This window comes from Dermacentor variabilis, chromosome 3 (genome assembly GCF_050947875.1).
Source record: "Dermacentor variabilis isolate Ectoservices chromosome 3, ASM5094787v1, whole genome shotgun sequence".
Taxonomy (NCBI): domain Eukaryota; kingdom Metazoa; phylum Arthropoda; class Arachnida; order Ixodida; family Ixodidae; genus Dermacentor; species Dermacentor variabilis.
Genome location: NC_134570.1, coordinates 214380153 through 214513626, shown reverse-complemented (window position 1 = coordinate 214513626; position 133474 = coordinate 214380153). Strand labels below are relative to the sequence as shown.

At 44.8% G+C, this 133474-nt stretch overlaps 1 protein-coding gene across 2 annotated transcripts; it reads left to right on the top strand.

The window, feature by feature from the left end:
* Positions 1-12136: 12136 nt before the first annotated feature.
* Positions 12137-118769, top strand: D2hgdh (D-2-hydroxyglutaric acid dehydrogenase). Of its 2 annotated transcripts, none has more exons than XM_075686838.1 (8): positions 12137-12340; positions 18225-18422; positions 42844-43041; positions 69569-69765; positions 76632-76800; positions 100276-100455; positions 105154-105263; positions 116746-118769. In XM_075686838.1, the coding sequence occupies exons 2-8, from the start codon at positions 18230-18232 to the stop codon at positions 117169-117171; spliced, it is 1473 nt and encodes a 490-aa protein (XP_075542953.1). In that variant the 5' UTR covers positions 12137-12340; positions 18225-18229; the 3' UTR covers positions 117172-118769. The 2 variants fall into 2 exon arrangements, with proteins under 2 accessions (XP_075542953.1, XP_075542952.1); XM_075686837.1 differs by having other exon boundaries at positions 12139-12345.
* Positions 118770-133474: the final 14705 nt, after the last annotated feature.

The following is a 133474-nucleotide window of genomic DNA, read 5'->3' as shown; positions in this document are numbered from 1 at the left end:
ACGCTTTTCCCGGCAGGTCGGCTAACAGCGAGGACGTCCCGCGCGCCGACCCATGCTTCTGCGAGACCGCCTCGCGTGGCCGCCTTCGAATGCGCCACGATTCACGTGACCATACACGCGAAGGACCAGGCGTTGGGATCCAGCATGGGGCGAACATATTCGCCCGCTTCCGGTCGCGGTGAGTCGGACTTCTAGATTTGTCGCGCGCCCATCGGCATGTTTTGTGGATAGCAACTCGGCTAGCAGGCACTGATCTATGAAAGGTGCAATAAATGCCCTTGTGATTGTTTGCACTACTGTGTTGTCGTTCCTTTGTCCCAAGAGCACGGGTGAGAGACCCCACATCTGGCGCCCAACGTGGGGCTCTTGGGGCATCGGACGATAGTTTGAACAGTTTGCTTCGTTCGAGACCTTTGTTTGAACCAAAGCGTAGGCCTAGCGTGAATTTTGATCGCTAGCGTCGGCGGCGTGCTTTCTTGAGCGAGGTGATGGTGGCTGTAGTGTGTTTGAACATGTCAACATGCTAAGCCTTTCCGCAAGTGTTTTTTTAATGAAATTAGTCAGTACGAGAGCCACGTGGTCTGCATCCTGGGAGAGCGAGGCTGAGCGCCCGCAGAGCAGTGGCAAGCCTGAAGCGAGTGAGTACGGAAGCCTCGTGGGTGGTCCGAATTTCTTATGTAAATAGCTTCTTCTATCTCTTTGACTCGGATGAAGTCGCGGCTCTGGGAGCCGGGTGGCCGCGGGCCACGGGTGCCACTACGGGCTGACTGGTATTGCGGCCTGGCACCGGGCGCTCCGACACCGTCTGGGACGGTGGGCGCCGTCAACTCGGATGCTTTGTGCACCGAGCGGAGTAGGACCACCTCACAGAGCTAACGTCTCCTCGCGGCTGCCTGTTTTGCGCCCATTTTGGGTGTTGTTTGTTGGATGCCGGTTGTTGTCAGAGTAGCGACGCTTTAGGCCTAAGGCTTTGCGAAGCTGCCTGTCGCACGTGGAGGGACACAACCTGGTGGACCGTGGCGTTGAGGTGTTGCAATTTGCTTCCCTCATTCTATTTCGCCTCGCACGAATTGAAACTACTCGTTCGACTCAAGGAAGCGGGCTTCGTTCACGTGAACTTAGCATCTGAGTAGCTGCCCGATCTTTGCTAGCCGAGTTGAACATCGTACCACGTGGGCGATGCGCATGCATAATTCCTCTCCCTTGCACTACGTTATAGTGTGTGCCGAGTGTGTTGAGTGTACGCAGCGTGATTGTAGTCACCCCTGGCTTGCTGTCACCTGCACATCGTCTGCGCTGCTGCCCCGGACTACGATCGAGTCACCCCGGGCGATGGTGATGCTGTGGCCAGTTCGGCGCAGCGACTTCGGCGGCCTCCTGCATCCAGCTCACAACCCTCGGCGGCGGACAAAAGAGCCGGCGGTCACCGACAGCTACGGCGGCTCTTCCCAGCAGGGCGCGTCGGCGCGAGCGACGCTTGTTCGTACCGACTACTGCGTCGTCGTCTCCGGAGTCCTGGCCTGGCATCGTGCCGTCGAGTCTGCAAAGCTGCCGCTGTGACCGGCGGACGCCAGCGGTGCACCCAAGGACAATGTCGGCTCGCATGCTATGGACAACGTGGACATTTCCTCGGCGCGGCCACTGTTTCATGTTCTACCTTGTTCGCGAAGCACCGTTTGATGTTAGACCGTGTCACATTTCTTGCCGGATTATGTAGTGATTTAAGGTTGGGGGGATGTGGGGATGCGTGACTCTCACGCCTCCCCTGAGATCTAGTTTTCCCGCATGGCTCGTCTCCTGCAGGGCGGCTTCGCCCGCCGCGTGGCCTGGCGCCCGCGGCGGTTGGAGTGGTACAAGCGCGGTGCGAGAGATGGCGCGAGCGTCGCGCCGCTGCGGGGTTACTCGGGCGTCGGGAGACAAGGCGCTCGGGCTGTTGGGTTCGAGACAGCAAGCGGGACGGCCGTGCCGCACGTGCAGCGACGCTTTTCCCGGCAGGTCGGCTAACAGCGAGGACGTCCCGCGCGCCGACCCATGCTTCTGCGAGACCGCCTCGCGTGGCCGCCTTCGAATGCGCCACGATTCGCGTGACCATACACGCGAAGGACCAGGCGTTGGGATCCAGCATGGGGCGAACATATTCGCCCGCTTCCGGTCGCGGTGAGTCGGACTTCTAGATTTGTCGCGCGCCCATCGGCATGTTTTGTGGATAGCAACTCGGCTAGCAGGTACTGATCTATGAAAGGTGCAATAAATGCCCTTGTGATTGTTTGCACTACTGTGTTGTCGTTCCTTTGTCCCAAGAGCACGGGTGAGAGACCCCACAGGTTCAAAGAAAGCTCTGCGTTAATCATCGCTTTAAACGCGACCACTGAGACAATCCTCCTACCTCAAGGCTCCGCAGTGACCTGTTATGTGGATACCCAACCAGTCTCCCTGCTTCCTCTTGCCGCCTCGCAAGCTCTTCCTCAACAGGACAAATCTGCTTCATCTGACCTTGCTTCCGTGATAAGTCCTGACCTTACTGCAGTGGCGTAGCTAGGTCGTCTGGCACCCGGGGCCCATAGGTCTTCTGTCAACCCCCCACCCCCCCCCCCCGGGTGTAGCCGGCGGAAAGGGTGTCTTCAGGCGTATATGTCACCCCCCCCACCCCCACCCCCCACTGGCCCCTTGCACCCGGGGCCCACGGCCCCCCGGCCGCCCTGTTGCTACGCCACTGCCTTACTGCTGCTCAACATGAAGCGTTGCTAAAATTGCTTACGAAGCACCAGGCCTCCTTTGATATGGATACTTCGTCACTCGGACAGACTTCCGTTGCCTTCCATCGTATCAACACCGATGGCCAGACTATTGTACGCCGTCGTCCCTACCGAGTCTCTTTGGCCGAACGCAAAATCATCGAGGAGAACGTCGCCGATATGCTGAAAAGAAACGTCATACGTCCCTCCGCCAGTGCTTGGTCATCACCCGTCGTTTTAGTGCAGAAGAAGGATGGATCGGTACGATTTTGTGTTGACTACCGTGCGCTAAACAAGATCACCCGTAAGGATGTATATCCGATGCCCCGTATCGATGACGCCCTTGATTCGTTGCAAGGCGCCCAATATTTTTCCAGCTTTGATCTTCGCTCCGGATATTGGCAAATTCCAATGCACGAAGCGGACAAAGAAAAGACCGCCTTTTCTACTCCAGATGGTCTTTATGAGTTTAATGTAATGCCTTTCGGTCTATGCAATGCTCCCGCCACATTTGAAAGAATGATCGACACGGTTCTTCGCGGCCTCAAGTGGAAAACTTGTCTATGTTACCTCGACGACATCGTCGTGTTTTCCTCGACTTTTACTGACCATCTGCAACGCTTAGATGAAGTGCTCACATGCCTTTCTAATGCCGGACTTCAACTAAACACGAGGAAGTGCCGTTTCGCTAGCACAACGATTAAAGTCCTGGGTCATCTCGTTAGCAAAGACGGCATCCAGCCCGATCCGGATAAAATTTCCGCGGTGCTCAACTTTCCACGCCCACTTCGTGCAAAAGAACTGGGCAGCTTCATTGGACTTGCCTCATACTTTCGACGTTTTATCCGGAACTTTGCCAGCATTGCCTCGCCCCTCCACAAGCTCCTTGCTAGTTCCAGTTCCTTCGATTGGAACGATCAGTGTGAAGCCGCGTTCCAAGAACTCAAGCGCGCACTAACATCCCTACCTGTTCTTTGTCATTTTGATGACAAGGCGCCCACATTAGTGCATACTGACGCCAGCGGTCACGGAATTGGTGCCGTACTGCTGCAGCGCGACCACGAATTTTGCGAAAAGGTTGTTACATATGCAAGCCGCACTCTCACTTCCGCGGAAAAGAAGTACTCGATAACCGAACAAGAGTGTTTGGCTGTTGTCTGGTCCATTCAGAAATTTCGTCCATATCTCCACGGTCGACATTTCACGGTTGTGACCGACCACCATGCCTTATGCTGGTTGTCGACGATCAAAAACTTGTCCGGGCGCCTTGGCCGCTGGATACTCCGATTACAAGCATATGATTTCCATGTCATATATAAGTCCGGACGGAAGCACCAAGATGCCGACGCTCTTTCACGATGTCCATTACCACCATCATCGGAGCACATCACATCACCTTGTCAAATTGGCCGCACGGAGGACGCTTCGTCTATTACACCGATTTCTTCCTTGACTTCATCAAACCGCCTTTCAGTGCTTTCCACTCACCAGCGCGCCGATTCCTATTGCCATGGTATCATCAATCGCCTTAGCGGTGTTTCATCTCCACCCAATGCCAGGCTACGGAAACAGCTTAGACTGTTCAAGTTTGAAGACGACGTGCTCTACCGGTACATTTTTTACCCGGAAGGCCATCGATGGGTTCCCGTTCTACCGCGCTCTCTTTGCGCTGCAGTTCTGCAGGCCTCACACGATGACCCTACCTCAGGCCACTCGGGTTACTACAAAACACACGAGCGCATACGCAGCCGATACTATTGGCCAGGCCTTTCCACGAGCATAGCTAGATATGTTGCCTCGTGCACGCTTTGCCAACACCGTAAGCGACCTACTACCAGGGGCGTAGCCAGGGGGGGGGGGCTTATGGGGCTTCAGCCCCCCCCCGAAATTTTTTCGTGCTGTCCATGCACAGCCCATCCAAGCAATCCCCGGTGCCGGGTATTATTCTAAATTTTCTCTAGAATGTCTTTTTCACGCTCGAAAAGACATTTCAGCGCGCACCTTGAGAACTCGGGCTGGATTTCGCGGCAGTGCAGATGCACCGGGAGTCACATAACGCAAGCAGCCCCATCCGAGCTAGAATGGGCAATTCTAGCCCATTCTAGAGGGTGGCTAGAATGGGCAATTCTAGCCACCCTAACGAAGGTTCAAGGGCGTTTTGATGGCGAACGGGCTCGCCACGGCATCTTGCGGAGGCCGCGGAGTCTACGCAATTCTAGCCACCCTAACGAAGGTTCAAGGGCGTTTTGATGGCGAACGGGCTCGCCACGGCATCTTGCGGAGGCCGCGGAGTCTACGCAGCGCATGGATGCCAATTCCGAAATTTATGGGTTTAAAGTTCTCAAACTTTTGATGTGAAAGTTGCGTTGACATTTCCAAAGTTGTGCTTTAGATTTTCAATTGCGGAACTTTGTGGGTTTATGTCACTATAAATATTGGACGCCAAAGGTGCATTCACTTTTCTGAAGTCTTACATCAGACCATACAACGAGACAAGCCAAGCAACACACCATCAGACAAGTTGATAAAGCCAGCAGCGAGGTCGGATGAGATGAAGCGTTGTGGTGGTTCATTTGTGCCGTCATGACATAAAGAATATCAACGTTTTTTTTTTTTTTTTTGCCTACGCCAAAGCATTCGTGTCAAGGCACTAAAGTCAGCCAAGATAACTACGTTCTTATTTATTTTTTGTACTTCAACTTTTGTTCGCGAGGAAATATTGAGCCGCTTCAATTTTTTTGTCCTCGCTACCCTACCCGCGGGCTGCCAGAGGCAACCAGAGCGAATGCGTTTTTCTCGTGTCAGTGCGACCACCGCGCGGCGCACTTCGGTGCGCGTTCGCTTTTCTGTGGCCGAGTGGATTTTCGCCTGGCAGAGTTTTGGGCACTTTCTGGCTAGCAGACGAGAAAAAGAAACTATCGTCGCTCGCCGCCATCACTGTGGGGACACGACGAATTGCACCGCGTTCGCTTGAGCGCAACCTCTCCGGAAAGTCTTGTCTCGCCAGTGTAGGATACCGAGCAGTATGCGTACGGTTCTCGGTGGACCAAGTGTCTCACGTTTTCTTCGATATTCTTTCGGGAGCTGTATTAGGTGCCCAAAGTAGGCATTCGATTGTGGCCAACCTATTTTGCGCTTTTTCATTCCGGTGCCCCGGCCCCAAAAAAAGAAAAAAGAAAGACATTGTTGTGGCGCAGCGAATTGTCGCATGGTGAAAGTACGATTTTGTTACTTCTTTCGCGGACAGTAATGGGCCACGGGACGCTTCAGTTGCCGGATAGTCTTATTATATAGTATTGCGATAGCAATTATATGGACCCTCAAGGCGCATTCCTGCCGTCGCCCTCATGTTTCGTATAAAGTCCAAGGGCGATAACATCGTGACCGCGCGCCGCATGCTGTATGTGCGAGTGAAAGCATAGAGAGTGGGATGGGGGGCTGGAATGGGTGAGACGACGATGGTGGCTCAGTCTTGTGCGCGCAAAAGAGAAAAGCGGGGGCAAGCGCGCCGCCTTCCGTCGCGCGCGATACATCAGAGGGAGTCGATGGAATTGGGGTGCGATCTAAAATTCCGGGAATCTCTGATTGCGCAACATGTTTATTTGCCTTGTTTGAAGTATTGTATACAGTGACATTCTTTAGATACGTAGATTTATTGGAGACTTATACGTATATTTAAATATATTGTTGCGGGGTTTTGAGTATACGTGCAGTGAACTTTGTTTCCAGTGACACTTTTTGCCTTTTATCAAGCTGTATCTTCGCATTTGTATATTACATTGTATGTTGGCCTTTCTAATGTACGAAGGCGAGTAAAATCAAAGTGAGCCAACCCATCCCGAGAAATAATTGTTCGGTCCATTATCTGCGAGGCATGCACGTGACACAGGGGCATCTCTTTATTACAGAAGTGACACGCAGGTGTGAGTATCAAGATTGTTTAATGCTCTGATACACTGGGTTGAACATGGTTGCGCGGCATAATGGATGCTCTAGAAGTTGAGCAGCGTGGTGCCCTGAGGTTTCTGACAGCTGTAGGTACTTCCCAAAAAGAAATTAGTCGCCGTATGGCTGCCACGTACGTTGAACATTGCATTTCATTGGCCACTGTGAAGCGTTCGAGCAAACGGTTCAAAGAAGGACGTGAAAGTTGCAAAGACGATCCAAGGCCGGGCCAAAGCCATCGTGCAATCATCCCTAACAAAATTGCAAAGGTTGATGAGCTGATGAGACAAGAACGCAGGATAAGCATCGATGAACTGGCAGAGCGTGTGAACATCAGTCATTGTTCGGTACACGCCATAATTCATGAACATCTCGGTTATCCGCTCTTGTGTGCGCAATGGTTGCCCAAGATTTTGGAGTACCGTCAGAAGACGAAGAAGTTCAGCGCTGCCTTGACTCATCTGATCCGCTATCACAATAAAGGTGACGACTTCTTGTCTCTATAATTGTGATCGGGGACGAACCATGGTGCCACTTCTACGAGCCTGAAACACGACAGCAAAACTTACAGTGGAAACATTCGAATTCACCAACCTAAAGAAAGGAAAGGCCGTCATTTCCGCCAGAAAGGTGTTGTTGACTTTCTTTAGATCGTCAGGGGTCATTAATGATAGAATTTGCTAAATCTTGAGAGACTATCAATTTGTTTCGTTATTGTAAAACGCCAGATCGGCTGGGTGTCACAATCAAGAACAAACTACGTGGAAAATTGACGAATGGGGTCATCTTGTTCCACGACAATGCCGTCCCCACGTCGCTGATGTGGTTAATACAAAACTGGCAATGTTCAAGTGGAAAACGCTGCAACATCCGCCATACAGCCCAGACCTGTCGCTTTGCGACTTCCACTTTTTTGGAGCATCTGAAAAAACAGCTCAAGCGAGCCAGATTCGTGTCGGACGATGACGTGAAAGAGTCAGTTGCAGACTTTTGAAGCAGCAACCCAAGGAATTTAATTTGACGGGATTCACGCGACTCGTTAGACAACGGGACAAATGTCTAAATGATCATGGAGACTACTTATAAATAAGGTACCCCGTTTGTCATATATTCACATTGCCTGACTTTCATTTGACTCACCCTCGTTTATTTTTCAGAACTCCTGCTTTTTATACGTGCTCTCTGTTGCGGCTATAATTTCGGTGCAATTACTCACCATACACGACCGGTGAAAGCTGCTCCTGCGTAATACATTGGAATAAATGACAGTGTCATCGAGATTTTTCACTGGCCATTGCATATGTACAAGAATCAAAACAAGGTTCTTGAATGACAAAGTTTCATTACCATGTTTGTCCTCAACTTGTTCATTTCATAGCCTTTACATTTTTCATATCAACGCCATGCACTGCCTTGCTGGTTTCGAGCTGATATAGTTCTAAAGTTCATGTGATATTTTCTTTACTTATTACATAGACAAAAACATGGAAGCTTTGATATCAGTTATCTTGGGCGCATCTTTTGGCACATACGAGTATATTCTTTTATTAAGAAGTAGATAATTGACTTGTTTTGACAGTGCGTAGCGTTCAAGAATTCGTTTGCAGCATCTTTGGCAATGGCAACGTAGTTATTATTCATGTATTTGATCCCCAGACAAATTCTTTAAGAGGAAGCTTTAGCTCTCGCCCAACTCCGATGCGGCCTACTCAAATGCATGTAAAACGCAGAGACGCTTTTCTGTGATAACCCCCGGATCGCTTTTAAATAAATTTGTTGCATTTGAGAGAGAAAGTTAAATTCTAGTGTCTGTTGGAAGCGGAATTTCCATTTAGCGCCTGAACATAAATTGTTTAAATATTTTGAAAAACTCGTAAGTTAAAAAAACATAGAAGCACGATGTTTACAAACTAATAGCTCTGCGTGAAGCACACATGTGGCTGTTCAGTAAACGGCATCTATTATAACAGTCAAAGTGGACAAATTTGGTGTGTCAATTCGTATCTCACTTGAATTGGTTACGTTGTGTACAAGGATTCTGCGAAAGCCGTTTTTTCATAATGCTAAATTTCTTGAGATTCACGTGTAGCATAGAAATTTTTCCGCTGTAGACGTACTATTAGGTGCGATTCACAGAATTGTTATATTATTTTTCATTACTGAGTTACATAGTTTTAAACTTGATAGTTCAGATTTCGGAAAATTTGCGATTTTGGTGAATTTTTAACAAAGAATTGACAACCTAAATGAAAAAGTCGAAACCAAAAGTCACTAGAATTTAAGTTTTTCTTTTAAATGCAACAAACCTCGTCAAATTTGGTGCATTGGTTGCCGAGAAAAATGAATTCTCCTTCTTCATGTATTTAGATACGAGCACCCGAGCTAAAGCGTCCTCTGAAGGAGGAGACCGAGCTGCAATGTGAGCCCCCCACAAACGAAATTTCTGGCTACGCCACTGCCTACTACTGCTCCGGTCGGGACCCTACAACCACTTCCTCGTCCAGCACAACCCTTCTCTGTCGTCGGCATTGACCTTTTCGGGCCACTCCCACCTACTCCAGACGGCAACCGATGGATCGTCACTGCTGTTGACCATTTGACCCGGTACGCTGAAACAGCCTCAATACGCTCAGGAGCTGCCTCAGAAGTAGCGGCCTTCTTCTTGCAGGCTGTCTACTTACGTCACGGGGCGCCTCACGTTCTTTTGAGCGACCGCGGGGCAAGGCATTTCTTTCAAGCACTGTTACGACTTTGAGGTGGTCCCGTAGCGCTCGTCACCCGTTTCGTGACAGAGCGTTGGTAGCGAAGACTCCGAGTCAGGCGTCGGTGAGAATAACAAAAGGGACTTTATACACTATATACAGGTCATTATACAGGACATGAAGGGATCGGCACTGGGGCCGAGAGCTCACAGCAAACGCGACTGTTCTCGCACGGCGACGTCCGGCGAAAACGCGTGACACATCTCACTCCAGTCGAGAGCGGCACTCTGCTCCCGGTGGGTCGGCGGATCCGGTTTTCCAGGCGGCGCGCCGCGGCTTATAAGCCCCCAGAAACCATTGTCACTCAAACGGCCCAATACAAAGTGAGCACTCGACGGTCGTCGGAGGGGGTCCAACCAGCGACCACGCTGGCCACCCCGTTCAAAGTTGGCGGGCGCGGTGACCTCCAGGGAAGGGGAGGTACGGCGCCGGGCTGTCTGGCACTTGGCGACACGTTTGAACATGTTGCCCGCCGATGCTTCTCCGGAGGACACCCCTGCCTGACGGCTCAGCATCTTGACTTGTCAAGGGAGAATTAGGGCGCTGTGCCTTTCGGCGCAGCCCCGGGTTTGTCCAAAGGGCGCTCGCAGGAAAATTCTCCATCTTGCAGATTCGGAATCCGGGCTTGTGGTAATGGCACAACAGCACTCTTAATCAAGTTCTGCAAGCATCCAACACCGTGCACAAGACAACGTCTAGCTACCACCCTCAAACCAACGGCCTAACAGAGCGATTTCATCGCACGCTGTGTGACATGCTATCCATGTATATTCAACCTGATCATCGTAACTGGGATGCGATTCTCCCATTTGTAACATTTGCGTACAACATGTCTGTTCAACGGACCACCGGATACTCTCCGTTTTTCTTAGTATACGGCCGCCACCCAACCTCATCACTCGACGTTTCTTTCTTCTCTGGCCCCGTCAACGCTTCACCATTCATTTGCGACCAGTTTGTGTCTCGTCTTGCCCAATGTCGTCGTCGCGCCCGTATGAACACTGCAGCCAGCCAAGACGATCGCAAACATCGGTACGATGCCTCTCATCGCGTCGTTTCCTACCGCCGTGGTGACGATGTGCTTCTATGGACCCCTGCACGAACACCCGGTTTATGTACGTGAGAAGCTTGAGTCTCGATACCTTGGCCCCTACAAAGTCATAGAGCAGACCTCGCGGGTGAACTATCGCGTTACACCTGTTGAGGCCCCAACCGACCGACGCTGCCGCGGAACAGAGATCGTGCACGTTTCTCGCCTGACGCCCTTTATCTCCTTTCCACTGTCTAATGTGCGGCCTGGCTGGCCGCTTCCGTCCACGGGGGCAATTAGTGTAAGCATTTATGCGGACTTCATCTTCATCTGTACAAAGTCATCATCAATCATCGGCTCGTGTTTTTGCATCTTCTTGGAATAAAGCGTCGTCTCGACCGTGGTATTTCAAGATATATATATATATATATATATATATATATATATATATATATATATATATATATATATATTGAAATATGTCTGTGGTTGATTTCATTACGGATATATTAGATTATGTTCTTTTAGTACCGTTTTTCAAGCTAAATTGTTATACTCGTCTTCAGGTGGCTTGTAATTCCTGCAAACTCCTTTTTCAAGCAGCGAGGCCAGCTGAAGCAATTTATAGATTGACCCGCAACGTTGATGATGGATGGCCAAGGTACCCAACAATAGAAGCAGTTGGCCTGTGTAAGCTTGTATGCACCTTCGTCACCAAGGTCATGAAGTGCTCAGACGTGAGACGAACCAGCAGGCTATGCAACACCTATTTGATGTCAGCACTACTATCCTCATTTCACACAATGTGCGGCGCTGACTTGTGAAAAAGAGGATCGCAACAACGCTGAGGACCTCTGCAGAGCATTTTTGAGCAAGCTCATAAGACCATTGTTGACGAACTGGGCTAGCAGCCTGAATTCGACAGTGGAAAAACATTTGCTTACACATAAACTTCTCTCGAGGAAAGTTCTGCGCTTGTAACGCTTTCAGATTCTGTGTACATGAACTTTGAAATGAAAAGAAAAACTGGACTCAACCTACTGACTTCTGGCTTTATTGTTTTCTTTCCGACCATTGATGTAGGCTAGTAGTGCCCATTTGCAAAATATTTCCCGCATGTACCCGTGAACCGGCTGAACTATAATGCAGTATATTTCTGCATGTCCAGAAAGGTAAAACAGCGTTAACCATCGGCTCTAATTGTGGACCAGACTGATCAGAATTCGGACTTCTTAAAACGAGCATTCTTATGCTAACCAACTAATTATATGCAACAAGTTAATATAGCGGATAACCGGCTTCGTGTGTGTCGAACGCTCGAAGAAGCGCACCCAACATAGGTGACTTCCGACACAAACTGTCGCTGACAACTGCAGCGATGCTGACGTACTGCTATCAGTAGCAAATCGCCAGTTGACACTACCATTCATATTTTGTGAAACACCGCTACACAGCTCTTTATCGGAACAAATCAAGCGCTGACCGCGCGGCCGCGGCGGGCGAAGCACAGCTCTCCCCCTCGCAGCTGTCCCGGAGCAGTGGCGCTGCGGCGGTGGCGATGGGAACTAGGCGCGTCACGCCTCTCTCGGCCGACGCGACGGGTCACACCAAGTGCGTTACATTGAGCGGCCGTACCAGTTTGCTCGCAGCGCCCTCGAAAAATATTTCCACACGCGACGCCTGAACGGGAGAGCGCCGTTCGTGCCACTATGGTCCTACTCAACCATAGTCTAACGCACTGTATTTTCCATATGTTCTTCATATGATACGGTATTCAACTACAGAACGATCTATCTGAACAGTGTCGGCGTGTTTTGGCGTGCGTGTGTCACTGTTGCAAGGTCCAGGGCAGAGGAGGCGTAGCCTGTGTACGGTTAGTACCTCGCTTACCGCTGCTCGCACGAGTGCATTTATGTGCGCATGTTATATGAATAAACATGCTGAAGTGCTGGTTCGGAACCGTGTGGTACTTAGAGAGTATTGAAGCGATTAGCATTCTTATGGCACTTCAGGCACTTTCACGATACTACCTACCGATCTGTCTACCTTGCTTACCGCTGCTCGCACGAGTGCAGTTATGTGGGCATGTGAAGAAACATGCTGACGTGCTGGTTTGGAACCGTGTGGTACTTATGGAGAGTATTAAAGCGATTAGCATTCTTAGGGCACTTCAAGCACTTTCACGATACTACCTACCGATCTTACCGTTTTTCTTTCAACGAACCTCTTTGATGCAAACTTGGGTTACTGGCTATCAGCCATTGGGTATGTGCCGCTCTTCAATTAACCTCTTTGATGTCACTTCGAGCTGGTATGTGCAACTGGGTATGTGCCACCCTTCAATGAAAGTCTTATACCCTGACTTGAATCACTAGCTAAGGGTAACTGGATATGTGCAGCTCCAATGAACCTCTTTGACGCAAACTTAGGTCATAGGCTATAAACCATTGGTTATGTGCCGCTCTTCAATGACAAAAAAAAAATACATTCAAATTTCTCCAGTGCTGGCAGAGTTGACAAACCCATGTCATATATGTTCAAACAACCTCGTTTGAATATATATTCACAAACGCTTTACGTGGGGACTTCACTGCAGTCGTGCTAGTTGACGCAGTGTGTCCAGTGGGTAGCGCGAGAGAGCAGCCCAGCTGCAAACATGGCTCATACATCGCATGTTTGGGCAGTGAAATGTGGTGTGTCGATGCATTGCCTTAATGTTTATTGTGAGATGGGTTTTGCTGATTTTTTTTTTTTTGTCAACTAGGTCACCTTTTTCAAATCTTGTCTAGTCGGGAAGCTTTGTATTTTCCTATGTATGTGTGCTAGTGACGGGAACAATGGTGCTGAGTTCGCTAATATTATTCCTGTCATCTTATAGACCCTACCTTTCTTTTCACGGGAATTTCTTTCGGGAGTGCAGCTAGCTGCTGCATCCTGAAAATGTTAAGTTACTACTTGTCCCTGCTCCGTCTACGCCCTGTCCCTGAGGACTGAGCTGTATTCAGGAGAGTCCACCTAGAGCTTAGTGTCACACATACCATCACACTAACGCAAACTTGTTTTAATGCCTAAAGTTTAATGTTGAATTGGCTCAACACCGCATATCATTTGCAACCATTTGCCACAACTCATCAGCTCGCTGAATGCATACTTTCTTTGGCATACTCTTGTACCCAACACTTATACTAACCAGCATATTATTTATGTGTAACTAAGCTATGAAGTTATAAAGTTATGGTTTGCATAATAACCCTTTCTTATGTACACAGAAATTGCTTTAGCTATGCTCTAATTCTCTAAATGTCATTCTTTTCAGGGGTGGTACATGTTAACACTTAATGTCATTGATTCCTTTGATTATCTTTGTCCTCTTCATATATGTCATTTCAATCATACCATGTGAAGTTCCAGGCCTTGCTGACATCTTCATCTCTCACTAACTCTCTCTCACTTAATTATAAATGTTTTTTGATACCTAGAAAATGTAATTTTTGTCACCCTTAAAGTTTTATACCTCTTTGAGAAACATATTACATAAAGGGGAAGTATATGTATAAAAATCACTGCCCAAGCGCTCTGCACAGATCGTTAACCAGCAAAGCTGAAATGTGCAGCCCCGGTGTTTATCACTGGGTTTATCCCGACGGTTCGTTAAACGATGGCTTGGTAGGCTGCCAGATCCTCAGTACGCAGTTGCTCTTTACACTCAGCTACACGAGCCTGTTCTCGTGCTCGAGCTGCAGCATTGGCACAACGTAGACGAGCTCGTTTCCGGTTCTGCTCGTGGCATTGCTGATCAAAAGCTTCCTGCTCTTAAGGAGTACGTATGACGTACTCCTTAAGACGCATGACCTACCCATTTCGGAGCTGCAGAGAAACTGCTGCATGCGTACTCGGCTGCAGCGGAGAGCAACGACGTCACTACTGGCGCAGCTAATCCAACGCCACCTAGATAGCACAAGGCCTTTTCACTCTGATCCATGGCATCATGTTACTTGACCCAACTGCCATAGAATCAAATGGGGATGCTCCTGAGTAGGCAACAGTAAATTTGACGTCACCGCTTTCATCATGCCAGCCTTGTCAATGGAAATTTTGGGCAAGGTATCATGACGTCATGGATCGGAATAAACAGGCCTTGTGCTGTCTAGGTGCTGTTGGCTATTCGCGTGCCTCTCTTTCTCCATTCTTTTTTCACGCATGCACATGGGGTTGCGCCGGAGGAGTTTTCTATCTATCTATACAGATCTATCTATCTATCTATCTATCTATCTATCTATCTATCTATCTATCTATCTATCTATCTATATCTAATACAGATGAGGAAAATAAAACGCGGCCATACAATAACCATCATTATACTTGAATATATATTAATAAAGGAAAAATGAGACATCCATCCAATCATAGCAATTGCTACAAAGGAAACGCCATATGGGTTTCTCAAAAGAAAAGCCTCGCGGTTGAAGAAAAACTCGTTCTGGACCAGGACTCAAACTCGGGACCACCGCCTTTTCGGGGCAGCCGCTCTACGATCTGAGCTAACCTGGCGGCTAGCAGATGTCAGGGCAAAGTCGAACTTATCAATAACTCGAAGCAGAGGCAAGAGTTTTGACATAATAGTTCTGCAAAAACCCGCAAGGTGATTGACCGCAGCAACACAGATCGAAAATCAAGAACGTCTTTGGTCACATAGTTGGCACACATTGCAAAATATGTGCATGTTATCCAAACTTCAATCAAGACAAATTTATTGGCATACGTAAAGATAAGACTGAGCAGAAGATAAATAAATCAAGCAAAGGAGTGATGCGTGTGGCATCACGCCATCTGTGTTCCTTCTTCATAAGAAGCAACTATTTTCTAGATTTGTTTTCCTTCAGACACACCGTTCATAGCAAATTTTGCATCCATGCTTTATTGTTATTAGAGTATGTTTCATTTTATTTAATAATTTACAGAATGCCGCAGGCCTTCATAGGCCCAAGAAGGAGGGGCAGCAATAAGCAAGGTGTGGGACTGGTTTAGTCGGTAATCCATTATTATGTGTACAGCGCAGTAGATGACAGAGGGCAGGAAGGAACAACGAAGACAAGTGCTGGCTTCCAACTGAACTTTATCATCATAAACACACATATATCGTTGAACGCCGATTTTAAGGAACTTCAACATAACAAAATTCTCAATATAATGAAGTATTTAGCTAACTTCTTATCCATAGAACACCGTGTATTTTGAACTTGAAGAAACAAAGTGTACTTATAGAAGATGTCAATATAACAAAATTTTTCTGAACAGTCGAATAAGGCTCCTGTGCGGAAGCCGGACTTTGTAGTACTACTATCTTTTGTAACAGGTATTAAGCCTTTAATTATTGTGTGTTGTCTTGACCTGTCAGGATTCCGTGATAAAATGAACCAGCGGCATACTCATAAGGGTGTGGAGGGCAAGGTGGTGCTGATTCATGCTTGAGGGCTGCATAGAACGAAAGAAAGACGCATAACGACGGGACAAATCGCTGTACTTTCAGTCAATTAAAATTTTTTGAAGCAACCTGGCTTTATATACTGTGCTAACAAGTGCTACTCACACAGCAAAATAAAATAAATAAGAAAGAAAGCATTCTGATGAGACTATAAAAGGTCCAAAAAGGTGACTTCACTGTCTTCACAATTTCTTCTTCTGTCTGGTCACAATGGTAATACAAGACTTGTACTTAGTTAAATTGTGGCAACAGCACATACAGTTCTTACAGTGTGCTGCTAAACACAAGCGAAAGTGCTTTGTCCAATAATTCAGTGTCACACTGCCCTTCAAGCATAAATGGTATGGAGATTTGTTCTGTGCATGACTAGAACAAATCATTGTGCGGCCAAATTTTTTATGTAGTCCATGCTGTTACTTCACTCAAAGATGAGAACACAGTGCATGTTTGGCCCTCGGTATTGCTGTTTGCATATACACCACATTTTTTCAGTTTTGCAATACAAGTAAACATACTCATTAATGTAACACTCATGCTCGTAGCACTAAAAATAGTTTTAAACATGTTTCACACTTGTTTTGATAAAGGTTGGGAGGGGCGTCAAGTTCTTCAAATGTCTTCTTTACACAAAATTGCCTTTTAGCTCTACTGACTTCCTGAACTAAGTGTTCAGTGGAAGAACTGCGATACATTACTATTACATTTCCCTGATCTTTCTGTTAGCATAGCCACTCAAGCTTGTAAAAGTTTCAATGTTGCCATAGAATTGCTTTTTTTTAGCTGATATAATGCAGGTATTTTGCTATTATATTTCTGTTTTTGTTAGACTTGCGCTTTTGTTCACCACTTATGTAAACCATTTACATTCTCTTGTTTTAATGCATTAGCATTCTTTGGGTACTTCATGCACTTTGTAGGGGCTATGTATCTTTGCAGCTAAACGTTTTCCCTCCATCCTTGGTCAGTGGGTAGTCTGGGGTCAAATGAATAGCGCATCTGGCTGCTGTGATGAAGGAACAGTGTTCAAAACCAACCATCGGACCAACTTGGGTCACTGAGTGTATGCCAATGTGTACATACGTGCCACTTTTTAACGAACCTCTTTCACACTGACATAGGTCAGTGTAGATGTGGGACTGGGTAGGCACTGCTGTTCGAAGAAGCTCTTTGACGCAGAACGCTGGGTGCGTGGCACTCGGCCTGTGCTGTCCTTCAGTGAACCTCTTTGATGCCAACCTGGGGCACGGGGTATGTGCCGGTAGGTGGGTAGCACTCTTCAACGAACATTTTGCCAACTTGTGTCACCGAGTATGACAAGCAAGGCAACAATGCTCAAAATTCACAGGTACCAGCGCACCACTTCTTGTCTCCGAGGCCATGCACGGACTTCTCGGCAGCACCATTAGATGGCGCAGCATGTCCAGAAAGAAGCTAGAGATAGAAGCTTGGTTGCCACATGCATTTCTTAGCATTCACACACACCCGTACGTCAAGCATTTTGAAGGCCACGCACAGCCTTCACGGCGGCGGCACTAGATGGCGCCGATTATTCTTAGAGGAGTGCGAAAGAGGAGTCCCGCTGCAGTGCATGCCTCATACTTGTTTCGATGGTGACAATAAGATGTGTCGTCGTTATATTGATTCAGTGCTAATGCATAACCGTCAGCAGTCTATCGTGAGATGGCTTCTGCCACAATTTTTCTGTTTCCAATACTGTAAACATTTCACTCATGGGATAACACTTGAGAAAAATCCAAGTTCCATCATTCCAAATAGGGCCCCTCATTCAGAGCAATAGAACAGAAAATTATAGGTGGTAGAGGCCAATGCAGATATTGTATGCAATTTGATGCTCCTGTGTCACTATGAGAATTACTATTCAGGTTCACCAAATGCTTGTTTCTGTTCTTGCAAAATGTTTTGTTTCATAAATTGTGAATTTCCAAGAATGTGTGATTGTACCCCTTTGTCATGTGCAGCTACTGTTCTATGCCTTATGCTTGCACTTCTTCAAGCGAAGTGTTCACTTTTTACGTGGGCCTGCCTACATATTGAATATATAATTTATTTTTCATTTAATATGTATGTTGCACATGCATTATGCACTTTTTTGTTTATCCTGACCGTCACTCGTGCAAAATCCCAAAAGTACACTTGAGATATTTTATAAATAAAAGTGGGCCCTCGGTTTGGCTTGAGAGATGAATGGCCACAGCCTCGTCTGGGTGTGGTGAAACACTTGTGAAGGCTTGCTTGTTTTCTTGCAGTGACGATGCTGCGGCGATGCTGGCAGCTGGGCCGGCGCCATGCATCCAGTAGCCGTGTGCGTGAACACCGGGGTCCGTATGCCGTGCTGAATGATGCAGACGTGGCCACTTTTGAGCGTCTGCTAGGACCATCGGCTGTGCTCACCGACCCTGCAGACACTGAGGCCTTTAATGTGGACTGGCTGCGCACCTGCCATGGCAAGTGTCTCTCTGCAATTGGTGCACAGGAGTGGTGGCGCACTTTTCACTCATGGGATAACACTTGAGAAAAGGCCGAGTTCCATCATGCCTAATCGGGCCCCTCATTCAGAGCAATAGAACAGAAAATTATGGGTGGTAGAGGCCAATGCAGATTTTATAGTAAACAAGGGTAGCTGAAATTCCAAAAGGGAAGCAGCAGAAGTGGATCAGTGTGGACTAATGGATGGGACCCATACGAGGGCTGATGGGGGGGGCCTTTGTACTGCAGTGGACATGAGATAGGCCAGTGTTAATAAAGGCCACACACATAGACATGGGCTGCATTATGGCATGTTCAACAAAGCGACATCCAGGATAGGCAGCAGGTCATGTATTTGGGCCTCCAGAGCAACATCAGCAGCAATGGTTGTCATGGAGATTTGTGGCTGTTAGTGGAGTGTACCATTTTGCATGTCAGCTTACGCATGCCAAACTTGCCCTGCTATGTGCTCACCAGAAAGAAAAGAAAGTAGACATGGAAAAGTACAAACAGCGTTACTGCATCACCATGCATAACTGCATTTCAAAATGTTAAAACAAATGACAGTGCATGCCAAAAGTGAACACATACAGCACATAGCCATAAGGAACATTTTAGAGAGAGGTTAGTTTAGAGAGAGATTTGATACATTAATATTTGCTGCTCATAGCATCACTTTGACAGGTGGCCCTAGTGAAATGAAAGTTCTTGTAGGTTCGTATGCACAAAACTATGGAATATACTAGACAAGCATGGTACAGCTGGGGATGCACGACTCTTACGCATCCCCTGATATGTTGTTTTTCTGCGTAGCTCCCGTCTCCTGTAATCCGGCTCTTTGCCTCGTGGCTTTACAGCGACGGTCGGTATGCTTGCAGGGTAATACGAGAAATGGCGCGAGTGTGGCTCTGCTAACGCCACCTAACGGCGGGGTTACTTGGGCACAAGAAGGAGAAGGCGCTTCCTCTTTTTGGCTCGGAGTCGGCAAGCAATGTGGACGTTCTGTGCGTGCGCCGATCCATGCTTCTGTGAGACCGTCTCGCGAGGCCTACCCTGGAATGGGTGAACACAACCATTGGAACACGCCACCATTCGCTTGACCGTATGCACGAAAGACCAGGCGTTGGTGTCCAGCATGGGGCAAACATATCCGCTCACTATGCGGTCATGGTGAGTTGGACTTCCGCGATTTGTCGCGCATCCATCGGCATGTTTTGTGGATAGCAACTCGGCTAGCAGGCATTAGTCTATGAAAGGTGCAATAAATACCCTTGTGATTGTTGGCACTACTGTATTGTCATTCCTTTGTCCCAAGAACACGGGTGAGAACCTCAGGAGTTTTACCCACAAGAATTTCACACCAACATGAAAGTTCTTGTTCGTTGCTGCTTGGAACTTTGAACAGTTTTCTTTTTTAACCTTCCCCAAAATTTGCCTCTCTTTTGAAAGTGGCACATTTTGCTGGCCAAATGGTCGTAACACTGGCAGGCACCAGAATTTCTGCATAATCTCCAGCAAGATCATTGTCATCAGCATGATCAGCATCGTGATCAGCCTGTTTTATGTCCACTGCTGGACGAAGGCCTCTCCCTGCGATCTCCAATTACTCCTGTCCTGCGCCAACTGATTCCCACTAGCACCCGCGAATTTCCTAATTTCATCGCTCCACCTAGTCTTCTGCTGTCCTAAACTGCGTTTCCCTTCTCTTGGAACCCATTCTGTAACCCCACTGGTCCAACGATTATCTAACCGGCGCGTTACATAAGCTGCCCAGCTCCGTTTTTTTTTCTCTTGATGTCAATCAAAATATCGTCTATACCCATTTGCTCTCTGATCCAAACCGCTCTCTTTCTGTCTCTTAACGTTATGCCTAGCATTCTTCATTCCATCACTCTTTGCGTGGTCCTTAACTTGTTCTCAAGCTTCTTTGTTAGTCTACAAGTCTCTGCCCCATATGTCAGCACTGATAAAATGTACTGATTTTACACCTTCCTTTTTAGTGATAATGGTAAGCTTCCAGTGAGGTGCTGACAATGTCTGCCATATGCGATCCAACCCATTTTTATTCTTCTATAAATTTCCTTCTCATGATCAGGGATCCCTGTGATTAGTTGACCTAGGTAAACATACTCCTTCACAGACTCTAGAGGCTGACTGGCGATCCTGAACTCTTATTTCCTTGCCCGTCTATTCATCATTCTTTGTCTTCTGCATATCAACATGTGTACTTATCTTTATCGGGCAACCACGTTTCACTGCCTAACAAATGTAATCGCACAGCGTGGGACGCGCCTGCATGTGTCTGAAGTTTCTGGAAAGTTATCAATGCTTCTATCCGCTGTCTGTTGTCGCCGAACCTTATGTTATCCGATTTCGTCACCTGACGCGAATGGTGTAGAACTTTGTAGAAGGCACGCGGGTCCGAACGATTAGTCTGGAACATTCGACGACAGCTCTATAAAAGCCGATGCGCTTGACCCGCTGATCAGATTTTCGACGATCGCTGACCGCGTTCGCCGCTATCGTTGTGCTATAAGTATAGCCTGTTTTTGTGGGCACAGGTTCACCCAATAGTTTTGTCCTTCACAGTATTGCTACTATGTTCTTCAACGTCACCACCACGTGACATCTGGTGGAGGTGCTCTTCCTTCATGAACCGGACGCCCCCGACAAGCCGTGATCCAAGCCCAGACCGCAAAGAGAACACCAACATAGTCCCGGACCATCGAGCACGCCGCCGTCTTCAACAGCTGCCTCCGGAGCACGGACTTCTACCTGAGAAGACCAAGAAGATTGTGGCCAAGGCAACCCCAATGGCAGCCCCAGTGTCCCCCATTGTGCTGCAGCAGCCCAGGGAGCCTCCGACGTACCGCAAGTCAACATTCGAGGACCCGGAAACCTGGCTTGAGACGTATGAGAGGGACGCTGCATTTAACAGCTGGAACAGCGACGACAAACTCCGACATGTCTTCTTCGCATTGGAAGACGCTGCCAGGACGTGGTTCGAGAACCGAGAAGCCACTTTAACGACCTGGGACCTTTTCTGAAGCGGCTTTCTGCAGACGTTCACAAGCGTCGTACGCTGAGAACGAGCCCAAGCACTACTGGAAACCCGAGTGCAGCTGCCCGATGAGACCACCGCGATTTTTACAGAAGAAATGAGCCGCCTATTCCGCCACGCCGACCCGGAAATGTCCGAGGAAAAGAAAGTCCGCCTACTGATGCGTGGTGTAAAGGAGGAAATTTTCGCTGGAATGGTACGGAGCCCGCCTGCAAATCAAGAACCAGCAGAGGACCGACACTACAACCTCCGACGACACTTCGTCGAGTACCAGCCCGGTGACCGTGTTTGGGTTTGGTCCTCTATACGCCGACGAGGACTGAGCGAGAAGCTTTTGCATCGCTATTTCGGACCGTACAAGATCATCCGACGTATTGGCGCACTGGACTATGAGGTCGTGCCAGACGGCATTTCGCTATCACAGCGGCGCCGCTCACGACCTGAAATAGTCCACGTTGTGCGACTCGAGCCGTACTACCAGCGTTAATGAACTTTGGGGCTTCGCGTAACTGACCTTTGGACTTTGTTTCTTTCTGTTGTTTTGTTACTTATGTTTAATAAGTGTCCTTTTGTGTTTCGCTCTCTTATATTTGTAGCATCGGGACGATGCTTTTTAAGAGGGGGGTATTGACACGTGTACTTATCTTTATCGGGCAACCACGTTTCGCCGCCTAACAAATGTAATCGCACAGCGTGGGACGCGCCTGCATGTATCTGAAGTTTCTGGAAAGTTATCTATGCTTCTATCCGCTGTCTGTTGTCGCCAAACCTTATGTTATCTGATTTCATCACCTGACGCAAATGGTGTAGAACTTTGTTGAAGGCACGCGGGTCCGAACGATTAGTCTGGAACATTCGACGACTGCTCTATAAAAGCCGACGCGCTTCACCCGCTGATCAGATTTTCGACGATCACCGACCGCATTCGCCGCTATCGTTGTGCTATAAATGTAGCCTGTTTTTGTGGGCACAGGTTCACCCAATAGTTTTGTCCTTCACAGTATTGCTACTATGTTCTTCAACGTCACCACCATGTGACAATATTGATCTTAAACTCCACTCTTACACTCTGTTAAGGTCCTCAATCATTTGTTGTAACTCGTCTGCATTGTTGCTGAATAGAACAATGTCATCAGCAAACTGAAGGTTGCTGAGATATTCACCATCGATCTTTACTCCTTAGCCTTCCCAGTTTAATAGCTTGAATACTTCTTCCAAGCACGCAGTGAATAGCATTGGAGAGATTGTGCCTACCTATCTGACCCCTTTCTTCATAGGTATCTTCCTGCTTGTGTAGAATTAAGGTAGCTGTGGAATCTCTGTAGATATTTTCCAAGGTATTTACGTAAGCATTCTGTACTCCTTGATTACATAATGCCTCCATGACTGCTGGTATCTCTACTGAATCAAATGCCTTTTCGTAATCTATGAAACCCATATAGAGAGGCTTACACCCCTGTCGCACTGGGCGTTTTAATGTCACTTGAATCGAATGGCATTAGTATCGAATGACATTATTCGGCTGCTACACAGTGATATTTAATGCCATTAGCACCAAATTACTTCCACAATCGAATGAGTTCGAGAAACTCATTCAGCTTCACACTCGGAGCGAATGTGTACTCTCAACCTCAGAAACAAAGCAAAACAGGACAGAGTGTTTGCAAATTGAAAGCCATACTCGTAATGAAATAATAACTTTTGCATGTTTTAATGGTCTTGTTACTTTAAAGAGACAAAATCTGTACGGCAGGCTGTCGCAAAATGTTGTTACTCTCCAGCTCAGCAGCTTTCGCCGCCGCCCATGCTGCCGCGCCGCCCCCACTCTGCTCGTCGGATTTATTGTAAACACTCGGGCGCCTGGTTGCATGTTTTGGTTAATCAGGCATCGGCAAGCACTTTATATGCACTTATGCAAGCACTTTATGCCTACCTTGTTCTACATTAGTCGCCACGTTTTTTCGGAATGATCGCTATCGATATTGCCACCGAATGACAATAATTTTTCGAGTGTAGCACCTCCGCGGGCGAATGACATTCAGTGCTCTGAATGCCATTTGATTCGAATGACATTAAAACACCCAGTGTGACAGGGGTATTATTGTACTCTCTGGATTTCTCGATAATCTGATTAATGACATGGATGTGATCCATTGTAGATCCTTTCCTGAAGCATCCTGAAGCGCAACACCACCAAAACTACGAATGGCTTCTTCGATAACAACCAAGAGCGCATGAAGAAGGGCAGATTGGACGAGTTGGTAGTTTTCTGTAATGTTTAAAAAACAGCGCTAAAAACTTACATCAGACAATATAATAAGGGATGGGATACTCACGGCACTGACTTGCAACTGTGTTTATTGGAAAAAACATGATGGCTTTTTAAAGCCTTGCATCAAGCGTGCACACATGCTCGACGTGAATAAAAGCACTTGTCATTCCCAGCACATTGCCTCGTGGTCGCATGTGAGATTAACACCGTTGTTCACCCGGTTCAGCTAGCCCATTTCTTTCAAAGATAAGGTTATGGAAGGCTGACTAACACACCAACTACTTTTTTTCATGGGAAATGCTTCGGCCACTTCCCTTGTAATGTTATGATTGTGCACAAACAGGATTTTTATGTCGTCAAAGAACGGTTTACACTCGCATTCGAAGTAGCGCTTTGCCAGATTTATAGATTTTTTGTCTAAAGAATTCTGGTGCTCCGACATCCTTACATTAATGCATGGGTCTGTCTGGCATGTGTACGAAAGACCGCATGACAAAGGGATTTTGGTAAACAGCAATCTTACAGGGCACGGGCTTTCTCCCATGGTTTATTTTACAGCCTGTGTTTCTTCCTACTCGTTCTCTCTTTCTTTGGACAGCTTCTCCCACCTTACCAACTCTATAAGGAGCTGAAAACAAAACTTTGACACCATATCTGGCACCTACATTTTTAAATATGTGTGAGAGAGAATTAACGTATGGCATTAGCGCTACTTTTTTACTCCTTTCAACCAGGCTACTACGCTCCTCCAAGTTGTGTTTGGTAGGCTTTAACTTGCTGAGGATTTTGCTTGCACGTGAGACGAGGACCGAGTCCTTGAAACCGGCGGCCTCCCTGCATCAATGTACTTGTGCCTCGAGACTGCTGCTGATCTTACGATGACAAGACTTCTTGACTGCCATACCCATGCAACTGGCTACTATCCCATTTTTGACAAGCTTTGAGTGGCATGACCTGTAGTTCAACAGAGGCTTCTCGCTCCGGGGGAGTACAGTCAACACAAGTGGTCTTGTTCAAAGGTTAGCTCCAAATCTAAGTATTGCAGTATGCTATGTTTTGGGACTTCATGCGTGAATATTTAGCGCTGTTTTTTAAACATTCAAGAGTGCATGATGCGGATCTTAAGGTGACTCTGGAGCCAGCAGGAAAGGGAGTATTGCCACATGCCTTTTTCCGAATTATTTTCGGAAAAAGGCATGTGGCAATCAGATCTGGATTGGTTGTGTCAGATCTGGATTGGTTGTGTCACAAACCGGTGACACGAAAAGGTGTCTCCGGTTTGTGAGGGTGACGGTTGCATGCCTGAGACCGTAGATGTGCTCTGGTTGTACTTCCTCATCAAAATGCTGTTCCTGTTGAAAGGGTGTTTTCCTACCTCACTGACAAAGGGCGTTGTCTTTCAGCAGCTGACAAAGAAGGTGGGTTTTTCGTCACACCTAGAAGTAACTTCTTGAAAAATGCGCAAGCTTCCATTGATTCTGTGTTTATTAGGCTAACTGGTGCTGATCTAAGGAGGATAAAATCGCAGGCAAAACGTGTATTATTGGAATTGAATCTTAGCACTCTTGCACAATCTGTAGATAGTAGCAAGGAAAGGTTGGCCCTTTGGTTGTTTTTGCCAAACCCACAAACCGGAGATGCTATTTCAGGTAATTATTTCGAAAATAGGCACGTGGCAATACTCCCTTTGCTTCTGGCTCCAGCACCACCTTAACAAGCTACATGTTAATGATCTGTTTCTGGTTAAAAGATCTTCCCACATTAGACACTACCTTTCTCAACATTCTGATATTCCATTTAAGGCTATGTCCATAGATATTAAAGATTGTTTTATTCTATTCTGCATGAGGCATTCTTGTTTGTTATCAAAGAAGCCATTTGTAGTTTTGGTGATGTTCCATTCCAAAATGAATGGGGTGTGTCTCGGATTTTATAAAATTTCTTCAACTTTACTTTTCCTCAACCTTCGCCGAATGGAATGGGAATTTTTTCCTTCAATAAAGCGGGATATGTATATGGTTTCGTATCATGCCCTTGTTGAGTGATTTAGTTTGGCTTACCTAACAAGAACATCATGTCAAGGTTGGGCTATACAAAAATTGAGAAAGCCTTTCGTTTTGTGGCTGACTTTTTATTCTGTTAACTGTGAGGACAGCTGTGTTGCAGGCTCCGTTCGTCAGACGTTGGTTCTGTTTGAAGAAGGCCTAGCTCCACTCTCACTCGCACATGAACTTCTGGAGAATGGATCTCTTACGTTTTTAGATCTGAAACTATCCTTTGCCCGGCAACATGTATGCTGCATGTACGAGCCACATGCCAATAAGCCTCTATTATCCTATTCATCCGCCCATTCAAAACTAATTAAGAGAGGTATCGTTCATGCTTGCTTGCATAATGCACTAACAAAATCCTGCTATCATTTTATAGAACGTAGTTTCAGTTCACTAGTTTCTAGGTATCCATTGCACACAATGCGGCTGTATTCTGCTCCTTGAAAAGACCAGTATCTTAGCTAGGCATTCTAATGAAAACACTAGACTTATCATTGAAGCAGCAGCGATCGCTCAAGGTTACTCAATTTGTAAGCCGTCAATTGCATTAACAGCTAAAGAACATGCTTTTCTGAAGTTGAACATGCACGCTCGTTCATGTTAAGCAGGCGGTCATGGTTCCTTTGAATTTTGAATGCATATTCATGCTGGCTGCTTGCTTTGGAGGGAGCACTTTTGTCTTGGTGTCTTGATATATATGCTTGCTACTCAAAATAAAGATCACTTGAAAGTCAGCACTTGTCTTCATCGTTCTTTCGGTCACTCTGTCTATGTACGCGCTGTAAGTGGTTTTACAATGGAATACCAACTAGCCCATACCTAAACCCTGCTGCAGCAGTAACCATCTTCCAAAATGTACTGCCAAATATTGTGTCTCCTGGAGTACAAGCGCATGAGTTGCTGGTGCTCAGCAGGTGTGTAGCCAGCTATGCAGAAAGCAATGACCACGAATGGTGCCTTTTGGATGGTGTGGACTGCCTTTTGAAAACCATTCAACGTACACATCTACACTCCAGTGACTCAACCTGTGACTTTGTCACTTCAAATGGAACAACATTCGCCTCGTACAAGCAGACAAGGAGGGTGGCTTTGTTGTGTTACCTTACCAGATATTTTGTGAAAAAGCTGCACAAGCAATCGCCAGGAATTTCATCCCAGCAAAGGGGTACGTAAACAAGGTAAAGGCGAAGGCCATAACGCTGTGTAAAGAGCTTCAGTAATAGTAATAAAGGGAGAAGGAGACATCCACCCAAACATAGCAAATTGATATAAAGGAAACCCATACGGATTCCTCGAAAGAAAAAGCCTCACAGTAGAATAAAAATTCATCTTGGTCCGGGACTCGAACTCGAGACCACTGCCTTTGCGGGGCAGCCGCTCTACCATATAAGCTAACCAGGTGGCTAGCAGATGGCAGGGCGAAGTTGAATTCATCAACCACTCGAAGCAAAGGCAGAAGGTTGACGTAATAGTTCTGCAGAAACCCGCAAGATGGAGAGGAGTAATTTCCTTTATTAATTACTCCTCTCCACCTTGCGTGTTTCCATAGTACTATTACATTAAAGAGCTTCATCTCTAGAAATTGTCTAAAGCTGTTAATGTCTCTAAGCATGCTTCCTTGTCAGTGTTCTTTAGTGTAAAAGCCCACAAGCCAGACATATCATGAAAAGCCAACAAACAGACACCAAGGACAACAGAGGGGAAATTACTTGTATTTACTAATTGAATTTGAAGAAATGATAAATTAATGGCGATGAAAGTGGATGAAAAAACAACTTGCTGCAGGTGGGGAACAATCCCACAACCTTCGCATTACGTGTGTGATGCTCTAACCAATTGAGCTACCGCGGCGCCACTTCCCCATCCACTTTCTTGGCTATTTATGTTTTACTACTATAGCTAACCTTGGGAGTGTTAGCCAGCACCGCCCCTCGCAAACCTCCACCGCAGTGTCCAGGCAGCCTTCAATGGACGCACCAGTGTTTGCACTCCAAGTTTTGCCCATGTGCTGCCTGGAGCAAGTAAACAGTGTGACACTGGAGCTCAACTTTGAATGTGTTCCAGTTTGTTCCACCAAGCAAAGCAGGTTAACTTGACATGCAAAATTGTTTCTTTTATGCATGAGTATGTATGGGAACATGAACACATCTGGACATTGATCACCATCTGGCATTCAATTTTTTATGCAGACGCAATCTGTAAAGTTAACTTGAGTAATTTTATTCGAAAAACCCATAGAAACCAAAAAGCAAAAGGAGCTATTGCATTAATGTTTTATTTCAGGGTATGGTACTGCTTAATCAGCATTGTCCCATGCAGAACTCTTTGCCTAGGTGCTTTTCCTCCCTAGCCCATTCATGCTTAAGTTGTCACACACAGGCCTTCAACACAATTGCAAGCTGCACTCACTTAATACGCCTCCAATCCTCCCCAAAGCAGCACCTGCTAGACATCAAGGTAGCTTACTTCGATCGTTGAAGCTGTCTTCTCTGCCATCTGCTTCAGCATTGGAACAGAGCTTAGACGGTGCCTGCCTATCCTGCACCTGATGATTGTCTTGAAATTGCAGCTACCTCTTCTGTGTATCACACACCTTGCCCATCTCCAGTTGCTGTATTTAAGAAATTCCTATACCTTTCACAAAAAGTATTGAATGTGTCTCATACTTCCTCCAAGAAAAAGTTTTTCAATATGCATTCCATTAACCCTTTGAAGGCCCAGTTTTTTTAAAAGGGCATCCCCCTATGGTCACATTTTTATGGAAGATTTAAATTCTTCAGAGTGACTTATTTTGGTAAAAAACTATTCAAAATTATCTTAACTGGCATCAAAGCAACAATTTTTTGACATCTGCAGTATCTATTGCTCAATACATCAATAAACTGGCACAATAATTTTGTACTAATGTTATCAAATTTACACAACTTACTTTTATATTGTAAGTAGGTTTGACATAACTGCGGCATGTTGTGTGTCATGCAGAGTGGTTGATTGCAGCTTAGACAGCGATACAGCAAGCCACGTCTTGATCGGTAACAGAAAAATGGATATTGTGGGACATGGCAAAAGCGAGGCATGCCAGTGAGCGCCTTTGAGCGAACCCATTGGAAAAACTGAGTGAGAAGCTTTCTCGCATTTTCTATCAATTCTCACGTGTCTCGTGAGAAGTAATGCATGCATGGCAGCTTCCACTTGTAAACAAAGGGAACATCCTGATCCTGCATCCTGATTGCCAAAAACATTTGGTCGTTTCACCACTCCTCCATCGAAAAAATGTCTGTTCCACGTGGGAAGACCAGGTGGCTGAAGCTGAGCATGTACACCGTGATCTGTCCAGCTGTGGCTATCCTGATCATGTAATTGAATCTGTGAAACGCCAACTTGACCATCCAAAGTTGCAATCAACACCAGGTACTCGGAAGCGAGCTGCCATTCCATACGTGCCAGGCATCAGTGAAACACTGGCGCGTGTATTTCGTTCATATGATGTACAGACTGCAGATGTGCCAGCTCGAAAACTGAAGTATCAGCTAGTCCAAGTCAAGGACAAACTCGAGAAAGAAAAATTCCCTGGTGTGGTGTACTCGATTCTTTGCACCGACTGCCCATCTGTGTATATCGGCCAATCAGGTGGCTATGAACGAAGGTTACGTGATCACCAAAGGTACATCAGAAACCGGCACACAGATCAAAATGCACTTGCTGAGTACTCGATATCTGCCGCACACAACATAAACTGGGCAGGGGCATGTGTGATTGCGCAAGAAAGGACAGAAAGGCACGGCTCTATCTTGAACCATTGGTCATCCAGGCGACAGCACATATACTTAATTGCAATGACGGATACTTGCCTCCAATTTATGCAAGATTACTGGGTCCGCTCATGCGCCATACTTAAACAGTGGCGCAAAATCGTTTTGCCTCATTGTGAACAAGGCTCCTGTGGGGGAGCCAAAACGTCATTCCATCTTTCCTTTTTTGGTCGGTGCCTTCTCATTTTCGTCATGTACCATCCCGACCAGACGGGATTCTGTCGGACCCTTGATTTCAAATGGAACACTTGCTGTGCAAGAGATAGGTACTACTTTTCCCAAGGCTTCTCTTCTTAAGAGTAAGCCAAAGAAATTCTGGCAAGTAATAACTCCCAGAAGAGATGATAACACAATTTGCTTACACGAGGATAACCACATATGTCTACCAGATAAGCGATATGCTTTCCATTTAACTTTGGTCAATATTCACCAGGGAACAGCATTATAACTTGCATGATGTTCCGGACCTTGATTAGGCTTGCATACAACCCAATAGCGTCAGCATCAAGGGAATTTCAAGCTTCGTAAGTGACCTGAAATTGTCTATTTCACCCGAAGTTGGCAATATCAGCTCAAAAATACTAAAAAACACTATTACAGTTTCTAGCACAATACTTTGACATGTATTTCAGCAATCTATATGAACAGGGAACCTTGTCAGTATTGGGAAGATTGCTAAAGTAATTCCCATAGTGTTCAAAAGAAGTGATAAGCACAAACTCAAAAACTACCATTCAATACCTTTAGCATGCATATGCTGTAAGACGTTCAAACTTATAGTAGCCTCTCACATTTGTAATCACCTCGACTCAAACAACTTTTTTTTCTCTATCAGCACGGATTCAGGAAGACCTTGTCATGTGAAATCTGTTACTAGAATTCACCGCTGACATGTACTTCAATATAGATTGTATATTTCTAGATTTCTTGAAAGCTTTTGACCATGTTTCCCATTGCCATATGATTACAATATTGACTGCACTAAAGGTAGACTCATTTATGCTATCCTGGCTCCAAAACTTTCACTCCAATCGCCGCTGTCATTAACAATCGCTGCCCCGCTCTTTCCTTTGTGACATCTGGTGTACCACAGGGCAGCGTTCTTGCCTCGCCACTTTTTCTAATATCGTTATGCATGAGGAAAACGAAGACTGGTGAATGTGCTTGCGCTCCCGAGGGGGGGAAAGAAGAGGAGAATGGGGACCACGACGTTGCGGTGGGTTTGCCAAACTCCTGTCAGATGCCGGGGAGTGATTCTGGAAGCTAGTCGGCCAATACTCGTTGCCAGATGATATGTGTGCTGGCCACGAGGCCCCATGTGGCCGTTCGGAGGGCCGAGAAATCTCTGAGGGCTGGCCATACCACGTGGTGATGTGCTGGTTGTAAAACCACTATATATGACCCGGGATACCGCAGGAGTAACACACCAGAAGAGGTCAAAACCTTGGTTGCTCGTCGATGAACCGGATATCATTTTCCCTCGTGTAGTGGGTTGGTTCGTGGCGTGTGTCACAGCGATACATTGGGCGTCGAGAAGGCGTGCGCTGAGTGTGGAGTTGGAGGCCGTGTTGTCATCCTCGACTGCGGGGCTGCACTGTACTCTACGGCCGCTGCGCTAACTATCAGTTGCCAAAGGGCCGAATGCCGTCATAGCCTCACATGACGTGTACACGCCATGGTGGTCAGCAGTTGAATGCAACATCTCTTCGCGGTGGGAAAATTCATCGCGGACAATCTGTCGGATGGTCGAAGGAAGGTCGAGACAAGGGCTCATGTCCACACTGGCAACCATCATAACGTTTTCCAACCAACCAAACTTTGGTGCAATCCGATGCATCTTGAGCGTTTCAAAAGTTCTACAATGTCGAATGACGTCGGACACAGAACTGAGGCTTTTATTTCCAATTATAAAATTGTGCATATCCTCAGCCACTCCTTTCAGCAAATGTCGAACTTGATCTTCTTCTGACATGCGAGCACTGACCACCTTGCACAGCTTCAACACTTCTTCGATATATGTGGTGCATGTCCTGCCTGGTAGCTGCGCCCTTTGCAACAGTGTCTGCTCCACACGCTTCTTTTTGGCGACTGAGTCCCCGAAACACGCCTTTAACTTGTCAGCAAAATGTTCCCACGTCGTAAGCGCGTCCTCGTGGTTCTCGTACCACTCGAGGGCGGTATCGGTCAGGGAGAACACCACATTGTTGAGCTGAGCGGTTGCATCCCACCCGTTGGACTTGCTCACTCATTTGTAGTGGACGAGCCACTCGTCGGCATCTTCCCCCGCTTTGCCTCCGAAGGTGGGTGGAACTCGGTAGTATGGCAGTGGACTGCTAGGCACTGCCCTCGGAGCAGCTACTTCTTCTGGCATGTCGAAGACGGTCATGGCTGATGGTGCAAGGCCGGCAAGTCGACAGCTTCGACGAAACGGCGGCATCCCCACCACTTTGTTACGGCCCTCTTCTAATGGTAAGGATGAAGAGGGCCGTTTAGGTCGCGAAGGTGAGCGCAAGAGCGGCCAGCTGGTTGTTGAACTCAGTGTCATTCTCCTCTTCTTTCCCCCACTCAGGACCACAAGCACGTTCACCAGTCTTCGTTTTCCTAATGCGTAACAATATATACATTAGTGAACTTCCATGTAACTGTGTCGTCGTACATGCTGACCGTAGAAATCTGCGGGCACCCCATTTCCATGGAGCTGGACACAGGGGCCAGCATGTCGGTCATGGCCGGGAAACTCTTCAGGCGTTCCCCGGCGTGTCCGTCGAGGCTTCAGGCGCGATGTTGCGCAGCTACTCCGGGCAGCTCGTCCAGGGTCAGGCACAGGTCAGCGTTCGCTTTGGCGACAGGGAGGCAACCCTTCCCCTTTACTTAACCAAGGGGTCATCGCCGACACTGCTGGGCCGAAACTGGATTCATGCACTGGGCGTTTGTCTGCCAGAGTACCAGCAAGCCAGCTTGCATGCGGTGAAAGACGTCCCCAGCCTCCTGACCAAGCTCAAGTCCCTGTTCCAGCCAGGGGTGGGCACATTCGCTGGCACGACAGCTGGCATTTATGTACCTGAGGGAGCCCGGCCACCTTTTTTCAAGCCTTGCCCACTGCCGTTCGCCCTGAAGGATGGGGTCACCCAGGAGCTGCAACGGTTACAGCGAGAGGGCATCCTGGTGCCCATCAATACGTCTGAATGGGCCGCTCCAATCGTACCAGTCCTCAAGCGAGACAGCAGTGTCAGGATCTGTGGGGATTTCAAGGTTACCATCAACCCCGTCGCTACTGTCAAGAAGTACCTGTTGCCCTGGATTGAAGATCTCTGGTTAGCGTTGTCCGGTGGACAGAAGTTCACCAAGCTCGACCTCAGAGATGCTTACCAGCGGCTGGTGCTCCAGGATGCCTCCCGGAAGTGTCTCACAATATAAACAACTTTGGGGCTCCTCGAGTACATGCGCTTACCGTTTGGCATGACCTCAGCCCCAGCCATATTTCAGAGGGAGATGGACAACCTCTTCAGGGGCATGAGGCACGTGGCGGTGTACTTGGATGACATCCTGGTTACTGGCAGTGACGACGGAGACCACCTGCAGAACCTGCACAATGTCCTGGCACGACTGCAGGACGCTGGCCTCGAGCTCAAGCTGAAAAAGTGCATTTTCCTGGCCCCCAGTTTTGAGTACTTGGGACATGTAATTTCTCAGGCTGGCCTAGCCCCGGCTCCCCACAAAGTTCATGCCGTGCTCAAGGCACCTAAGCCCCAGAACAAGAAGGAGCTTCAGAGCTACCTCGGCCTCATTAACTTCTACAGGAGTTTTCTGCCGAACCTGTCGGAGCATCTACAGCCGCTATGACCATCTACAGATGGTCAGCAATAGGTCTGAAAGAAGGAGCAGGACCGAGCCTTCCAGCGTAGCAAGGAGCTAATCACCAAGGCTCCAGTGCTAGTACATTTCGATCCTGCTAAGCCTGTCGTCCTGACCGTAGATGCGTCGCCGTACGGCGTGGGAGCCGTCCTGGCGCACCGGGACAAGGATGGCCAGGAACGCTCTGTGTCGTTTGCTTCTCGCTGGCTTCACGCTGCAGAGCAACGTTACAGCCAGCTGGACAAGGAAGGTTTGGCCCTCATGTTCGGTGTCGAACGCTTCGACCAGTATCCTGGCTTGGCAGCACCGTGATCGGACGGATGCTCATGCATTTCTGCTTTTTCGTCCAGATTGCCCTTTTGCGGGCGGATGCCATGGCGGGACCGACGGAGATTCTTTCACTGCAAGACAGATTTGTCGCGCCTGCGCCGGAATGTCCCCTCGATGAAGCACCGTCATGGAACGCCTCGCCTCAAGTGCTGTTCCGACACGATCTCGTCAGCAGTGTGACGTCAACAGACACTTCCCAGCTCGAGCATAAAAGCCGCAGCCATCTCCAGCAGCCTTTCAGTGGGCTTGGCAGCACCGTGCTCGGACGGATGCTCATGCATTTCTGCTTTTTCGTCCAGATTGCCCTTTTGCGGGCGGATGCCATGGCGGGACCGACGGAGATTCTTTCACTGCAAGACAGATTTGTCGCGCCTGCGCGGGAATGTCCCCTCGATGAAGCACCGTCATGGAACGCCTCGCCTCAAGTGCTGTTCCGACACGATCTCGTCAGCAGTGTGACGTCAACAGACACTTCCCAGCTCGAGCATAAAAGCCGCAGCCATCTCCAGCAGCCTTTCAGTGGGCTTGGCAGCACCGTGCTCGGACGGATGCTCATGCATTTCTGCTTTTTCGTCCAGGTTGGTGACAAGTATTTTGTCTACTCTATTCGGGACGATTCACTTACATTAACAGTGCTGCCAAGCCCACAGTGCCTGCTTGTTTCTCTGTGCGATTGTTTGCATGTTATTAGACTGCTCTTGTTGTCATCAGGTGATGTCGAGCCTAACCCTGGACCGTCCTCAGAGTCAGAATCCGAGGAGACTCTAAATAGCCAGCTTCTCAGGCAAATCCTAAAAGAGCAAACAAAGACCAATAAGACACTCAACATACTCTCCGCCAACATGACGCAACTGGAATTAACGGTAGTCAACGTTCAAGAAAGGCTATCTTCAATGGAGAAAGAGCTTGGGCGATTAGAAAAATGTGAGAAGAAGCTGGCTGAGTACGAAGTAAGCTACAAAGAGACGAGGGAGGTAGTGAATGAGTTATCGAATAAGGTTGACGATCTTGAAAACCGTAGTCGAAGAAATAATGTGATCATTTATGGATTAAGTGAAGAAACAAAAGAGGATAATAAATCCTTGCAAGACAGAGTCAAACAAGATATATTTAAGGAGCTGCTTGACACCGAAGTGAATTCAATTGAACGCATTCACAGGATTGGTTATAAACATGCTGGGAAATGCCGACCAATTATGCTGAGGCTCTTCGATTTTTCTGAGAAAGCTAGAATAATGTCATCATGCTATAAGCTCAAAGGAACCCAGATTTCGATATCAGAGGACTTTTCTAAAAGAATTCATGACTTGCGCGGTAGACTGTGGCGTTCTGCAACTGTGGAAAAGGCGAATGGAGCAAAGGTTTCACTTGTTTTTGATAAATTGAAAATAGATGATAAAGTTTATATCTGGGATCAGCTTCGAAACCGCCGAGTGGAAATCACACAATCTGATGCGCAGACGCAGCGTGATTCCAATCACCCTGCTTCTGCCCGTGTGACCACACGAAGTCGCGATAAAAAATGACAATCTTCAAGCAAAGTTCTCCGAGTTGTATCGCTCAATGCGCACAGCGTCGTAAATAAATCCGGTTCCCTCGAAGATGTAATCTCCTGTTATCATCCGCATGTCTTAGTAATTACTGAAACATGGTTACATGCTCATGTACAGGATTCGGAAGTCGTACCTTCTACTTATAGGCTTATCCGTAAAGACAGAGAGTCACGAGGTGGTGAAGTAGCTATCGCGATTAAAAATAATATTGCATTCACACTAATGGATGGCATTAATAACCATGAAAGCATATGGTGCAAACTTAAATTCCGGGGCAAAAGTATACTTCTAGGGGGTGTGTACCGACCCCCAACTGCTTCACCGGAATATGTGGAAGCCATGCACGACTACCTTGCAGATAATACGAATTCCCGGTCGAACATAATAATAATGGGAGACTTTAATCTGCCGGGAATAGACTGGTCTAATTTTTCTCACGACGGCAAAGATTCTAAAAGTGCTCATGCATTGCTCACGACTACATTCAACTTTTGTTTACACCAACTAGTCTCCGACGATACCAGGGTCAATAATTCATCATCTTCACTCCTTGATTTAGCACTTGTTAGCAGCTCACTTCAAAGCTGTACGGTTAGTGTTGAAGACGGCATATCTGACCATAAGTTGCTTGCTCTGTCATGTCCGGTTGTGGGAAGGCGTTCTTTTACTAAGCCTTCAGATACTTTCGTCAGAGATTACACACACGCCGACGATATCGCTGTTTTAAACTATTTGGAATCACGCTTTGCTAACTTCAAGGAAATTAGTGATGTTAATAACATGTGGTCATACTTTAGAGAAACTCTTCTTTTTTGCGAGCAAGAATATGTCCCGTTAAAGAAGAAACGCACCAATAGGGAATACCCGTGGTTCACGCGAGAAATGATTCATTTAAAATGTAAAATTAAGCGACGACGTAAACGCGGCAATACAAACGACCTTTCAAGCCTTATTTTTAACCTGCAGGAGCAAACAAGGTTGGCGAAAGAACGTTTTTTTTTCAGTCACTTTGCAGTCATTTATGAACAAAGAACCCCAGAAGTTCTGGCGCTATCTATCAAAGGATAAACGGGGTATATCAGAGATAAAAGTTTCGGGTGAAAGTATTGCTGACTCGACTGTCATTTCTAACAAATTTAATGCATTTTTCCAATCCGTGTTCACGCGTACAGCTTCGCATGCACTGTTACCATCATATGGCTATGATTGTCCTATGCCCGAGGTAGAGATAACAGAGGACGGTGTTCTGGGCCTCTTGCATAGGCTAGACGTGAAGAAATCACCTGGTCTTGACCAACTCTCCAATACCTTTTTGAGTAGATATGCTGTATGGGTGGCCAAATATTTACATCATATTTTCGTTATATCTTTAAACACTGCAGTAATTCCTGATGATTGGCGCTCGGCAAAAATCATTCCGGTGCATAAATCTGGCTCCCCTCTTGAAATTAACAACTACAGGCCCGTCTCTTTAACTAGCACCTGTTGTAGAATGTTGGAACACATTATCTTTAAGGCCATTGTTACTTACTTAAAAAATAATAATTTGCTTTATCCACAACAGCATGGCTTTAGATCCGGTTTATCTACTGTAACCCAACTTGCTGAAATAACTGATGAATTAATTGGTACACTCAATATAAAAGGCCAAACAGACGCTATTTTCTTGGATTTCTCAAAGGCGTTTGATGTTGTTCCTCATAAAGATTTATTAACAAAACTAAAGGCAATTGGCATTGAACAGAAAGTAGTGGCGTGGATTGAATCTTACTTAAGAGATAGAAAGCAGTGTGTTGCCATAAACGGGGTGTCTCCGAAGATTTGGATGTGTACTCGGGTGTTCCGCAGGGCTCGGTCCTCGGGCCTCTCCTTTTCTTGGTATACATTAACGATATTCATCTTTGCGTCGAACCACCAATCCAGATTAAACTATTTGCAGACGCCTGTGTTGTATACACAACCATAAATAACCGAGATGACCAAATTAAACTGAACAATTCTTTACACTCCATTGATGCATGGTGCGCAAGGTGGGGCTTAAGAATAAACACTTCCAAAACAGCTTCCATTACGTTTAGTAACAAAAAGAAGCCCCTTGACTTTACTTACTCTTTAGGTAACGTTACCATCGCAAGAACTCGCAAAGTTAAATATTTAGGCATCACACTTACCAGTAATTTCAATTGGGAGCTGCATGTTGAAAATGTCTGTCAGGGTGCTCTACAGAAATTGTCGTTTTTGAAAAGGAAACTGCGAAATACGCCTCCTTCAGTAAAACTAAATGCATACAAAGTGCTAATACGACCAAAATTGGAGTATGCATCGGTTATTTGGAGCCCTTGCCAACAATACTTGAATATCAAAATCGAAAGAGTACAGAATTTAGCTTTACGTTTTATTTATTCTGTTTACTCCCGTCACTCTAGTGTCAGCAACTTACGTGATAGGGCCAACCTAGAAAAACTTGAGCAGCGCAGGATGATATCTAGATTAACATTTATTTACCAACTTTATCACGAGAACTTTAAGCTATCACGGGAACGATATCTTCAGGATCCTTTCAAACGATCAGAGCGAACGCACCACAGTAAAACTATTAGACAGCCAGTCAGCCATATCAATGTTCACAAGTTCTCTTTATTTCCTCGCGCAATTTATTATTGGAATACGTTATCTGAGGAGGCAGTGAACTCCGCTTCGCTGGAATCATTTGTTGAGTGTATTAGTAATGTCAGCTTTTGTTGAAATTCGAGTCCAAGTGGTGTACACTCTGAGTTGATAATATTGCCCTGTTCGCATATTCATTTGTCATCTATGTCCAGTGTATTACCATGTTTTTTTTTTGTTTATCTCACTTTTGTATGTATTATTATCTTTACAATTATGTCAAGTAATTAGTTTAAGTTTACTTCTCTTGTTTGTATTCTTAGTATCCACTCCTGCATGGGCCCGACAAGGGCCTGCAGTATCTGTAAATAAATAAAATTAAAAAAAAGTATCTGTGGGGCCGGAAGTTCGAGGCGATCACGGACCACAAGCCACTGTTGGGGCTGCTGGGGCCTCATAAAGCAGTTCCCGTGCAGGCATCACCTCGAGTAGTACGCTGGGCCTTGAGGCTGGCAGCTTACAGTTACCAGCTGGTTTACTGTCCGGGAAAGGACCTGCGACCTGCTGATGCCCTGAGCCGCCTGCCCCTGCCAGAGGTGCCTGATGCTGTTCCAGAACCAGCTGAAGTGTTCATGCTGGAGCACGCGTACCCAGAGGTGCTTTCCAGATCTGCGGTATCACAAGCGACCAGCCAGGACCCAGTCATGTCTCATGTGGTCAAGGCAGTTTCCCGTGGGGAGGAATTGGTTCAGAAAGCCTATAGCCACAAGGCCGCTGAGCTGAGCTTGCAGCAGGGCTGCCTACTGTGGGGTTCCAGGGTGGTGATCCCACAGTCTCTGGTCCAGGGTCCTGCAGTTGCTGCACGCGGGTCATCCTGGCATGGAAAAGACCAAGATGGTGGCCTGGCCTGGACCAGTACATCGCTCACATGGTGCGAGCTGCGAAATCTGCCAGGAGCATCAGCAGGCCCCACGTCATGTGGAAATCACCCCCTGGCCATTCCGACAGAGACCCTGGTCCCACCTACATGTGGATTTTGGGGGACCTTTCAAGGGCTATTACTTCCTGGTGGTGGTGGACACCTTTTCGAAGTGGGTGGAGGTTCTACCTGTCACCACTCCATCAGCAGGCGCAACCATTGCAGCGCTACGACAGGTCTTCGCTGCCCAGGGGTTGCCGGACATCATCGTGTCCTACAATAGTCCTGTTTTCACCAGCGCAGAGTACCTGACCTGGCTGACGAAGAACGGAATCCGCCAAATGATGGTTCCACCGTACCACCCGGCTTCCAACGGTGCAGCCAAGCAGGTGGTGCAAATTATCAAGGACAAGCTCAAGAAGAGCCAGACTGGGGATTTCCAGATGCAGATTGCCCGGATACTGTTTCAGCAGTGGACCACACCCCACCATATCACTGGCCGTGCCCCCTATGAGCTCCTGCTGGGTCATATGGTCAAGACACCCTTCGACGTCTTGCATCCGGACCTCCGATCCACAGTGCTCCTGAAGCAGCAGAAGCTGGCTGCTGACCAAGGGTGCCATCTTGGGCCTTTGTCGGAGTCGGGAGCTCCAGTTTTTGCCAGGAACTTCCGTCCTGGCCTACCCTGATCCTCCGGACAGGTGGTGTCTCCTGCCAGTGCCTCATCACTGCTCATCCGCATGCCAGACTGAGCCACATGGCACAGACACACTGACCATGTTAGGCCTCGCCTTGGGACCTGGCCAGCCCCCTCGACTGCCACTTCCGAGTTCCAGCCCACAGGAGGACTAGCGGCAACACCAGTGGCTTCCTGCGGAGCACCGCCCACCACGGAGGCGGCAAGCGTTGCCAGTGGTGCAGTGCCCATTAGGCCGGTGTCAAGTCCGACACCACTCACAAGGCCGACCACTGCAGATCCTCCGGATGGAGCAAGGCTGTCTCAGGCAGCACCCGGCGTTGCCACACCTGGCCCGTCAACACCGGTGCCCAGGCGGAGTACTCGACGGCGGAGGCCACCGGACCGTCAATCGCCTGGGTAGCAGGCACCGTTGACCCGGCTAGGGTGGAGGCAGAGCCTTGCACTTTGAACTTGGACGTTTGTTGTCGACAAACAAACTGGGGGTAAGGGGGTGTAGCAAGATTATGCCCCCTTGGGCATAATCTTCGTTGGCTCAACAGGCTCGGTGGCCTGCCAGGCTCGGTAGGTAACATTGGTCACCGTACCGCAATAAACACTGATGAGCACAGCTGCTAACGGTCAGTCATCATTCATCACCACCACGCTCCGGAGCGTCTAACGGAGGGTGCCTCGAGCCCTCCCTTGTTCACGAACCCGGGCAGATCATGACAATTTTGTCTTGTGTCAGAATGTTTGCAGCTGACAGCATCATTTGCCGACCAATTTCCTGCACTGCTGACCACAGTGCCCTACAAATTAAGCTCCAGCAAGTAGCTAACTTGTGCAACAGCTGGCTAATGTTGCGTAACTCAACTAAATGTAAGGTTGTCATTTTTCCTTAAGGAACTCATTTTCAAATTTTTCTATCTCATTAATAACAGTTTTGCACCATGTGTCTCATCCTTCAAATACCTAGGAGTCAGTCTATCTCAAAACCTTTCTCGGTCCTCTCACATTGCCTTTGTCTGTGGTAGTGCTTCCAGATCTTTGGGATACATTTGCCGAAACTTACACCACTGCCTTGCTAATATTCGTAAATTGGTTTTTGAAACACTTGTAGTACATCCACAACTTGAGTATCTAGCTCCATTCTGGTCACCCTATCGCAATAATCTAATTAACCTTCTAGAATCTGTCCAGAATAAGTCTGCTCATTTTGTCTCACGAATATATGATTCTCTCTAGCATAATGAAAATAAAGCATGTTCTTTAAATTTCATCTTTAAGTATTTGTCGTGGCATCACACTATTGGGCTGGTTCCACAAATGTGATTATAGTGCCCGGCTTTCTAAAAGGGCCTTCTCTAGCATGTATCTTGAGATCGCTCTTGTATCTTCTATTGTGTTATTACGTGAAGTGTATGAATTTATGCCTAAAATATTGTCTTTGTTTATTAATGTCTGTATCATTGATATACACTTTATTCTGTTTCTTGTTTTTGCATTACCATATTATTGTGCTAGCCTCCCCTCTGACCCACTGTTTCAAGTAGAAGAATGTAAGTTATTTTGAAATAAATTAATAAATGAAATAATTACAAATCTATGGGAGAGCCAGGCAGGCAAGTATCTCACAGTAATGCTTTCAAGGATAAGAAATGCTAGAGCAGTCAGTTACTACAGTGCCTTTCACATAAAATGAAATGCACAACAATGGCAAATGCAAAGTTCACAAGCGTGGATGTGGGCAGTACATTATGTGAAGCAGGAATACATCTAATCCACCATAGAGCAAAGCAAAAAATCCATTCTGGTGGAAGTCGAGGGGTGGCAACAGAATAACATATTTTTCACATGTCACAGTGCGGTAGCTTCGACGAGGTTGCACCATCTCCAGAGCCATGCTAGGTGGTGAATCTTTCTTCTTAAATGTTCAGTCACCAGCATAATGCGCATCCATGATCATTTGGGACTTGTTTCCCCCACCGTACATTGTGACCCTCAAAGGTTTCACTGATGGCAGTGAAATGCCGCCTTCCTTTTAGTCATGCCATGCCTCCATACTGTGCCCATCATCTTAGTGAGCTTTTCTTTTTTATTGACTGATCTCAAGATGGCACAGTGTAACTGCTACACGAAAAGGAAAAAGGATTCCATGGTCAGGAGCAGGAGGATGAAGGAGGACTGCACGGCTCCCAAGGGAGGGCAGAGAGGAGATCGAATATGGTGACTAAGTCATCGTCATAAATGCTCAAATGCTCCCAGCTTTCAATGACTGCTAGAATATTGTCATGCACTCGAGAGTTACCTGAAGCCACAAAGTAAATCCTTTCTGAGAATGCTGTGTGGATCTCCTTTGCAGACTACATGACTACTCTGGATTGGATGACAGTTTTCCCTTTCATTTGTGGACCTTGTCGATTTGCGCACATCTGATTTGCCAAACAACCCTAACTTGCCGTCCACTTTCGGGGGCCATAGTATCAGTGCTGTGATAATCCCTGCCATCAGGGGGTGCCACTGCTATCAGTGAGGAGATTTCTCCACTTTTTTGCCAGAGGCACTGTTTAATTGCGATGTTTAAAGAAATCCACCAAGTAGCTGTTGCACTTAATCTTGAGTAAGAAAAATAAACTTGCTTTAAAAAGTTGAAGGAAAAGGCAGGCAGCCATTAAAGCAAAATAGAGGAATCATTTTTGGCTAAGATGTTTATTATGGTGTTCCTAAGGGACTGCATATTTTCTTTAATTTGTTGGTTACTGCCAGTCTGAGTGCAAGATTTTGAGCAGTAGTGTGGTGATAATACTTTGTGCTCAATTGAAGACCAAATAAAAAAGGAAACAGACATACATTAAAGCTAGGCAGACATATGCTCCCATGAAATATAAGATGGAAAAAGGTACAATGTGCATCATTTCCAGGAACAGCATGAAATGGCAAGATCAGGGAGAATAAAATACAGCATGCGATTTTGTACTGAGAAATAACAGAGCATACATGAATAAAAGAAAACTTACACTATTGTTAGTTTGACAAAGAGCAGTGACACTCGCTCAACCTAGTGTGTTATATCTGATCCCCCAAGTGTGCTTGGAACATGTTTTACGATGATGTCAATCATGAATGATGAGACAGAACTCTCTCTGCAGGTAAGGTTTAGAGGGGAAAAAGTTTCACTAGAGAAGTACTTACCTACCACTATGTGTGTGTTTTTAAGTGCAGCTGGAATTGTGCCACACTAAGCCGAGCTGAAAATGCAGGATCGGGGGCTGCTGTGCTTATTCCAAGTTCTACGGAGGAGGTGTCTGCAGTGCTGTCACACTGTCATGGCCGCCGCTTGGCCATCTGCCCACAGGGAGGCAACACAGGCCTTGTGGGTGGAAGCGTGCCTGTCTTTGACGAGCTGGTCCTCTCAACAGCACGCATGGCCAAGGTGAACACCATCGACCCCTTGTCCGGTGAGTAGAGGAAATTACAGATAAATGACCATTCATTGCTATTGGGAGGCAGCCAGATATTGCAGTGGGTTTGCCTTCTACATTTTGCTGTGAATAAGCCACGCTGGTGGGTTGCTGCAGCAGAGTCTGTAAGAACACCAGAGGTCTATAGTTTATTTCTAAGCTTGCTGTCGTAAGAATTAGTGAAAACTGGATACAAGCGGTGCAGAAAAAAGGTGGGGATGCTTAAGCTTCGCCTTTAAGAGTGGAACGTGATAGCATTCAAAGATCTCTGACTGATTCTCATGATTCCCTATAACTGGAGCGTATGTAACTGTAATGTTTACCGGGAAACGCTGGCCGCGAACGCTATGCATGAAGGGCTTTCTGATATAAATGCGGCCTCAGGATGGACGGACGGATGGATGGCTGGCTGGATAGGTGGATCCCCTTTGAAACGGGGTGATGGCAGTTGCCACCATGCTCAGTTTTTTTATTTTTGTTTAACTGTGTTGTAAGTTATTAAGATTCACCATTTTCTTTTGAATACTTCTTCCTACACTTTTAACCTTAGGTCACCTCTCTGCTTTTGAGCCACCAATCTTCCAGTCACTTTTTACTGATTTCCACCGCATATTGATTTACATGACTATTGTTATCTCTAAACCCAGGGCCTCAGGAAGTGTGACTGTGCCCGCATTGACGTCGGGATGGATACCCTCACATTTTAGTATGAGGTGTTCTATTGTTTCTATCGATTTACCACACAAAGTACATGTGTCTTCTTCTTTGTTAAATTTCTTTTTATAGCTGCATGTTCTAAGATATCCTGACCTAGCTTCAAAGAGTAGGCCACTGCCTCTTGAGTTATCATAAAACGTTTCCTTCCATATCTGCTGTTTCCAATATCGATATAGTTCAACACTATGCTTCTTTTCAATTGAATTTATCCAATTCTTACCTTTCGCGCCTTTAACCTGTCGTTTAAGGCTCTGTCTTTCTCCAGCCTCGTGTCTGGCATACTTACTGGTTAGCTTCCTAGTTCATTTCCATCATTGTGAGTCTATGCTCTTTCTGTATAGATACTTAAATACCTTAGCTGCCCACCTGTTATCGTCCAATTTCCTCTGGCGTTTTTCGTATATGATTTTACTCTGAGCTTCCCGTGTTTCGAACAATGCCCAGCCCATATCCTCCTGTACTGCCTCGTTTGTGGTTTTCCCGTGGGCACCTAGTGCTAATCTTCCAACAGCTCTCTGATTTACTTCTAGTCTCGACTGAACTTCTGCCCTTAAACACAGGACTACATCCCCGAAAGTAAGCCCCGGCACCATTATTCCTTTCTAAATACCTCTCAGTACTTCATACCTGTTGTACCCCCACAATGCCCTATGTTTCGTTATCCCAGCATCTTTTCGCTTTTTTGCTATGAGAGACTGTTCTTACTTTTCCATGTACATCTGCCCTTTGTTTATCCATACCCTGAAATATTTGTATTCGGCCACTCGAGGTATTTCGTGGCCTTGTATTGTAAGCTCCTGATCAGTTGTATAATTGAAAAACATCCCACCGGACTTAGCTGTGCTAAAACTGAAACCTAGACTGTCTCCTTCGTCTCCACAATAATTAATCAGAATTTGCAAATCTTCCTGGCTATCTGCTAACAGTACAATATCGTCCACATACACTAAACCTGGTAGTCGTTGCTCAACAACCTTTCCGCCTAATCTGTACGACAGGTTATACCCTAGATTGCTTCCTTATAGCCTTCTTTCCATACTTATCATATAAAGCATGAACAGCAGCGGTGATAGAGGACAACCTTGCCTTAATCCTTTGTGTACCTTGACAGTTGTCATACTCTTAATTCCTTCCCATGTTACTTCAACATTATTTTCTCGATATATTTCCTGTAGGAAATCAATTACCTTATGACCGATATCTTCATCTTCTAATATGTTCCACAGGAGTTCCCTGTTCACGTTGTCGTATGCACAGCTTATGTCCAGGAAGGCTAAATACAGAGGTCTATTTTCTGCCTTAGCTATTTCTATGCACTGGGTAAGCACGAACAGGCTATCATCTAAGCGCCTACCACTTCTGAACCCGTTCTAAAGTTCTCCGAGTATTCTATTACTTTCTACCCATGACTGCATTTTTTATTTCACCACCTGCATTGCTAGCCTATATATAACTAATGTTATCGTAATTGGTCGGAAGGATTTTATGTTCGTCTTATCGCCTTTCCCTTTATAAATCAAATTCGTTTTACTCTGTTTCCAGCTGTGCAGAATTTGCTTATTTGTTATGACTGCCTCCAATGCTTTCATCAGCACTTCCTTGCTTCTTGGGCCAAGTTCATTAATTAACTTGATTGGAATTTTGCCTATTCCTGCGGACGTGCATCTTGGAACATTTGCTTCCGCCTTTTTCCACTTAAGATTGGTCAGTTCTAAGCTGTTTTCTATTGTGCTATCCTGTGTTGCTCCCTCATTTGGGGCGATTACCCTATCGGCTTTCCTAAATGACTCAGCTATAACTGAACCAATGTAGTTTACAGCGTCATCTCTCTCTAAACATTTTCCCTCGGCATCGTGAATCTGTTCCTGCTTTCTGTGATTAGCTGTACCCAGCCAGCTTATATGGTTCCAGAATTTTCTTGACCTCCTTTATTAGTTGCATCGCCAACTTCAGCCAGCCAGTCATCAGAGGACTGCTTTATTTTAGCCTGGACGAGCACCTGCACTTGTTGTTTCTTTTGTTTATAAAATTTCCATTTTTGGCCTATTTCCTCTTCAGATAACTGCGCCCTCTTTGCTTCTCTGTGTTGCCGAGATGCCAACCGTCGTTGTTCGATGGCCTCCCTAATTTCCTTATTCCACCAACTTCGTGGCTTCCTCTTTCCTCTCCAGCGGTTTACTCCTTTTACTTCTTTTATTTTTGTACTAATGAGTAGTTCTAACTGATTATATTCCCACCTTCCCATGGGATGTTTCTCTATTGCTTCCTCTATGCCGGCCGCTATTTGCGCTATTTGTTCGTCATTTAATTTTGCATACTCTTTTTGACTTCCCTGCATTTCTCTTTTGAGCAGGGCTCCCAACTGTAGACTAATACGCTTATGATCACTTCCGAGGCTGTACTTCCCCTCTTCGTCTATTTCCATTATTGCGAGCTTGCTATACAACCCCTGCGACATTAAGCAGTAATCAATGGTCGTTTGTCTGTTACGGGACTCCCACGTGATTTGTCCCTCACACTTAGTTTCTCTATTTACTATAACTAGGTTGCGTCGCTCACAGAAGTCTAGCATCAACCTCCCATTACAATCTGTGTATCCATCGAGATCCTCGATGTGGCCAATGTCACCCAGCAGACAAATATCGGCACCTTCTCCAAACTGCTTTATATCGTCATCAAGACGCTTCACTAGATTCTTGTTCTCTTGCCTGCATTTGGCTCCTGTCCCTAAGTAAACTACTCCTAGCCATGTCTCTACCGGCAATTGTACCTGATACCCAGACGTGTTCTTTGCAAGTTAACTTTATTCTTTTCCAATTTGTTCCTTGATGTATCAGCATACCTACTCCTCCTCCCTTCCTCTCCGTTGTTGTTCTATCGCTCCCTTCCCAGACATAGCCTTCAATAAATGGTGGGTCTTCTAGATCCCTGAGATGTGTTTCGCACAGCACGTATACACCTACTTCTTCGTCCTTTAACTGCTGTTGTATTTCTAACCACTTCACTCTCTTTCTACTGCCTTGCATGTTTATGTACCTGATTCTGGTGTTAAATTTATTTTTTGTAGTTTTCTTCCTGGACCTCCTAGTGGCCATTTTATTGGTGTCAGCCTCTATTGTTGCACTTTCTACACTGTTTCTATCTACCCCTACGCCCAGAGGCGCAGTGGACCACCTAAAAAAGCTACTGCCCGACCTGCCAGGTGCCAGCCGATCTCGGCTCCTAGCCTTCCATTAAAGTGGATGCCATCACGTGTAAAGCCTCCGCCAAAGCCTACTCTATGCACTTCTCTGTTTATGTCTGCCACTTCAAATCCTTTCTCCTGGCTTAGCTTTCTTATCTCACGATTAACAGCCACAACATCCTTGGCAATTTCTCCGTTCCGTCCTTGCACCTCCGGCACTGTGCATACCACAATCTGGACTTGCTGTGCTATCGCCCTTAAATTGTCAACTCCCTCCGCTAATCTTTCCACTACTTTTGCGGCTTCACCATTCAGGACATGATTTAGTCCCGACGCTACCACTACCAAATTGCGCTCTCAACATTTTTAGAAAGTTCGCTTTTTGTGTCTCTCAGCATTGCGTCCATTGTCCTGCCTGGGACTGCCCCGACTGCTACCTGCTTATCACCCTTTACATGCTCCCTTATAGTTCTTTTGCACCTACCCATATTTGAGTCACCACGGATAAGCACTAGGGCATTCCCTTCGTCCCTCCTAACTTCCAGATTATGCTGCCTCTTATCATTGACTGTGACCTCATTCCTTGGGGTTAGCTTGTTGCCCCCCCCCCCCCCTCTCCATCGCCTCCTGACTTCATGCAGCGGAGGCAAGCGCCATCTGGAGGTATTGCAAGGAACCAGGCGCGCCTTTCCGAGGCCCTGAGATGTTCACGTGCCGGCGCACGCAAATGGTAGAAGTGCTGAAAAAGGGGTTTCTTTGAGTTTTTGCATAACAGAATTACGTTTTCTCGTATAGTAAAATTACAGTCTGACGCTATCATGTCTGTAGGTTGTGTGTAACTCATATTTAACGATTTTTCTACGTATTTTACCTTGGGAAATTCAATTAGTTCAGTAGCTTCCTTGCATTTTATGGAGGGCCTCGGTATCGGTGGTTCAAAAATCTTTTTTGCCGAGACGACGCCTGACACTAGATTTTCTGCGACAGGGGGCCTTTAACGCTATCGCATAAACACATATGCACATATATGGTACTACTTAGAACTGATTAATTTTTTACTCTTACATTAATTCTTGTACCTGTACTCCATTTCATACACAGCTAGGGAGACTTCTGTCACTGCCTGCATTTGTGACCAGAAAATAGTGTGCATCACGGGTGAGTGTCGTGTAATTCAATCTATACTACCAAGTCTGAACACAGAGCAAGTGCAGTGGCTTACAGCAGCCACAACACACTGCTGTTGCTCATGACCTAAACGACCTAAAGCTGTGGGCTTGGTGGCTGTGCATCAACCCAGGCCACTCATCTGTTCTTTCATCATGCAGGTGTTTATCATCTTTGCCCATGTGATGTTACCGGCTCTGCTGACCCTTTCCCCCACTACATCCCCTGCTACGACATCACCCACTGCACTTTACTGCAGTGACAGCACCACCCTAGTATGGAACTCACCCGGATTCAACACTTACTTGACAACGCCCCTACCGACAAACTCGTCCCCCGAAGCAACCTGGTTGGCCTCATCGCTACAGTCATCAACAGCCGTGGATATAAGAGCACACCAACCATCACCGCCGCTTCGTGGGCTCGGTGGCTGTGCATCAGCGCAGGCCACTAATTCGTTCGTTTTCACCATGCAGGTTGGTGATCAGTATTCTCTGTTCCCTAAGAAGTCTAGTAATTATTGATTACTACAGCTGCCGAGCCCGCAGTTCTGCATTTGCCTTGTGATTGAATGCAGTCATGTCATCCTCTCATTGTTGCTCCTGTTAGGTGATGTTGAAACTAACCCAGGTCCAAACAATTCTGAAGGTATGCTTGCTGAATTTGAAAAAAATATGTGCCAGTCAAACTAAACTTATTTCTTAAGTACTAGGTACCAAAAGCCAGCTTAACACAACTGACAATGCCATAACTGGCCTAACTAAGTGTGTGGCCGACCTGGAGACTCACTTTCAGGCCTTTTCATCTTTACATATCGAGTTCGAAGCAATAAAATCTGAGAATGCTGAAATGGTTCACCCTCGGCGGCAGAGAAAAGAGCCGGCGGTCACCAACAGCTACAGCGGCTCTCGCCAGCAGGGCGCGTCGGCGTGAGCGACACTTGCTTGTACCGACTACTGGGTCGCCATTTCTGGAGTCCTGGCCTGGAATCATGCCGTCGAGTCTGCAGAGCTGCTGCTGTGACCAGCGGACGCTAGCGCTGTACCCAAGGACAATGTCGGCTCACATGTTATGGACAGCGTGTGGACATTTCCTCGGTGTGACCACTGTTGCATGTACTACCTTGTTCGCAAAGCACGCATTGATGTTAGACCATGTGATATGTTTCGCCGGAATATGTAGTGATTTAAGGTTGGGGGGATGTGGGGATGCGCGACTCTCACGCATCCCCTGATGTGTTGTTTTCCCACATAGCTTCCCTCTCCTGTAATCCAGCTTCGCCTTATGGCTTGGTGCCCACGGCAGTCGATGTGGTTGAAGCGCATTGCAAGAGATTGTGCGAGTGTGGCTCTGCTAACACCACCTAACAGCAGGGTTACTTGGGTGCAGAAAGGAGAAGGCGCTTACTCTTTGGCTCTGGATCGGCAAGCGGCGTAGACATTCTGCGCTTGTGCCGATCTGTGCTTCTGTGAGACCGTCTCGTGAAGCCTACCTTGGAATGGATGAACACAATCGTTCGAATGTGCCGCCGTTCGCGTGACCGTACGCATGAACGACCATGCGTTGGTGTCCAGCATGGGGCGAATATATTCACTCGTTATCCGGTCGCGGTGAGTCGGACTTCCGCGATTTGTCGCGCGCCCATCGGCATGTTTTGTAGATAGCAACTTGGCTAGCAGGCATTAGTCTATGAAAGGCGCAATAAATGCCCTTGTAATTGTTTGCACTACTGTGTTGTTGTTCCTTTGTCCAAAGAGCGTGGGTGAGAACCCCAAAGCTTCTTCGGCTCTTTGTACAAACTCTTCCAAGTGTTCGCTGGTCGGACTGTTATCAGCCAGAGGTAGCATAGCGTCAAGTGTTGACGTGAAGTGGCGCCCGTCTTGCAAAAGTCTTGCAAAATAGACGCTTCTCTTCAATGGTGGGCCGGAAGCAGAGCGTGCAGCTCACATGCTTCATCTTTCATGGCACCGACCTTTGCGTGCACTGTCACGCAGTGCGGGAGCCCCACATCGTTGCGTCTATATCCGTGTCAGTATGGTTGAATTGTGCATGGGCTAGCGAAAGATACGCGAAGTCACGTGACACCCTTTACCATGTGATTTGATGTTAACTACATGTGCACTATCGCATAGCTTTGATTTTCCCGTTCGTTTGATATTCATGTTGGCATGGTTGGTAATTACTCATGGTCTGGCTAAAGTTACGCGACGCCACGTGACTCTTTTCCACGTGGCCTGAAGTATGTGAAGTGCGTACCATCACAGACCTTGTTCAAAGCTCGATCATTTGATATCCATGTTAGTATGGTTGGGAATCGTGCATGGGCTAGCAAAAGGTATGTTAGGTCACGTGATGTCCTTTCCCATGTGATTTGACGTTAACTACATGTGCACCATCTCATAGCTTTTGATTTTCCTGCTTGTTTGACATCAATCCCACTGTGTTTGTGAGTCACATGTGGGCTTACAAAAGTTACGCAAGGTCCCATGACATCCTTCACCACGTGGTCAAGCGTACGCTTAGTGGGTACTATCACAGAGCTCCTTCGAAGCCCGATCGTTTGATATCCATGTCAATATGGATCAGACTCAGGAGTGTGCTGGCGAATGTTACGTGATATCCCATAGCACACTCTTCCACATGATCTCAGATGTGTTACATGGTTATAATCGCAGAGATTGTTTGAAGCTCGTTCATTTGATATCCATGTCAACGGGCCTTGTAGAAAACAAAATGATGAGAGGTCAGGTGACGCTCTTTTCAGCCTGTTTTTATCAGCTTATGAATGAAAAGTTTGTTGCTGGATGTGCCTATGTTTCAAAGCATGTCAGCAAAGCCATCAAATAGCTACGTTTTGCATGACCAGTTCACGGGAGTAATATAATGTCCATATCAGTGCAATATTTCGATTATATATCGCACGGGAAAGGCATTTCTGTAGTCCCATGAAAATGCTCTTCAAGAAAGCTCTTCAGTTATGTTTCATCGACACAAAATTGTAACATTTCATCATTGTTTTGAAATGCTATAACACCTCCGCAAATGTATATTTACTTTCGATTTAGTTCACTGACATTAGGAGTAATATATGTGGTGCGTAGAATAAATTATTTGGCGCTGAGATTAAATTGACTGGCGCTTCAACTAAAATAGCTGGTGCTTGGAATAATTTCAGGAGAAAAACCTGTAGTACTATTTTAGAGAGCACAGCAATCCGCAATGATAAATTTAAAAGAAAGGTAAGGAGGTTAATGAGACAGGATATCTGACTCGCACGAGCGGTTGCAAAAATAACTACAAATCTAATAGAAGAGAGAAAGAGGTTATTTGGGCACAAGTACAGATGAACAAATACCAGGGTATCCGAATATGCGGCTATCCGAATATCCAGTTACTGATAACCAAATAATCAACCGAATAACTGATCACTCCGGTTATCCGGTTTTCAATTTTGAACAACCAGTGAATCGAATAACCGGGTAACTGGTTTTTCCACAAGAACGGTTTGTTGTTGCTGCACTACTGTCTAACAATTTGTCCTGGGCCCTGCACATTACTAATGTAATTTCGTCTGCTAATAAGACTCTTGGATTCTTGCGTTATCATCTCTGCCAACATACAAAACTCTTGTCTGATTGAAGTTAGAATATGCGTCACCCATTTGGAACCCGCATCACGTCTACCTTATTAATGCACTTAAATCACTTCAAAGCAGCAGCCAGATTTATTCACGCTTCATATTCTTACGACATCAGTGTGACATCCTTGAAAGCGAAATTGGGTTTGTTACAACTTTCACTTTGTCGCCATATCGCCAGTCTTTGCTTATTTCGCAAGTTTTTCCACAGTGCACTGTGCTGCGCACCCTACATTGTCTCGCCAGCCCGCATATCTCACCGCACGCGTTATCCATTTCAAATTTCCCAGCCATGTGCCCGCACTGTCATTTCTGCCGCCTCGTTATTTTTTCATGTTGCAGCAGCCTGGAATGACCTATCTAACGACAGCGCCGTCATTACGTCCTCATCCACTTCTGCGAAAATTATTACTCATCAGTTTTCATTCTATTGAACACTATAAGTCATATGAATGTTTGTTCCCACCCCTTATGTAACACCCTCCGTGGATCTTGAAGGCAATAAAATGAAATGAAATAGCATGTCGCTTACTGGAAGCAGAAAGGTACACACATACTACGTGATTTGGTGTACGTTCATAAGTTGTAGTTGTAATATGTGAAGCAGTTATGCACTGCAGATCCAAGAACAACTGCTCTCCAAAATGTGTGAAGTGAGACTTCTATGAGTACAAGCAGTGGTGCCACCAGTGATAGCAGTGTACCACAAGAAGGCTCACTAAAGAAAAAAACAAAACCTAAATTCTGTATCAAAATTGCAGATGTGTCCCTCCACATGCACAGGCAAAATCTGTTGGCTTTTAAAATGCCATGACATTATGGAGCTTTGTGTGTCAAAAAAATGCTTTCAGAATCTCTGCTTGCCTCACTACGTACCCGAGCATGCGAGGGTTGGACCCTCCCGCCTCTAACCGTGCATGGCTTAGCAGCGTCTGTGGAAAAGGGGTTCCTGGGGGTTATGCCAATGCTGAATGATTGGACCTTTAAGGCCCCTTGGTGGAGGCAACACGCCCCTTTGGCCTCAGCTTCACATAGACGGCACCCTCAGACGGACCCACCCAGGGAAAATCAGTAGTTGCCTTCTCCTATCCTCCCCTTCAATCTTTGTCATTCTCTCTCACTTTCCATCATTCCTGTCTTCTACTCATTTCTTTTTACTTCTGATCTTCCCGGAGCAAGGGTTAAGTGGAACAACCAACCTTGGTTGTACATATTTGGTTATAGCAAAAACGTACAGTTGGCGGCCACAGGACTTGTTTCCTTATAAGACCTGCAGCGTCCCCTTGTTGGGCTCCATGGTGGGCGGCTGCTGTTACTGCTGAAAACTGAACATTTCCTATATATAGTTCATTTCCAACGCTCCCTGATCACCCTCAGAAGTGAGGGTGCACCAAAGAAGTATTTAAATTTTTTGACCAACACAATGAAAGCTTCCGCCGCTATCAAGTCATTCACTCCGAGAAACCAGGAAAGACAACGAGAATGACCTTGCCTTTGCTCATTTCCAAATGTCTAACTCAGACTATTAGCCTAGGCTATAAAGCATCTAGACTAGCAAGTGGTGACCTCCTCTTAGAACTGCATGACAAAAACTTATATCAAAAACTAAGTAGCCCAGTGTCTATTGGGGACACCCCAGTTTCAGTGACCCCACACCACACCATGAGCACCATCCGTGGTGTGATCTCTGATGATGACTTGAGGGACCTTACTGAGGCTGAACTTTTAGATGAATGGGAGGAACAAAATGTTATCAACGTAAAACAAATTAAAATGTGGTGCGACGGGAAAGATAGATACCAAGCACCTAATTCTCATTGTACTGCCCGAAACAATCAAAGCAGGTTATGTTAAGGTCCCAATAAGGCAGTACATCGCTAACCCTGTCTGTTGCTTCAAATGCCAAACATTCGGCCACAGTTCACAAAACTGCCGATGCCGACTGACCTGTGCTAAATGCAGTGCCCATGAGCATACCTCTGAATCTTCCGATAACCCTCTGCACTGTGTAAACTGCGATGGTAGATCGCGAGTATGCATGCTGCATACTCGCGATCCTGTCTATCCTGGAAAAGAGAGAAAGAAATCATAGCAATTAGGGTAAAGGAGAACCTCTCATTCAAAGAAGCACAGATGCGGGTCTCCTACCTGCTGAACACCTTTGCCGATGTGACGCGTCAGGGGGCTGCAACACAATGGCTTCTGGTGGCTGTCCGGCCCACATGCAGTGAGCCAGCTGTCACACCATCTGACCCCTCGGCGGTTGCAGCTAGTGCTGCTCCACCACCCCAGCAGAAGGGGCCATGGACCTCCAGGCAGGTGACCTCAAAGGTCTCGTCCAACGTGTCGAGGCTTTCATGTCAAACACAGCGCTCAGAATAGCACGTGTCCAGCACCTCAGGGGATGGACACAACGAACAGCCAGACGGCGCCGCCAGTGCTGAAGGAGCGGCGAGATTCTTGCGATCGCTCCAAAAAAAGACAAACCTCGAGTCATTGCGCCTGGAAAGGGCCCGTGAGCTAAACGTCGTCTCTTAAACACACAGGACAAAACACATTTATCATATTGGAGATACAAATACTACACTGGAATGTTGGAGGACTTCTTCATAACATTCTTCATACCTCCTGCACAAACACAATCCAATGTTGCTGTGTGTTCAAGAGACACATTGGAAACCTACAGACACTAACTTTGTTCGCAATTACACCATTTTCCGAAACAACCTGCCTCCGGCAGTGTAATTGCCTCCAAGTGTGTAGCTTGTCAACACGTTGCCCTTCATACACCCCTTGAGGCAGTGTCAGTTCGAGCAAACCTTTTTAATAAACTGGTCATTGTGTGTTCTATATATATACCCCCTAACTATCATCTCAGAACAAGCAATTTCTATAACCTCATTGATCAGCTTCCAGTGTCATCGGTGATTTTAATGCCCACAACTAGATGTGGGCACACTTGCGGTGTGCTGCAAGAGGTCGATTCATTGAAAATTCTGTTCTGACTTCTAGTGCCTGCCTGTTTAATAAGATGGAGCTGACCAATTACAGTGTCCAATACAACAGTTATTCATCGATAGATCTAGCAATTGGCTCTTCTTCTCTTCTGTCTCACCTAGAATAGAACGTCATCAGTAAACTTTATGGAAGTGACCACCTTGCTGTAACTTTAAATCTGACAACTCTGCATGAAAACCCTCCCCATATTCCTCGATAGAAATTAGCATTGGCGGACTGGGCACATTTTAAAGAATCAACCGATCTACTACAAGATTTTATAAATGATTTTAGTACAGATGACGCTGTTGTACATTTTACTGCTTTTATTATTGATGCAGCTGAAAAGTTTATCCCGCAAACAAATGGTGGTTCACTTACAAGACATCTTTCCTAGTGGAACGAAGACACGAAAGAGGCAGAATAAGCATGGGGCATATTGCACAGATCGCCAAATGCAGAAAATCTAATTCAGTTTAAAAAAAACTACATCACTGGGAAGGCAGACACGGTGTCAGGCAAAGAGAGAACAGAAAGCTGGGTGAGATTCTTCTCAAGTATTAATTCATACATTCAGGAGGTGAAAGTGTGGAATGGCTTAAGAAAGGTTAAAGGGCAACAAATCTATTTGTTGCCTCTGGTGACGACAAAGGGAATACCTTGCAATACCAGGCAGACTTTCTTGGGGAGCACTTTGAGCATGTGTCAAGCTCAGTCTATTATTCTCAATCTTTCCTTAAATACAAACAAATAGAAAAAGGTAAGCCAGTCGTACTTAAATTCAGACAGAACGAACCCTATAACCGGCCTTTCAGCATTGCCGAGTTGAGAGCTGTCTTGATCACATGCAAGAGCTTTGCACCAAGACCTGACAGAGTCACGTAGGACATGATCAAAAACTTACAAACTGACACACAAGTTACTCACACTTTTCAACACTATTCGGGCTGCCGGATACCTTCCACTCACATGAAAAGAAGCTATTGTGGTCCCTATTTTGAAGCAGGGTAAAGATCCTTCCTTGTTGGCACGTTACCGGCCGACAGCTCTCGCAAGTTGCCTTTGCAAGCTTTTTGAGAAAATGATAAATCGGCGACTCATACATTTCCTTGAACTAAACTAAATGCTTGATTCCTATCAATGTGGCTTCAGGGAAGGGCGGTCTACAACTGATCATCTTTTGTGCATTGAAGGAAATATCCGTGACGCATTTGTACACAAACATTTTTTCTTATCCATATTCCTCTATATTGAGAAGGCGTACGACACAACGTGGTGCTACAGAATCTTGAGAGATTTGTCAGGAATGAGCATTCGTGGCAATATGCTAAACCTAATAGAAAGCTTTTTGTTCAGTCGTACCTTCTGCGTCAAAATCAGCAATTGTCACGTCAATTTATACAGGAAACTGGTGTACCTCAGGGAGGCTTGCTCAGCTGCACACTCTTTATTGCTAAGATGACCACACTCCGGACTTCATTACCACTGGCCATTTTTATTCCTTCCATGTGGACGACATTCAAATAGGCTTCAAATCCTGTAACCTCGCAGTGTGTGAGAGACAAATACAGCAGGGCTTGAACTAGGTGTCCAAGTGGGCAAACAAAAACGGATTTAAAATCAACCCCCACAGAAGTTATTGTGTTCCTTTCACAAGAAAGAGAGGCCCAGTTCCAGATCTTTGTATAGAACTGTGTGGACAACAAATAGCTGTCAACAAAGAGCACAAATTTCTAGGTATTATACATGACTCCAGGCTTACTTTCATTCCACATATAAAATATGTTAAAGCAAAATGTCTAAAAAACAATGAACTTACTGAAAATTTTATCCCACACAGCACGGGGTAGCGACAGGAAGTGTTTGATGAATCTTTATAAGAGCCTAATTCAATCGCGATTTGACCATGGTGCTGTCCTATTGGGGCAAGGACCTACGGAGTTGCCATCTGTCGGAAGCGACTCCCTTGCGTAGTATGAGGGATCACGCGGCGCGCTCCTCATAGGTTTCGCTTACGGTGCTCAATAAAAACGCCCCGCAGCAGCCCTCCTGGACATTTGTGTAAGTACTCTCAAAATGAGGGAAGTTTTTGACTGTCGATATAATAATTTTGGGCAAACTTAAAGCACAGAATCGTTTACAGACGCTATCTCTTTACCGAATACGTATATACAGTACGTGAACGCCACTGCGCGCGGTCGCCGCGATGGAGTCTCCCAAACCGGCTTCCTGCGTGAAAGGTAGGCAAACGCTGAGAATAAACTATGTGAAATATGTTTTTATAGTGGGCTGTCTGTATAACCAAATGGGGCATAACAGAATAAAGCCTCAATGCAGCGATCGCAAGGATTCGCAGCGACCGAATGCGCATCTGCATGTATGTCCGCACACAATGTTTTGCTTTCGCTGTGACCATGTTTTCACACCGTGCCATGAGCTTTAGGCCGCAGCATATGAGCATTTGACAGTACAAAAGCAACCATTGTTGTATGGACGCTCTCAGAAGTGTTCAAAAATAATTTCGTTATATAGACTTCAATGCCTGTGATGTGCCATCGCGACGATTTAATCTTTTTTTGTCCTCTAAATTCTTGGACATTTCAATATTTCTCAAGTTCTGTCGCACTGTATGCTTATCGGTCTTCTCAGCATGCGATTTCCCTCTGCTTCTTTTTCGTAATCCAGTGCATTAATTCATAACACAAACATGACCATATCCCATGCCTTTTTTTAATGTGTGTCTTACCGCTCCCTTCAAGCATCAACAAGTTCATAGACCAAACCGTCATGACATAATCCGGGCAGCGGGTGCGGGCGAGCGTCTCAGTGCGCATTTTCTGCTGCTCCCGAACATTGCAGTCGGGAGTGCCGTAGCAAAAATCTTCCTCGCATCTGTGCTTGCTGCATACCCGAATTGTAGCCGATGGCTGTCTACCGGTTCTAAGTTTCGTGAGCCAAGCTTCACGCAGCTCCTTGTCCTGTGGCTGTATACGTGTGAATAAGGCTGACACCGGGCTCTTTTGCGTACGTCCGGCACTGCGGCACTGAGCAGTTGCCTACCATGCAGCATGCCTCCAAAGGCAGCCGCTACCTATTATAGTACTTTTAAATGTTGTCACGCAGACCCCAAAGGCAGTAAAGCCTCACCACTTAATCAGATCCGCAGCGCAGGTGGGACTTTAAACTTTCATTTTCAGCTCGCTTCGGCACTTCCGAAGCAGCCGATGCGACCTCTGTGTCCACGTGATCCCTCATGCCATGTCACGCCGACGGTGGCACCAACTTTTCCAATGGTGGAGCTCGCCCCCAATATAACTCTGCTGCCCCAAGTGCGCTAAATATGCTAGATCCCATCTATCATCTAGGTATCCGCTTAGCTGCTGGCGCTTTCAGAACAAGCCCTATTGAAAGCTTATACATAGAATCAAATGAGTGGTCCCTCTATCTGCAGAGAATATACATCAGCCTCACATATTTTCTCAAAATATAACTCTAATCATGAACTTCCATGCTCTAATACCGTGAACAATATGACATGTGCTAGAGTTTTCCGTAATCGTCCCTCTGTAAGAAAGCCTTTCTCACTGCTTGTGAGGGAGCTTAGCAATGTCCCACTTCTCGAACATCGCTTAATGCATCCAACCAACCTCATTGGGAGTGGCAGGTTATAGAACGTGACATATCCTTTCTAAAAGTTACAAAGCACGCTTCAGCACTTGAAATGCAAATACATTTCCTAGAACTACAGCACAAGCACTCCTGCACAGAGTTCTACACATACGCATTGAAGACGCATGCCAGGGTGCCCTATGCAGTCGTCTGCCCATCCTTCTCAGAATCCAATGTACCGCATCCGGGAACAAGTATCTTTACGGCTGAGGCCTATACACTATTGTGAAGCATCAAATCAAAACTCCAAAAGCAATTATATATACAGACTTCCCAAGCGTTGTGAAGGCCTTGATGTCACTCTGTAAGCATAAAAATCCCATACTTAATGAGCTCTATTCCGTCCTGTGTAAAGCGTATATATCTAACCAGCATGTCATTATATGCTGGGTGCCTGGCCATAGGGCCATCGAGGATAAAGTTACCAGATGGCCACGTCAATTGCATCGCAAGCTGTTAATCCTACTGCTACTGTCTCTGTCACAGATCTGAGGCCTTTCTTATGAAAGAAACTGTGAAACCACTGGCAACGCATGTGGGACGTTGAAACAATTAAGCTGCATGTGATAAAGCCACAGTTAGGTCTCTGGCCCTCTGCAAAAAAAAATCACACTGACTAGTCTGTCGTCTTAGAATCGAACACACATTTGGCACCCATAATTTTCTACTCACTGAAAATGAACCTCCAACATGTGGCAGATGCGGGGAGAGGCTGACCGTCTTCCACGTCCTCCTGGAGTGTCAGCAAGGCAAATCCAAGAGAGACATTTTCCCCTAGTATACCAGCAGCACATTCCTCTTCATCCCGTAATGTTTCTTGGTCCAGAACCGATCTTTGATACTAATACAGACCTAGGTTTCCTGAAAGATATCTCGCATGTTATTAGCCCCCATAAATTTGTAGTGCACCCTGTCTTCAGAAGATGCCGCTGCAATAGTAGTTTTGTATAGTACATGCCTCCAGGCCCTTGTGTTTCAAGGGCTCTAGTGAGGCAGGAGTGTTCTAGCCAATCTTTGCATTTGGCATATTTTCTATATCGTATCATTTTTTTCACAATGTATTTTAATGCTCATAGTACACGTCATTATTAGGCTTGTGCGAATAGTGCTTTTTTGGTTCGAAGGGAATTCGAAGCGAATAGTAATTCTTCTCGAATAATTTCAAAGTGAATACTTCGAATAGTAGCAAGTAAAGAAAAAAGAACAGCAGAGGGCAAAGGTCTGGGATTTATTCAAGGAAAGTAAACAACTTGAGTATTTACGAAAGTCTAAAAATTTGCATACAGAAACACTAGCTGTTCCACATGCTGGGGTTTGAGGTGCTCCCTTCTGCAGCTTACAACGTCTCCTGCAATCGAAAAAAGCCTTTCATTCTTGTCTGGGTGGCTGATATCGAAACGGGCAGCTGAAACCAGGGTTGGGTATTGGTGACTGCCCTTGCTTTTCCACCACACAAGGGGGTCCTCGGACCGGGAAGGAAGGGGGGCCTTCAAGTACCCAGCAACCTCATCCGAGATTGTACGGCTTGACTGATGATGTGCACGCGAACTGAAGTGTGTAAAAGCACTCCACACAGAGTCCCCTGATGGGTCTGCAGAGCGGGTGCTGTTCTCACTTGTTGCTGTACCATGTTGATCAACTGGCACAGTCTCTTCTGCTGCCGTTGTGAGTAGAGTGAACGCCCATTGCTTTGCGGGTCGTTCAGCATAACAGACATCTTTGTATCTAGGATTGACCAACATTGCCAATGCAGGAAGGCGTGACATCTTGATATCAGGGAACCTCGTCATGATGCTACGTAAAAGGCTTGAGGCAAGCAATGCTGCGTCACCACCTTCGGAAACAGGTTCAGCTAGAACCATCTCGGTACACTGCAACGGGGGATGACTTGTCACAGCGTGGGATATCTGTCCCCAGACAGTTCAGTTGTGGCTTGGTCAAGTGGCTTCAAGACTTGCACTGCTGCATTCATAAGCTTCCACTCACTTGCGTTCAAGTTTGGAACTGCATCAGATTCTCAAAGGTCTACAGTGATGACCGTACGGAGCTTCACGAGCCTGGCCATCATGGCATGCTCACTGTTCCATCGCGTTGGGACGTCTTGCATAACCTCGAGAGGGTCCAGCTGCATGTTTCTCTGAATTTCTTGAAGCCGTCCTTGGGCCTTGACACTCCGTTTGTATCTAGCCACAATCGCTCTGGCCTTAGCACAGAGCTGCAAAAAACCAGACACTTCTCTTTTGGCATCGCTGACACACAACCAAAGGTTATGTCCGAAACACTGCACACCACTCCAGGACGACTGCACTACTGCAGAAGTAAAGTTCCTTCCATTATCTGTAACGATGAAGAGCGGCACAGTATCGTGGGCTGGAAGTTCCCACTCCTCGATGACACCTGCGATAAATAGCTCCAGGTTTTCTGGAGTTTGAGAGTCTGTCATCTCCATGCAAGCCAATGCATGCACATGTTGCACGAAGTCACTGTCCATGACGTGACCAGTTACACAAATGTACCTGTCATTTGACCGCGATGTCGAACCATCAGTTGTAATTGAAAGCGACTCCACTCCGCTTGCAAAAATGTCCCCAAGCTTCTTTTTCACCTTTGCTTGATGCGTAGAGGACCGGAATAATGGCTCTCGAGAACGTTGTCCGAGACGGCATGGCATAATCCGGCATAGCGAACTTCATAATGTCGAGGAAACCCGGTTCTTCGACAATGTTGTAGGGGTGCATACCACGAGCTAGGAAGCGAGCTATCATTTTTGTCATCTGTTGGGCTTTTGGGGCCGACGCTTTCATTTTCGGCTTGAAAATGTCTGCTATGGATGGCTGTTGACCACTTGCCTTGCTTTCCCCCTTGAGCTTGGATGGCCTTTCGCATGCATCCCACTTCTCTTGGTAGTCCTTGTGCAAGTCCGGGTGTCTCCTTAAAAATACGTTGCTAGGGTTGTTGTCGTACTTGTCAGGGTCTTCAGGACTGCCTTGCATTTAAGACATCGAGCTTCGGTGCCTGGTGGAATCTGTACAAGAAAGTTGCAAATCAAATTGCTGGCTGCATACAAGTCCCCCATGGTGTTCTCTGGAGTTGTCCAAGGTAGCTGGGATTGATCAAATGCCGGTGCAGCAGAGACAGAGTCGCCCACTAAACGCAATCAACCACACCACACACCGACGAGATGCGTTTTTGTACACCTTTGTGCTGAGTATAGTTCTGTTTTCCTGGCTTGGATTGGATTGTATTGGGAAACGTATTACTGAATCCAAAACCAAAACTTCCGAAAATGCCTTCTCTCTGCCACATGTGGCTATTCGTTCGAGCCGAATACTTCGAAATTTCCCAATAACAAAATTCGAATTGAAGTGAATATCGAATAGCGCATTATTTGTTCAACTATTTGAAAATATCGAATATTCGCACAAGCCTAGTCATTAGTCATCGCCATAATCTTATTACACATAGATTTTATACACCTAACGACTATTTTTAAGGCCCCTTTACAGCCACATCACATCAACTTCATAGAACTCATTACTCCACTGCGAAGTCACTGACATGGCGCTCTTTGGCCATAACTGGCCCTTGCACCACTAAGCAACACGCATTAATTCAAGCTGTGCTTGCCTGTACAACCAGAAGAATGAGACACTGCTGTGCCATCACTGGAGCTGGTTTGGTGAGACCAGACACTTGCACGGTTGTGCATGCTTACAAAGAAGTATGCTACTTAATAGGGGTAAAGATTGGTGGGCAATAGTGTCTCGTTTAGCAATGCTGGGAACAGCAGCAAGTCACTGAGGATTTAAACTACCATAGCGTAAGGTTTTGTGTGTATAATAATATGCATGAAATAATATGTGAAGGACTAAGGTAATGGCAAGGGAATAAGAGTTTGATTGATTTTAGAAAAAAAAAGGAAGACACAGGAAAAGAGACCACACAAAACTTATCTGTGGATGTTGGAATGGCACCGCCACCCACACATGTTCCTGATTGGCAGTTGCCACTGGCTCTCTTGAGTGTGCGCAGATAAGTTTTGTGTCGAACTTCTTCTTCGCCGCTGTGCGACCTTTTAGTGTATAGTTTGTGTGGCCCTCTATTTCTTTTTAACATGGATTCATATTACCTAGCTCAACTCTTTGTCATTCCATGTTTATGATTGGTAGTCAGCCTCTTGAAGGAGCTGTGCAAGAGTCAAGGCCAAGTAGTCACAGGAGACCTAGATCGTGAGAAGAAAATTTGCAGATTAATAAAAATGCTTGTGAGCACGTGTGGCAGACAAGTTATGAACAGCAGCTCAGTAACAATCCTTAAGGGGGGATGTGGGGCTAAAATACCGATTTCGGTGAAAAAGACATGTTTTTTATTCTGAGTTGTTCTGAGTTGCTTGTTTAATAAAGAATCTTCTCGCCAAGTTTGGTAGTTATCTGAGCAGTAGAAAGGAAGAAAATGTATTTTTTTCACAAGTTGGTAGCGCACATTTCCCATTGAGCGTGACTCTGAATGCCGTTTTCCCAGACGCGGCCGCATCGTGGGCAAGAAACGAAACACAAAGTGAATGCCCACGTTAGGAAGTTTGTTTTTCACGCTTTTTAGAGAAATTGAGAAACTAAAGAAAACAACGAAAGGTCTAGGAGGCAAGGGGAAGCTGACACAAAAGTGTTGTAAAAAACTCACTGCTTACTATGCATCTGCCCTGAAAGACAATGCTACAGATGTAAAAAAAAAAATGCAACAAGGGGTGTTTGCGACGCTTTTTCACTCCTACTGAACAGATGAAGTCCCACGACATGACGGTTGCCCTGTTGGTGAGGACTCTTGGTGTCACTACAATCGGCAGAGCCCTAGTTGCAGCGGACAACCCATCAGTGCCAAGATCCCATTGTCCAGCTTTCAGCAGAGACGTTGCCAAAGAGCTGATGCCTCTCTGCAAACGACTTAGTAAGCCAGAGCTTCTTGCGCGATGTTCAAGGATGCAGGCACAGTATGCAAACGATTCCTTCAATGCTCTTGTATGGAAAACATGCCCAAAGACAGAATTTGCATCACTGAGAACAGTGGAGACTGCAGCAGCCCTGGCTGTGCTAGAATTCAATGAAGGAGCACGTGGCATCAAGAGAGTTCTCAACAAGCTGGAACTTAAACATGGAGTCCAGACGAATAAGCACGTTCAGGAAGCAACGAAGCAAGCCATTTCACAAGCGCAGGCAAGAGCGATGGATAGCTCTAAAGCTGAAAGAAAGAGATGACGCCTTGAAGCGATCGCCGAAGAGCAGCGTTGTGTTGAAGAGGAGAGCCCGACATATGTAGCAGGGCACTTTGATTAATTTTTTCTGATCATAAGAATAAACGCCATGCTCTGAAACCTTTGAACTGATTTTTCTCAGTTTGCACTTTTTGCAAAAAAAGTGTTTTAGGAAAAGTATCACTTCCAAACTGCTTCACCAAATGCTGCTTCCAACGTTTTTTTCTACACTGAAATTTTGTGAGGAACAAGACAGTACTTTTCATATGCCTAAACTTTTTCCAACATATAACATTTAGCAGATCTTTGACATGTAATGACAGTGAAAAAACTAAACTTCATTTTCAGAGTGATGGCATTTTTACAGAAATGACATAAAAAATGTGCAACTGACCTTATCCTGCACTATAAACCATCTAGAAGGTAGCTAATTACAAATAATTTGTATATTTTCATTATTTTGTAAACGATAGTTTTCCTAAGTTGACACACAAATTGCTAAATTTCAGAGTTATAACTTTTTTTCTCGCTCCGCTAGGGTGCTGATATTTGGAAGATATTCTAGTGACAACAAGATCAACTACCCCTGAAAATGTCAGGAAAATTGGTTAAGCGCTTCAAAAGTTGACCCTTCAGCCTAGCATCGCCCCTTAGAAAGAAAAGTCGGTGCATTCTGACAGCACTGGCATTTCTACAAAACTTGGAGGATAGCAAAGCAGCTTCAGAAGCCAATCTCCATTATTGCAACATAACAGGTGTTGAAATGATGTGTGATGAGAAAGAGAAATTTATGGAGGTCAGGCTGGATGCAAGACGAGGCTTGAATTGATTATGTCTTCTCTGCAATGTGCGTCAGCTTTAACACAGTCTGAACCTACCAAGAAACATGATTTCCTTTGGACCTGAAGCAGGTATTCTCGTTATGTCGAGAAAATTAGAGGTGGTGGTGGTCATGTCGTATTGCAGGTGGCTGACGTGCACAGTGGAAAGTCTGGTGTAGTTGTTGCTGGACACACCACGAGTATGTTGCTAAGCTGTGCAAAATTATTAAGTTTATCACTCTGTCCAACTACGGCTGATTTTGTTTACATATTCCAGCTTCGGGCATGCTGTGCTTCACTGCATTTCAGTTACCGTGCGATCAACTTGTGCTCATTCTGTAATCCGTGATGTGTTACTGCCAAATGCTACACCTATCATTTGTTTGCAGTCTATTGCTGATTGTGCTGTCCTGTTATCTCTTTCTATGTTTTTGTTGGTGTGATAACAGATAGCTCTGATTTTGCTAGCAGGTTGTAGTATTCATCTAGAGATGTTGTGCAGGCTTTAATGTGAGCGAGTCTGTGGTGGAAACAAGTGAGGGCTGGAAGATTCTTGGCAAAAATGTAGGGACAAAAAGAACTAGAGTACTTTGGGGCATACTCTAAGAATCGATGGTTCAGTTCAGTTTATTGTCCTTAAAAGAACTCCCGGAGGGGGTATTACATAAGGGGTGGGTTTTACATAAGTTCCATGTTATGTATGCATCATTAGATATATGCAAAGTGAGCAATCACACGCTGTTGGAACAAAGACGGGGAAGCAATGTCAACAATGTCAGCAGGAAGGCCGTTCCAGTCTTTAGCTGCTCAAGGAATGAACGCGGCAGAAAAATGAGCAGTTCCGGCACGCGGGCGTGCGACTTGCTGTGGATAACTCGTGCGGTGAGAGATGCTTGCTACGAGAATGATGTATGGAGCATGATGAAGGGTGATGTAAAAGAACTTATGATAGAGCTCAAGACTAGCAATGCATCGTCGATTAGATAGTGGTGTTAGTCCGGATTCTGCTTTAAGAGGCAGAGATACTGACATCATATGAATAGTGTGAGTGAATGAACCTAGTAGTGCAGCTCTGAACAGATTCAAGTGAGCTGATGAGACATGCTTGATGTGGGCTCCAGATGGCAGATGCATATTCCAGTTTTGCTCAAACAAAAGATTTATATGCAAGCAGTTTTACGTTTTGGGGAGCCTGACGCAGATTACGCTTTAAAGAGCCTAGTGTCTCATTAGCAGATGATATAAAAAAAGTGTTAGAAATATGTTTATGCCAAGACAGGTCATTGCACACAGTGACACCTGGGTAGTTATATAACTCAACTAGTTTGAGAGGCATGCTTCCAATTTGGTAAAGAAATACCAGGAGATTACTGCTACGAGTGACTGACATAACTTTACATTTTTTAGCATTAAGTGTCCTTAACCATTTGTCATCGTTACACCATGTTAGTATGTTGATGAGGTCTCTCTGCAGGGCTGTTTGATTGGGGGTGCTATGTATAGTGCGATAAATGACATGATCATACATATATATAATGACACAAGTTGGTTTGTTGGCATGAGCCGCTGATCTGAAAGGTCGAGAACAGGTGCACCAGAAAAGTAACAACTTCATCTATTTCCTAACTATCTATTTCCTAACTATATTCCTAACTCCCACGAATGAATCGGAAGTAGCCTTGCTGATACAGAATTTAAGCAACAAATGTGCTGTGGGTTTTGACAATATAAAGGCAGAACCTCTAAAAGTAGTTTCAGAGCACATTAGCGCACCACTTGCACATATTTGCAACCTTATTTTGAGCACGGGAATGTTCCTGGAGAAATTAAAAATTGCTAGAGTATCCGTTGTTCACAAAGGTGGTAATGAAAATGACATGAATAACTACAGGCCCATTTCTGTTTTGCCTATTTTTTTCAAAAATTATAGACTGTGTCATATGTGTACGAATTGCAAACTTTTGTAGCTTAAAAAAAATAACCGAACATCAATATGGATTTCAGAAGAGCAAGTGTACTGAAAAAGCCGTATTATCTATTAAAGATCAAATTATTGAACATTTTGAGCAAGAAAATCACACAATTGGAATATTTCTCGACTTTAAGAAAGCTTTTGACTCGATCAAGCATGAAGTTCTTTTGCAAAAGCTGAATGAATGTGGAATAAGAGGTACGCCCGTTCACTTAATAAGAAGTTACCTTACTAATCGGTATCAGTATACAGATATGCAGCACTCGAAGTCACAAATGGGCAAGATCAAGTACAGCGTCCCACAGGGTTTTATGCTTGGGCCACTTCTATTCTTGTTTTATATAAATGACATCGTAAACACACCTCTGACACCAGATATTATATTATATGCCGATGACACTAACGTCTTTTTTTCAGGTCAGGATATGTCTACTCTAGTACAAAAAGCGAGCCTTTGGCTTAGCAATTTGTCGCTATGGCTGAGAACAAATAAGCTGGAAATAAACATTAAGAAAACAAAGTGCATCATTTTTAAACCTCGAAACCATTGTATTCTCCGCAATGCGCAGCTCACATTCCAAGAAGCTTTGATTGAGCGCATCCAGACTCAAAAATTTCTAGGCGTTATCTTTCACGAAACATTGAGTTGGTCCAATCACATAGATAATCTTTGCACCCACATATCGCGATCCATTGGCATAATTGGCAAAATCAGATGTTTACTGCCCCTCTGGGTGATAAAGCAGCTTTACTACACTTTAGTTTACTCGCGCATGTAGTACTGCCTATTAATCGGGGGCACAACAACAAAAACAAATAAAGATAGCATTCGCAGGTTGCAAAAAAGAATCTTGCGTATAATCGAAAATGTTCCGCGCCGAACGCCTTCTGCTACACTTTTCCATAAACACAGCATATTAAAATTCGAAAATATATTTTATAAAAAACTAGCAACAGTTATCTACAATCAAATTAAATCGGACACAGATATATTTCAGGATACCTACTCCCAGAAAACACACACGTATTGGCCTCGAGCTCCACCACTGGAAAAGCTGGCGCCACCGTCGGCGTGACGTGCTAGGAGGGATCACGTGGACATAGCGGTCGTGTCAGCTGCTTCGGGAGCGCCGAAGCGAGCTGAAAACGAGTTTAAATTCTCTCGTACACTGCGGTCCTCATTTAGTGGCGAAATTTTCCCGCTTCGAGTGTCTCCTTTACAACGCTTGAAAGCACTACAATAGGTAGTGACTGCCTTTGAAGGCGTGCAACATGGTAGGCTACTGCTCGGCGCCGCAGGGCCAGACGCACGTAACGGAGGCCGGTGTCAGCATTATTCACACGTAACCGCAGGAGAAGAAGCTGCGTGAAGCTTGGCTCGCGAAACATAAAACCAGCAAACAGTCATCGGCTACAACTCAGGTATGCAGCAAGCACAGACGCGAGGAAGATTTCTGCTGCGGCGCCCGGTCTGCGATGTTCTGAAAACACGCACTGAGACGTTCGTTCGAGTCCGCTGCCCGACTAATGTCATGACGGTTTGGTCTATGAACTTGTCGATGCTATAGATACTGGCAAGTTCAGTGGAGTGGAAAGGCAGCGGTAAGAAGCACGTTTAAAAAAAGCATGGCATATGGTCATGTTTGTGTTATGAATTAATGCACTGGATATTACAAAAAAGGAGCAGCGGAAAATTGCAGGCTGAGAACCCCGATAAACATACAGTGCGACGCAACTCGAGAAATAATATTGAAAGGTCAAAGAATTTAGAAGAAAAAAAAAGATTGAATCGTCGCGACGGCACATCACATTCCCCGTAGGCGTCGAAGTCTCTACAATGAAATTATTTTTGAACAGCTTTGATAGCGCCCACGCAACAATGGTTGCTTGTATACTGTCAAATGCTCATATTCTGCGGCCTAAAGCTCATGGCACGGTGCGAAAACGCACGTGCAGAGAAAGCGAAACAGTGCGCGGACAAGCATGCAGACGCGCAGTCGGTCGCTGCATTGAGGCTTCATTCTATTACGCTCCATTTAGTTATACAAACACTATAAGAACATATTTCACATAGTTTGCTCTCAGCGTTTACCTACCTTTCACGCAAGAAGCTGGTTCGGGAGACTCCATCGCGGTGACCGCGCACAGTGGCGTTCACTATACGTATTCGGTAAAGAGATAGTGTCTGTAAACGATTCTGTGCTTTCAGTTTGCCCAAGATTATTATTTAGACAGTAAAAAACTTCTGTCGTTTCGAAAGTACTTACAGAAATGTCCGGGAGAGCTCGCGCATGGTGTTTTCAGTGAGCGCTGACAGCAAAGCTTCTGAGGAGCGCGCCGCGCGATCCCCCATACTACGCCAGTGAGGCGCTTCCGATAGATGGCGACTCCGTAACTCCTCGCTGCCAATAATCTTAGGAAAACCACCTATTACAGTGAAATTATTCGAACCAACTACGGCAAGCAAAAACTAACACACCTTATTCCTTCATTTTTAAGCTCTAACGTGACGGCCATGAGCATAGTGAATGAAAGCCGATCAGTAGAAATTAAAAAAAGAAAGACACATGCTTATCTAGTGGTGCTTCAAACATGGCATTTTTTTTTCTCTTTCTCTTCCCTGTAAGACTTGCTTATATTCTGTATTTCTAGAATTGTATTATGCCTCAAAATTCAGCCATGAAAATTTCTTGTCGATAAGCTGTTGATATCAATTATGTTCTAGTTCACTTATTAAAACCACGGCTTAGTTCTTTTTTTCCTCCACTGCATTTATGTATTACATGATGTATTAGTGTTACATTATGTATTATTATGTAGTATTATATTTATGTATTATGTATTTCAGGCTGAGTGTACTGCAATATTTTTGTTGTTCTTTTCTTTTTCCTTTTTTACTACATTGATGTATTGAAAAGTGACGCGCTGAGTGTTGTGCGATATCGTGGTCTAGGCAGGGATTGGCGCATTGTCAGGCATTCAGTTGCCTTTTCGCCACCCCTTCCCGCTGTACCACTGGATATGTATGCTTGAACTGATGATGAAATAAACCATTCATTCATTCATTCATTCATTCATTCATTCATTCATTCATTCATTCATTCATCTGCAGGTGCAGTGTCATGCGAGGCCGGCTGCGTGCTGGAGGCCTTGGACACGCAGGTAGGGGAAGAGGCAATGCTCGCAGTTCCCCTCGACTTGGGTGCCAAGGGCTCCTGCCAGATAGGAGGCAACGTGGCCACCAACGCCGGTGGCCTGAGGCTGCTTCGCTATGGTCCCCTGCATGGTTCCGTACTCGGACTGGAAGTGGTACGCACTGAGCAGGGCATTTACGGTCGGCCCATACACAGCCTTGCCAGTCACCCTGTGTTCATCGTAAACTTGGATGCACTTTTTGCAGCACTCATTCATTCCTCATGCATCCAGTGAATATAACCACCTTCCTGCCGAGATTGCATTGATCCGAGACTACACACTTCCTTTAAGCGAAGCTTTGTTTGCCACTTTGTCAATTCTGACGGCTGTCTTGCCAAGTGGACACAAGTGCATTACCCATAACCCCCCACTCCATCACATTATCCAGTGCCAACCACGCCACACTAGGCTACTACCCTCTAGTTTTGCCTCTATGCAGTGCTAGGGCCCTGCAGAGGCAGCATAATGCTGTTGCAGCTTTGATTTTCTTGCAGCACGGTACAGTTAGGGGCAAGAAGCGAAAAGACAAAGTTTTGGCAACAAAAGCAGCCGAGTGTGGCTGTCAGTTGCGACGACGCTTGGCAGCCATCAGTGACAAGGAGTGCAATGATCCAGAAAAAAAAAAAAAAACGTGGTTTTGACAAAGAGGATGTCATTTCCGGCCATGCGCTTCATTCAGCACACAGCAGGGGCAGTGATCCCTGGCTATGACACCAACTGTGACAAAACTGTGCCGTTGGTGTTTATAGGAGGCTTTAATGCAGACCTATGAAAACTGGAGAGCTGGGGGCTACTGATCTTCGATGAAGACATTTCCACCTCATAAACTGTCACTCCAGCTAGTTATCACTGCCCATGTCGGGAAATGGTGGTTCAATTGATTACTTGTTCGCCAGAGGGTTCAAGATGAATGTTTTTTATTGCATATCATGTTTGTCAGTGCGTGCACTGCTTGTCACCATGGCACCAAGCCAACAACACCACTAAGAACAAGAACAGACTTCAGAAGAAGATGCAGGGCTCGAGCACGAGTTTGGCCAGTGCATCTGTGGTATTCATGATACAATACCTGTACAATTGTGTGAAATATGGCTTCCATTGGCAATTATTAACACTAATATTTTGATTAGGCTTAATATGAAGAAATTGTGTCTTGTGAACGGTGGTACTGTTGAATCTGGCATCAGTGGAAAACGGGGGAAAATTTGCTTTCACGAGAATTTCGTTGTTGTGATATGAGACAGCACAGATAGGTAATCTGTTGCATAATGAAACTTTACTGTTAAAATTCCATTAGCCTATTTAAAATGCACTGCATGTGTTGATTAGCAGTGGCAGCACTGCCGTAGAGCAATATTCTTGGTCAGTTGCTTTCGGAGATACAATCACTTTTGCGAGATTTTGCGTAACTCGGCACCAGACACAGAGCAGCAGCATTCCACACATGCAGCAGCATTTCTCCACTGCACGCTGTCACCCCACCCTTAGGCGCTGATGTGTCTGGTGCTGAGTGTAAAAGTGATCCCATCTCATATACCTGAAGGCAGTCGATCGAGACTACGGCCCCTTCGTGCAAATCTATGTCCGGCATTGAATCTGCATGCGATGTCCGTCAGGTGGCATCAAAACCAGCGTTCTTGAAGCAAGGAATGCGTATTCCTGGATGATTGCTCAATCACAGCCCGATGTGTGGCACTCCATTTTCTGCGACTGCCATCATCAAGCACCTGAAACAATTCCACGTCTGTGGGACGTGGATTTCCTTGTTTTTGCTGCATTTTTCTTGCTGAGGTGCATATTACGCACTGCACTAGGTGTGAAAAAATCGTCGTCACATGCCAGTAGCAACATGCTACCACTTTAAACGGCGATCAACAAACAAAATGACGGCCATAACGTGTCTCTAGTGCGATTGCTTCCGGCGCTTCATTGTTTTTGTAAACAAAAATGGTGACATCCACGCAAGTGTAGTGTGGTGGTATTTCACACAATTTTAGTGCAAAGCAATCACATTTGAGAGCATTTTGGAGCCTGCTAGCCTTGCGCATGTAGGTAGCATGTGGGGCGACATCCTCGCAAATTTCTTTGAGGTGGGACTGTAGTAAAATGATATTTCGTTGTTGAGAGGTACGAAATGTATTGAATCCTATGGGCATTCACCGGGGATATGAAAATATTTCATGTTCAATTTTCACCTGAAAGAGATTACTTTGCATTTAGTCGAGTTAAGCATCATTTGCCATTTAGTACACCAGTTTTAAATGTGGTTTAGGTCACTTTGGGGAACGAGGTGATCATCCATAGAATTAATTGAACGGCATATGATGCAGTCATCAGCAAAAAAGTCGTAATGAGTAAGATATATCAGAGGGCAAGTTGTTAATGTATATTAAAAACAATAAAGGGCCAAGAACACTGCCTTGAGGTACGCCAGATGAATCGTCACAGATTGAAGAAATGAAATTGTTAACCATAGGGAACTGCTGGTGGAAAGAAAGAAAATTGCGAAGCCATGAGAGGGTTAGAGAATCAAGTCATAGAGCAGATAATATTGAGAACAAGCAGGAATCTGCAACGCGGTCGAAAGCTTTAACGAAATCTAAAAAGATACAGTCAGTTTGTAGGTTAGTGTCCGTGTTGAAATGCAAGTCAGTCGTAAATTCTAGTAGTTGCGCATTGCAGGAAAAACCTTTGCAGAAGCCATGCTGTTTAGGAAAAAGGAAAGAATTATGTTACAGGTGACTTTATATGTGACAAGCAATAATGTGCTCGAGTAATTTGCAGCAAATGCATGTTAGCGAAATGGCGCGGTAATTTTCCAGTGAATTTCTGTTTCCGTTTTTAAACATGGGGGTAATCTTTGCGATTTTCCAGTCTGTAGGGAGCAAACCAGCTGTTAAGGATTGCTGAAAGATGAGTCATAAAATTTGACTAGAGGTCGCTTAAGTGCTTTTCAAAATTTTAGAGTTAATGTTATCAACACCAGCGCTTGTTGATACCTTCAGGTTTGCTATAAGATGAGCGATTCCTTCAGCGGAGATGGTAATAGAAGCCATGTACTGATATTCATGATCAGGAACAATGGGTATGTTGGAATGATCTTTCCTTGTGAATATGGATGCAAAATATCTATTAAACATATGGGGACATTCACTGTCAGAAAGTGGTGTGTGATCATCACTACACAATGGAAAATGGTTGGTAGTATTGTCAGGAGATATAACATGCCAAAACTTTTTGGGATTAAATTTAAGGGGAGCCGCTAAGTCGTGCGAAAAGTACTTATTTTCGGAAGCGCAAAGGGCAGTACAATAAGATTTGAGGCATTCACTGTATTTAATCCAGGCTGCTGGTGTGGACGCCAGCTTAGCCTTTCTTTACAAACGCTTTTTTTTGTTGCGATGGCGATGGAGAGGTCTGGTGAACCATGGGTTAGTCTTTTGTCGTTTGTCGTTAGAAATAGATACCAAAGGAACATATTTGTAAACTATATTATTTATCATATTCTTAAGAAACACCCAGTTCTGTCCGAAAATGACGGCAAGAATGTTTAAGCATAGAATTTGTTTATTGCAATATTCATAGCCGTATAATTGGCTTTATTGTAATCGTGAATTTTCCTGGATGGAATACCTTGGTGTGGAAGTGGCACATTAAGTTGTAAATGAATAAGCCTATGGTCACTAAAGCCATCAAGGAATAGAACTTCATCAGTCGTTTCAGGCGCACTGGAGAAGGCAAGATCTAGAACGTTTGGACCGCGAGTTGGTTCATTAATCACTTGGAAGAAGTCAAACTCGAAAGTCAACTCAATAAGCTCAGCTGAAGCGCGAAATGATGATGAGAAATTCAACCACTCTATCTGCAGGAAATTAAAATCACCAACCAGGTAAATGATTTCAGATAGACATTTTTGGATGGCAGAAGTAATACTGCTATGAAGTTTAGAAATGAAGAAATGATCCGATTCAGATAGACGATAACAGACACCAACCAGTACTTTCATCGATAATGTTGCACAAGCAGCCCAGATTATTTCAAGCGATGAGTCTGTATGGACGTGAAATGGATGTAATGCTTTTTTGATGGCGATTAGAACACCGCCACCTCTTTTAAAGGAATGATCACACCGGTATGTGCTATATTTATCTTTACGTGGAAATATTTAATCATCTGCTGCATCTGGGTGTAGCCAAGTTTCTGTTAGTGCAACGATATCACTGTTGGTATCATCTAAGAAAAAATACACATCATCACACTTAGGGAGCAGGCTTTAGATGTTAGTAAACAATGATGATAAATGTGGGGTAGTGCCAGATGACCTGGAAATTGCCTGTGTGTTTTTGATCTTTTTTTAGCTATCTTGTGGATATGACACCAGTTTCCATTGTACTGTCATAAACGTAGGTTTTCTTTTCAATATAAAGTTTATCAATGACCAGTTTACTTATCTTATCCTGGAGCTTGGCGAACTTCAACAATTTTTAAGGCGAAAGCCTTTAATGGCTCATACTCGCGCCGTCCGACCGTCCGTCCGTGCCATGGAACGGTGCCAGCTGTGGCCTCTCCCCCTCACACTCTCTCGCCAATCACGTGATGGCACAGCGGCGCATAGCAACAGTTGCGCCGCCACAGCTGTGGCCTCTCCCCCTTACATTCTCTCAGCAATCACGTGATGGCACAGCGGCGCGTGCGGCAATGCTCCTTCGTCAGACATCTCGTTGCAGCAGTCGAGTTAGTCGGGTGGCCCCCAAGCGGCCCGATGATGATTCCACGACAAGCGGTTCGGAGAAGCGCCCCAAGAATGTGGATTCCCCCGATACCACACGCCAGAAGAAGAATGAGCGAATGCGCATGCGGCGGGCTAACATGTCACCGGGCACCAAGGCCAGGGAAGCACAATGGAAGCAGTTACAGCGAAGGCCTTTAATGGCTCATACTCGCGGCGTCCGTCCCTCTGTGCCCTGGAATGTTGTCAGAGATTTCAACCAAGACGCTAGGAACAGACGTGCATTTGTCAGTGGTCTACAAAGTTCACTAGCATTGCAGTTGGTCACACCGACGACAACTGCCACCACGCAGCATGGAAGCTGTCTCGATCTCGTCTTCCAGACATATCCAACCACCAAAGATCTCGAGCGTATACATATCAGTACATTTCAGTGATCACAAGGCAGCTATCATAGACGTCGAACCAGCCAAGCATAAGGAATTCATGGGGCATTAAAGCAAAGACACAAAGAATTCATGAATAAACAGTCCATCGTTTACTTCAAACCACACTTTGTCAATCTTTGTCAAAAAATTGAAAGACACTTTGTAAATTCCAAAGTGTGTTCGGCGAAAGCCTGTGCCCATTCCACTGGGAGTGTCATGCACAAAAAAAAAAGAGACATGGCATAGTCAGTCGAATGGGCACAGGCTTTCGCCGAACACACTTTGGAATTTACAAAGAGTCCTTAAATTTTTGTCTTGCTTGCCCGGTTGGCAAAGAAAAACCTTTTTGAATGGAAGACTTTGAGCCTTTCAGCTTATGCGCTGAAGAAAGAATTAGCTGCTTATCTTTAAAAAATGTTAGTTTAGTGATGATAGGCTTGTGCATGTCGACGGCGAACTTTCCCAGTCCATGTACACGTTCAAACTCAGAGCCTGTGAATGTAATTCCTAACTTTTCAGAGCAGAAGGAAATTATTTTTTGCTCCAAATCATCCCAGTTCTCATTCTCATCGTCCACATAACCAAAGAGCAAGTTTGACCGACGAAGCCTGTTCTCAGCATCATTACACCTCTAACATCGGCCAGTTTTTTAGTGATGTCACACAAACTGGGGTCAAGAGCACTGACATCGGGTTGGCCAAACAATTCTATCTTGTCCTCCAGAGCTGTAACTCTGTTGGAAAGCTGCTTTATGGATTTGTCTGCAGCATCTTGTTTTTCTTTAACGCTCTTCAGCTCACTCAGTATTACTGCTTGACCAGACTCAAGCCTGCGCACTGCTTCTAACACCGAGGAAAGTAATTCCTCTTGAGTTGTCTGCTCACTAGGAGGACCGGGGTTTAACTCAACATCCCCGGCAAGTAGAATTGGCAAGGACAGGGCAGAAGCACAACATTGCGACACTGGCAACAGAAAGCGCTTCACTTTGGCACAGAACACAAGCTTGCTGTAGGTAGCTAGCCAGCAAACGACGCAACAGAGGAAAACACCCGCACATTCAGGATGGGTAAGCGATGCACGCCTGTTGCGGCGTTGTGCTCAAATCTACTGGCCACTCCGTCACTGTTATATCCCGGCCGGATGTCACGTGGATCGTTGTCGACAAAGTGCATTGCCAGATGGAAGGGTCGGTGATAGCCAGAATCAGCGAAGGCCACGGCGAGCCAGGAATAGGCGGCAGCGATACTTCATATCCAGACTTGCTGTAGGTAGCTGGCCAGTAAACGATACCACAAAGGAAAACGTCCCACACAATCAGGACGGGTAAGCGATGCGTGCCTGTTGCGGCGTTGTGCCCAAATCCACTGGCTGCTCTGTCGCTGTTACGTCCCGGTTATGTAAACATTCCCACAGAATATTCTGCTGGACAAGTGAGAGAATTACACATGTAGCCAAGTTTTAAAAAACTAAGCCTAAACATGAGAAAGGCGCAATTGATAAGACAAGCATTGAACTCACAAGTGTGTCATCATATCTGAAAAACACCTTCCTGAATGGCTCTTGTCATATGTGATTAAGTTTTTTTCAGCTATCCTCTAGTAGTGATGATGGTGTGGGGTTTGTTTTTGTACTGGGGGTATTCCTGCACGCCCTTCATGTTCTGTACCAGTTCTTTTTGCACCCATATTTCAGAGTGCAAACTAGCGTGCGCATATGCAAGGCTCCTCGAGTTGAGTGCTCTTCACCGCAATCTCTCTCAGTGTTGCCGCCAACATTGGTGACTGTTGTAACCTTTGTTGGTCAGAGCCGTTTGCACCATGCAGGTGCTGGCAGATGGCACCGTGCTGGACACCATGCAGACATTACGCAAGGACAACACAGGCCTGGACCTGAAGCAGCTGTTTATTGGCTCTGAGGGCATCCTGGGCATAATTACACGCATTGCCATCCAGTGCGTGCCTCGCCCGTCCTCTGTGTGCGTTGCTTTCCTCGGTGAGTCCCGACTCTCGAGATATTGTGTTCACTAGGTCAACCTCGATCTGATGTTTCTATTGAGTGTGGATTGTCCAAACATTATGTAGGTTTTCTTTCTTGCATGCCAAGGGTTGGTAGAGGTCAGATTGGCTGGAACTCCGAGCTACACCGGGGCGCATAGAATGTGGTACTCTCAAACTACAGAGTCTGCAGCCGCAATACACGGTCTGCTCACGGGCTTGGAGTGGGAGGTACAGATTGGACTCCCATTGGCAACACTTTTGGTGTTAGCACAACAGCGCCTGATGCTGAGGGAAACAACAGGGAGGAGAACTGTGCCCAGCTGGGCACCAGAACAGGATGGGCACTGGGCACGGCAACATGTCTTTGGAGCTGTGCTTGTGTCACGATGAATTGTCAACTCGCTCAAACACTGACGAAGTTCAGCAGAACTGATAGTTGCGCGAGTTGGTACGAATTCATAGTAAAATATTTTTTCGTGCACAATTGACAAGGACACAGTGAAGAAGGACACACGAGCGCTTACTCACAACTATTTTATTTTCGGAAAGATATAGAACATATATACCCCAGCTATCGGCGCTGAGCATGTGCAACAAGAGTGGTCAGTAAAACAGAAACATTAAAAACAGATTAAGAAGGTTCAACCAGTATTTAAAAAAGCGAATTCATTTTCAGTGATTACAACCGATGGTTGGCTTATGCATTACAACCGATGTAATGCATTTCACACTAATGCAATTCGCTTTCATACCACGCACCATAACTGACTGGAAAGCTCTGCCTCCACTTGTTGCTACCTTCACTGATCTCGATAGGTTTTGCAATCTGTTGTCTGCCTTAACTACTGCTTAACATGATGCATGTATTATTATCTCATGTTTGAACTGTTTCTTTTTACTTCGTATTTCTTAAATGTAGATTATGTTGTTTCAGTTCATTTTGTGCTGTTTGGAAGACGTACTCTATAATTGGTATAATTTTTGACTACCGACTTGTTCATGTTCTTGCTTGTTTTCTTTTTCTTTGTGCTTGTCAGAATGAACAGTGTTTGATACTTATATTCAAATGTGACATGATGTGTGCTTAACTTTTTTTTACAATGAGTTTTGTGGTGTACAATTGTATTCTTTATCAATTGCTCTATACGACACCCTCAGCTATGAGGGCCTTTAGGGGTATTTTGTATAAGTAATGAAACAATGTATGGTGCTGGTTATTTATTTATCTATCTATCTATCTATCTATATATATATATATCTGCATTGCCCATGCGAGCATTACAGCAGGGGTAATTACATTGTAATGTAATAAACATGGGCGCGATCGGAGATATTTTGTTCGATACGCGTTCTGTTCAGTTGCTGCAACGTCACAAAGTTGCAGTATGCAAAATTTGTGACAGCGGGGCGGAGAGAGCAGCCAATCAGGAAGCGGTGACCTCCCCAGAAGTTTACTTCCGTCGTTTGTCGTCTGCTTGCAAACAGCATACTACAAAACCAAATGTTTCTCGTCTTCCACATGTATTAAATCTTTATCTAAAAAAATGTATTTTTTCTTCTCAAGCCCAAACAGGTTTTCAAATAGTAGTACGTGTGACTACTGCAATTTATAACTATTAGGTTCTTTGCGTCGTCCCTAGGTGGTGTCGCGCACGGCGAGAAGAAAAAAGAAAAAGAAAATGATGGGAAGTGTGGCGCACTTTTCAAGAGGCAGCAACAACGTTCCAGTGGCTCGCTGGCACCGATGATGTTGTCGATTTCTCTGTACAACCAACGAATTATATGTTTCGAGAAACAAGAACAACCCCGGAATTCACTTTCTGCCATTTCTTCAAACGCATTTCGCACCGCCACCCGCTCTCCTCCTTCCTCTAGAAACGCCAGCGCAACAACCTAAGTTCCCAACGGAAGCGCCATTTTCTCGAATTAAACTATGGATTGGATTCAAACGTGCCATTCCGCAGCCGAAAAGGCCGCCTGTTGGATCCAATCCGATCCACCAGACGTGCCATGCGAAGCCGTATGATCGCTCCAAACTTCCCAGCTCCCGTTGGGTTCGGCACCTAGCAGACGAAATGCTCGGTGGGAGGATGATTGACAGAAGCGTGTCGTCATTTTGACGTCACCAAAAACGTGGACGCGCCCCGCGGCTGGCGACGTCGGTGCGGAGTAGGCCAATCGCGCGCGCCAGTAACTGAACGAACGCACCGAACAACCATCTCCGATCGCACCTCATGTGATCAAATACATCAAGTGCAATAAAATGCATCATTGTTTTCAATATTAACAATGTCAAACGAAAGAGCATTCTTCTCTTATAGATTGAACAAAAAAAGAATACTTAAAGACGTGACCCCTGAAGGGGAACTCACGGACTTTCAGTGCATGGTCACGTCTCATCAACGTATAAGTAGGCAATTTAATATATCTTTCTTTCTCAATCCCTACTTTTGAATAATAAACAGCATGAAAAAATTTCAGCCTGGGATTTTTTGTTGGTCTTTTAATGCCATGATAATTTAATTCCACTTTCTGTCATATTTAATTTTCTGTTATAGTTATTAAGAACAAACCTAGCTGCCCTATTCTGCACTCTTTCAAGCTGTTCCATAAAATCAGCTATGTACAGATCCCAACAGATGCAACCGTAATCAGGTAAACTATGAACATAAGCGAAATACAATTTTCCTTTTAATTTATCCGGTAATTGACTGAAATTACGGTGCAGAAATCCCAATGAACCTATTGCCGCATTCTAAATATCTGTAATGTGCCTTTTCCATCTTAAGTCAGACACAATTAAAATTCATAAATATTTGTATTCGTAAAACTTTTAATGCCATATTACTCAAGGTATAAGTACATGACTAAAATGCGGGCTTCCTTGAAAAGGTGACGTGAACACTTTTTTGAACATTTAGTGGCATTTACCACGTATTGCATCATGTTCCTATAATGTCTAAATTAGTCAGACAAAATTAAAATTCGTAAATATTTGTATTCGTAAACCTTTTTAATGCCATATTACTCAAGGTATAAGTACATGACTAAAATGCGGGCTTCCTTGAAAAGGTGACGTGAACACTTTTTTGAACATTTAGTGGCATTTACCACGTATTGCATCATGTTCCTATAATGTCTAAATCAGTCAGACACAATTAAAATTCGTAAATATTTGTATTCGTAAACCTTTTTAATGCCATATTACTCAAGGTATAAGTACATGACTAAAATGCGGGCTTCCTTGAAAAGGTGACGTGAACACTTTTTTGAACATTTAGTGGCATTTACCACGTATTGCATCATGTTCCTATAATGTCTAAATTAGTCAGACAAAATTAAAATTCGTAAATATTTGTATTCGTAAACCTTTTTAATGCCATATTACTCAAGGTATAAGTACATGACTAAAATGCGGGCTTCCTTGAAAAGGTGACGTGAACACTTTTTTGAACATTTAGTGGCATTTACCACGTATTGCATCATGTTCCTATAATGTCTAAATCAGTCAGACACACTTAAAATTCGTAAATATTTGTATTCGTAAACCTTTTTAATGCCATATTACTCAAGGTATAAGTACATGACTAAAATGCGGGCTTCCTTGAAAAGGTGACGTGAACACTTTTTTGAACATTTAGTGGCATTTACCACGCATTGCATCATGTTCCTATAATGTCTAAATCAGTCTGTAATGATGAAATGTCACTTGCATTATCTCTCGACTCCATAACTGACACAGTCATGCGCAAACATTCTAATTTTTTTATTTATTTATTTATTTATTTATTTATTTATTTATTTATTAATACTGTGGTCTTGAACACAAGACCATTGCAGGTGGGTAGACATATTTGTACAGCAACATATTGAGACAGAAATGAAATGCATTCAGGCAAAGGCTTCAACAGCACCTGTACATTCCAGTAGTACAGGATTTACAAGCACCGAGTATGGCTTAACGCGCACACAAACAAAAAATCAATAATTACTGAATATGCACCTCAAACAATAACAATGAATTTTCCATTACTATACTGTGGGCAAGGTTGTTCCAGTCGTTTATGGTTCTAGAAAAACAGGAATGTTTGTAAGAGTTAGTTCTTGCTAATAATGGTTTTACTGACAGAGAATGTCACATACATGTGGCGTAACCACAGGAATAACTAATTATTTGTGAGGTGTCAATATTGTAGTGCCCATTAACTAATTGGAAAAACAATTTAAAGCGACAAATACGATTCAAATTAGTTAATGACGCTAAACCGCTTCTTTTCAGATGGTCCATAATGGATGCACATCCGTAGGCATGATAGATAAATCTCACTGCTTTTTTTTAACCTTTTCCAATTTGTAAATGTTAGTATTAGTGAAGGGGTCCCAGATTACAACAGCATATTCTAAGACTGGTCGTACAGTACCTTTATAAGCAAGCAAGCAAGTTTCAGGGGTAGCATACTCTAATGCCCGCCTTAAAAAGAACAGTTTACGAAGAGCATTAGCAGTGACAATATCAATATGTTTACTCCAAGAAAGGTTATTAGAAATCCAGAGGCTCAGATACTTGTAGCATGTGACTTTGGAAAGTATGTGATCAGTAATACTATACTGGTAACAGAGAAGGTTCCTTTTAAGTGTTATTTTCATATGTACTGTTTTATCAAGTTTTGTTACCATTTGCCGCATGTCATGCCAACTTTTTACCTTTTGAAGGTCGTTGTTAAGCCTAATTTAATTCTCAATATAATTGTTTTTCATGAAGGACACAGTCATCAGCATATAACTTAACACAGACAGAAAGATCACGGCCAATATAATTTATAAAAATATGAAATAAAAGTGGTTCAAGAACAGATCCCTGGGGGACTCCGGACTTGACCGGGAAGTTGTGGGCGTGAGCATAAAAAAAAAAAACTCACGCCGGTTTGACAAGTAAACTTTGATCCAGGCTATTAGTTTGTCATTTGTTATTATAAAGTGTAATTTATGAATGAGCTTTCTGTGCGAAGCCATGTCGAAAGCCTTGCGAAAGTCTAAAAATATTGCATCAATTCGTTTGCCTTCGTTAACTGCTTGTGAAAAATCATGAATAGACTCTACCAGCTGTGTACATGTTGAGTATCCCCTTCTGAAGACATGTTGACCTTTTGATATTACGTGATGTTCTTCTAAAAAGTCAGTTAAATGTTTATGAATAATATGCTCAGGTAGCTTGCATGCAGTAGAAGTAAGTGACATTGGCCGATAATTTTGTATACATTTTTTGGCACCACATTTATGTAGAGGTTTAATTCTTGCGACTCTACAGTAATCTGGTAAAGTACCTTCCTGACGCTACCTTTTGAACATCACACATAAATATTTGGAGCACCATTAAGCATACTGTTTTAAAAAGGCATTTGGAACGTCATCTGGACCGGGTGTTTTCTTCACATCAAGTTTTAACGATAGGTTAAACACTCCATTTTCAGATATGATAACATCAGGGATAGGAGATAAAAACACCAAGTGGTGGGAGATGACCATTGTCAGCAGTGAAAGCAGTTTTGAAAAGGCTATTAAAGGCTACGCACGCTGCATTATCATCCCGTACAAAAGTGCCATTTATATTAGAAACATGTCATTTGAGCTAAAACTTGGAGTAATCACCCTCCAAAATTTCTCAGGCAAAGTTTTAATAAATAATGGGAGTTGAGCACTAAAATAGCTTTGTTTATCAAGTGTGACCTGATTTTTAAATTTTTGTGACACCTCTTCAAGAACTGTGGCTGTGCAAATGACAGCTGACTTTGCCCGTTTCTTCAGGCATTTTAACGTACGCTGTAAATGCAACATTTCTCTGCTAATCCAAGGATTGCGGTTACAGCATTTCTTGGTTATCCCTGGAATGAAACACTCAACACATTCATGAATAATGTTCTTGAAAGACAAGCCACAAATCTTTTATACTGCATGGGTTGTCTTTAAGACCGTCATGATGGAAGGCAAGCATGTCAATAATCGAGTCATTAGAAAGGCACGCAAAAGAAGTCATTACCACGTCTATCCATCGGTGATGCACTTCTGGACGATGATTTTTATATAGGTAAAACACTTAAAGCATACTTCTGTTCTGTGTTGATGCAGGATAATGGTAACACTCCAAACACCTCGCTTTTCCAAGAAATACTGCCTATAGATGATGTATCTGTTAGTGAGGATGGTGTCCTGGCAATGCTTCTGAATTTAAACATCAAGAAATCACCTGGTATTGATGAGATACTGAACGCGTTTCTGCTACGATATGCTGAATGGCGCGCGAAGTATCTAACCTTATTATTTCGCAAATCATTGACTCGTGCGGAAGGTCCGGACAATTGGAAATTAGCTAAAATTACTCCCATACCTAAATCAGACGACCATTCATCACCTTCTTCATATAGGCCTATATCGATCCTATGTACTTCAGTGAAACTGCTTGAACGTATTATATTTCAGTATATATCCTCCTTTATTGAGAACAATAATCTTCTTGACCACCGGCAACATGGAGTGCGCAGAGGAGTAACCCAACGCTACAGTAACCCAACTAATAGCAACAACTGACATTGCTATAGCGTTACACAGGCGTAAACAGATGGACATAATATTTTTTGGATTTCGAGAAAGCCTTCGATAGGGTATCTCATTCTAAGTTAGTACTAAAATTGAAGCCCATTCTTAAATATGACTGCCTTCTGGCATGGATTGCTGCATACCTCACGTCTAGGTGCTAGTGTGTAGTCATTGATGGTATATCTTCCCCTTCAGCTTCTGTGGCGTCTGGTGTTCGCCAGGGCTCCATTCTCGACCCTCTTCTCTTTCTTTTGTTCCTTAATGACATTGTCCAGGACGTAGGTGTCCAAATCCGCCTGTTCGCGGATGACTGCGTCATATACCAGGAAATCTTTAGCCCTAATGATGAGGTCTCACTGAACAAAGCATTAAGCACAATTGCCAACTGGCGTAGCACATGGCAGTTGATCATAAATAGTTGAAAAATGGTAGCAACGACCATAACCCATAAAAATCAACCACTTGAATTCACCTATTACTTCAATAATGAACCTTTAAGCATAGTGCATAGCTACAAGTATTTAGGAGTGATAATAACCACTGATTTGCACTGGAATAAACATGTGATGTTCATTTTAAAAAAACTTTCAGAAAATTGGGATACCTTCGGCACATGCTGGGTCACTCAACAACAGAAATAAAGCTTTTGGCATACAAGACGTTCATTAGGCCCATACTGGAGTACGCTGCAGCGGCCTGGGATCCCTGGACAGAAGCTAACTAACTAAAACTAGAAAGCATCCAAAGAAAATCTATTAGATTCATCTTCAACTGTTGTAGCTGGAAAGTATCCCCATCTAACCTCCTACAAAAAGCAGAACTAGAAAAAACTTGAAATGACGCGTTATCACGACAGGTTAAAACTTTTTATTCACTATATGAGAACATGTTAAGAATTGATCTATCTGCATTAATAGCACCTGCCATAAGCCACCTTACTCGGTCTGTTCACCCAAAAAAGGTATCTGAGTTTAAATGCAGGACTAACATGTTCATGTACTCTTTCTTTCCTCGGACAATTGCAGACCGGAAAGCCTTATATGCAGATATGGTTGAACGGCCAAATATTGATTCATTCCTACAAGTGATCAGAAGTTTAGCGCTATAGGCACCTTCACATTTGAAGTGTGTGTGCACATTATCGTTTTGTGTATTGGAATCAATGTTGGTACCTTCGCTTGTACGCATTGGCGCGTGTCATTTGATGTTTTCTTTTGTTATGTGATTTTGTTTTGCTTTAGTGTACTGAACTTCCACTCAGTTGCATTCCTATTCCCACTGCTGCCTAAGGCCTCAAAAAATGAACGGCAGTATGTAACAAATAAAAATAAATAAATAAATTATCTGCCCGTTGGAAATTTAGAAAGGTTTTAATATCAGGCAGGTGGTTTAAGAAAAGATCGTTCAGTGTCAATGTCAAAACAATGTCACTGTCAAAACTTAGAAAAAGAGAGATCTAATATAGACGCTGAATTGTGCTGGATTCTTGTAGGCTCATTTACAACATGCATAAGATCTAAATTAAATACGTGGGCCAGCATTTTATTCTCAATCAAATTAAATGATTGGGTTGAAAAAATTGGACCAATCAATGTTTGGGAAATTGAAATCACTGGCCATAATTATTCTGTCTTCTGCTTTTACATAAGACTGAAAATATTCTTTTAAGTGGTGCAAGATAGCGACAGAAGAGCTCGGAGGCCTATACACAGCTCCGAGAATATACTTAATATTATTTGAATAAATTTTACAAAATATGCCCTCGACTCCAGTAATGTCAGGTAACCTCATGAGTTGCAACAATGGTTTCTATAATACAGCCTCTCCTCCGCCTCTTCTGTCACGATCTTTCCTGAATACCTTGTAAATATTCGGGACAAATTTGCTGTCGTATACACCTTCGCTTAACCCCGTCTCAGTCAGCACCACAGTGTCAGGGTCATGAGCAAGTAAGAGACCTTCCAAGTGAATGACTGTTCACAACACTACGGCAGTTAACATTTAAAACTCACAAATATCCTGCTTTTTGTTTTGTTATGCCAATTAGCTTTAGAAATCCTATACTGCTTGTCTTACACTTTGTTTCGGGCGAATAATGTCTTATCTACATTCAATTTATCAAAGACTAACTTTACCTTGGCACCTTTTGTCCTTTCTTGTGCAGAACTTTTTCATAGTTTTTTTCCTTGTTTGATAAACGCCAAGAGAGAAGTCCTCGGAAACTGATATTTTAGAGCCCTTGAGCTGCAGGGGGGGGGGGGGACTGGCCTTCAGCATCAATATTTTTTTCGTAATAATCCAGAAACCTCACAATTACGGGACGATAACCGCCTTTTTTCTTTCCATTTTTTCCTTCCCAACCTGTGACACCATTCTATTCCAGAAACAGTTACATGGAGCTTTTTTGAGAAACACAGACTCCCTTACCTTCGTGGCAAGACTATCAGAAGTTTCATTGTTTTGTTTTTCAATGCCATAAATAATCAAGTTAATTCTTCGACCCCTATTTTCTCATCCATCTACTGTGTTTAATAAGCTTGAAACGTTTTTGTTCCAGTTCAGCCACAGTGGTTTTTAAGGACACTCACGTCTTCCTTCAATGCGCCAAGAGAGGTCACCTTAGCTTCTAAGCCACTCAATCATTCATGTAAACTTGCTGCATCCTCCTCAGGCTTTCCTTGTTTAGTCAAGACAGCATTGATTGAAGCAGTAATAATAGCCTGCCCCGTTAGTTTTTTCCAACATTTCCTCTGTTGGCCCAGGATTTGACTCGATGTCACCACAAATTAGAAGGCTTATTTTGAAGGGAACAATAGATAGAACACACTTTAGGCCAAGTGGGCTCGGCAGCAGCAATAAAAAGCGGTCGTCATTATTATAGCACTTCATTCAGAAAGGATCACTAACCTGCACAATAAAGCAGGTTGGATCGAGCATCCTGTCTGATGCGCTGCTGCCAAGCCGACTGGTTGAAACAGTCAGGGGGCCTCTTCTTATGGCCACCGGAATGACCATGTGATGTGACGTCACCGAAGCAGTGGCCAAACCTGAAGGTGGACACGAAGCAATGAGGAAAGGCTCGGCAATCTCGACGAGGGGGCAGAAGTCTGCTCGTGCTGATGACTTGATTTCCGGGTGATAGGCAACTGTAGAAATTAGTTGCCCTTCAGTGCAACCCAGTGGTGGCTGGACTTGAAGAAAGACAGCCAGGGCCTGCACAATAAAGCAGAATGGCTTGAGCATCCTGTCTGATGCGCTGCTGCCAAACCCAAGCCCACCTAAGCTAAGTTTCAATATCATTAATAAAGAGTAAAAATAAAAGTGGACTGAAAACTGATCCCTAAGGAACACCTGAGTTTACTGGAACATATACAGAAGAAAAACCATTGAGCACCACAGACTGCTGCCTTGCACGATGATATTCGACAATCCAAACTATGACACTGTTTTTGAATTTGTAGGCCCTAAGTTTTGAGATTAGATCATGTGCAACCACATTGAAGGCTTTTTTTTGAAGACTAGAAATATGCAATCTATTATTTTGGTTTTGTCTATTGCCGTGGCCAGATCATGAAAGAATTCTACTAACTGTGTTGAACACAAAAAACCTTGTCGAAAACCATGCTGACTAAAGCTTAGAATATTGTGTTTAACTAAATGCAACATGATTGTAATACAAATTATGTGTTCCATTACCTTGCATGTGATACTTGTTAAGGACACTGGTCTGTATTTCTCAACAGCACTTCTCGATCTGCCTTTGTGAATGGGTACAACCCGTGCCAGCTTCCAATCATGTGCTAAACAAGACTCAGATGAACACTTTGTAAATAACTGAGAAAAGTAAAAGCACAATATTCCAGAACAGTTTTTAAGAATTGCTGCTGGAATATTATCAGGGCCACAAGCAGTCATTGGCTTCATCTCGTGCAGGAATAACGCAAACCTTCTACACCAAATATGATCTGAGGCATTTGATTAATTTCCATTTGGAAGATGACATTAACAGTGCGAGAACACTTTGGTCTAAACACTGACAAGAAAAAATAGCTAAAAAGTTTCACTTTGTCTTCATCATCATCAATTATGGTGTCCGAGCTCTTCAAGGGGGGATTAATTGCTTTCTTTACCATTACACCTAACAAATCTTGAGAACTCTTTGGAATTATTGAGAAACTTTACACCAAGGTTTTCAAAATAAGTATGCTTGGCCTTCTCTGCAAAACCCTGAAAGTTTTTTTCCAGGCATTTCAGCTCTAAGAATCCTGGGACTTTGCTCTCACAAACTTGAAATACTCTCTTAAATTTTCGTATTGGTGTGTGCAGCTGATGATTAAACCAAGGCTTATCCTTTGACTGTTTAGATGAGATAACATAAGTAGGAACAAAGGTATCGTGCAATTCAAAAAGCTTGTCTTAAACAGCATCCATAACTGTTCAATATTCAATTCTTCAACTAATGCTTCAAAGGTAGGAAAATATGACTCAAATGCCGATATAATAGCATTAAAATCAGCCCTCTTATACATGTAAATCTTTCTGGGTTTCTTTTTCAGCGTGGACACATATTGAACGTTTATATTGGCAGTAAAAACACGATGGTCACTTAAGCCAGGCATTAGGAACATTACATAAGAGCAAATCAAGGCATCATGACCTGTGCCGTTGTTCCGTGATGCATCACGAATATTGAAACCTGCAGGACACACGCGGCCAGTGACCACTGCACGATCCGTCTACATCCGGAAGATTGAAATCATGATGTCGTTTTCAAACTATCTACGAACGCAGACGGATGAACAGACTGGTCATATGATGATCCATTAGGATGGTAACATGATTCAGTAACTACCTTTTTTCATTAGATAGCCTCACTTTGCAAGAAACGGACTCTCAGCTGTAGAACATTCCAGCAGCACCCACGATAAGCTTGAGCAAACAAGAATAAATACCCTTCCCCCTCTTGCTCCTCGATCACATCTGAAACAATGATAGCCATCTGGGAAAACTTCAGAAAGAGTCCGGCCATGACTCGGTGCCAATAACTATTGTCAGCTCAACTGATCTAACAAGGATATGGAAAGAATCAACTTTATTTCTTATGCTGCTACAGTTTATCACCAAAACACTGAGCATTTCCTTTATCTCAGTAACTAGTGATGGTCATATCTGCTTCACTTTGTTGGCCATGCTATCAATCTGATAGCATTCGTTGTCCATATACAAAGTATCAAACTTTAGTACTGTTTTATACCTTCTTGCCGATTCTGTTTCGCAAAATTCAATAAATGGCTTCTTTTATCCCTCACCACGCGTGAAAGATCTTCGGAAATGCTATAGTTCGTGCCCTTTAACTTGCGTACATTATTTAACAATTGTTGGCGTTCTTTGAAAGAAGAAAACTTCACGATAAGTGGGCATGCTTCATCTGCTCGATAGGTTCCTATCCTGTGAGCGTGCTCGATTCCAACAGCATTAAGTTCCAATTTAGTGCAACACATGTTTGAGAAAAGTTCACTTGATTTATTTGTATTTTCACCAGTATCACTATCTTCAAAACCTTAAAAAAGTAGATTATCCCGCATTTGACGATTCTCAATATCGTCAATTTTTGAACCAAAAGCCGACATAGTTGCCTGATTCTGACGCTGCTGTGCTTCAACGTTAGCCAGTGAAAAACGAATATCATCCACTCCTGTGATTGTTTCATCTAATGACACAATACGAGCCTTCAGTTCTTCTATTTCAGCAGAGAACTTGTTCTCCATTGCTGACAGCTTTTTCAATATTGTGTTTTGGCCTTCAAGTATTCGTTCAAACTGTGCAGTATAGGGCCCTGGCTTTGGCTCTATATCACCTCCACACAGCAGCAAAATCAGTAAATAGAAAGCGGAATGTCTCCAAACAAGAAACTCATGTCTTACGTGTATCCTGTGCGACTTCAAAGAAACACACTGCGTTGAACACAAGAAAAACAGAGTATGAGGTGGAACCGGCAAATCAATGCAAACATTCATCGAAGAATAGTGCTTGTGACTAACCTGCGAAAGCAGTAAACAATATATAAGAGTTTATGCCATGTCGCCTGTTCTACGCGCAATCGTCGTAGTGCTGCTTCAGGCTTTTGTAGCTGAAGGATACCACCAGCGTTTCCCGAGGTGCACAGTTGCCATTTGTGAAGTGGGAAGAAGTCCGATTCAGCGAACACTGGGCACATCTGCTGTTCCCAGTGCCACAAAGAAAGCAATTTATTGCAGTTCACTTGCAGTCGGGCTTCGCCGCCTACATACGCTGATGCCGAAACGCAGCGTCACACAAAAACGTCCATGAGGCCAATCTGCAAAAGCAGTTAGCAATATATAAGGGTTGATGCCATCTTACCGGTTCCACGCCCTGTCGTCGTAGTGCCGCTTCGAGGCTTTTGTAGCTGTAGGATACCGCCAGCGTTTCCCATGGCGCACAGTTGCCATTCGTGAAGTGGGAAGAAGTCCGATTCAGCGAACACCGGGCACATCTGCTGTTCCCAGTGCCACGTAAAAAGCAATCCATTGCAGTTCACTTGCAGTCGGGCTTCACCGCCTATATAAGCTGATGCCGAAATGCAGCATCACCCAAAAATGTCCATGAGGCCAATCTGCAAACGCAGTAAGCAATATATAAGGGTTGATGCCATCTCGCCAGCTCCACACGCCATCGTCGTAGTGCCGCTTCGAGGCTTTTGTAGCTGAAGGATACCACCAGCATTTCCCAGGGCGCACAGTTGCCATTCGTGAAGTGGGAAGAAGTCCGATTCAGCAAACACCGGGCACATCAGTTGTTCCCAGTGCCACGTAAAAATCAATCCATTGCAGTTCACTTGCAGTTGGGCTTCACCGCCTACATACGCTTATGCCGAAACGCAGCATCACACAAAAATGTCCATGAGGCCAATCTGCGAAAGCAGTAAGTAATATATAAGGGTTGATGCCATGTCGCCAATTCCACATTGGTCGTAATTTTTGCCTTGTGGTTTTTGAAACATGATAAGGGAAAATGGGAATGATGCACACAATGTTGAAGCTAACACTTGTTTTTTGAGACAGACATTGGTGCAATTATAGAGACACATGATCAAAAATAGAATAGACCAGTTAAAAAAAGAACGTCCTAGATGCATATACAAAACTTGTACTGTGTTTAGTTCCATCACTGTTTGCAAGATGGCTGTAAGCGATGGTCATATATGAGGGCAGTATTCTTCCAGGTAGACATTTATGTCTTGTTGCAGTGAAAGCTAGCATCACTGTTAGATACCCACAAATGTGACTTTGTTTTTCTTTCAATATCTTCATGACAGAAGCATACTTTTGACTGAATGTAGACAAAAGAAGCAGGCAAAGCACCAAAATGTCTGAATTAGGTTCTATAACCAAGCTAGTTGTTATGGTGACAACATTAACAGGCACAGCACAAAAATGAGGACATACAGAGCACTACCAAAATGTCCATTCACTGCCATGTATGTAACTCATGTAACCCATGTGACTCATGCAAAACATGAGTTTAAATGAGCCAGCATTGAGTTTCAATGTTTATGTATAGGGGGCAGTGCTGCGTGTCTGGGGGAAGTATAGAAGTTAACCAAGGATCGGTTGGCTTTGGGAGTTCGCAGTAAAAACCACAAAATAGGCAGTGCAGGGTGACACGGGTTGGGCCTCTTTTGAAGTCAGAAAAGTGCAGAGCTAAATTAGTTTTAAAGAAAGACTTAGGATCATGTATAAAAATAAATAGGCGGCTTAATTGCACAAGTATCTGTACCTGAAAAGCGCGAACACAGAATGGAGGAAGAGGTCATGAAAGTTGGCAACCAAGGGCAGAGTGATTGAAAGTGTAGATAGACAACCAGGAGTCATCAGAAGGAAAGTGAGAGAAACAGAGACAGTGAATTGGATACAAAGAATGGAAAAAAAAATACCAGAGATTTACAAGAATGGGAAGAAAGAAATTCGACAGGAAAATTTGTACGATAACACAAAGAGTAGTGCCTTGCTATCTGGGGCTTGAGCTGGTTTCCTTAGAACACAAATACTGGAGCAAATATTGGCACCTAGATGAGGCATGCGTACACTGCAGCAAAAATCCGGAGACCACTCAGCACATCCTAATGGAATGCAATGGGATTCATCCAGTGAGACCCGTAAGTAACTTACACCTTCCAGAGGCACTTGTATTTAAAGTGGACAGAAGCATCAACCAGTCAGCAGTCAAGATAAGCAAGAGACGTTTAGAGTATTGGTGATATAACTGGATCCGTTGCAGCTAGGTAGCGATACAAGGTAGATATTAGGGGTGTGCAAATATTCAAAACTTTCAAATAACAAATCGAATAGTGTCCTAATCGATTTGGTCTTTGAATCAAATATTCACTATTTGTAAATGCAAATATTTTTATAGTACTTTTTGGATATTTCGAAGCATCAACTGTGCCCACTTAAACATAATGTTGGAACAAAGGTATGGTAAATTTTCACCCTGCGGGCATTGTATATACACAAAACATGAGGACTTGTGTAGTAGAGCAGGGTGGGTATTCTAGTGAGCATGTCTTTTTCATCTGCTGCTGAAGTGCTGATTGGCTGGGGGTGCCTATCTCCTGACATGTAACCCAGCCTAGCCAATCGGAACTTTATCAGCAGACGAAATGAATATCCCTTCAACTACCCATCACTTAGATAACCATACTTTACAGGCAGTATATACAGTATATATATATACAGCGATCATTCACACTCTTAAGAGTCCTCTGTGTGCAAAGAAACTACGCATTTGCTCCTGATGCTCCGTTTGTGCTTTTAATAAACAACACTTCATAATATACAATGCAATCAGAGAAACTTACCAACTTTAAGAATACTAGGTTGGGAGCATCGTATTGTAGCAACTTGATAACGACTGGTCATTATTTTAAAACTACTTGAAATCTCTTCTATATATATATATATATATATATATATATATATATATAGTATATATATTTTAACCGAGAGGAAAGGTGCAGACTGCCAGAACCGCACCCCAAACTCACCAGGCAACAACAAACGATCCTGCGTTGAGCGCAGGCAGGATCGCTTGCGCATCCTGTACTGATGAACCGCATGTACCCTGCAGAACATGATATGCTCTGTCCTTTTTGCAGAAGAGAAAAGGGCGCCCTGCCGCACGTCTTGGCAAAGTGCACAGAACTCGAGACCCCCCCTACTCCCCTTCCCACCAACACCCCCAATCCCCAACCCCTTGAGCAATGAGAGACCTTGTTGTCCAGCCCCGCCCTACCGATTCAGCTCTCACTGACGGACAGGGGCCAGGAGCTGCTGGGAACATATGGGTCCCGTAACTAGGGAACCACTTCGTCTGGTGCCTGCGTGCACCACCGATTTATTTCAGGCCCAGTAAATGTTGCTTCATCATCTTCTATATTTGATTCGATTTCATTCGATTTGCTTCTGGTACTATTCGATTCATATTCTATTCGGTCTCAAAAATCACTATTATGCACCCTTAGTAAATAGAGATGTTTCAAGGAGGAAAAAAGAAAGATTAAAGAGACGCATACAAAAATGCTAGAATGAAAAGCACTCCCGATTAACTCAAGTGATCACCAGCCCGTTTCAAAGAGGATGCCAATAAATCACCGCCACTGCCATCATCGAGACACTGGATCAATCGCTATTGGCATGCCACAGTCAAGGCAGGCAATCATGTTTTATCTGGCAGTCCAGTTGTATTCCTCATATGCCAAATGTCACCATGCTTTACAGGAAGTGCTGGGGAAAAAAGAAATTAAACGGTAGCAACGAATGAAAAGCCACTTTCAAAAGTATCAGCTCAGACTAACAAACAGCATTGTGGGCACATTTGTCATGATCAGAAAGCTTGTTTTTATTTTTAACATTATACGCGTAACAAAAGTAAGATTTTTTAATGGTTGGTCTGGTGCACTTGTCACAGTAGCCAGTGGGAGGGCCACAGTTGCATGTAGTCGAACTGCTCCACACTCACTGCAAGTGGACAAAACCATTGGGCACACTCTTCGCTTGCTGTTGCACCTCATTTTCAGATTATGTTTTGTTTCATCAGAAATACATGGTATGTATAGGAGATGTTATACTGAGAGAGGTCCCACAGTTAGAAACTGCAGCAGGAGCTGTTGTTCTCAGTTGCATAAAAATGCATTAATAAAAAAGCCATAGATTGTGATTAGATATAAACAAGGACAAATACACAATTTCTGCAATGTTGAAACAGTAAAGCATAACACAAGGACTGTATACGAAGAGCAACCACAGGATACGGAAAAAGTGCATTAATGTAGGGATACAGTTTACAAAGTTGCAATATAAGTTTTAGGTGAATTTTGGTACAGTGATAATGTTGGTGAAGATTTTACATGAGCCGGTAAGCCATTCCAAATTTTCACGACAGCAAAACCAGCAGTTTGTTTGCCATAGTTGCTGCATGATTTTGGGAGTAAAACATTATTCTGTAAAAAATATTTTGTAATGTTGGGGATAGTGAGAATATTTCTGCCAATGGCATCATTTAAGTGTGGAATTTTACGTAAGCGATATATAATGATGGCCTGGTTGTATCAGATGCCACTACCAACTGAAGTTTCTTTGCAGCAGAAAGAATATTTATACACAAACTAGGTGCACATACATCTTGCATACAGAAGGTGCTAAAAGGATGCGATGTGATGCAGTATCGAATCTTGGATAAGTCTCCAAAAAAGGCACTTTCGGTGGCATGCAAAGAAACTTCTGTGTCACTGACACATTCATCACCGTGTTTCTTAAAGGAGTCCTGAAGCACCTCTCGGACTTTGTGAATAAACGCAGTTCCCGGATAGCATATGCTGCTGTGAACATTTCAGCCAAATTTAGCAGTCATGCGCGGTGCATGAAGCTCACAAGCGGAGCGCAGAGTCATCTTTCTCTCAAACGCTCTCTCTTCAGCAGAAGCCTGCTCCTCAGTCTTTTCCGGATGCTTTACTTCGTAATATAGCAGTTTCCCAGATGCGGCTGCTATTGGCCAATAGCTGACCTCTGTCAAGAAGGGTGTTTGGCTCAGTGTGCTTCTTCCTGCTATTACTGTGTTTATTTATTGATGCAGTTTAATCAATAGGCTGAAGTAGCAAAAATCTGCTTTCGAATTTCGATAATAATTACGTGCTTCCAGAAGAAGCCAACTATCGTCTGCTCACGCTCGGTCGCAGCCATCCGTGTAGGAATTGAACTCTAGCAACACTGCTTTTCGGTGTCGTAGCTGTCGGATCTTACTGATTTCAACTAGTTTTGAACACTCAGCTTGACTCAAACGATGCAAAACTTAAGGCCAGACCATACGCATGCTTTGCATCATGCGCTCACTCCTGGCCACTTCTGGTTAGACGCCTTGGTAAACTTCACTTCTTATTGAGCTGTTGATAGACCTTCAAAATGTGCAAGTTGAATGTGGCTACTATCCGTCGGTCAGGCTGGTGCAGGACAAAGCTGATCCACACCACGTAGCACTGCCAGACAGGAGCATATGAGCACGAGCGCGCACTCAACGCCTGTTGTGCACAAAGCAAACACTGCAGTTGCATGTAGCTGCGGTCTGCTACATAGTGTAGATACGGTGACCGCCGCAGGGTGCTGCAACAAGTCCACTGGCTGAGCACACTGCAGCAAGCTAAGGACAACTGAATTTGGCGCTTGTAGGCACCAAAATCGGAAGTAATGGCGTCTACGGGAACATGCGTGCCACGGTGACGTTCGGGAGGTAGGGCATTGCGGGCACGCCCGACTCTGCCGTAGCCTTCACAGTGCAAGTCATTGAAGAAGGAGCAGAAGCACCACAAAGGGGCTGTTCGATTGCCAATAACTCCGCGTCTGCTGAACGCATTGGCTTCTGCTGAATGCAGTGAAGTACTTTTTGTGGCTAAGTATTTCTGAAATAATCTAGTTTAACTTAAAATGCATTTCTTAACTTCGATAAAAAGTGGTTCAGGGCCCCTTTAATATTCTTACATGGAAATAGAGTAGATAAACGATTTACACAGTGTGTTTACAAAGGGTAGCAAGCGCTGGCCAACATGGAAGCCAGCATCAAGCAAGGCACGTCGTCATCATCAGATCAGCCAGTCCCACTAAATCCAACTGTCCACATCATCTCATCATCATCATCATCAGAGAGGAATTGGCAGAAAAAAAAATCAAATCGGAGTATGAGGTTGTGAGGGCGCTGCGCAAGGATCGTAAAAATAAAAAAACTTTAAAAAACTGAAAAACTAAAAAAAAACTAAAAATAAAACTGGAATCAATAAGTAGAAGTACATTCAAGAGCCGTCCTATATATCTCAAAGAAGGGACCACATTCTCAAAATAAACGAATTTTCCTTTAAAGGTGACGTCTTCCGCTATTCATTTTTTGTTAGATGTATAAGAGAGTGGAATAATCTACCGCCTATGATTGTATCCAATGTGTCAAATGATGCTTATTTTTATGTATCCCCCTGCTGTAATGCCTCCAAAGGCGAAGCAGGTATCAAATAAATAAATAATAAATAAAATAAATAACCACCTGGTGACCAGCAATGGTAACCCGAGCAGTGCACATCTCAACAACAGTGACCATCGCACTGTCAGCGATACATACGAGTCGGGTCGTGGGAGGTGGAAGAATCTTTTTCATGAAACGTACTCATTGCAGAGACGTGCGCCCCAATATAAAACATCTCCAGTGTTTCTCTTATGGCAGTGCCTTTGATCATGCTCAAAATTTGCACATCGCTTGCACTCACAGAAAGTTGAGAAAAGCAAGAACAAGGGGAAAGTGGGAGCCAACGTTTTGACAAGTGGAGTTGTCGCTTTGAAAAAGACAAGTCCACTTGTCGAAACATTGACTCCCGCTTTCACCTTGTTCTCATTTTGCTCATCGTCTTGAATTTCCATCTCCCCCCTTCCCCTGTTTACTCACAGGAAGTGTCATTCTTATTAAAATTTTGGGCCTGCTCCCTCATTCTGTCATTCGCACAGTGCCCAGTCAGCTCAACATGGGGCTTGTCACAGGAATCTCGTACCTGCGGCGCAGTTGGTGCTATGTCCAGGGTGTCTGCCAACCGGGAAAACCTGGAAAACCGGAAATTTTCAGGGATTTTGGGTAGTCTAGAAAAACTCAGGGAATTTGTGCCTCTATCAGGGAAAATTAGCTGCGATTGTATTGAAGGGGTCGAAAGTCACGGTAATGCTGGCTCGAGCAACAGACAGGAATCGTATTGAATTGTCTTTGACGCCCTGTCGTTGGCTGGAGGAGTTGCCAGTGTATAGTCAACGACCGACTTTCCGGATGCCCGATAATTTCGACGGCTTCACGGCACGACCACGTACCCCATAGAGTCAATATATCAGAACGTCTCAACTTTCGGACGCAAGAAACATTCCCCGTCCGATTTTCTGGACTTTTTGCCGTGACCGCAGGTCCAAAACGGCTTTAATCAAAGCCACCACCGCTGCCGTTTTGATTACCTCGCTGCCTCGAATCGGCGCTCTCGCACGCAGATCCGCTGGCAGCCAGCCACCACTGCGGCAACGCTAGGCCTAGCTGCTTCTATGTTCGCTATTTACCTTCTTGCCGTTGGGTGCCGTGTTTTTCTTTGAAAGAATTCGTTGCTGTCAGCAATGGCACCGACTCCACATTTGTGATCCTCACGATTGGCTTAGAAGCTTAGAAAGCACGGCGCGTTGCATAATGCCGGTTACCGAAAGTCAGCTTCGCCTCTGTACAGGAATGTTACTTGATGAAGCATGCTCAAAAGTATTGCAGTGAAGCATAACAAGCGTTGGAAGGGGCTACTGCCACGGGACACAGTATGTATTCCTTAATTATACATGCGCGCACCCGGTATCTCTTGTGACAGAACGACAACCGATATGCCTAATACATGTACCTACACGCCTTCAGAGCGTTTTCGAATGTGCCTGTGGCGGTTTGAGCCCTAAAGGGCAGTAAATGACATGCATTTATTTTTTCCAACTGGCCGATTTTTCGGACGTTTTCGCAACCCCTAGGGAGTTAGAAAAATCGCGCGTGGATTGTGCAACTGACCAAGAAGATGCTTCAAATGTTCCGTGGGGTGAACGAGTGGCAGGAGGAGCACAAGAACAGAAACGACCTACGCATTGAGGAATGAACAGGAAAGGAAGCGTGCTGCCGCTGTTTTGAAGGAGCTTGAGCTCAAGAAACAGTGTTGGCTGATGCCGAGGTGCAGGTGTCCCTCATCATAACTAAAATAAACTCTTTAAAGCAGTGAAACACAACACTGAGGCGTCGTGCGTGGGCTGAGAGTATGTCAGGACAGTTGAGGTTGACTTACGAACTGTAGAGAGAGCATCTCAATTGCGAGAAAGTTTGGGCCTCATACCACTGCGCTCGCTATCAGTTGATAGAAATGGCTCATATTCGAAAATATTAGCTTCTGTATACATCTCCTTTTCATTCATATTTGAGAACGTCCGACTCGATTTGCAATTTTTTTCGAAGACATTTTATTTGCTGCACATTTTACTAACCTTTTCCTTTTATTCTCTTTTTGAATGACATAAACACTTCTCCTTAGTATTCAAATTGGATTAAATAGTTTTTTCTTAAATTCTTTTATATGTTTATTAGAGATTGACAGCATCGGGCGATATGGTTTCAGCCCGTCTTGACATAAAACATAGTTCTGCATCACTCAGGGAATTTTGCAAAAGCACTCAGGGAAAACCTGGAAAACTCGGGGAATTTAGATATGTCAACCTGGTAGACACCCTGTATGTCGCACCCTGCCATCATCACCAGTGCTTTCCTGGGGGGAAGCTAGGCCAGCCATTCTCTTGATAATATTGAGGCCTTACCGTTCTTATTGGGCTTTACGATGTTTTAGCTTTTATGGGAGGGTTCCCGCAACTGCCACTAATACAGAACAGAGGAAGCTAGCCGACAATATTGTGCACACCTGATTTTAAATACTAAACGAAATCTGATCTGGGTATGACTTCTAGATTGCAGAGTTCAGGCAGTTAGCAATAATCCCGAGTTTTCGTAAAGCAACCCGTGCAGAAAAGATCACTGCGCACTTCTTGTTCCATCTATGGAGAGTTCTGCTAAACACACAGAACTTGTAAGCTAAGTTTTCGACAGTAGGTGGAGCAAACATATTGGTGCTTTGTTCTGCTTTGTTTATCAAAGTAACCTCACAAGGTTTTCAAGTTCATGAGTCAGCATCCACATAACCAGGGGGGCGACTGCTTGTGCCTTCGATCAGCTCCTCTTGGCTTGGATTTCGACTTCGTCAGCTGTGTTAAGACTGGCGACGACCTGAACACGACAATGGCAGTACTTCTTTGCTTCACAGCAGGTCCTGGAAAGTGGCTGTCCTCAGTGGCAACACGCAAAGGTTAATGTAGGCACCACGGATTGACAAGGCCAGCCTGGTGCTGCACTACTGTACTCTTTGGACTTAACAAAAGAGGAGAGAAACATTACAAATGGGAGCGTAATACACATGACGTTATGGAAACTAACAGCGCCAGGGATTTACAGTATAAGTTCCATGGAAACATAACTAACAAAAATCTATCAATTAGCTTCTACTGTGTATGAAATCATTGCACAATTCAATGTAACACTTCGTACATTATGCAGTCATAATGGGTTATAGAAATCATGTATATTGATGGCATTTTCATCTAGAGGTCCTTGCAGTTCTTTACCATGGCAAATTGTGCTGAGTGATGGTCACATTATTTGCGTAGCTTCTACTGCATTTACAACTAAATGTAAGAGTGAAGACAGTGATCGCTCTTACTTAGGTTGCTGTGTGTGTGTGTGTGTGCTTTGAAAACATTTGTTAACCTTTTGTGTACCAGAATGTATTAAGATATTGTTTACTAAAGGAGCTTTCCTAGAAAATTTATTTCTTTGTAGAATAGTGTACATTTTCTTTAATTGTCTATATCGGTGAGCATTCCGTGAGTGTATTGTTAATAAGTGGACTGTTTTGCTATATCTCACTCTTGCCGTACTGGAGCTGCTGTTAGAGTCATTGAAATGCAATCTAGACTGCAAGTTTTGGAACAAAACTAGTTCAGGAATCTGTTAGAATTGAAGACTTCTTCTGCACGGCACTCTCTTACCTTAGCACATGCGAATAATTACCATGGCAATAAGCAAAAGGCAACAAAAACCCAACACACGAAATGCTATGTGCATCATCTCTTGCGAATAATTAAATTTAAGCCAATGGACTAGTTTGGCTGCAAATTGGCTGGCACCTTTGTTTTTCAACATTTTGCTGTCCACATTTTATATCAGTGGGTTTTGTGTGGCTATAATGAAGCCAAAGATCAAAGGTCCTATAAAACATTGCGTACAGCAAAGTGGATACTCATTCTCTCACTGCTTAGAATGTGTATTGGTAAAAATATTGAAACATCACTAAGAACAACTTGCAGTCTTATTGGGCTTGTTGATGAAAATAGCTGCATTGTAGGCACCTTTCTCTGTCCTTTGTGTATAGTATGCATAAATTTGTGCACCACTCCTGATAGCTTGCAATTGAAATTGAATTATTCAATTCACAAAAGTGCACATTATTGATGTGTGTGCACAGTGGCATTGTTTGGCTTTGCATAAGGCAGCGCAGGCAGACAGGAGTCGCCTTTGCTCACCTGTCACAGTGCTGACACGTGCAAATAGACCTAATGGCAGGCTCCTTATTGTCAGTATATCAGTGCCTTAAGTGACTTCATTATTATGAGATACAACCGTCTAGTAAAGCTTGCAGTGATGGACCGGCTTCCCCCTGGTGCAGGCTGCCCTAGTTTCAAGGCCACGCTGCAGACTTTCCACATGGCACGCCGGCAGCTGCCCGAATTCCTCTCATCCTTTGAGGTGATGGACGCGGAGTCAATGCGCTGCGTCCGAGACAACTTGCGCCTCCGGATGCCCTTGGAAGGGGAGCACCCTTTCTATCTGCTCATTGAAGTGGCTGGTGAGTGCTTCGTGTAGCTTCATAAAGCCATGCACGTCTGCTCCTAGTAACTGTAACTGTGCTAACTTGTGGCAACTTTAGATATTGTTTCTTTATTTCAAGATATATTAGTTGCAAGGTGTAATACGATGCACTCAACTGTAGCTTGGCTGTTGTGGTTTTGAATGGAAGCAAAGCAGAAGTTGTCGCTAACATGTTTTAAAATTTTTGTGTGATATCCTAAAGGAGAACCGAAAAAGTATGAGGGAAAAAAAAGTAATGTGTGATTTTACCAGAAAGTGCTCTGAGAAAAAGCCTGCACATGCAAAGCATGTACCAGCAACGTTTAGGCTGGAATGAGAGGACCAGCCCTAACATCAATGAACTGTGCTGTTAGTTAGAGTTCTGCTTGAACAGAACTTACTTTAGTTTCAAGGGTGAGTTCTACCAGCAGGCCAGACGAACTGCATTGGGTGTTGGTCACAGCTGTAAATGGAGTGTATCAAAGGGACGGCACTGCAGCCTTTTATTCCAAAAGTATTCATCAAATATTTTGGCTTTTGCATCATGAAGAAGTCAGTTGTGGACAGCTCCCTCAACCATCTCAACTTCACAGACCGGTTCACTGTGGAACAAGAAGAAGATGGCACTTTATCTTTTCTGGATGTTTTAGTCTGTCGGCGTGATGAGCGGATGACTTTTTCCATGTAGAAAAATGTGATGCACATTGGCTGGTATTTGCAGTTCAGTTCCAACCACCCTGCCGCCCATAAAGCCTCAGTGATGTGATTTCAATGCTTCTTTTCTGTACAAAAACAATCTGCACATCAGAGGACAGGAAGAAAGAATAAATCACCGTAACCACAGAGTTAAGGAGAAATCGGGACACAAAAGGCTTCATCTGCCAAATGTGGCACGGACAGGGTCGCCATCGTTGTCGTCCCCCCCCCCCCGTACCTTCCTTCCGCTGGCAACAAAGGAGACAAAGTCAGCCTGTCACATTGACTTTAGGATTAGCGAGCAGCTTTCGAGGGTTCTGGCGAAAGAAAGTGTCAAAGTTGTGCACAAGCCAGTGTCAATGCTCGACAGGTTGCTTATGCGGCCAAAGGACCGACCATCTAAGGAGAAATGCCAAGGAAGTGCTTAAAAAATGGCGTGCTCTAACTGCCCGCCACTTACAGTGGTGAAACCAATAATCTTTCTGACAGAATACGCCAGCGCAGGAATGACGTACAGAAACTTGAAGCAGAGCACCATGCTCTCGCTGAACACTGCAAGAAGCACAACCATGCAATTGGTTTTGATGGTGCCTCTGTGATCAACACCGAGACCAACCCAGGAGAAGAATGTTGCTTGAGTTTTGGAAGATTGAAAATTCTTATGGCAATATCAATCAGTCATTGGGAACACTCTCCCCACTGTACACCCATGGCATTCGGGACACTATGGAGAGGAGGAATCGCAGCACAAGAAACACAGGAGTTTAAGGAACGTGGTTTCTTCATCCAGTTTAGTCACGCCCTGAAGAAGGGATCTAGCTGGCCCCAAAATGTCTGGAACTTCTTAACCTTGGCTGAAGCAGTTTTTGCTTCTAATACAGTATTCAGTCGTAAAATGAACGCACTTTTATTCCTGAAAAATATGTGCAAATTTGGGGGGTGCGTTCATTATGAGGGGTAAAATTTCTAGCGATCTTTTTTGCTGTGACCACCTCTAAAAAAGTTGCAGTTTTGCCCGAAATGCGAACCATCGGTTGCGATAGCAAGTGCTTAGACAGCTATACGCAGTAAGGATATTAGTTTTATCGGCTGTATAAACTGCAAACATTTACTTACTGTGTATATTAAGAAGCATGGTGTCGGCGCGCACAGGCACACGTGAACACATCACTCTCGATGAGTGTGGACGCTCGCTGTCAAAAATGCTGGTAGCAGCAATGACCGAAGTGACCTTCGTGCTTCATATAGCTTCAACACAAACTGAGAGGCGAGAACGCCGCACAAACAAAGGTTTGAGCCGCCATAGCAACTAGGCTCAGCTCACTTTCAAAGTAGGGCGCGAGGCCGTGCAATGCGCAGTTTCAGCCGGAGTAAAACGCTTCCTCCCCCCCCCCCCTTCCTTTGGAAGATGGTGCGCTGCCTACATGCTTTCCACCCTTGTGTGCGCGAGATTGAGCCACGATTGTCAGCTTTCATTTCGCACTTTCACTTACACCTACAGTGCACAGCGCGCGGTGCTCGGCGACGACAATGGCAAAAAATGTGCCTAGAGCGTCCATGTAATTGCTATTGCAATAAAAGTAGGAGACACATGCACAGTATGATTTGGCATCTGACACGACTGTACCCGCCGGACGCCATATCAGATGTTGAATCGTACCCTGTGTCTCCTACTTCATGGCAGCAAGTTCAGGGCGCGCTCATTATGCGAGCAAAAAAAAAAACGCACTTCTTGGTTGGAAAAGTGGGGGCTGCGTTCATTAAGTGAGTAAATTTCAGTTTTGAACCTTCATACCTCACCAATGTGGAGCAGCCAGTTGCCACTGCTCCTGCCACCATGGCGCAATAAGCGCAAGAGCCGTCTGCTAAAGTAAAATGCGGTGTTGTGCTGCTCATTTAGGTCTTCCTTGAAATTCAGATAAGTAATGATTTCTGGCAATTAATAATTTGAGGTGGAATGTTACAGATCATTATTTTGTGGTCTGAAAAATTATGAAGTAGTTGAGCTTTTGTTAAATTTACGGGGAACTGTTCACATGGAAACACCAAATGTAGTATGTAAGAGCTAGTGCCTTGAACATGTGTGAGCTGGTCGACTATTTGAATAAGGTTAAAAGATAGCATTATATCAAAGACTGCGTGCAGCAGTTTCGAGTGATATCCTTTAGTGTGCCAGTCGATAAATTGAAAGTTATTGTAGTGTTAAATTGGCACTGCTCAAATGCTGGAGTATGTACATTTGCAAAGATTGCAGGGTATCAAGGTAAAATGATGGACTGCGATAAACGCAACCTATGGCAATGGGGACGGGAAGTGTGGTGCAATCTACAAAATATTTCTCCTACATCTACAGCGTCTGAAAGAATCGTGAAAGGGATCTTGGTTTTTATTAGCATAGCCATCCCCCACCGCTACGTGTTGGCCTGTTTTTGCAGATGTTAGAGTAGTTTGGCAATGTTACTTCAAAGTCTTTCACATTGCTTCTTAGCCATGTTTCGGCAAGTGCTGTGAAATGGAAGGATTTAAGCAAGGTTAAGCTATGAAGTAGGCTACGAACGTTAAAGTTAGTAAATTTTATCTTTGTCGCTGTCGCTTTATTCGTTTTTGATGTGAAAGCATCAAATGGACCATTGAGCGAAAAAGCTGGTGGCGTCTATAGCAGCGACACGGCATCTAAATTTCCATTGGCTGCAATGCCGCATCACGAGTGCTCGTGACACTGGCTTGCACCTTCTGGCCTGAGCCTCTGCAGAGCAGAGCAGGTGAAACGGAACACCTGCTGCCGCGGTAGCATACCACGCGTTGCATGAGGGGAGAGGGCATCGCCTCGATGCCATATCACTAGTGTGCTTCAACAGAGCAGATACGGTGACGGGATGCTAGGGGGAATTGCGTCAATGCCCGTTGGTGGCTGCTCCTGCTTCCTCTGTCTCTCGTCACGCAGGACGTCGAAAACATTACTCACAGCACAAAACTCGAAGGACCGCTCAGCAGCATTCAATTGCACATTAATGCTTTCGCATTCACAACTCATCAGAAATGCTTAGGTGTCCTCGGATTTTTTTTTTTTTTTTTAGAGAGAGACCTGAGAATCGGATGACATAGACAATAGTGTTAAAAAATGACGTATAGCACGAAGGACAAGGACTGCAAGAGACAACATACACAGCACTGCGTATGTCGTCTCTCGCAGTCCTTGTCCTTCGCACTGTACATAATTTTTTGTCATGAATTACCAATTAGCCCAGGCAACCATCCTAATAGACAATAGCGTTTTTTTTTTTTTCACCATCCCAAACATAAAATTTCCATTGATACACAATTTGTAAAAAATTAAAGCAACATTATGTCCGTCCTCTTTCTTTGTTTTCCCAATGCTGCATATATTTTTCTAATGTCCTGCACTCAGGCAGAGAATCCTTGCTGATAGAGTAGTTTGCACCCTTAAATTTGTAGCAGTTCCTTAAAAATGTTTTTTTGTCACAGGAGTCGACAAGTTTAGAAACTATCCGTCTGCATTTATTTCTTGGCCTGCCTAGTTGTTGTATTGCACCGGCTTTAATTTTTAGGGCATCCTTATGAACCTTTTTACCAACTAAGTGTTCAACTGAATTGTTGCTCTTTTTTGGAGCACCATACAATGTCAAGTTTGATCTTCTCAAGCGGTGCAGTCACTCCTTGCTGGTGAGCTCAGCATAGATCGACCACACTCCAAACAACGCCTCTTGATTTTAGATCATAAACTTTCAGCTCAAGGCATGCTATAACTTCTTTTAGGTATTAATTTGGTCTGTGCAAGTTGCAATCTCATTATCGAGAAGAGTGAGTTGATCCAGCTTGCTGTCCACGGATTTAAGCCAATGTTCTTTTAGTTTATGTTAGGTCACCAGAAATTCGCTGAATTTTTTTTAGCAAACTGTAGTAAGTGAAGACTTTCAATGTGCAGCAATAGTTTCCCAAGGTAGATGACAGAGCTCTGTTGAACACACCTTTCTCGCAGGCTCGAATGACAACACCGTGGAAGAGAGCCTGTTGCAGTTTGTGGACAGCTGCATGGGCCACTCTCATGTCTCAGATGGAACAATGGCCAAGGATTCAGCACGTGTCAAGGTGGGCATAGCTGCAGGAATTACTCATCTGTTTTTCTCTGCATTCAAATGGCAAGCAGATGCACAGCCAGCCCTCTCACATACCCAATCCTAGATATGAAGCAAAATTTGAGCTAGTTGTGGGCTCCACTACACTGCAGTTGGTATTATTATTTATGTACATACCTTCACAGCATTTTGATGGGCATTACAACCAAGAATTCACCCATAACACATGCACATTACAACACATCTGTGAGTAGACTGTCCCAGAGTACCAACTTAAATACATTTTACGGTGACGGTTGCAAATACATTTTTTGAAATTAAGTTAGCGACATCGCTCAGTAACCTGTTAAGTAATAGAAAAACAAAAGAAGACTTGCCAAACAGTTCGGCTCTGCGCCAGTCCTCTTGTACTTTAGACCATGGTCAACACTTGAGGACACGTGGTCAGGGTTAGGTATATATTTTGTGCATAATGTGCACAGTTTCATCAGCCTCTGCTTATATTCTTGCCAGTATCTGAACGGCCTTGCCCCCTTGTCTCGGAAAGAAAAGCCTTTCTTCAAAGGTCCCTATCTTTTTCATGCAAGTGCCCATATTTGTGGCCCTTGATGACTCTGCAGCTGCAGTGGTTCTGTAAGTGGCATAACATGTAAGTGGCATAAGCACTGTGCTAACATATGTCTGTAAGGAAACAACCTCATGACACCAGCCATCTTTCACCAAATTACTAACATAGTTACTGTGTCCCATTCAGGTCTCATCTGCGACAGTCTCAAGGATAATCATTCGTGGATTCAAATGGCCTGCATTGTTTTAGAGCAGCATTTTAGAGTAGCTCTGGAGTGGCTTCATAAAGTTCAATATGAGTCATACCTTGCAGGGGCATCTGTGCCAGCAAGCGTTTGGTATGTTGCAACTCCACGTACCCAAGCACACGAGGGTTGGTCCCTCCTGCCTCTAACCGCGCTAGAGTTAGCCATGTCCGGAGAAAAAGAAATCCTGGGGTTTGAGCCGATTCTGAGTGTTTAGGCCTTTAAAGCCCCACGGTGTAGGAAACACACTCCTTTGTATTCGGCTTCACGTAGACAGCACCCCCAAATTGACCCGCCTGGAAGAAATCGCCAGTTGCCTTTTCCTGTCCCCATCTCCACTCATTTTCTTTCTCTTTCACTCTTTCTTCTTTCCTGTCTTCTACTCGCTTCTTCTGACTTCCGGGTTTCCAGATGGCAAGGGTTAATCTTGTGTGGCTAACCAGTCTTCGTTATACTGTATTTAGTTATAGCAGCGATGTACAGCTGGCATTGGTAGGACTTCCCTTGCAGGGGCTCCTGTCATGTCCCCGCGTTGGGCTCGTTGGTGCGCGGTTGGCGGCGCTGCCAAATAATTAACACATGCTATGCCTGTGGCACTTCCCACTGCCTCAGATTGACCTCTAAAAAGAGGCCGCACCGATGGAACTTGTCAATTTTTTGGTAAAAGTCAAGACAACCTGATCAAGTACCATGTCATCCACTGTGAGAAAGCTGAAACTAAAACCAGATTAATTTCCCCATTTGTTGTCGCAAAATGCCTGAAAGAGACCATTAGCACAGCTTACAAAGCTACAAAGATGGCAAGTGGAGTCATACTGCTAGAAGTATGCAGCAAAGCTCAGCAGAGCAAGCTAAGTAATGTTGAGAAAGCTGAAACTAAAACCAGATTAATTTCCCCATTTGTTGTCGCAAAATGCCTGAAAGAGACCATTAGCACAGCTTACAAAGCTACAAAGATGGCAAGTGGAGTCATACTGCTAGAAGTATGCAGCAAAGCTCAGCAGAGCAAGCTAAGTAATGTTGTGAGTTTTAGAGACATCCCTGTAACAGTCGCTGCACACCTTACCATGAATACTGCTAAAGGTGTTGTCTCGAAAATTGACTTAATGAATGTGAGTGATCTTGAACTTTTGGACGGATGGAGAGAGGAGAATGTTATCAATGTTCAAAGGATTAAAATCAGACGCATTGACCAAGAAATACCTATCAAACACCTGATACTTACTGTCAGCGGCAGCACACTTCCAGATACACTTGAAATGGGGTACCTAAAGGTCGGAGTACAACTGTATGTACTGAATCCAAGGCCAGAAGTTTGGACACGGGTCCTAGAGTTGCCGAGGTCAGCTGACTTGTGCAAATTGTGCTGCAAAAGACATGCTTCTGACAATTGCAAAGAAACACTCCACTGTCCCAACTGTGAAGGAAACCAACTGGCATACTCTTGGTCCCATCTGGAAAAAGAAAGGAAATCATAACCACCAAAGTTAAAGAAAACATAACATTTCAGGAAGCTCACAAACATGTGTCATGATTTCCACTTACAAGTTACAGCGATGTGGTGCGACAGTGATGATCATGACACGGAAGGCAACAACACAGGCATTTAAGGCCCGACAGTGGCAGAACCTGCGCGTTACGTAAGCCTCATGAATGCAATCGTCGTGATGAGAACAGCACCCTGCAATGAAAAAGGCGCCCCGCAACTTCTGCAGTGCTACCACACCTATGCATGGAGAATATGCAACGCCAATGAGGAATCTGCCATGCAAGTGTTTGCCGAGAAGAGGGGGCTGGCAGAAAAGCTGACTCGCAGATTCAGTAAGTTTCAGGCCGCTGTCGTCGCTGCTAGGCCGCCGCAGCATCAAAGGAAAATAACAGACCTTTGTCGTGCAAAGTGAATAAATATTGCATGTTTTGCCCTTTCATCACACTCTCTCGAGTTTCGTTTTTGACAGGTAAGTGGTCGATCTCATGCTATTTCGGTTAAGCAGTACTACCGTTTAGTACGTACTTTTTCTGAGCTCCGGCCAACTACGGTTTAACAAGGTTTCACTGTATTCCATAAAGACCGTGATGACTGTCACACCGCATCAGGTGGCGTGGCAATTATAGCTCGAAGGTCGGTTGCTTGCCAGCATCTACGTCTTCAAACAAATCTAGAAGCAGTAGCTATTAGAGCCATGCTATTTGACAGACTTGTGATGGTATGCTCTTTGTATATCCCACCCAACTACAGCCTAGAGCTTTGAAAATTTGAGTCACTAGTTAATGAGCTCCCCAAACCCTATGTCTTGACAGGTAATCTAAATGCCCTTAATTGGCTCTGGGGCGACCCTCGTTGTGATGCAAGAGGTCTTACAATTGAAAACTTTTTTCTGTGTTCTGGTGCAGTTCTACTGAATAAAAAAGAACCCACCTTCTATAGCGCCACACATCAGACATATTCAGTTGACTTAACCATAGCGTCTCTAACTCTAATGACATACCTTGACTGGAAGGTCATAAAAAAACCCTTATCGAAGTAATCACTTCCCTGTTCTTTTAAATGTAACAAAACAAGCTGGTTGCCTTCCACAGGTTCCCTGATGGAAAATCAACATGTCGAACTGGGAGCTGTTTCAAAATACCGTATTACATGTTTACAGCGGGATGATTTGATTTCTTTTAATATAGATGATGCTGTGGCATGTTTGGCAGGTTTTAATATTGACGCCGCCAAAAGATGCATAAAACAAAGTAATGGATTTGCTAATAAGCGTTGTATACCTTGGTGTAATGACGAATGCAAAGAGGCACAGAAAAAACAAAATAAAGCTTGGGGCTTGCTTTACAACTGTCCAACAACAGAGAATCTCATTAATTTCAAGCAGGCAAAGTCACAGGGTAGGAGAACACATCGACCTGCTAAGCGAGACATTTGGGAAAGATACATATGCAATATCAAATCTTACAAGGATGAGAGTAAGGTGTGGAACAGGGTAAACAAATTACAAGGCCGGGAAACACAACTGCTTCCCTTAGTAAACACTCAAGGTGACAGCATGAAAGATCAGGCAGATTTCCTGGGCGAGCATTTTCAAAGTATTCCTAGTACATCACCACACCAACTTTCCTCAAGTTCGAGGATGCGTAGAGCGAGAGCGCCTTGAACGAAAGTGTGCAATAGATTAACCTTACAACCGTACGTATAGTCTCGCTGAATGCAAGGCTTCTCTCAGTTATTGCAGCAAATCAGCGCCATGTGGTGACCACATAATATGTGCAACGATCAAGAACATGCATTCAGAAACATTGAACACACTTCTGTCTCTTTACAATACCATGTGGGTGCCTGGGCATATTCCATCGTCATGGAGAAAAGTGATTGTTATCCCAATTCATAAACAACGCAAAGACACCGCTTTAGCCAGCAGTTATAGGCCAGTAGCACTAACAAGCTGTATGTGCAAGTTATATGAAGAAATGGTAAGCCGGCACCTTATCTATTCCCTCCAAAGCAACCATCTGCTTGACCCCTTTCAGTGGTGTTTCAGGGAAGGTAGGTCAATAAAAGACCACCTTGTTCGCATTGAGGCAAACATTAGAGATGCTTATATACACAAACAATTATTTCTCTCTGTATTTCTTGACTCGGAGAAAGCCTACGACACAGCATGGCTATTTGGAATCCTCCAAGGACTGTCTGCAATGGGTGTACGCAGAAACATGTTGAACATGATAAAAAGCCACTTGTCTATTCACACATTCCACGTTCCAATGCCCTGTCCAGGCGTTTCCCTCACTATACTGGCATGCCACATGGAGGCATGCTTAGTTGCACCCTCTTCATCGTGAAAATGAATTTCCTTCAGAGAGTCATTCCATCCTCAATGCTTTATTCAATATGTGTCGATGATGTGCAGCTAGGATTTAAGTCTTGTAACCTTGCACTCTGCGAGCACCAAGTCCAGCTTGGACAGAACAAAGTGTCAAAATGGGCAAATGAAAATGGCGTTAAGTTAAGCCCCCTCAAAAGCTCCTACGTACTTTTCTCTAGGAGAGGCTTTATACAAGATCCTGATGTTATGCTGCACAGACAACACATATCAGTCAACACTGAACATAAATCTTTAGGCATTATATCAACTCAAAACTAACTTTCATTCCTCATATCAAGTATCTCAAAGCTAAATGCCTGAAAACAATGAACATCCTGAAAATACTGTCACACACAACATGGGGTAGCGACAAGAAATGCCTCATAACCTCTACAGGAGCCTTGCATGATCGCGGTTCGACTGCAATGCCATAGTGTATCACTCTGCTACCCCCAGTGCTATCAAGATGCTGGACCCTGTGCATCATCTTATTATCCGCCTTGCCACTGGTGCCTTTAGGACAAGTCCGATTCAAAGCCTCTATGTCGAATCAAACAAATGGTCCCTTGATTTGCAACGGTCACGTTCTACTCTTAATTATTTTCTGGAAGTACGTACTGACAAAGACAATCCTTGTTATCCCACCATCAACTATATGACCTCTGCAGTGCTCTTTCATAACAAACCTGCAGTGAGGGAGCCATTCTCACTTCATGTGAGGAGGCTGAGCAAGGATATGGACATTCCAATTCTTGAAAATTGCCTAATGGCTCCTGCTAAGCATTTCCGCCGTGACTGTGGCACATCATTGACTGCGACATGTCATTTGTAGAGGTAACGAAGCATGCTCCAGAGGCCCACATTCATAAGCATTTTCTAGAATTACAACTTAAGTACTCGTGCCCAGAAAATTACGCAGATGAGTCCAAATTGCATGCTTGTGTGTCATATGCAACCGTCGGCCAATCTTATTCAGAGTCCAATGTTCTTCACCCTCACACAAGCATCTTTACAGCAGAGGCGTATGCACTATGTTCCACTGCAAAACATGTCAAGCAGTCAAAACTACATAAGGCAGTCATATACACACTCGTTAAGTGTCGTAAAAACATTGATGTCATGCTGCAAACATAGAAATCCAGTAATTGCTTATCTTTTATCTCTCCTATGTGCTATTTATGCCTCTGGCAACATGTAAAGTTATGCTGGCTGCCTGGACACTGAGGTATCGAAAGTAATACCCCTGTCACATGGGAAGATTCAATGTCATTTGAATCGAATGGCATTCGATGCATTGAATGCCATTTGGTTCCTTGAGGTGCTACACAGTAAAATATAATGGTATTCGCAAATGATAGCACTGACGATCTGGAACAAAATTTGTGAAATTCAAAGAAATTTTGTGCCTTTTAAACGCGTTTAAGAACTTTTGCGAGTGCTTTTAAAACGGATTAAAACATTTTGACGTCAATTATTCACAACTAAAAGCACTTCGATCAACACATCCAATATGGCCAACCACCACAACAGACTCCTGATGCAAAGAGTAATAGTACTTGAGCACAGCCCGTGGTGAAAATATCATCACGGCAAAAATAGTTATTCTTTTTTATAAGTTTAAAAAATATCTTCCAACTTTGCTGATGCACGCATTATTTTTTCGTGTTGCGTGTCGCTGTTGTCTATCTGGGGTCAAGAGTACACATTCGGTTTGAAATCGAATGCGAATGAGTTCCCCTAACTCATTCGATGGCAAATGTCATTCCATTCAAATGACATTAAATTTTCCCGTATAAATCCTGATTAGTGGGATTATGTATGAATGCCATTCGATTTGAATGACATTAAATCTTCCCATGTGACAGTGGTATAACTTGCTGGCATACCGAATTGTTACTTCCTTAGGTATGAATGCTTGCAACATGTCCATAACTCTTCCAGTCATAGACCTAAAGCCATACTTAAAGAGAAAACTGAGAACCTACTGGCAGCATAAGCGAGATGCTGAAATCCTTAATAAACTCCACGTAGTTTAGCCATATTTAGGCTATTGGCCATCACTGACCAAGTCAGGACAAAGTGATGTCCTATTGTGTCATCTCAGAATAGGGCACACTTATGGCACACATAGTTTTTTGTTGACTGGTGGTGAACATCCAGTGTGGTAGATGTGGGGAGACGATCAATGTTCAGCATGTGCTTCTGAAATGTCACGAAACACAAGCCGAGAGGAAAAGACACTTCCCTTTGGCATGCAGGCAGTGTATACCACTTCACCTGGCACTGTTCCTAGGCAAAGAACCGCTATTTGACATGACATCTGTTTCAGTCTTTTTAAATGGCATTGATACGCTCCACGTTTTCTGTCCGCAATAAATTCGTAGCACCACCTCCTACGAGAAGCCACTGTTGCGATGTCAACCTTTAGTTGTTATAGCACATGCCTCCGGGCCCTTGTACTCAAGGGACCTGCTGAGGCTGTGGTGCTACTCATCATCAGCCATCACTTGTTCATTTTTTGTAAATGTTATGCTATCACAACCTTGTTGCACATCTTATACTCGTAGCTTACCCAACTTCAGTAATTATCGTATTTTTAATTGCTATATATTTTAAGCAATTTACAGCTCTTGAGTATTAGGCCTCTATACTGCGACGTCACATGAGCCATTAGTACGTTGAGTACTCATCATTGCTGCCTTGGCACTCTTTGGTCACACTTGGCTCGTGTGCCATCAAACACCACATATCATCAATGTGAGTCATATATGGAAGTATTAGGAGGACCTGGGCTTGTTGGCGTTATTAAATTACGGGTGGCACAAAACAGATAGTGACAGGAACACAGTGCTAACTTCCAACAAATTAGTTATTCTGGAAGAAGTGCAAATGTGTAGTATTAGATCATGTAAAAATGACATAAGAGAAAGACAAAATTGTAGTTTATATAATGTACCTAGGCCATCAACTTTAATATATTGTACTTCCCTAAGGTGGAAAAAGGGGCTTCTCGGTGATTCATTATGAGCAGTGGACACACTTGGTACTAAGTCAGTACAAGGTGTGTCATGTCAATACTTTTGTCCTTGCCTGCAATGCACTACATCGACAGCTCAAGTGAGAGCACAGGTGATGTCATGCTAATGCATGACAATCTCAACCATCATATAGGTAGTATCTCTTTGCCCCTAGTATCTCTTGCATTAGTTGGTCACTGTGCCGATGCAAGATTTGAGTTTCATTGAGAGAGTCAACTTTGATTGACGCCAGCAATCACGGTGCCAGACGCAGCTTCCCTCCGCCTAAAAGACAGCCGAGATCCCTTGCATCTCAACGGCTGCCTCGGCTAGCAGGATGGCCCAGACCTGGTCTCACTTTTCTGAGCTGAGCAGCAGGGTCTCCCACTGTTGTAGGTTTTGAATTTTGTGGCCCTTGAAAGGAGCCACCTTCCAGCATGCCCATAGTATATATGGCAGGTCTGCCCCACCCTTACATAATTTACATTGATCGTTGTATTGCCCCAGATAGAACCTGCTGCAGGCCACTGGGTTAGGATACACGTTTGTTTACAGGAAGTGCCAGGCTACCGCCTGTTCCTTGTTTAGCTCAGGATGAGCTGGTGATATCGGGCCTTTCCCAGCTGATAGTAATCAGTGATTTCTTTGTAGCTGACCATGCGGTCTCCTCTCGTTCCTAGCTAGGCTGGCTCACTTGCTTGGCGAGTAAATTCTCTAGCTACATTGTGAGCCGCCTCGTTGTCATGGAGAGAGGAGTGCACGGGCGCCCAAATAATTTGGATCGTCCTGCAATGATGGTCACTGTTATTACTTAGTATTTTGAGCACCTCTGGTGAAATGTCCTTTCTCGAAATTATGAACTGCGATCTTTGAGTCGCTTATAATAATTCCAGCTTTGGTGTAAGCCCCCGATAATGCTATTGCTGATTCCTCTACAACTTTGGTGTTGTCCATTTTCACAGTTTCACTCACTAGGGGTACTCTGCCCCCTCTACCCTTCTACCGCTATGACGGCCATCCCTTTGCATTCTCTATATTCTGCGGCATACACGTAGGCCACACCTCCTACGTCATGGCATTTGCACTCAAGGTGCTGCACCCTTGCCCCTCATCACTCCTTGTGGTGCTCCAGCTGCATGTTCTTTGGCAGTGGAAGAATTTTAAGGTTCCTCCATGTCTCTAGTAGGATGCCGAGTTTCGTGCCATGTTGGCACTTCATAGTGAATGCTTAGTTTCCATAGAATGTGTCACCGCATGGGCCGCTGTGTGAGTATTTCCTATTCAGCGGTGATGTGCACCTCGATTAGTTCATCAAGCGTGTTGTGCAGCCTCAACTCTCAGAATTTGTCGTTGGGTGTTGTTACTGGGGCGCCAATTGCCTATTTGAACACTTGTCTGGTGATGCCTTCCATCTTGTTTTTCTCTGCCACACCAAATGTTAGGTACGGTGCCACATATACAGTGTGGCTGATGATGAAGACCTGCACTAAATGAATTAGGCCGACCTTCCTCATGCCGTAGTGTCTATTGGCAATCCATTTAATAAGTCTTTTCTTCAACTGTGAGGCTTTTCTTTCGAGGAACCCATATGGGTTTCCTTTGTAGCAATTGCTACGAACGGGTAGATGTCTGATTTTCCCTGCTTTAATTACTTCTCCCCACGTTGCGGGTTTCCGCAGAACTATCATGTCAAACTCTTGCCTTTGCTTCGTGTTGTCGACTAATTCGACTTCACCCTGCCATCTGCTAGCCGCCTGGTTAGCTCAGATGGTAGAGTGGCTGCCCCTGAAAGGCGGTGGTCCCAGGTTTGAGTCCCGGACCAGGTCGAATTTTTCTTCAACTGTGAGGCTTTTCTTTCGAGGAACCCGTGTGGGTTTCCTTTGTAGCAATTACTGCGAATGGGTGGATGTCTGATTTTCCCTCCTTTATTTCTTAATTATATTGAACAAGGACAATACTCCTGCCACATAATGCAAACATAATGCAAATATTAAAGAAACAAAGTAACTACTGTGCATAAAGACTAGAAAGGTGCAAAGTAATTAAAATGTTGATGGACAAGCTCTTATCATCTGATACAATGGCAGCTTACACAATCTTTCAGAAAAAACTTTTTTTAGTGAACGCAAAGTTGTTCGCCCTTTCTATTTCAAGCGGAAACAAATTGACCTATTTTAGCTCCATGGTCCTATAACAAATGGCCCTAAGTATTTTGAGTTATTGGTAAATTTGAAATTATAGTGTTAGCATTTCTAGTGCTACTGTTTGGAAAAATAATCTATTGGAAGTTACTTAAGATAATGTTGTTCAGTATACGAGGGGCAGTCAAAAAGACCCTGGAATGGTGGTTCGGTGTGCTAACGTTATGACCCATGGCAGTGCTTACCTAATCACCTTCGATGTGGGACCCTTGCGCACACATACACTTGCTCCATCGCTCCTGCCATTGTTGCAAGCAGAGGGCTTCTTTTGGAATCTGTCAGAGTTTAGCCGTCGCATTCACTTTGATGTTCTCCACAAATGAGGCCCATCCGCAGAGTAGGGAACAGCCAGAAATCACTTGGAGCGAGATCCGGAGAGTACTGAGGTTGAAGGATGACCAGAATGTTATTCTCGGCAAGAAATTGCTGCATAGCAAGTGATGTGTGGCTTGTTGCGTTATTGTGATGCAGACACCACTTGCCTTGCCTCTTGTCCCGTCGCGTCCTTCAAACCGCACCATGCACCCTCGGCAAAACTCGCACATAGTAACAGACTGTCCAGTCAAACTGTCAAAGTCACTTTGGATCTGACGATGCTTGATTTTTTTGGTCTGAGAGACGCTGCTATGTGCCACTCCAATGACTGCTGTTTCGTCACTGGGTCGTAGGCGAACACTGAAGACTCATCACCAGTGATGATCTGTTGGAGCAACGTCAGGTCCTGCATGCTCATCTCAAACAGGCCACCAGCGATTGTCGTGCAACATTCCATCTGATCCGTGTTCAGCTGCCTTGGAACAAACTTCACACTGACATCTCTCATCTTCAAATCATTGCGCAAAATGCCATGAATTGATACGTGTGAGATACCCACTTCTTGCTTTAAATTCTCGATTGTAATTCTTTGATCACGGCAAATTGATTGTTCCACTTTGGCAGTCATTTCGTCGTTTCGGGATGTGGACAGTCTCCCACTGCACTCATTGACCTCTAACATCTCCTGCCTTTTCCTAAACCGTGCAAACCTGTTGTAAACTGCGGTTTTCTTTACTGCATTATCACCATGCACTTGCTGCTGGGCCAATAGCATCTCTAAAGCTGATTTTCCCAATTTGCACATGAACTTGTTGTTCACATGTTGTTTGAACTGTGACATTGCGCTGACTGCCCACCACTCACGTCCACATAACACTGCGAGTGACACCACTGCGCCCTGAAACCTGTCCAGACCTGTTCTGCCCACGTGCAAACATACCCAGCCCCCTACCCAAGCATGTGTACGCTATCTTATCGCTCATTCGGCATCGGCAAACCATTCCCGGGAACTTTGACTGCTCCTCGATGTGTGTACAAACTGACAGCTGGGCTGGTTGCTATGAATTGCATGACGATGAGACACAAAAAAGAAAAGCGCATCAAAGTGTGCAGTCTACTTTAAAACAAGAAACACGTGATATACTAATTGGCCAATGTTCCGTGTAACAGTATCCACTAAAAGATACAAAAGGCAAGAAACTGCTAACACAAAACAACAGCATTATTCACAGACTTCTGTTGGCTTGAAAGTGTTCATGAAGGGTCATCTTCATGCTTCCCTTCTCTCAGGAATTGTGGCGCCTGCGCGAGAGCATCGGTGAAGCACTACGTCATGATGGCTATGTGTACAAGTACGACATCTCGGTGCCACTGGCCTCATATATGGATGCAGTGGCTCTGGTACGTGAAAAGGTGCGAGACACCAGTGCCGTACGTGTGTGTGGCTTTGGGCACATGGGCGACTCCAACTTGCACCTGAACATTACCGCCGCTGGCTGGGACGAGGCATTGTTGACGCGCATTGAGCCATTCGTCTACGAGTGGACAGCTTCTGTGCGGGGGAGCATCAGCGCCGAGCATGGAATTGGTCTACACAAGAAACGGCACCTGCACCTGTGCAAGACGCCTGCTGCCCTGGGGGCAATGCACAACCTCAAAAGGACTTTCGACCCTCTAGGAATTCTTAACCCATACAAGATGCTGCCTACTTTGTGACTGGGAATGTGCATTACCTGCTGTGGTAGGCACGGCAGTGCTGCGAAATAGAGGCCTCAGTGTGACATTTCTTGGAGAAGGCAGTGCTATGTATGTCACAAATGTTTACGTGCACAATGAACAGTGCAAGAAAGACGGGGACTAAGAAAACAAATGGACATGACAGGCACTGCATGTCCACTTTATACCTAGTGTTTACCCTCTACCTTTGTGCAATAGGCTCTTTTGTCGTATTATTATGCAAGGGTGCTTCTTCTTTAAGCATAAGCCTTTTGCACAAGTATGTGTAGATATATTTAAACCTCGATATGATGAGCTTCAATATAACAAAGTTCTCTATATAAAGAAATATAACTTTTTATAACTTCTTGTCCATAGGGCACCATGTATTTTGAAGCCCAATATAACGAGGTGTGTTTATACATGGTTTCAATGTAACGAAAATTCAATGCTGCCACTAAGAAATACTAAGGAAATCAATGGGAACTGCCACAGCTGCAGATAGTCAAATGGTTGAATTACATGATGTTGCCGCCAAACGCACCTCCCAAAATGCCCGCCACACGACAGAGAGCAGCTGTCGAAGTGGATCTTATGAACATAAGCACTAAATGCAAGACCGTGTTGTCATCGTGTTCCTTGTAAAGCGCAATAAGATCCAATGAGCAGATTTGCCTCAATTTCTCGGACATGACATGTGCACACAATGTTCATTTATTTATTTATTTAAAATACCTTAAAGCCCCATTTAAGGGCACTGAGTAAGGATGGCTACAAGGTAAGTGTTTCTGCAGGAGTAATCAATATAAATATGAATACAGGCAGTCACGGGATACGAAAAACATCGTTCAAATAAGTTTTTCCAGGATAAGCTTTAGACAGCGTAATCACAATAATATATTCATACACACTAAAATTAAAATAACACAAGTACAAATAACAGTGTAGGAATGCAGGTAAAAAAAAACATCCTCATACAATGTTACTACAAGCAGCTTTGAAATTTTTCCTGTGAGGCATCGCGATTCATGATTTGTTAAGCACACAATGTTATAAGGAAGACTATTCCATGCTGTTATGACATGTGGCAGTGCTGATGCATGGAATGACAGTGTATTGCCAAAGATGCACATGAAACTATGGCTATTGTTAAGGTGACGTGACATGCATGCTGGTGTCTCAAGAGGCAACACATGAGATTGATTACCATGAACGTATATGTGGAAAAGGCAAATATTTAAAACAAACATGGTCACAGATTTGCGACAAACAAAGATAACAGGTTTACAACAAACATGGTGTTCGTGAACAACAAGTCGTCGCCTGTTACCCTACTTTCATGCGATTTCAAAGCGAAGCTTCCTTTGCAGCGTCCAATAGGTACATTTCGGAGCTGCAATGGTCGAACTGTGTGAAGAGCGGTCTGCTGATAGGCATCGTCCCGCTGCAGCCAACATTATCAACCGTGGCTGCGGACTGGACACGAAAGCTTTGCAGGCTTCCCTTTGTACTGTAGGTGTGGAGATATCGCCAGCGTGCATGAAGTCGTTAATTTCGTCACCAACTCTCAAATTCAATAAAACTTTTTTGTTACTGAAGTTTGTTTTCTTCTATTGCCTGATAATCTGGAAACCTTTACAGCCCCTTCTGTCTTAAAATAATTTGTAGTGTTGCACTGTTTTGCACAACCGTACTTTGGCATAAAAGGTCAAATATTTAATATAAAGAAGCAAAGTGCCGATTTCACCGACTTCGACCTCAAACGTTTTGGGGCCCCAAAGAAATAGCGTCGAAGCCACTGCACATGCGCGAGACGCAAACTGCGTTTGGGTTTTGCGTTGGGAATGCTATTTCACCGATTTAATGGGATCCCAAATAGCGACCCCAAAAGCTTTAGGTTGGCAAACATGGCGGCACCCATCGAAGCAACGGCTCAAACCTAGCACAAAACTGTGTTCGATTCGTGGTGACGTGTGAAGTACGCAAGCTAGGAGAAGTGACTGCGGCTATTGCTTTCTTTCAACTAGCGCATGTTATGAAGATTGATTCATTAGACGCCGCTGATTCCGAATTCGATTGTGGATTTTATGGCTCATAGGCCTAACACGGCTAAGCTTGCCTGGTGAAGGCACGTAAAGTTGGTTTGCTCATAACTAAGCGCAACTAATTGTTTGCTGCTTACAAAATAACCTCTAAATTGTAATTAAACGTGAATACACCCAAGTCAAAATTACTATTCCTATCATAAAAGGGTTTATTTTATTTCAGTATTTCTAATAGCTTTTCTTTGACGCCGTAGTGGCGCTGTCAGCGCAGGACGCTATCCGCAAACACAAAGCCCTATTCTAAAGCTCTTCACTCCTGTGTGCCCCAACGCTAACATTCGCAAAGCTCTTTCAGGCCCCAAATTATTGGGGCCCCTATTCTAAAACTCTATTGTGTTTGTGCACAATTTCAATACAATCAAATTTCACTGCCGCCGCAAAGGAATGCCAAGAAAATAAATAGAAACTTCCGCAGACGGTCGAATGATTAAATTACAAGCGGCTGCTTGCAAATGCACCTCTCAAATCGCGCGACAAGAGTGACCACCAGAGTGGAGTCGCATCATGTTCGGTATAAGTTCAAGTGGGATAAGACCCTATCGCGCACTGTGTGCTTTAGGTGCGAGTGAAAATGTGCGAGGCTGAGACAAGAAAGGTGGTGGCTTCACGAGTACTGCCTTCCCCCGCGAGCAAAGAAGGGGAGTGGAGCGAGCTCGTGGTAACACCATAGAGAAATGGTAACACAACCAATAATGTGTGATATACTGGCGTTCTCCCGCATTTCAAGTCTAGTAGGCTTGAAATTCCTATATGACGCTAGCCTCCTGCATGAGGCTGACGGCGCTGCTCAACACGGCGATCACTGCAGTTGATGAACCTGCAAGCTAGGGGCTTCAGCATTGCCTTTTTGCCCTATGAAGACATTATATAACAGGGATAGAAAGAATGCAATGGCTATTTTAGAGGACAAAATTTCCGTAATACGTGCGAGTGCGTCGTAGAGAATGGAACGAACACAACTGAAAAAAAAAATTAGTTATCATCCTCTTTCTAGAAAAATAAAGAGAACATGAGCTAACGCCGCATTGTGACCTCGCATAGCCAAGCCGTACAACGTTTATAGATCTACAAACGTTGATGCCGTGCGCTTGGACCATGCGCTATATAGAACAAAGATATCTGTAATCCAGCACCTACCACTGCTTAGCACGCTCGCGCAGTTTGTAAACGGTCGCTTGCTGGACAAGTATAGTTCACACTGTAAGGTATGCTGTTAGTACTAACCAAAGCTATTTTATTCATGGGTGGAAATGTCATCCACCGAACCAAGTGGTCACACAATGTAATCTGCAGCTAACAGTTTGAATGCTTGTCAAGGTATAACAGTACAGTTCAGGCACGTACCCAGGGGTTTTTTTCGGGGGGGGGGGGGAGGCAACCCAAGGTAGCTTTTCTAGGTAAATGAGGGGGGTGGGGTACCTTTACCAGTATAAATATGAACAACGCCCGCCATTCGCCATATAAAGATGCGTAAACCCACAAAAGAGAAATGAAATAAGGTGTACCTTACAGGTACGTCTGTGAGATATACCTCTTCTTTACTTGGCAAACAAGGAACCACATCGAATGGACTCGCGCAGGAAAGAAGCACAGCAAGAACAAGTAAACAAACGAAAGTGCAAAATAAAGATTTCTATCAGCCTATTTTATGTCCACTGCAAAACAGAGAGAGAGAAAACTTTTATTGTGAAGTTTGAGTGGAGTTTTCTTTCCCAGCGGTGTGGGCTAGCGTGGGGGAGGCGTCTGCTTTGCCGCGACGCTATCAGCCCATTCCGCCAACCGTATCTGGTCTTGCGGGTTGGAAGTTTTCGTCTTCGTTTCCCACTCGTCATGTGTGGGAGCTCGCTTAAAGAGTTCTCTCGGGGGAGGGTTCTTTTGGCATGCCCACAAGATGTGATCTTGGTCCGCCAGGGGGCAGCTACAATGTTTGCAGTTTGGTGGATATTCGCCACCGGTCATTGCAGCTAGCCATTTTGGACTAAGTACAGATCTAGTCTGTACTCTCCTGAGGTTAGTGGCCTGTATTCTTGTTAGTGCCTCGTGCGGGGATGGATATATTCGCCTGGATTCGCGGTAATAAACGGTCATTTCGTTATAGGTATGGATACCTTCGTGTCGGTCAACCCCGTCGGGCAAGCCCACCTCCCGGTTACTAGCTGCTCGGGCGGCTAGGTTAGGGTGGCTAGAATTGGGAGGTGTGAAGACCGGGGCGCCGCCGCCATTGCCTAGGGAGGCCCCACTAAGCGTTCCTCCCACTGGGGTAAAATTTGGCGCTTCCGTCGGGGGCGCGGGTAGGGTGGCTAGCGCGGAGGCGCCGTGAGCTCATTTGTCAGTCTCGTAGGCCACGGTGCAGTGCAAAGTAACTCTCGTGGTTGGTATAGTGACGCGGTGCCTTCAAAGGTGCCAAGTCCTCTTCCCATCTGACAACAGTTCGGTATAGTGCAGCTGTATTTTCCTCGCGTTTCCTAAATTTCGATCGCTTCACAACACAGCGAATCAAAGTGGCACAGAATGGGATGACGTGAAAGTCAGAGTGCGTGAGTGCTTCAGGTCTTGGGGCGAGCTTCGAGCGCGCGAGGGGCGTGGGGAGATTAAAGTCGTCTATGACGCGATCCTCCTGCTATCGAGGCCACTTTCCGGCGGGCCTGGTGTTGCTTCGGCTCTGGCCTCACTCCAAAAGAAACTTTGGATTCTCCTGCAGCGACGCTGGGACGGCTTGAGGGCCACAGCCTGAGCAGAGCTGTGGGAAATGGAAGCGTGGTGCAGCAGAAACGTCCTACGTAAGCATCTTTCAAGGAAGAACACAACCCTCTTTTCCCTAATAGATCCAAGTGGTGGTAGCTCAGTCGACTCACCAGATGGAGTTCTTGCACTGGCGAAGCAGTTTTACATGACCTTGTGTGCCTCTCCAGTTGCCTCACCAGCTGTCTTTCCGTTTGCTTCACCAGCTGAGCCGCCACAAGCGTGCGACTCAGCCATAGATGAGGACGAGCTATTTTCGGCCTTGAAGTCTATGAAGCGTAATCGCAGTCCAGGATCCGATGGTCTGACAGTCAAATGTTATGTTGAATTTTGGACACTGTTAGTGAAGCCGTTCATATCACTGGTGAACAGGCTACTCGGTGAAGGGACTTAACGTCTCAACGAGAGGGGCTAATCACTCTCCTTTGTAAGGACGAGTCGAGGAGCTCCGATCTGAGAGCATGGCGTCCAATCACGCTTCTGAACTGCGATTATAAGCTCATAGCAAAGTGCTAGCTGTGTACGCGACTCACACCAGTGCTCAGCACTGTTTTGGGTCCATACCGGGCATGTAGTGTCCAGGGGCGCTCTACTCAGCTTCACGGTTTATCAGTGAAGGACCTTCTCCTGGAGGGAAATACCAGGAAAATTTCCGGTATTCTTTGCTCCTTCGATCAGGAGAAGGCTTTCGACATCATTAGCCATAGGTACATTTTCCGTGTTCTGGAAGAGGCTGGTTTTAGTGTGGGTTTTCGGCAGATGGTCCAAGCTTTGTATTCTCGACCGACTTCTGCTGTTGTCATACGGGACGGCGTCTTGGGGGGGGGGAGGGGGGCTTCTGGATCCCTCAGCATGTCTATACAACCTCATTCAGACACTCGAGGACAGGTTCACTCGTGCATTTAGCACTACGCGACTGCACGCAAAAGTTGTGAAGAATTTCTTGTTTCTAGCAGCCAATGTGCGACAGATTGGCTGCAGGAGGCATTCCACTGATCTAACACGATCGGTGTCTAGGTTTTATTGTATAACACGTATTCACTTTTTTCTCAAAAGCTTAAATCAGTGTGTCATCCACAACAAAGCCAAGGAGGTTAAGCCCTGCGTTTTGTAAAAATGTGATGTTATGCAATAACTGTGTTATTTCCAATAAACATGTATTAAGTCGCAAGCGCTTTGTACTTTCTAGAATTTCTTCACCACAGTGCTGATATATTGCATGATCAAACTTCCTCCATTTAAAGTAATGTTACAATCCCAAATATGTGACTTATGTGCGGGCGACACATTCAAGGTTATTCCAATGCGCTGGCCTTGCGCGGCAATTCCTATGAACTATATTTTCGGTAAGGCATAAGCGCGCTAATCTCGGCAAGAGGTGGTGGCAAAAACCGTTGCTGTGTCGGCTGCGTAGTCGATGCTTGCTGTTTCCATGTGGAATGAGAGCAGCGAAACATCATTAAATTCTCTCAGCATCTACAATGTAGAGAAAAAAGTCTGGTCAGATTTTAACGCATTCAAACACAAAAACTAAGCACTACCAAATCATTTTCCCGCTCGGAGGTATGCAGACGCCCCGAGAAACTACGGCGCCCCGGCCGGCAGCGCCGTCACGTGGCAGGAACGCGTTTTGGGGCCAGCTTCCGGAGGCCGGTCTTCACACCTCCCCATTCTAGCCACCCTAGCTAGGTGGCGTTAGGTTAGAGAGGCTAGAAGGAACCTTCTATATAGTTAGGTGGGCAGCCTCATTGCCAGGGTTGCCCACATGAGCCGGTACCCACACCAAATTCAATTGATTGAGGTCTTTGTTGATGATTCTAAATGCTGGAGGGGAAATGAAACCTGAGGTGTAGTTACGAATCGCTGTTTTCGAGTGGGATATAATAATCTTGGTGCCCGGAATGGAGGTGCCCATGGCGATGGCGGCCTCTTCCGCCTCCACAATGGAAGATGTGTTTACCGTCGCACAGCTGATGGTGTGTCCGTCGCCAGTAGTGACGGCTATGGTGTGTCGACCATCACTGGTGCGAGCAGCATCCACGTATATGGCGGGTTGGTTTTTGTAGCATTGCCAGAGTGCCGCCGCCCTAGCTTTGCGTCTACTGCTGTTTTCAGTGCTCATGTTTTTCGGAAGCGGGGGGATAATGACCTTGGTCCGGATAGTGTTAGGTATTAGCTGTCGTTGCGGGATGTCTAAGGCTGGGCGATACCCTGGTGTCGAGGATCCGCTGTCCCGCGTGTGTGCCAGATAATCGAACTGTTTGAGCCCATTTGTGGGCCTCTATGATTTCCTCAACGTTATTATGCACGCCTAGACTCAAGAGTGCCTCCGTATTAGTCCATTTTGGTAGCCCAAGAGCCTGTTTGAATAACGTTCGGATTAGACCGTTAATCCGTTCCAAATCCCTCTTCCTGAGATGCAGGTAAGGGCAGACATACGCCCCTCGGCTCAGAAAAAAATCCTGGATTAGCCTGCAGGCATCTTTCTCCTTAACTCCGTGCCGTCGGTTGGAGACCCTCCTGAGAAGGTTCTGTAATTGCCTAGCTGTAGTTTGGAGTCGTGCTACGGCTTCTTAGTTGTGCGTGTTTTGCTGGATCCATAATCCTAACACTCTGATTTTAGGAACAGGTGGGGCATACCCGGTTGTCCAGCTACCTGCACTTGAATGTGTGTGGGTATATTGGCAGCCGAATTTGCGGGATTTTTGTGCCGGACTATAAGCAATTCTGATTTTTTCGGCGAACAGCTGAGGCCATTGTTGCGAGCGTGTTTCTGCACTGCGTCAGCCGCTGCCTGCAGTGATTCTGAAATTTCTCCATCCGACCCAGTGCACGTCCAGATCGTTACATCATCGGCGTAGATGGCGTGCCTGATATGAGGAATCTCTTTGAGCTGTCGGGATAAGCCACTCATGGTGGTATTAAAGAGGAAAGGAGAAAGTACTGCTCCCTGTGGTGTACCTATAGTGCCGAGCTCTATGGTTTTACTTTCAATATCGCCTATGTTTATGGTGACAGTACGTCCCTTGAGGAATGTGGTAATATAGGTAAATGTTCTCTTACCTACGTTCATGTTGGATACGTTTTCTAGAATGGCTCGATGTGAGACATTGTCAAACGCTTTGTGTATGTCTAATGCTAACACTGTTCGAGTTACGCGTATAGGCGCTGGGTTAAGGATATCATTTTGTACTTGCCACAGTATGTCTTGGGTGCACAGTTTGGGTCGAAAGCCGATCATTGTCTCTGGGAAGAGGTTGTTGGTTTCGGCATAGTCAATCAGCCTATTGAGAACTACATGCTCCATAGCCTTACCAAGACAAGATGTAGGGGATATGGGTCTGAGGTTCTCTAGACTGAGTGACAAAATCGTCGTCATGCGGCCTTTTCAAAATGGCGTCGTACTTGACACCTCCGGAGCGTCTGCTGTTCTTGAAGAGTCTTTTCATCGACTGAGGCAATGAAGTGTGCAACAGAAATGAACAAAGCGTAATGAGTCTGAGCATTTCACTCTTCAACAGTGTACCCGCCGTGGTTGCAATGCTTAGTGGCTACGGTGTTGGGCTGCTAAGCACGAGGTCGCGTGATCGAACCCCGGCTACGGCAGCCGCGTTTCGATGGGGACGAAAGGCGAAAACACCCGTCTACTTAGAACCCCAGATGGTCCAAATTTCCGGAGTCCCCCCCTACGGCGTGCCTCATTACCAGATCGTGGTTTTGGCACCTAAAACTCCAAAATTAATTACATCTTCCAAAGTCTGGGGTTCATTTCACTGCTGAGCCCGTTTTACTCAGGAAATTTCACTGCCAACTGAAGTGAAACTTGACAATAGTTGCAGCGAAGCAAGCATTTTATTTCACTTCAATAAAGAATTAGGCTTTCGCCATTCCACTATGATAGGCTAGGGGAAACGTATAAAATTACGCGCTAATAAATTTATTTTTGTGGTTATCGCCTTATATGGGAAAAGAGGAAAAGTTTGAAGTACGAATTATTTGCAGCCTCGCGGAGGAACAGTGGATGGCGGTTATGAGGGCGTGCGCGGGGCTTCACTGCAGACTTAATTAAGTTGTATCCGACTATAGTGTCCTTTTCTTTTTTATTAGCTCTGGAAGAATTATAGAGAAATATATATTTGCAGAAAAATCACAGGTTCTTTTGTATCCCTCGTTTACTGCTCTACCAAGTGAAGTGGTAAAACCGACTCGTATTGTTATTTGGGCAGTTGCGTAATGATGCGTGGCCGCCGGTCCCGTACAACCGCGTAGAGCGCAGGTCGCTGCAGTTCTAGACGTACTGCGCCCACCGCGGAAGGTTAGAAAAACACTTACATAAGCACAGCGGAGAAGTGGCTATGTCAGGCGGCTCGACTTATAACTGTAAAAGTGTCATTCAAGTGTCAAGAAGTAGAAGTGCCTTCCTGGACATAAGCGGTGCATACGACAGCGTGAACAGGGAACTCCTGTGGAACATATTAAAAGATGAAGGTATCGGTCATGAGGTAATTGATTTTCTACAGGAAATATATCGAGAAAACAATGTGGAAATAACATGGGAAGGAATTAAGAGTACGACAACTGTGGAGGTACACAAAGGATTAAGGCAAGGTTGCTCTCTATCACCGCTGCTGTTCATGCTTTATATGATAACTACGGAAGAAGGCTACAAGGAAGCAATCTAGGCTACAATCTGTCGTACAGTTTAGGCGGAAAGGTTGTTGAGCAACGACTACCTGGTTTAATGTATGCGGACGATATTGTACTGTTAGCAGATAGCCAGAAAGATTTGCAAACCCTGGTAAATTACTCTGGAGACGAAGGAAACAGTCTAGGATTCAGTTTTAGTGCAGCTAAGTCCGCTGGGGTGTTTTTCAACGATACAACTGATCAGGAGCTTACAATACAAGGCCCTGAAATACTCCAAGCGGCCGAATACAAATATCTCGGGGTATGGATAAACAAAGGGCAGAGGTACACGGAAAAGCACGAACAGTCTCCCATAGCAAAATGGCGAAGAGATGCTGGGATAATGAAACAAGGCATTGTGGTGGTACAACAGGTATCAGGTACTGAGAGGTATTTGGAAGGGAGTAATGGTGCTGGGGCTTATTTTCGGGAATGCGATCCTGTGTTTAAGGGCAGAAGCTCAGTCGAGACGAAGTAAATCAGAGAGCTGTTGGAAGGTTAGCACTAGGTGCCCACGGGAAAACCACAAACGAAGCAGTACAAGGATATATGGGCTGGGCATCGTTCAAAGCACGGGAAGCTCAGAGTAAAATCCTATACGAAAAACGCCTGAAGAAATTGGACGATAACAGGTGGGCAGCTAAGGTATTTAAATACCTATACAGAAAGAGCGTTGACTCATAATGACGGAAAAGAACTAGGAAGCTAACGAATAAATATACCAAACACGAGGACGAAGAAAGACAGAGCATTAAACGACAGGTTAAAAGCGCGGAAGGTAAAAATTGGATAAATTCAATGGAAAAGAAGTATAGTGTTGAACTATATCGAGTCTGGAAACAGCAGATCAGGAAGGAAGCGTTTTATGATAACTCAAGAGGCAGTGCCCTACTCTTTGAAGCTAGATCAGGATGTCTTAGAACGCGGAGCTATAAAAAGAAATTTAACGAAGAAGACACATGTACTGTGTGAGGTAAATCTGGAGAAACAATAGAACACATCATACTAAAATGTGATGGTATCCATCCCGATGTCGATGCGGGCACAGTCACGCTTCCTGAGGCCCTATAGGGTTCAGAGATAACAATAGTCATGTAAATAAATATGCGGTGGAAATTAGCAAAAAGCGATTGGAGGATTGGTGGCTCAAAATCAGGGAGGTGACATAAGGTTAAAAGTGCAGGAAGACGTATTGAAAGAAAACGGCGAATTTTAATAACTTCCAACACAGTTAAACAAAAATAAAAAGCTGAGCCTGGTGGCAACTGCCAGCACACCGTTTCAAAGGGGACGCTCCTACCTTCCGTCCATCCATCCATCAGCAGCACGGCTTTCTACGTTGACCGCCGAAAAGGTAAGTTCTATTTCTCATACTTTATCGCTCGTTCTTTTTGTGTGATGAAATTTTGATTAATAAACAGATTTTGCACTTGTGAAGCCATTTTTAATACTAAATTTGTCCTTTCCTACTGCATCCTCACTACCCTAAATATGACTGAGTAGAGTTCCAGTGTCCAATATGTTGGACATCATGCTGTGCTAAAACAGCCGATAATTGTGAAATACTAAAATTCACTTTTCGCCTCTGTAACGCAAGCATAAATTTCTGAAAAGCTCACAAAAATCTGTGAACTTTAATACACCTCTGAACTCAGGAGGTTATAACACCCGATGGCTTATACCGGTTCATATTTATGCCGGCCGGTTTATGTAAGGCTCCATCTACTTTTCGATGCACGATGGACAGACTCCTTCATGACCTCAAGTGGTCCATCTGTTTCTGCTACTTAAATTACGTCATAGTTTCTACTCCTACATTTTCCACGCACCTGGATTGCTTCTCGCTCGTTCCTCATGCTTTTCACAATGCTGGCCTTCAACTTAATTCGTCTAAATGTCACTTCGGATGCCGCCAAATTATTATCCTCGGTCGTCTTGTTGATTTATCTGGTGTGCGCCCAGACCCGGGCAAAGTTCGTGCAGTACAGAAGTTTGCCGTGCAACTTGCTTAAGGTGCCTGTACTTTCTTGGGCTTGTGCTCGTATTTCCGTCGCTTAATTTACGTACAATTTTGCGGAAATCGCCCGCCCTCTGCTCTTCTGAAGGCAGACGTTTCATTTTCTTGGGGACCTAAACAAGCAACCGCCTTCTCGAAGTTTATCTCTCTCCTAACATCTCCACCCATTATGGCGCAATTCGACGCGTCTGCTCCAACAGAAGTTCGCACTGATGCCAGTGGTCATGGAATCGGTTACATTTTTTTGCCAATGTCAGCGAGGCCACGACCGCGTCATTGCCTACATCAGCCGTCTGCTTTCTCCAGCTGAGCGGAATTATTCCATTACTGAGCGTGAATATGCCTTGCACTTCTCTAGGCAGTGGCGAAATCTCGCCCTTACCTATATGGTCGGCCCTTTACAGTACCGCAGACCACCATGCGTTCTGCTGGCTTTCGTCCCTCAAAGACCCTACCGATCACCTAGGTCGCTGAGCGCGCACGCTATGCCTACTGGAATACTCGTGCACAGCTGCTTACAATGCGGACCGTTTACGCCAAGATGCCGACTGCTTGTACCACCACCCAGACGATCCTCCCGATTGCCTTCTACCTATAGTTCTGCTTCTGTATTTCGCTATCCGTTTCGCTGACCTGGCTACCAAACAGCGCCGAGATCCAAGCATACGTGGTATCATGGACAAGCTCACTTCTAGGTCATGTGATCCTTCTCTTGCATGTTCCTACTCCAGGACGGCACTTTATATCGGCGCAGCATGTACCCTAGAGTATCTGAGATGCTCCTTTTGGTCACCTCGGGCAATCCTCGCGTACGACCGTGTCCGGCGACGATTCTTTCGGCCTGGACTGCACCGACCTGTCCGCCGCTACGTCGCTTCTTGTGAGTTATGTCAACTCCGCAAGAAACCATCTGTGCTGACTGCTGGGTGACTCCAACCTCTTGACGTTCCTACCGAACCCTTCTATCGCGTTGGCGCAGGCCTCCTGGCACATTTCTCCACATCTAACAGAGGCAACAAGTGGATTGTCATCGTAACTGATTATACAACTCGGTTCGCGATCACCAGAGCCCTTCCAACAGACGTAGCCTACTTCCTGTTGCACAACATCATTGTTCACCACGGCGCTCTCTTCATCAACATACCGATCGGGGTCACTCGTTCCTCTCTGCAGTTGTGGACGACTTGCTCCGCTCCTGTTGTACAAAACGGAAACATAGTACTGCATACCATTCGCAGATGAACGGTCTTACGGAGCGGCTTAGTCGAATAATAACGCACAAGCTCTCCATGTATGTTTCTGATAATCATCGTGATTAGGATACGGCTCTTTCTTTGTCACATTCGCATGCAATTCATCACGCCACGACACTGCAGGTTACTTGCCATCTTATTACTTGTACGGCCGAGATCCAGTATTGGCTTTTAGTATAATACTGCCTACCGCTCAAGAGTCCGTGCCTCAGTATACCCCAGATGGCATTGCTCGAGCCCAAGAAACACGCCAAGTTGCTCACCGTCGCCTTTGTGCTTCTCAGAACAAGCAGAAAAGCATTTGTGGCAGTCGTTGCCGGGACGCCGATTATGTTCCCGGGGATCTTGCCCTTCTGTGGTCTCCCACCCGCCGCTTCGGCCTCTGGGAAAAACTAATGTCCCGCTACTCCAGTCCTTACCGGGTCCTCTGTCAGGTGACTGACATAACCTGCGAGATATCTCCGCTCACACCTACTACTACTCGCTCCATCCGGACTTCCCATGACGTCGTTCATGTAAGCCGCCTAAAACGCTACCAGTCCTTCTCTCTCTAAAAAGCAGCGGCACGGCGCTTCCACGCCGGGTAGAAATATGCTGCACAGCATATTACCTCAAAGGGAGCACGCGCAGTTGGAATGCTGCGTAGACTCAGCAGCAATCGATCAGCGTGGCGTCGGCATGTTCTCATTGTGATCTATTGCATGTATGTCCGCCCGATATTAGAGTTTGGCTGCGTTTTGTTTTCTGGTGGACCTGCATACAAAATTCAGCCTCTGATTTTATTATAAGGAGAAGCGCTACGGTTACATCTTGGGCTTCCTAATTTTATGGCTAATGATATATCAGGAAGCACTCCTGCCTTCTCTTCTCATGCGAGTTGATATCCTAACAGTAAAAACTTTTCTAAAGATATATGCATCACCACAGAGGGGATCACAATGTTTTCGTTAATGAATCGGCCTCATTTTTTAACTAGCACTGGTATCGCTCACGTTGCCCTCAAGTTGTTTTCGCTGAAGAACTATTGGACCCATTAAACGTTCACCTGTGCCCGAGGTGATCTTACTAAATTCCTCGGTTCCAGATGCTAAAATTGAATTTGATGATGTTTTTCCAAATAATGTTAAACATCTTCCCTATCAATATCTGAATAGTATTCTGGAAGACCACCTTGCAAACCTGGTTACAAAGACGGTTATAGCAACTGATGCTTCCGACTGTGAAGAAAAGGCAGGTGTGGGCATTGTATCACCACATCTAAATTGGTCTTTTTTGATTCGGCTACCTGACTTCACGCCTATCTTTCAGGGGGAGTTGTTGGCAATTATCGTAGCTTTACGAAAATTACCACCATCTATGTCATGAGCCATAATCTTAACTGATTGCTTGTCTGTCTTTTCTTCACTAACCACACCCAAATTGTCAGCTTCATAAAAAACTCTATTTTCTTCTCCCAAGACACTTACGTCTCGTTCGTTTAGTGTGGGTGCCAGGCCACAAAGGTCTAGTCTTAAACGAATGTGCAGAGACATTCGCAGTAGAATCCCACGGTGGTCCTATAATCCCCATTTTGCCTTCGTCAGCTTTCACCACTGCGGCGCGATTCAGAAAATATACTAATACGAATAAGTTAGCGCAATCATCATTGGCAACATCTGATTTCCCGCATCTCCGTTTTCCTTGAAATAAGAAATGGTGCTCCTCATGAAAACTTGAAGTAACGATTACAAGACTACGGTGGCCGAGTCCGCCCACTTAACTTTTACCTCCACAAGTCTGGTCTGGCTATGTAGCCCTTGTGCGCTTTATGCAATGAATGTGGATCTCTGGAACATTTCTTTTTGACATGCCGCCGTTTCATTATTCAAAGGAAAAGATTTTCAGACGACCCCTTTCAAAAGCTTGGCTTGAATTTGACTCTTCCTGTAACTCTTTCCTTTGGGCCTACTGTACTGGGTTACAGCGACAGGAACGTTTGTGAAGCCTTCTGCTTCTTTCTGCGTGAGACAAAGCGAATTGCAAGTTAGAATTCTTCTAAATACTTATAATGTTCACAAAATTAACAAAATATCTAGATAATTGATTATTCATTCCTGTAAAAGTAGACACTTTAAATCCCATATTAAATATACTTGTTTCATTTTACCCTAAGTTATGCACAAGAATGCTAGCAGTTCCTTCACCGCCCGATTCATGCCCAATCCACCAGAGTGTGTTGCGCCAGGGAACAAGAACAAGCTCTGCACAACGCTGAGGAAGACGAGCACGAGCTTGGGACTGAAGAAGACAATGCTTCAGTGACTAGCCTGCCGTAGATTTGTCTTTGTCGATTACTGTAAACGCTGCACATACTGCGTATAAAAACGTAATTAAATCATTGAATTTTACGTGCTAAAACCACGATCTGCTCATGAGGCGCGCCGAGGGGGGGGGGGGCAGCTGCTCCGGAAAATTTCGACCACCTGGGCTTTGTTAACGCACACCTAAGTATAAGTACACGGGTGTTTTCGCGTGTCGCCTCCATGGAAAGACGGCCGCCATACTATAAATACGTTACCCGTCTTGCTTCTTCCCTCAGTAACAATATTGTTCTAAATCGAACCTAAGGGGAAGCTTTAGCTGCTACATGGGAAATTAGCAATCCTTTCTTCTGACAACCACTGCACTGAAATTAATAAGCTATGTTGAACTTAAACAGTTAAAAGTGTTGGGCTGCTGAGCACGAGGTCGCGGGATCAAATCCCGGCCACGGCGGCCGCATTTCGATAGGGGCGAAATGCGAGAACACCCGTGTACCCGTGATTTAGGTGCACGTTAAAGAACCCCAGGTGGTCAAAATTTTCGGAGTCCTCAACTACGGCGTGCCTCATAACCAGAAAGTGGTTTTGGCACGTAAAACCCCATAATTTAATTAAATACTTAAAATAGTATTTCAGAAGCGAATTTTTATTTAGCTTCTACTTTTCTTAAAATTCTGAAAAAATTCTAAATTTCCAGAAACAATACCTGAAGTATACAACCCTGCACCTAAGCAGCTATAAATGTTATCGCAATTCTCAAATATGTACCTATAATATTTCATTTAATGCGGACAAAAATTATATATCATATGTCACCCAGAAATACACCACTAAGTGCTGAATATTGTATTCGCAACACCTTTATAATCATTGTAACATCTTCACTTGAGTCGTAAGTTCATACATCACATTTTTCCGACTAAGATGATCCAAGGGATGCAGTTTATAGAGATGCGATATCAGTTTTTGATGCTATCTAACGGATTTGTAAACTTCGTACTTCTTTTTTCAGATTTACCGATTTTCAACAATTCTTGTCAATAATGCCATGGCCTAAATCAACATTATTATTGCAACGATCACTGGGATTTAACGTTCTCTCTTAAATGCAATAATTCTCATTCAAATCGATTGAACAGTTTTGTCGTAAAATTATTAATGCGTTTTCCGGCCTCGAAGATAGGCCGAGCTAAAGCGTTC

Coding starts and splice junctions, on each gene's coding strand:
- D2hgdh (XM_075686838.1), top strand. CDS start 18,230: ATGCTGCGGCGATGCTGGCAGCTGGGCCGGCGCCATGCATCCAGTAGC. Junction 76,801..100,275: donor TGTGTGCGTTGCTTTCCTCG/GTGAGTCCCGAC, acceptor CCCCTGGTGCAG/GCTGCCCTAGTTTCAAGGCC. Junction 100,456..105,153: donor TCTGCTCATTGAAGTGGCTG/GTGAGTGCTTCG, acceptor CCTTTCTCGCAG/GCTCGAATGACAACACCGTG.